Here is a 144,179-nt window from a genome sequence, read left to right as displayed (position 1 = left end):
GCGCTGTGTGGTCAGCTCAGGGGAAATACAGATGTTTGGCCTGTAGATGTACTGACAGCTATTAGAGTTGATGCTGCTCAGCTGTTGTCCTCTGTGGATTGGGCTTTGCAAGCGCATGAAACCTAAGAAAGATGGTCTGATGGAACGAGAAGCTAGAAAAGAAAAGGTTTAGGCATGCTTTAGGGGTGGCATTCTCAATATAGTGTGTTTTGTTCATAATTCTTTTTTAAACCTCTCTTTTTCTTTTATTCAAGATGAGCAGGTGTTTGAAGTGTCCTGAATGATTTAGCATGGTTGTGTGCTTAAACGGCTTGACGACTGTACATTTGCAATGCAATATTTTATTGCTTTGTGTATTCACCTTTACCTTTACTTTATTAAACATTTCGCCATTTTTTTTAGTTATTATATAGCTTAGTCATTTAATTCAACTAAATATATATATACAGTAAACTCATAAAAAATTGAAAAATGAAATAATGATGACAATATTTTCATATTTTTAAAAATGGCAAATACTACTTTCAAAGATAGTTTTTATATCAATATAATAATATTAGATAAGGTACTAAAATTCAATCCTCTATAATATAATAAAATTATATATTGTTATTCAATTATATTATATATTTATAAGCTATGAGCATTATCTATGTCCTCTCTTAAATAGAAAATATAATAATAATATCATTATTCTCTTTAAAAGCAATTGATAAAACAAGTTTGAATGTGCATTTGTGTTCATATATTCATTAAACAAGGATTTTTACTTCTTGTTCGCATGCTGTTCTTGCACTGTTGACTTGACTTTTAGATTCATAGCCCAGATGTGAGCGGTGCAGACTTGTCAGGAGTCATTTACAAGAATATGGTCCAGATATCTCAGTGTGTGTTTGAATGTCCCAGATGATCTTGCCATTGTGGGGACATTTGCAATTGTATCCAATCATAATAGAAAATAAAGAAGCAGAGGCTTTTACTTTGGACCGATCAATTTTCTTGATTGTTTATAGCTGAACCGTAAAACTGCAAATATGTTCTGCACCTCAGTGTATGAGCTGCTATTCCTATTTAAATATGCAGTAGTCTCAGTGTTGCAATATGCAGCCTGTTTGGGGAAATAGTACCTTTCTATCATTGAAATATCTTTTATAATGGAATAGCTGAAGCTGATGGACGACTTCTGAACTTGTTTTTCTTCAGGAAGAGACCTGCCTGCTGACACAAACCCGTAGATCCGAACTTGTGGTGACTTTCCACACAAGCTGGTATCTATAGGTATCTGTCTGTGTGGCCTTCACACCTACTATTAAGGGCCCCGTTTTAAACCATCTCAGTAGGTACTGTAGGATTTGAAGGAGTCTTATCAAAATTAACACAGTCGATTTTCTTTCTCTGATTGATAGAGGGTCAAAGCTGTTCATCTCTCTGGGTCTCTGCGGTGCCCCCAGGCTGAGGTAGTAGGTTGTATAGTTTAGAGTAACATCACAGGAGATAACTGTACAACCTCCTAGCTTTCCCTGAGATACACACGCTCCTGCCTCAGCACCTCGACAAACAATCTTACTATGAGCGACATTTTCCCACCTCTGCAGTTTTTCATACTAAGGAGCTATAGAAATAAAAAGGAAATAAAAACCATGGCACAAACAAAACATCTCATTTTATTTCCTGTAAAATTATTGAGCTGAAAAGTTCTGTTGAACCAAAATGAGTCCCAGATGCACAAACTGACCAGGCACACAAAATACATTGCTGAAGTCCTGGTTTAATAGTTGTATTATTATATTATACTATATTATACTATACTATACTATATTATATTATATTATATTATATTATATTATATTATATTATATTATATTATATTATATTATATTATATTATATTATATTATATTATATTATATTATATTATATTATATTATATTATATTATATTATATTATATTCTCAGTAATCAAGCACCTTTTTTATAGTCTCAGGTGAGAAGTGTTGTTTTTCTAATCTTCCCCATGTAATGCAAAGTAGTCAATAGCTTGGGTTCAGTAATATTTGTAATGTTTTTTGGGGGGGGGGGGGGGGGGTAGAAGTTACTTTCATATTCTAGTTATATATATATATATTTATATTTACTTAGTTGAGGTCTGTAGGAAATTGCATTTTAAAACTTTGAAGCATTGTTAATACAATACATTTACATTTAGAGACCATATTGACACATTGTGTTGCTTTCAGTTTAAGAATTTCATAACTTTGTCTAAAAAGGTCTTTCAAAAGTCTTAAATTTAACTTCATAAAGCCTGCAGAAACCCTTTCAGGAAACTTTTCTTATTATTAGCGTAAAACCATTATACTTTTTTTTTTCCTGGATTCCTTGATGAGTAGAAAGTTCAAAAGAGCAGCATATCTTTAAAATATAACATTTTCATTAACATTATAAATGTTTTTACCGTCATTTTATTTAAAACTGTTGTGTTAATCTTAAATTTCTACCTTATCTAACTATTAAAAATGACTTTTGTTGATGTCAGGTTTATTCAGTAATAATTTATTAATCATAATATTTATAATATTATGATTAACAATTGTTTTTCATTTTGAAAAAAAGTAGCTAATTAGCTAAATTTGATGTTGAGCAAATTTTTAACTACTTGACAAAACATTTTTATATAATTTTGAAGCACTCTTAGTTATGTCAGCTTCATGACTTAGCGTCACTTTTATATTCATGCATTATAAACTACAACCCATTTCATTTTTATGGTATCATGAGTAGGATGGACGTAATCTTTTTTTTTTTTTTTTTTTTTATTAAACACTTAATAGCAAAACATTCAGCCATAATATGCAGATCGTGTCTACATAAAAAAGAAAAAGAAAATAAAACAATATATATTACAGTCTTCCTTTACTCCTAATTAATCTTGATGCATCCTAAGGGTTTTCAAACTGTCCACAGTTTTATATTAATTACCCAGTACCCAGTTATTCAGAATCACTTTGAATATGCCTTTTTTATTAAATGCATTTTTTTTTCTTCACACTCTCCAAATTCATGTACAATACAATGTACTTAAGGTACTTAACACAAATTTCTTGGTTGCATTTAATTATAGAATCATGTTATTTTTGGAATATATTACACATTGAACCAAATTGTCCAATATACTGCATCTTTAAAAAAAAAGTTTTGCTATCAGATTTTTGGTAAAGAAAATAAGGATCTTAGGGTAACAGCATTAAACCTGAACAGATACATTTACTAGTAGTGGGGATTTTGATTAATTATAGTAACTCAAATATTTTGATTCTTTTCACCAGGTTTGCTTAAATTTTTATTTAATATTGCACTAAATGCAGCGAAACAAATAACAATGTCCAAAAGACACTTCTGCTCTATTGCATAAGTTGTTGAATAATTTTTTGAACAATTTATACATAGTTATAAATTGTTTTTATACATAGTTATATTATCAGTTTTATTGAAGAAACAACTCTTAGATGATGTACAAAGTCTAATGTTTGTATTAACAGTCAAGTAGATTTGTGATGCTTAAAAGCACACTTTAGATGATAGCAGCATTTTCTGGAGCGAGAATAAAGTACTGTACGTCACCTCTGATCCCAGAACAATGGAGGCTGAAATAGATTTTGCTGTTTCTATTCATTCCTGTGCTACTTCTAGACCTGTCATCGTCTTACACCAGTTAAAAAGACAGATCACACTGCGTCTCAATAAATTAGAATGTCATGGAAAAGTTCATTTATTTCAATAATTCAACTAAAATTGTGAAACTTGTGTATTACTGTAAATCCATTCAGTGCACACAGACTGAAGTAGTTTAAGTCTTTGGTTCCGTTAATCGTGGTGATTTTGGCTCACATTTAACAAAAACCCACCAATTCACTATTTCAACAAATTAGAATACTTCATAAGACCAATAAAAAAAAAAGAGCCAGTGAACCGTTTTCTTCAACCAGTTTATTGAATCGAACTGTCCGAAAGAACTACTGGTGATCCGAAAACCAGTGCAACCGGTTCTTGACTCGTGAACGAGTCAGTCTATCGTTTGTTATCTTGCTCGGCTCTGTGTTCATCTTCAGTTCTCTCTTCACAGTAGTTCAGTCAGTGTACTGTTTGAGTAAATGATTTACTCCGGGATATTGGTTTGTTTTAACTCAGAGGGAGTGTCAGCCACATTAAAAAAGTTAACACTTAAGTAATTTGTGGATTAATGGTTATTGGCGATGCGAACCGTTTCAGACGATTCAGTTCGATTTGGTGAACTGGTTCAAGGAGATCCGTTTACATCGAATGATTCGTTCGTGAACCGGATATCACAAACTGCTGTGTTTTGAAATCTCACAACAGACCAGAAGACTGGGCTATGATCTTCTCCACCCTTCCTCCAGACTCTGGGACCTTGGCTTCCAAATGAAATCCAAAACTTTCCACTCAACTTTCTGTTAACATGGTTGGATACAGCACTCTGTGAACGACCAGCTTCTTTGGCAATTAATGTTTGTGGCTTACCCTCGTTGTGAAGGATGTCAATGATTGTCTTATAGACAACTGTCAGATCAGCAGTCTTCCCTATGATTGTGTAGCCTAGTGAACCAAACTGAGAGACCATTTTGAAGGCTCAAAAAACTTTGCAGGTGTTTTGAGTTGATTAGCTGATTGGCATGTCACCATATTCTAATTTGTTGAGATGTGGGTTTTTGTTAAATGTAAGCCAAAATCATCAAAATTAAAAGATCCAAAGGCTTAAACTACTTCAGTCTGTGTGCACTGAATTGATTTAATACAGGAGTTTCACAATTTGAGTTGAATTACTGAAATAAATGAACTTTTCTATGACATTCTAATTTATTGAGATGCACCTGTATGTACAGTATATATATATATATATATATATATATATATATATATATATATATATATATATATATATATATATATATATGTATATATAGAAGAAGGCTGCCCCCCAATGGTGCAGATTTTCACTGCCACACACACACACACACACACACACATACAGTACTTTACACACTGAAACAGACAGCTGTACATTGCTCAGCATCTGATTCTAATACCCTTCCAGGGTTTATGTATAATCTGAAAATGTAGTCTTTGATGTTGCTTTATTTCCCATCTTCCCATTAATATCTTTTTTCATATCTCTGCGGCGATACTACTGCAATAACGTGTCTCTTTTGAGTGTGCCTTTAGTTGGCCAGGAGGGTCTGTGTGCTGCATTATGTCAGCCTTGAAGCACAAATCCAAAGAATATCAGAGAAGGGAAGGGGTCAAGAGCACAGAGGTTTGTAGTTCTCTGCACCTCTCCTTGCTAATCGCTGCCAAAGGAAAAGAGCTGTGACAAACAAACAGCTTTTTCAGCTCACATTCACAAATATTTGTTTACTCTCTCTTCTATTAAGAAAGCTCTCGAAAAGCTTCACGGACATGCTGCCTCACTCTTGTGCCGAAATTCTAAATTACACAGGTTTTACTTAATCAGAAATATTTGTGTCTTTTTCATCAGCGTAATATCATTTGGCCTTTTGCATTTGGTAATTGTGAGACTATGCAAGGCTCTAAAGCATATGCTCTCAGGACAAAGAATACTTGCGATATGATCATCTTAGTCTCACTTGGTCTCCTATATTGATCTATTTCCTTTTTAAACTGAAAATTCGAGCAGGGCATATTAAAGTGTTTTATTATTAAAGTTTATTATTATTCATTTATTTTAGAAAATAGCCAGTAGACTTCAATGGACAAGATTTGCAACTTGCTAGTCAGTGGTGAATGTTATTAGGGGGAGGGGCATTCTGAGAGAGAGCATTTGATTGGCCAAACATAAGTGTAGTGCAGGATGAGTCATCAATATTTTTGCTTTTCACTAGAAGGAAGAGAAATTTAGGATTACACTAGCTTTGTAAACTCAAAGCTAACACACACAGACTAAATGCCACAAAACTCTCATTTTAATTTTATGGGGTCTTGATATACAACGCAATTATTCAAGTTGATAGTGCGTAATTAGTGCTATTGTAGTCATGTATTATAAGTATTATTAAATCAAGGGTTTATGTGGTTCCTATAGAAGTACCTCTTCCCTCACTTAAAGTCCTCATTAGAACTTCAACCACAATGTTTGTTATGCAAGGTATGAAGCACTATAATTACACTGCTTTGCTAATGGCCTTATATTTCACTTCTCTGGAGACATGTCTGCTAAACATAGCTGAAGTCATAATCTTACAGTGAGCACTTAGCAGTTTCTACAGCAGGAATGACTGGATTCGGTGTTTGAAATAAAAAATATATAAAATAATAATAAAAAAAAAATGAAAAAAAAATTTTTCATTTTATGTTTGCATTACCCTTTATGCAGCAAATATGCTTCAATATGCTTTGCTAAGTCTTTAGCATGCATGTGTAATTGTGTGCATGTATAAATACATGTGCGCGTGTCTGCTCACTATAGGCTCTAGGCAGCAGCCGGCGCAGTCAAAGGCGGTCTAATATTAGCACCTCACTGATAGCTTGCTGTATCTGGACGAAAGAGGCTGATAAATGAGTATAGCAGTGGTGGGGCCATGGAGCCGAGGGGGAAGTTTAAAAGGGATAGCATCTCCGTTTTACAGCCGAAAAGCCTACATGCATGTCCCGTCTGCATCATAAAGGATATAATGCTCAATCTACATGTGACACCTAGAGATTAGCCAGAGACTACGAAATCATGAAGCAAGTGAAGGAAAGAGAGGAAGAGGGCAGTATGCTGTTGGTTTGCTTTCCCTCCGCTCCGGTTATTTATTTGATCCCATGCAATGTTGTCCGTCGCAAGCCTCCCTACCTGCTCGGCTTGTCCCTCCCCCATCGGCTCGGGCTCCTCTCCCCCCTTACTCTGCCCAAGCCTGGGGGAGCCAGTTGAGATTAAATGTAGCCTCTATGAGCCAAGCACATTATGCAGCTTTGTTTCTAGGGCCTCTCTCTCTCTGTCTTTCTCCCTCACTTTCATTCTCTTTTTAAAGGATAGTGTTAATGATGCTGGGCATGTGATAGAGAAATTCCAGAATGTCAGTGTCACTGGAAATACCAAATGTAGGAATATTTGACAAGTAAAAATGACAAAAAAAAATAAAAATCAAAGAGCGTGAAAATCTATGCCTTTTTTCGACACAATTTCTCTTTCTCCACCAACATCCTCCCCCCTTTGGGTTGATACTGAGGAGATGTGGGCCTCTGGCTTTAAATGATCACAGCTGTGTGAGCAAATTAATGGATGATATTTCTCTGTTTTCCCGCCTTTCTACAACTTTTTTCAACATGGATTTGTAAAGAGGCAAAGCGGGACCAGGGGTGTCTTGCTTCTACGCTTTCCCCCTCCTCTTTCCAATTTTGCATATATCTCAGTCTGCTCAACTCAGAGAGAGAGGAAGAGTGTGTATTTGTGTGTCCTGAGAGAGAGAGAGAGAGAGAGCGAGAGCGAGAGAGATGGCGAGGGAGGGAGAAAATGAAATGTAAGACAGATACGGAGAGTGAAAGAGAAGAAAGGGGTGTGGAGAGAGCAAGCTAGCGAGTGTAGAGAGCCTGTAACACGGTGCATTGATGCATTTGCTGCGTCTCAGACGTGCTCTTTCGGCAGGACATAGCCCAGGGTTTTTGGCTGTGGCAGGCTGCCTGTTTTCCAACATCCAATCGAGCCAGACCTGGAATAGGGATATACATGTGAGCGGAATTGCCATGTCTGAGCAGCGCTGGACGAGTGAGGTGAAGTGAATGAGTGAGAGTCCTGTGCTGTGTGTGTGTGTGTGTGTGTGTGTGTTCACCCCCTCCTCTCCTGAGATCCAACAGACTGGCATGATTTGCTGGTGGTGTGGCCCTGGAAGCTGCTCTGACTGTCTCTCATCCTCAGTGCCATCACACCACCCTTCGGCTTTTTCTCATCGGCACGCTCTCCACCTCTGCGGCTTTTGTCGGCAAGCTGTAATATGGACATACGGACCTTTGCTTTAATATTACCATCCATTCATCTCTTCTCCTGTCCACCTCTCCTCTCTTTCATTCTTCCTCTTTCGTTTCACGCGAACAGCCTTCCAGTCAGCATGACTGTATGACTATCCCTTTTTCTAGCCTATCAGATCTGCATGATTTTGTCAGCAGGGCTAGCAAATCTGAGAAAATCTGAGATTTCTCTGTCTTTCTTTCTCTTACCCACTTTCTTTGTTGAGCAGGCTGTGAGAGAACTGTGATCGGCTTCATACTCATCCTCATCCTCACACCAGGGTGAGTTTAAAACCATTTTCTGCTTCTCCCCACCCACAGCTGTAACATCTGTTAGTGTCTTCATTACCTTTGTCTGAAGCTGCTTGTATTGGGCTTGCCAGTTAGCCGTAAGCAAAATTGTCTTGTATTATCTTGTATTAACGTATCATGATTTAGGTAATGTTACAGTTCAGTGGTTTACGTTGGGGACACTAGTAGTTCTGTAAGTCGCAGTGTCTAGACGGAGAGCTTTTTATGATTATCGTTGAATGCTTGTAAAGAGAGCTTAGCAAGACAAGAGCTGGTGAAGAGTTTACCTGGAACCAGGGGCAAGTGCTGCAATGTTTGATGTTAGAGACTGAGTTAGGGTGTTGGGGAAAGAGAATGAGAGAGAGAGCTTGCGGGGTGAGGGAGAGATGGGTCAGCGTTGTGTCTAGCTGAAGGTTGCACTTGTTGTGTCACAGACAGACAGACAAACAAGTGTCGGGGGGATTGGGGGATGCACAAAAGCTGTGAGTAGATGGGCCTTTTATAACCATACTAATTTGAATTTTTTGTTTTTGTGGGACACATCAGTGTGCTCGAATCTTGTCACAGGTTGGCAGTCAGTCTGCAAATGTGCCTCTCACAATCCCTGAGACCCTAACTTGTGACGTTTTCCTGTTATGTGCACGGGTTAGGTTCTTGGGAGCTGAGAGGGGCACTCTCTCATCAGCCTGTCGGTGTTGGAAACAGACATTTTAGTCAACAGTGAAGCACAACTGTGAGAGGAGAGAGGAAACAGCTAGCCATGTGTATAAAGGGACAGTGTGCTTTGGAGGATGGGGGGGGGGCATTGAAGAAATGCCGGCATACAGGTCATGTGATGCACTAGTGGGTAGGATCAGCTGAGAATTAATTGTTAGAGGGATAAGGTTAGAAAGAGGAAATATGATTCCTTTGTATTTCTTGAGTTCAATTTCAAATGCTGCCAGGCAAGGGCCTTGAACACATGTTAAAGGGATAAAATGAAAACTATGTCTTAGTTTAGTCACCCTTATGTTGTACGTATGATTTTTGAGTGGAACACAAAAGAGGATATTTTGAGAAATGTCTCTCCACACAGTGGAAGTCAATGGTAACCAAGGCTGTACCAACATTCTTCAAAATATCTTCTTTTGTGTTCCACAGAAAAAAATCATAAAGGCCTGGAACGATATGAGGGGGACTTATGTTTATGTGTGAACTATCCAACCAATATCTTACATTTATCCCGATTTAATTCCACATCTCTTTTTCATTTGAGAGCAGCACAAAGTACTATGGAGAGCGTCATGCTAAAGGCTCAGTACACTTGTGTTTGACCTCAGAGAGCCCTCAACTGCTCACTTTGTAGATGTGAACGTCATCTTTTTAATGTCTGCTGAGTCATATGTGAGTTTGTGTGTGTGTTCCCTCGTGTCCCTCATGCTATGTGATATGGCTTTAGCATGTAGCATGGCTAATGTGGTATGCAAGCGCTGACAGGGCCTTACTTTTTTGGTTGTTGGCTAACCTAGATGTATATCCCTTAAGGCACTGGATCATAAATATTAGCAACTGGAAGACCACCAGAGATCCCTACTACAAAATAATTAAATTTGGTGAGAAGCATTGTGTTATGAGCACAAATGTCGAGAGATGGGGTTGTCTAGAGTTCACCCACGCTCTTTCATGATTCGTTCCATTTCCGTTGTGTGTTGGCGGAGCATTTGTCCACTGTTGTGGCACGTCTGACTGCTGTTTAAAATGACATTGCGGCAACATTTCAACAAAGGAATGATGAAAATAAAGGCCAATGAGTATTACCGCAGTCTCTACACAAACACCTTTAGAGTTTAAGACCTTTTTTGGCATTTAGAGAGACAATGAGAGACTGCTTAATGAGATAACGGCTTGCCTATAGTTCATGGATGATGCATTGCTGCATTTAAGGCATCAGCCACTGCATCGTACGTATAATGCATGGTGCCATTACGCCCACATCCCTGTCTGTCTTTCTCTCTCTACCCACCATAACACCCACAAGATCTCTCTCTACCTCTCTCTATCTATCGGTACCCACTGTCGCATTAAAAAAACTCTCTTCATCACAAACCTTGTTGCTGCTATGGCAGACATTGAGCGCTTTGGAGTTTGAGGTGGGATATGTGATACTTTATCTTGGTACATGTCCAGGTATCCATGCTCTTGCTCTCTAAGAGGATTTGTCAGGTACATTCTACTTAGATTGCTTGCTGAATTTCCGATGGAAATCATCAAGCTTTCGTACACATTTCTGAGGGTTTCCAAATGAAAATGAAAGGCTTGCAGTAGCCGGTCACCTTTATAGCATAGCATGGCTTAATATTGCTTTACCCCTGTCTCTGCAGTACTTTGCTCTGGAATCTAGGCTGCAGCTCTATTGTTCACTCCTGTCTTTCTGCGCTCACGTTGCACTCCACTGGCACTGGGACAGCCTCCCTGAGCCTGGCCCACTTTTAAGGTGGACCGGTAAACGTGGACGAAGCCATACAGTCGAGTTTAAGGCAGACTGTGACAGGTTTACTGGCTTGGAACAAAGGCTGCCGCAGTGAGGAAGGTTGTGCAGGTGGGGTGTTAGATCGTGCCAGGGTGGGTGACGCCCATGGCTAAGCAACACCGGGCCGTCTCTTCCAGAACCATCCAGACAGGTCCATTTTATCTGCTGAGGCTTCATATCCATTGTCCCACCATAAGAGTGTCCGTAGATATCCTTCTGAAATGCTAAAGCACCTCAGGTCTAAAATTAGTGCAAAGACAGCCATTTTGATGGAAAGAGATTATTACTTATTATTGAACTGTGGAAGTTAAAAGTTGCGTATGTGAGGTCGTTTGGTACAGTGACTGTTGCTACTACAACCACCCAACAACGATTACTCTGATTGTGTTTTCATGAAAAAGTGTCTGGACTCATGATGGTGACCCCGTTTGTTTGATTGTTTATCACAGTGTTCTTTTTTTATCATGGCAAGATGGTGTGGAAAGCTCATTGTCTGTCAGAAGCAACAATATTTTCCATGCCCACAGGTGGTGTTGCTCAGTATTTGGTTGACATATAAATGGAAGGAGAGACTGATCCAAATTCTATCCTGAGACCTAAAATAATGGTTCTACAGTGCTCAATAATGTAATAGAGGTCGTGGCTGAATGCCTGCCTACTGAGCAGTCACATGGAGAAGGTATGTACGGTACTTGTCCATGCTCTTCATTGTTCTATTGGACTCTTTGGAGTCAGTGGGCAGACTGAATGTACATGTATAGTCAGTAGTGATGCGCAGGTCATCTCATAGCCCATGGACTCCATGGTTGAAAAAAACCTGACCCGCGCATCACTAATAGTCAGTAGTGAAGGATGCATTTCAGCTATTTCTACTAAGCACGCAATAGATGATCATGTGTGTGTCTGTCATACCTTCATCCACATTTGACATTCCTGAATACTTTCCCCCTTGGGACAAGGGTAGGCCACAGCTAATGCACTGCTGCTAAAGAGCACAGCTGTGTGTGTGTAGAGAGAGAGCGTGTGTAATCATAGTAATAATATATTAGCTAGTCTGAATAACTGACCAATATTTTACCATTTTGACATTATCTGCATAAGCTTTCTGATAACCAGAAGTGGTACACTTACAATTAGTCATTTAGCAGATTATCTGTGTCAGTTCCAAAATCAACCAATAGCCCAATCAAAAACATTTTCTATTTCAGTTATTTCATTGAATTAAGTTGTTTTATGCATAAATCAGCATTATATTGACTACCCCTCCAGGTTTCAACATGGGTCCATATGGTTTGACCACTAGTGTACCTGTATGATGGAGAATGTCTGCATCTACACAGGTCCATAGTAGTGGCACAGGCTCAGCTGCTTACTTCCTTCATGATGAGCATCGAGTGAGCTTGCTATTTGCATGGCCATCTGCACAGACAGGCAGGCAGACTGGCTCCTCGGACCTCAGTACAGGTTAGAGCAGCTTAAGGATTACCAGCACAGGCATAGGAAGATTAATCAGCTCACAGGCCTAACCTAATTAAGCCAGCGGGGAAATGTCACCAGTGTATATCAACAAGCCTTTCTCTTTCTCTCGGCCCTGCCCAGCTCAGGAATGCACGGATAGGCCAGCCCTCTCATCCTCTGTCCCGGACTATCCGTGGAGCTCACCGAGCAGAACAGTATTCCTTTCACTGCACCCAGGTCAGTTGTTCATATGAAGACGGCCTGGAAATCCCCTTGGTTACAGTGGGAATGTGCTGTTTCGTCGGACCTGTTCTGGCTCATCTTATCCGGCCTTACTGAACTCAGTAGCCGCGGTGGCTAATGGTGTGAGATTACCTGTGTAACATTCTTATTCATTAACTCAGCTAGTAACTGAGTAAAATTTTTGAATAACTGATTAAACTAAAAGGGATGTAGAAAAGATCTGAAAAATTATTGGGACACAGAATTTACTTTAGGAGCCTGGTGAGCCATGAATATTAATTAGGTGATGTATTGTAACATTCCAGCTATATTAGGATCACTGCTTTCCAATTGCACTTCTGCTCAGCTGCCGGGGTCATTTTATGTGTCTGGCTGCAACAAAACATAAAATGGCAAGCTCTTAAATTGAAATGAATGCTCTAAAAGTGGGTGGGGACAAATCTTGAAATGTCTAAAAATGGAAGAACAATAAACTGTAGCAGCTGTACTTAAGGTTGCCAAAATTATGCAGTTGTTTTGTGATCTCATCTGAAACTTTCTGAGTAATGTTATTAGTGGAATGCCCTATCATATCTGTTTAGTGATTATCATTGACATAATCAATAAAACACTACCATTGAAAAGTCTGGGGTTGATAAGATTTTTAAAATGATTTTTTTTTTTTTTATTTAAAGAAGTTTCATATTGCTCACCAAGGCGCATTTATTTTAATGAAAATAAAGTGAAACAGTAATATTGTGACATTTAAAATAAAAATTTTCTATTTCATTACATTTTAAAATGTAATTTATTCCTGTCATTACTCCAGTCTGTAGTGTCACATGATCCTTCAGAATCATTCTCATATGCTCACTTACTACTCAAGAAACATTTCTCATTATTGGTTATTTTATTTTATTTTTTATTTTTTTTTTTGCACTCAATCAGAATTTCTAAGCATGATAATCAGTCTTCGCCTCTATGTACTGTACGCAAGTCTCTCAGTAATCACACATTGTGACTGATTAATTTGTCATTATTAAACATTGTCTCTTTTGGCTGTGGCCCTGTTCCCTCGGGAGCCAGGAATTGTGTCGCTGTAGTGACTGTTGTCAGTGCGATTTGCATGACAGTGGTTGACATTTTTTTCTCAGCGATTTGCTAGGGGCAGCTAGTGGCCAGGTCTCAGAGTGCTGAGAAAAGCATGGTGGCAGCTCCGTCTCTCAATCTGTCATCAACAGCAGCACTGCATGTGTGTGTGTGTGTGTGTGTGTGTGTGTGCTGCCATCAAATAAGCCACAAAGGAAATTCAAATCATGTTTCTCACACTTCCACAAGCACCTTGAGGAAATAATGGCCCCAGTGCTGTAAAGGGCAATGCTCATTGGTAATGGTATTACAGATTGCCAGAGCTGTATCCTAAAGCCTCCCCAATTATATGGCACATGACATACAAAGCCTTCGTTCCCACTGGAAGTCTACGCATATTATAAATGTGTTCAACTGTCAAACTTATTAATTCTTTCCTGCAGTGCGATCATGCCCATGTATTATGATGTCTGGCACAGCATTAGACGCTTTCCGTTATTTTGTTGTTTCAGGACACAGTTCAGTCTCTCATATCTCAATCTCATTTGATGTTGAATTAGTTTGGCATCAGCTTCACATAACCTTATAGGATTGGAGCTGCCGTGCTGCTATGGCCAGAATATTGATAACAGATGTTCAAATGGCTTATCAGATCATTGCTTGCATGCCAAAGTGATCTCTCATTATTATGAGTTATTGTTATAATAAGCTGTTGTTTTTGTTTGCGTACTTGTATTTGTGTATTATTTCAGAGTTTATTAAAGATTAGCATGGGGGATTTATTGATGCTATATTGAAGCCGCAATGTTTAATAAATGTATGTTTCGATCTTTTTAAAATGCATTTTGTCAAAAATATATGGAGGAGGATTTTATTTTATATTGTATTGGATTTACGTATATTGAATTTTTCTATGGATGTTTGTGAAATTAAAACATAAAATAACATTTCATTTATATAGTAGCTTCATATAGTAGCTTTTTTTTTTGCTTGATTCATTTATTGTCAAGAGCCTTTTTGAATTTGCCTGAGCATGTTCAATTTTATTTAAATTTAGTTACTTTTTTTAATAAAAAACAAAAATGACATGCACATTTTCAGCAACAGGATTGAGAGTGTGCTGTTGAAATGAACAGCAGCACAGGAAGAGATGGTGGGTGCTGTGGGGGAAGACTGTCACTGTCTGTGTTTGTGACTATTGACTAACCTGAACAGAGAGACAGAGGGCAGGCTGGGTGTGAGCCATCGGCCTCAGACTGTCCTTCCTGTCCTCTGCTTAGAAAACATGTCAGACATGCATCCAGAGATCCCTGCTTTGGATGGACAGCACGTCTTCTCCTTTCCTCAACCTCCAGGACAACATAATACACAGTGCTGGCTTGTCCTGATGTTAAGAAAAACCAATGCAACCAAAAAATACAGAGAGATAAAATAAAGATCTTTAGAGGTTTGAACCTTAGACCACCTTTTCAAACATTGCAATAATGACAAATTGAACATTTTAAATCAGCTTTATAGAAAACCAGGGTTAGTTGTCATGCTTTTCACCTTAATTAATATTTTCTGTTTAGGCACATAGGAGAGTACTGTATGTGAAAACACTTTTGAACATCCCTTCTAATTTTGCCCAGGAAAGCTCCAGCTTTTTGACATTAAGAAGGAAATGTTGTCACACTATACATATATGCCTATTGGTTGCCATTAAGCATCTTATTATTAGATTTTTAGTCTAATGTAACAAAACAAAAATGTCATGAAACAAAAATAATGAATGAAACAAAAATGTAAAGGTTAAAGTATAAAAATGTCATAACGTTTGGTTTTCACTTGTTCATCCAATAATATTACAATATGGTTATTGTACGAATTAAAATATCGATTTTTAATTAGCATGGAAAAAATTAAGAAACTAGTTGGAAAACAATTTTTGGTTAAAAAAATTATTTTGGAAACCAAAATGAAACAAAATCTCAGCTAGGATTAAAATGCGTAATTGTATTTTTAACTCCAGCTCTTAGTCGATTGGTAGATTGTACAACTCCTCCATGTGACAATTAGCTGACTTCTATCCCCTTTTTGAATGGCTATATTAACAGTACTAATTGTTCTGAAGCATTTTTACGTTTTTTTAAAGACATGAATCTGAAGTTTGCTGTCAGTGGTGGAGGTGTGTGTATGTGTTTGAGTGCAGTTGCAGGTCGCAGTGAAGATGTGTGTGAGGGGAATGGTGAGATGGCTCAGGGACTAAGCCTGCTCTTAGTCTGCCATCTCAGTCAGGAAAGCCTCTGTAGATTATCCTGGAGCTGACAGCAACCAAAATAGAATGAGCCTGATTCTCTCTTTTTTTGTATATGTGTGCACGCGCTGCCCTTTTTCTTAGTCTCTGTCTGTCAGTCTCTTTTTCTCCCACACAGTTTCCCTCCTGCTGTGACGTTTTATTCACACTCTCTCCGAATCCTGTCCTCACATGGCTTTTGGCCTACTTATTGAATTATCAAGCTTCAGTGTTTCTGGGTAAGTGAACGTGTGAATGCCATTGTGTTTGCATGTGAACGAGTGACCACACCCCATTGATTTGTGAAGAAATCAGATCCAAACCCACGATTGGCGCGGCGTTCCTTCCAGGGCTCAGCACAAATGTTTGTCTGCCTAATGGTTTTAAAACCATCCAGCAACTGTCTTTATGTAATTGTCACTTCCATGATGTACCTTGTTTAGAATTGATCTCGAATAGCAAGCAATCCCAATGCAACGTGTGTGTGAAAGCTGTTATTTTTCCAGGCCACCATGAGCAATAGCTCCCTGCGTTTGTCAGTTTAAGACCCGGAGTGATAATAAGCCCTTTGTCTGTTTGTGTCTGTAATTTACAGTCCTTTTGTTTTGAATATAATGTGCTTTTTTTTAATTGTTACGCATTGAAACCTTGTATGTTTTCAGATAATATGTGAATCTAACAGCCTTCATGTCAGACACGGACTTCAGGTCACAGAGTTTAGGCTCCGCAAGTTCAAGAAAACACTTCAACAATGCCGTAGCAAATGGCTGTTACATTATCAGACCCCAAGGACGCTTTTCTGGGTAAACCTGCTGACCCCACGCAGGCTCTCTGCTGTGGCTCTGACATCGGTGTCAAATATCCTGACTTTGTCTTGATTGTATTAAATCTGCAAAACACAAATTAAAATCAATGTAAAAGAAATAATCGATGACATACTTTGGCTTTCTGCGGCTCCTTTGTTTTCTCAGCTCACAAGGATGAGTGAAGGCAGGTTAATGGGGACAGTGGGCCGAAAGCCATGGGGGAAGGGCTTTTTTCATGCAGGCTATAGCAAAACTATCCATTTCAAATTTCCTGCTTCATAATCATCATCTCCTTTGAGGGTATTTGAAGAAGCATTGTAATAAAGAACATGCCTGGACCCGAGAACATGTGTCAAGACAAATATTTTAGATGGTTAGAAGCATTATTCAACAAAAGTTGCAACCATTTCAAAGTTTAAGATTTGAATAAAGTAATCCATTTCATTAATGATTAACTAAATGAAGCACTTTTACAATCATTTATTTGAATATATTCAGAAATTCAGAATTTACATTAGAAAGTTGTATAAATTAACAGCAATTCCAAAAGAAAACTGCCAGTTCACAATAGTTATCAATAGCTTATTTTCTAAATGTAATCATTCTGATGGACCACATCCACAGAGGATTTAAAATGCATTCAGATGTTTAAAAACTGATGAATGTCTTTCTGTTTTGCAAAACATTTCACAAAAAGTTTGTTAGGTTGCTTGGACACTTTCATCCCTCAACGTTCAGTATACCTAAGCAATTATGATTTTGAAGACAGCATATTTATTTAAGCGATAATGAGGATAATGGGCTGTTTTGCGTTTATGCTGACTCGAGTTTTCAGTCTTTGTTTTAGTTTAATGTGTTCTGTTTGTTTGTGGTCAATTCCAGGGCACTTTTGTTTTCTTTCAGCAGGGGTAATAAACCCATAATGCTGTCGGTCACATTGATTTAGTTTTAATATCCTCCGCTTCTCATTTTTCCTTACTAATCATTATTGATGTTGCTTTGATCTTCAGCAACGGTTTGTTTTGTGAATACTGAAGAGCCCTGCGTATGTTAGGAATCAGGAATCTACAGCACTCTGTATCTATTTCTAATTATTAATCGCTTTTATTAGCCACTTTAATAGCAAGGATATTTTCAGTGTGTTGCTATAGAAACAATACGACAGTTATTTATATAACAATTAACTGGGTTGATTTTCAGGTTGGGTTTTTTTAAGCATATTTGTGAGTGGAAGAATATACTTTGAGGAAACCGGTGGTCAACTATTTTTAATAGTCTCAGATCTCTATAAACAAAGCTTGTATGTCTGTAAAAGTTCCAGTACAACTTTAACTGTTTTTTCCCCCTTTTCTCTCCTGCAGTACATAACAAATCATCAAAGCCGGGATTACAATTTCGTGAAGGAGCAGCTTTGACTGCTGGAAGACTTAAGCGTATTAGCTTTAAAACCAAGATGGGAGTTTCAAGTGATGTATGGCAGACTTCAAAGATGTTTTAATCTGTCAGTAGGCATGCACTTGCAGAGGCAATTTATATTAGGACACAGTGTTTCTTCTGCCTGCAATCAGTGGCTACTTTGGCTAGACCCAGTCTGATGTTAATGTTAACCTTTTATTAAACAGCTGCACTTGTTTCCTCTTGTTTCCTTTAGAGTCGTCTTTAGATGCACAAAATTAACTGATTATGAATACTGACTCCTGAAATAGTTTGACAGTTAAGTCACACTTAAAAATGTACATTTTAGTTGCATTATATCAGTATATCAAACCAAGTGTCATTTATTTTATAGAAAAACAACACAAACATACGTTTTGATCAAAATATTTCACAAAAGAGTTTTGTTGGGTTGTTTGGACACTTTCTGTTTAGTGTAACTTTAGTAACATTAGTGTAACATGTTCAGTGTTAATTGGATGAATTACAGCTGTGTTTACTCTGATTGGACACATGTAGTTGATACGATGTCCAACAGGTTCGGCAGTATCTTGTGGTGTGACATGCTAAGATTTATCTAAAGATATTTGAAAGCTATTTGTTTTTCCACATGTTCTATGCATTTTGTATGACCTTATTAATTGAAAACTACGAACACAATGAGAATGAGAATGAAAAAAATGATATGATCAGTAAGTCATGGCAGCTTATGTTTTTACATTAAATCATCAACTTTTTATATATGTTATATGAATTTATTATTTGTAACTTTTTAAGTTGGTTTAATGTCATTTATGTTGAAATGACAACCAAGTTGACTATTCTAAAAAATTGAAGGCACCAACTAAACGTTTTTACAGTGAATATTGGTGTAAGTGTAAATGTGTAAATATCCACACCTACTGTATATAATGAGTTGGTATTAACTGAAATTATATGCAATAAATTAAATAGCAGAATTTATTTCTGGAGCTCTAGCATCATTGGTTTACAACTGCGACTTGGTCTCGCTTATGTGTCCAAATAATTTCTGAGGACAGTTTTTTTAAGGTTCATTTCATGCAGAAAATTTGAACATTCCTGCAAATACACAATATTTCTGATAAATGTCATTTCAGGATGTACTCATCCGGGCTCAAACAGCATCCACAACAGAGTAAAATCACCTCAATATCATCATCATGACGTGGAAGATTAATTTATCCCAGAATAACCTGGATAAAAGGATATAAAGCCAAAACTTAGAAGAGACTGTGTTTAATTCAAGTGTGCTAATTGTAGTACTGTTTTTATTGTTACTTAAAACTACTGTTCAAGGGTGATAAAGCTTTTATTTTGCACTTGTTTTTTTTTTATTACAAATTATATATCAGCCTAAGTATTTGAACATTCATTTCATAATTTAGTGTCACATACTTTTTTTTAACTCTTTTTAAATCCTACAATACTCTGTTTATTCACATATAAATTATCAATTCCAGTATATGAACTTTTATACCACATAATAAAAAATTAAGACTGTATTTCTTGTTTTAATCCTGTGCTTTTTTTCCCCTGTTTTTCTTTCTCCTCGTCACTTAGTCGGCTGTGTCTTTTTATGGATTGCCAAACACTCTTCATATTAAGCATTAGGAACTGTTAGATGTGTGCACACACACACACACACAATTGAATTTACCCTTTTCCAAACATGTTTCTGTTGGGAATTTTCAAATATTGGCTTGTGCAAACCCTACAGTTATGCTGAAAGGAGAGCAGTGTTTTCCGAGAATATGGCCATGCCTGAGGTGAGGGTTTTTTTTCCACTTTGAGATTATTCATCTGTTTGTTTTGAGCTGTTCGTTTGTCATCAGCATGGCTTCCTTAATGTTCTGAGGTTTATATTAAGAAAATATAGAGAAAACAAAGACAAAACATCTCAATATTGAAACGTTTCTCATTTAAGCACTACAGGAAATCACTGTGAAAAGCACACCGTGATTCTGCCGCTCTGTTTTACCTGAAAGTGTTACAAACTGATGGAAGTCACGCCTGCATGATTTTTGGAGCTGAATGTCACTGTGTGTTTGTCCAAAGCCCCTTTCACACTGCCATCGGACCCGGCATATTGCCGGAACATTGCCGGGTCGCCTTCTGTGTGAAAGCAACCACAGCGCTCGTCCCGGGTTGAACCCGGCAATGTTACTAGGTCCCCAACCCGTGTTCAATGCCGGAATCAATCCCGGGACGAGCGCTGTGTGAACAAAAGCCAGATCTAATGCCGTGTCGAAGTGATGAACTGCGAAACCGGCTGTTTTGAATAAAGATCAACGTTGGCGACAAAAAAAATATGTGCAAACTGTAATGAAGTTGAATGTCTAACTGTAATCAGTTAGTTCCTCACTTTCCGCGCTGACGGCGAGATCGTTTGCTTGCTTCAGTGAAAGTATAACGTGCCTAGCGTTTTCGACTCGTACATTACACGTCACGCCCTGATGTCAAGTGTCGTTACGGGATCTTTACGGGTTGTGTGTGAAAGCACGCACATATCCCGGGTAATCACTGGCAGTGTGAAAGTGCAAAATCTAGCGACCCGGGAACAATTGCCGGAAAACTTTACCCGTGTATTTGCCGGAATGGCAGTGTGAAAGGGGCTTAAGACACTCTCCCTCATTTAATGTGAAATGTTGCAGTGTGATTTCATTCAGGAAGACTCTGAATGTGTTTTTTTTTTTATTTTGCTTGACTATAAATAGCAGATAACGGCTTTTTCCGGTTCGAGAAATAGGTTCTCTGGAATCGGATTCCAAGCCAAGCAACACTTTCTTTTTAAACAAGCAAATATGCAGGACATGTATTACCATGTTGAATTAAGAGTGCCGCTTTTGAATAGACTTGGAGCCCTGCCAAGTCTACAAGAAAGAATTCAATCATTTACAGTAAAACACGAGGCTCTGGATCATACGTTTGACATAACAAAGTTTTTCTAAATAACAGAAATGACTCATCTTAAAGAGTTTAAATTTCACGGCTGAAAAATAGTTAGGATTAATCTTGTGATTATAATTATTATCAGTTTATTTTGAGAAAGGCAAGACAAATAGCATTTGTCTTATTTCTGTTAATTTATGTTGTATGAGCTTTGGGAGAAATTTCATACTAATTTCAGTTACAATTAATTTCCAGCACACAAAGGCATCAGTTAAAGATATTTTCTGTCATTTATAGATACAATTACTGTTTCTTTGGAAGAAAAAAAAAAGATTTCCCAGATCAATCAAAACTGTCAACTGATCAGTCAAAAAATATATATTTTTAAAAGGAAAAGCCACTTGTTGAGTGTATTTTTGTACAAATTGTACACATTTCTGTACATTTTTTTTTACTCAAATTTACTTAGAATTTTTTTTATATTACATTTTAATTTTAAATATTCAATTAACATTTCTGTTAGTATTCAGCATGCATGTGATATTATCTAGAAGTCCTGGTATTGTTTATCTTTAAAACTGTATTGATTTAATAATTTCCCATAACATAACATTTTTCTGCTTCATAAAACCATTTTCTTATACTGTTTGTTTCTCTTTAATTAGATCATGATGCACAAGGACAAATAAATGATTTGTTTGGTTTAATTCATCTGAAAACATTTTTTTCCCATTCTTTCAAATGCATTTGTTTCAGTGCAAGGCTAATTTAGGGTTTATTTCAATTTTATACTTCAAATTCTTTTGGAAAGGTTTATCACACGTCATATGCATAAGTATTTTCCTGCTGTGTCAATAGATGCTGACCTCACCTGGAACTGTTCAAGGGCATTAGAGACCTGCTTGAGCTTACTGTACATTCACACACACACACACACACACACACACACGGTCGATATAGCAGAGCTGTGTGTGGTAGCGACTGCGGCTTTGATTTGTGCATTTCCCTTGTCCTTTGTCAAAAGCAGTCTGAGAGGCAGAGATTTGAGGGTGCTGAAGTACGAGGCTCCATTGAAGTGTTAAGAGTGCGCATCTTTCTTCCTCTTTTCTTCCTTCCCTACCGTTCATTTTCGTATTATAGGAGTATTTATTGTGTGGGCAGAAAGTGAGGGGAAAACGGGAGGGTCTGTGAAGGGGGCTCTCTCTATTAATATAGGAGGCAGGTTCCCACACGCGGAACAATGCGTTAGTCATGCGAGGCGGTATTGTCGGAGCGGCATAAACTACTACACCATGCTGGAAGTCATTAGAAGTGTTCGACCTAAAGCCGCGCTGCAAAGACCGACCGACCGAGCGCTGTGTGACATCAAAGTACCGCGAGAGCGATTCGAACGCAGGAGCGTCTGCTCTCTACAGCTCTCACGGTCTTCAGGTCGAGCCAGTGTTGCCAGACGTACGATAATTATCGTATTTGTACGATAATTTTTACCTCTGTACGATGTACGATCAATACTGAAAAAAATCCCGTAATGTACGATAATTCCAGAATTTTATGAAAATTTAAATGATAGTAGTTGCAGTCATAGGGCTTCTTTACTCATAAACTAAATCGGCTCATTACAGACACTCTAAATGCGTTCGTGTGCACCTGAGGGTGTGTTAAGAATGCAGTTGAGTGCCCTGCTTTAAAGCCAACGAGCACTAGTTGCGGTCCATGACAGCAAGAACCCCTTCAACATCTGGCAACACGCAGGATTCCGATGACAGCGGCTCAGATGTGGAGTTAACTGCACCACGCAGTAGTGATGGGATTTATGGCTCTTTGACGGGATCCGGATCTTCGCGATCCGTTCCTTTCAAAGAGCCGTTCAAAAGAACGGCTCTTTTGGCTCTTTTTAAATATTTAGTCAGTTTTAAGAAGCCAGCTTGGAGGCATCTCAGTTTATCCTGGAAATAATCACTGGGAGGAATGATGAGGTGAGATTTGTAGTCAAATAATTAAAACTCAGATATCACACACCAATATCTGAGTTTGAATTATTCTGAAATATTGATTATTACCTCGTTTGTCATGTGTGGACTATATTCAATAGGGTTGCACAAATCCCTCTGCTTAGACAGTGACAGTATTTAAAGTAGATAAAATTAGAATAAATAAAATGGAAATGTCTATACTACATACTATTACTACTGTAAACTTTGCAAATAGGACATCAGCCCCTTCAAGTCAATGAACAATAACAAAGTGGGCTGCAATGAACATGCACAACTAATAACTAATATCATCACGCTATAAAGGGTTGGCCTGCGCTGGGTGCGCCCCTCCCCCATAACTGTTCTGTCTCGCGGAGGAGCTCATTTGTGTGCATCTGTGTGAAACACGCATAGGATAAAAGAACGACAGAAAGAACGGCTCCCCTCCAGCCGCGACTCGGCTCCCATCGTTCATGTTTATGAGCCGTTCAAAAGAATCGGTTCGTTCGCGAACGTCAGAACTCTACCACGCAGCAACAGCTAAATTCCTTCTTCACTGGACGCGACAAAGCAAGTGTTAAAAATCATTTAAATATGTTTTAATATGCGCCGCGAAGCAGACAGTCACTGAAAATAATGGGATAGTATTTTGTCTCACTGCTTCCGTCCAACAATACGCCTTGTTATCTATTGTGGTAATTTGCAGGTAGTGTCAAAATGTTGTTGGTTTAGAATAGATAAATAACCCTTTTGACTCGTGTACGATAATTTTCTTCCAAATACGATAATTTTGAACTTCTGGTACGATACTTGGAAATTTCCAATCTGGCAACACTGGGTCGAGCACACCTAATAGCTGAGGATCCGCAGAGATGCACGTCATGTGTTTCAGAAAGCATGTGTGTTTCTCTATGCGCTGTGTGTCCACTCCTTAGTCACCGTCTACAGTTAATTCAGGTTGTTCTAAACCCCCGTGCGCCGCGGTCGTGAATGAAGCCGGCAGACATGCTGATAGAAAGACTTGCACGGAGTCAGAGGAAATTGCAGATTGTATCTGCCAAGTTCAAATGCACTTTCACCCCCCGTCCCTCATCTTCCCTTCCTGACATTCTTCTCGCTGCACAATCGGCCGTCAGCTAGGTATGCGTTCATTCATTGTGTGCGGCAGGGGGTCCATCACTTCAAACCGGCCCGTGTGAAAGAGGGCTGCGAAGTCCCACGGAGTCCCCTGAGCCGTGAGCGGAGCAGACAGGCGTGACTGGATCGGCAGACATCAAAGTGGATGAAGCCCTGCCCCATCATCCTGCACTCTCAACCCGCCCGGGACAGCCTTCATTAGGACACAGTTACATGGGTCAGAGACATCGAAGAGTGCCCGTGATAAAGAAAGGGGAAAATTTGTACTCATGGTAATATGGTTTTACACAATTTTCGAGACAAGTTTCAATTAAATGTCTCCGAGATTGTGGTAAGCTATAACCGTTAAGTAAACGATTTTTGGTTATATTTTTTAAGGCAAAAAAGTTCATTCATAAGTATCATTTTACAACTTTCACCAAAGTTGCCTTGTCATATAATGGTCAAATTAACCTGATGAAAAAAAAAGTTATGTTATGTTAAGGTAAAATATTTTCCTATGCTTGAATTCATGCGTGTGCATGTCATTATAAAAATAAAAAGTTTTACATTTATTTTTCAACAGGTACATGACATTTAGATGGCCTTTGTGTGTTGACATTAGCATCAGTTTCAAACATTAAAGAAAGTACAAGGGAAAAAAGAAATATTAAAAAAGCAATTATTAAAGGAATTTAATATTTTCTATTTCCTTATTTCATGATTCATACATCAAAGTTATTTTCTGTAAAGTTAATTTTCTTTTAATAGATCATAATATCATTGACAGATACAATAGGCTACATTGGTAAAACACTTGAAAAATGTGCGATCTTCACTCATAAATATAACGAATAAATCAAGCAATACATTATATTATTTTAAATTATCTAAATAATTCATACATGTATTAAATATATTTTGGTAACACTTTACAATAAAGTCCATTAGTTAACATTAATTCATTAACATTAACACTGAGCAATAAATTTGTTACACTATTTTTTATTCTTTGTTAACTTTAGCTCAGGTTTGTAAATTAATATTAGCAGATACAACTTCGGATTTTAAATATTTATAAGTAAAATGTTGATATTAATATAACTGAGATTAATAAATGCATTACAGTTGTGTTGTTGTTGTTGTTTGTTTGTTTTTTCATTTTTAGTTAATGTTAACTAATGTAGTTAACTAATGTTAACAAATTGAACCTTATTGTAGTGTTTTCATTTTAATGAAATGTGTCCAATGTCAACTGCATTTCTCAAATCTGTTTTAGCCTGTTAGATCTTTGTGGTTTCATCCAGTTCACAGTAATCATCGATGACAATTAATATTTATAATGCAAATACAATAAATTATGAATCCATAAATATCATTAATTTTGGGGGGAGTTGTATCACATGATATTTGTCATAAAAAGGTCAAATTATATTAAGACTTATTGACCTTGACTTAGTCATGAGGGTCTACAGGGGTCCACTCTATGATATAATTTTCAGTTTTTTTTATGTATGTTGGTCACACCACATATAGTACTATATTTATAAAGTTTTCTTTGATGAATTGAATTGTTATTGTATTAACATTAACATTCTGAAAAGACTGAAATGTGAAAACATACTCCAATAATCTTCATTGACAACATAAAAATGACATGAAATTAAAATGCATAGGTAGTGGAACTTAAACTAGAACTGAATTCCATGAAGCTTTCTAACCAGTTCACATGTCAAATATCAATGTTTCAACAGGTCCTTGTCTACTATAAGGCCTCTTTGGACTGGTCGAGAGAGATGTGGAAAGTCCCAGGGTCCCCCGGGGGATGCCATCAGGTGAATAGGCTTTGAAACATCTCCGTGGATGAGAGCATAGTGGGTGGTGCTCCCCCGAGAGGGACGGGAGCAGAGAGCCCCTGCTCTTATTCAGTCCTCTCCGGGTTTGCACACAGCTTCTCAAGTGGCCCATGAAAGCCCATTACCTCCTTGTGGGAGGGCTTAATTGAAGCTGAAATGCAGAGAAACAATGGTGCACAGAAACCTGAGTGAACGTAAGTATGAGCGCAGCACTTCCCTATGGTATTAATGGTGGCATAAATGACAATAAACTGCTTTGTAACACAGCGATATAGCCCTATATATCTGTCATGAGGCATCTGTGCAGGCCTGCCTCATTAAAGAGGCCATACACAAAGAAGGCAATCAGTCAGGAGGTACACGGGTGACTGCCACAGATCACATCATTAGCCGTCCCACCGATGCCACGTGATACATTCTAGCACCTCAGTCACCGGTCATACCATAAAAGAGACGGGACCAACTATGGAAGAAGAGCTCAGACAAAAACACTTTGCAGAGACTGTGAGGCAAAACATTATTAGTTTATTCACTGTGCATGTGCTGAGATCAGACAGCACAGAGGGAGAAGAGATAAAAGGAATATCCCAAGGATGACCATCATGTCTCCATGGATAAAGCGTAAAGTGCTTATTCTTTTCATTTTAAAGCAATTCTATTTCAAGCTGAGGTTATTTTTTTCGATGGTAAAATAAACTCTTGGCATAAAATGCAACGGCACTCACAAAGTTGATTTCCTTGAAAAGCATAAACTTTGTCAGTTTTATTTGCACTTTTAAAACTTTTCCAAAGTGATTCAGCCAATGGCATGAGTCTGGGACTACCAGTTTCGTCAACCAATTACAGTTGTTGGGGGAAACCTGTTTGAAAATAATTATTTGTATAAATTTAATGCATTCCTTTCTTCTGTGAAATACAAAAGAACAATGCAAAAAAAAAGTTTTATAAGAAAATACAATTTCGACTTCAATTTTGAATGTGTAATTTAATGTTATTTGCCATTCCTTTATAATTATTTGTGAAATGTTCTTCCAGTCTCTAAGTGAAAATTGTTTATACACCAATTTTTTGACAGTGAAGATATTTCAAAAAATGTCTTGTGTTTTTTGTTAATACAAGGAAAGTCAGTGGGGTCCAGTGTTGTCTTTGACTTTTGTGTGAACTGTCCCTATAAGCCAAAAGATAATGAATAAATTAATAAAATACATTTTAATTGGCTTTAAATTAACAGCAAAAACATTAAAGTCAAGCTGAAGGAACTTTATAATGTACTACAGAAAGTAGTAAAATAAAAGGCCAATTATTTTTCATTTGAGTCATATATTAGATGCAGACAGTTTTTTTGCCTACAGGGGAGTGTGTTATATACTGCATTACCCAGCCCTCCCTGCATCACAGACTGTTGCCGTGGAGATACAAACTGTGCTACTGCTGTATGAGCTGCATATGAACCCAGTTACTGCAGACAAAAAAAAAACATGCAATAACACACACACTTCAGTGCAGCACGCTGCACTCATAGGACACTTATTCTGGGGTTTTATGCTATTTTTTTAAACCTTTTATTTTTCACTCAAGGCACAAAGACATTTTTTAATGGAATTTCATAAATGTTATATGAAAGAAAGAGCACTATCTTTTTCAGTAGAGTTGTGCTGAAATCAGTGCAGTGATTGCTGATTACTGATTGCAGATTCTCTGTGTGGAAATCAGTTATGAATCGAGTAGGGTTGAGTGCAGGACAGAGTTAGCCATGGTAACATTCAGTAACTTTCTCCATATGAGTCTTGTTTCATATTATCAAAGCCCCCCATGCTCTGTCCCATCCCCCTTTAATTCCCTCCAAACATCGACCCCCCCGACTTTCATTCTTTTTCCTTCTAAAACTTCCACACCAGAACTCTGCTGCTTCCCCAGTATTTTATCAGTTCAGCTTTGCTATACTCCCCAAACATTCTTATGGACCAGTTCTATATGTTTAACTGACATTCTTCACATATATCTGGGTTTGTTGCCTCGGGCAATAAATCTGCTGAAAACCTCCCTCAGAGTCAAATACCACAACAGTGAAGGTACCACTGAAATATAACACAAAGATTTTTGTCTAATATATGTTATGGATCATTTGGATTAATAGCATTAAAAAAAACATTATTTTCCTAGAGGTTTCAATTTTATACCGGAGAATTTATCTCTAGGCTAGTGAGAGACTATGCTCAATGACAGAGATAAAACAATTTATACATTTCAAGATACAGATTGTTGTGGTAAATGTGGTATTAACAGAAACTGTATGTGTAATATCCCAAAATAATAACATAGAAAACTATATCACAGAAGGAGCATTTTAGCTAAATTTAGACTAAATTTAGACATTCACGGTATTTTTACTGTTTTTGATGTTTTAGAATATGTAGTTTGATTTTATCTGACTGCTTTGATATAAAAATGTTTTGCCATATGGCAATATTTTATACTTATGCTGTGACCAAAAGCTTCCATTGAAAATATAAACCTATGTAAGCTCAGCCAAGTTCACATAAGTTTATCAATAAAAACATGTCTACAGGAGTGTTGTTTGGACATTTTGTACTTGGAATCGAAACTGTAGACCAACAACCCTTAAGTTAATCATTTAGGCTTATAGTGAGATCTCACCAAGCATGGTTTCTTTGTTAGTCAACAGCACAGTGATCGTGCACTTGTTCTGCTCAATAAATGCAAGAAGAACACCTGTACCATGAAAAAAGGAGAGTTTCTCGCCAGAAAGAGCCTCACCTTGGATGTGTGATTTCATTTTGTGCAGTGAGGCAGTCAAATCTGAAGGCAATTACCATGGAGAGCGCACACTCCTGAACTAGCCAGCCTATGCAAGCATGCTGTGTCCCCTAATGAGGTGTGACCAGACTCATGAGTTGCCATGGAAACTCCCACCAAGCCACTGCAACGCCATCAAATCTTCTGTATGATAACTACTAACTGTCTGCAGTAATGGTTACACGCCTGGAGGAAAAGTTAGGGGTTGATAGTTTAGCTGTGAAAACAGATAATGGAAATGATGCCTTAAATCTGACCTAAATACAATAATAAGATATTTAAAAGAGTACATTATGCATTTAATATATAACCATGAATACAGACAAAACATTAATCTAATAGAAAATTTATTTTTTTAAAGTGTTAACAGTTGATTTGGTTGGGTATGATACAGAGGGTTTCAGATTCTTAGCTGTTTCGAAGATATTTACTGCTAGTATGTCTCTTGATATTGCCAGGATAAACCAAGATAAGTCAAGATTTCTTGGGCAAGAATATTATGAATAGAACTCTAATCTTCATGGCTTTATGTTGATAAAATAAATCATTTTACAATTTGGCATGACCTCCTCTATTACCCTTTTAAGTGTATTTTTTAAACTGTTTCAAGATTAATTATGTGTTAAATTGAAAAGTCACTCTACCCTATTTTTTTATAATTGACATAATAGCTGACAACTGAATACATTATATACACAAAAATACTGTTGAAAGCAAAATTAATGGCACAATTTCTTTACATTAATTTTCTTATTAGATGTTGTAACTTTTCTGAAAAATTGATTTCTAGGGCAGTGATAGATTATACTCAATGACATAGAAAACAACAGCTGTCAGTGGCATAGTACCCTTCCAAAACGTACACCTTTGTACCTTATTTATACCCAAAAGGGTGCATATTAATGCCTTGAATATTTGCACCTAAAGTGTATATATTAGTAACTTATAAAAAGTTACTGTCACGTGTCGAAAACTGTATTTTTTTTTTTTTAGTCTCAAATTATCCTAATTTGAGCCAATATGTAAATAATTGATTCACTTGATTATTTTATCGTGTTATTATTCCAAAAAAAAAAACAACGGAAAGTTTAAAGTATTTAAAAATCCATGGAATACCTTTTTCACATAAAGCACAAAAATAAACTTTTTGATTTTGACAAACATATAATTTCCAGAACTGCATGACAGTTTTTCAGCTCCTGAATGAGACAGAACTATGTGGGAGGTATGTCATTCAGATTCATTCACTCGTCATTTAGTTTGCTGCATAGAAGATGCCCATCTGCCTTTGAGAGCAAAACAAAATGGCAGAACGGTGGGTGACAGGCTGTAGGTCCGGAGCGGCTCGTTCTGCATGCCGAGCACTGTCCGGTCACCGCTCAATCGTTTTGTCCACTAGTGTGGCACATTCCTTCCTCTTGGCCAGTCTTGTGTTTATTTCCAAGGAGCAGTCTTTTTCCCAGGTCCCTCTTGGCCTCCGAGCGAAGGATTTTGGCAGAGATCCACATTGCACAAAAGGCCCGGGCATTCCAGCTGTCTGTCTCTAATCCCCAGTGTCAGCTCGTGTTAATGTTGCAGCGTGAAATCTGAAGGCGCAAAGCGGCGTGGGATATTAAAAAAAACATCGTCAGAATTCCTCTGGAAAGGCAACTAGTCTGCTGGTGGCATTAGCGAGGGCTGGTGCGTTGCCATCTTGGAGATGAGGGGTTCTGAGGCTTTCGCTGCGTTAGAAAGTGCTTGCTGCAGTGGTTTAAGGTGGCAAAGGAGAGGAAATTGATGAATGATATTCTCTGAGACTTGCTCCGGAGCAAGAAGAAAAGGGAACAAAGTGACTAACGCAGGACTAAAGCAGCATTTCCGTTTTTTTCTCTCTGCATCCTCAGCCTGGAACAACAGACAATAGGCGAATGACATGGCTCTGTGGATGGCTGATTGTCTCACATCCCTTCACCTCACACACTCCCTCCTCCTGCTCTCTCAATCGCCACAAATGTCCAATACATTCTAGACCGAATCAACCTGTGTGCTCCTTAAATCACAGTGCAAGAATGTGCACTGTATAGCATTATAAGGTTAATCTGTTGTCTATATTTATTGTGTATTAATGATTTATGTATTTTGTCTCTTTATTGTTTTTTGTATTAAGTCAGTGCCATGTGAATATATATATATATATATATATATATATATATATATATATATATATATATATATATATATATATATATATATATATTGTATATTTATATAAAAAAAGTAAAAAGATAAAATTACGAAATTATTTGAAATTGAGTAGCCCCACCCACAGTGAAATCTTATAGGCTTATAAACCTTATAGACTTTTAGGGGGAAGTTGTGGCCTAGATGTTAGTGAGTTTGAGTCCCAATGCTAAGGTTGTGAGTTCAAGTCTTGGACCGGCAACACCATGACTGAGGTGCCCAACCCCCAACTGCTCCCTGGGTGCTGCAGCATGAATTGCTGTCCACTTTTGTGTGTGTGTGTTTGGGTTAAATGCAGAGCACGAATTCTGAGTATGGGTCACCATACTTGGCTGTATGTCATGTCACTTTCACTTTTTTTTTTAAAACTGCACATTAAACTTTAAATAGCTCCTGACTGGCTGCATGTCATAAAGTGTGGACAGAGAAATTACTCATGGCTTAAAACTAAAAATTTGTTGTCCATTTCCATTTTCTAATATTTTATTTTAATAAAACATAAAATAAATGATAAAATACAAATCTAATTTTTAAAAAAATTAATTTTATTATGATGAATAATAATCACAAAATTGTAAAATGATATTAGATATTTATAGTTATTTCTCTAAAATAAGCTACTGAGAAATCACGTCCCTCCTCTCTCACAGCAGACAGAAGACTGGAGTGCAGCTGACTTGACATTTTGTTTTTATTGGCTGTTGGATGATAGTGGAGCTGTGTACAGGATGATAAAAGAGGGCTGCTCAGGGTGGTCAGCTAGAGGCAGGTGGAGGGGAGTGTGGGGCGGTAATGACATGCAGGAGCAGGGCAGAGAGAGAGAGAGAGCGATTTCCCCTGAGAGGTGGTAGAGATGCCGCTCACGACGGGGGCCGGTCTGCCACTGACTGCTTTCTGATGACTTGTCAGTTTGGGAAGGACAGGCTGTTTGTCTGTACAGTTGGGTGGGTCTCATTATCACATCAGTGTCATCTTTCTCTGTTTTCATGCAGCAGGCAGATCACACCACTCTGAGAGGATCAAACCTGACACACACTAGTGGTGTGTGTTGATACATGTACATTTTCTCTTTATTCATTTCCACTTTAAATCTTTTCATTGCCTGTGAATTTCCTCTTTATGCATATTCCCTGAACGTTCAGGGGACAGTGCAAGATGTGTCAGCGGGTACTCTAGTGAATTGTGCAATAATTTGTCACATGATCAATAAGAAAGGGCTGTGAAATCCAGTTTCTATACAATATCTACAAAGTTCCTTTATTTTTTGAATAGCAGTAATAATATTTTGTTTCATGCCAAAGCATATATGTGCAGTTCTATAAATTACAAAATATATTAAGTTTGGATCAATTAAGATTTTTTTATTTTTTTTATTTTTCAACAGAAGTCTCTTAAAGGCTGCATTTATTTGATCAAAAATATGCCTCAGGGTAAGATATGCCAGTGGCTCAACTAATAGTAACAGTAAGCTTTGATTCAAAATGCTAAAGATAATAAAAAATGTCAGATATAAGAAACTTGATGTGTCACTACATTCAAATAAATGTAACCTTTTACTTGTGAAAATGCAAAAAAACTAAACAAAACAAAAAAAAAAAAAACAATTAAGGCATTTATAAATTCATATTCTTTTTTATGTGAAATTTTAAAAATATCCATTGACATAAGCAAGTTGTGTCACTAAGCTTGGTCATTCTTATTTCTACAGTCCTACAGTTTTCATTTCAGCTGAAGCAGACATGCTATATACAGTATGTATGTGTATTCATTTCTTGTAATACTTCTTTACTTTATCTAATATTTCACTGACAACTCAAGAACTGTAAAATGTGGCACAGTTTACCCCACTCTCCCCTGTGCTTTTTCAGCTTTGTATCTGATCTGGTCCACCTATGCGTGGTCAAACTGGTAACATTGTCAGATGAGCTCTGTTATCAGTAAGACTGTCATCGTTTATGTTTCAAACACAATCCTTTTAGTCATCCTAGTCTCATGATCTCATGCTTATATCTCTGTATGCGAATACAGCAAAATAAACAGAAAGTCAGCATTTCCTTTCCAAGAAATTTCTGAAATTGTAATTTTGCCATCTTTGAGGTTTGAGGTGTGTTCACAGCAGGTAAAACGCGCATGGACAGATGTCAGTTGGAGGGAGACTTCCCAGCAGTCTCAGGCAGGACGAGGGGCACGCAGCTTTATCATGTTTCCCTTCGGCTCCAGGTTTTTGTGTGGGATGTTAAGAGCCCGAGTCTAGAATGCCATACTGTGTTCTTAACAGTCAGCTATCTGTCTCTCTCATCTGTGGACTAGATGCGAGCACCATTGCTACCTGTTCGAAAACAAGAAGAAAAGAGGGGGGAAGAGAGAGGCAGGGCACAAGGACAAAGCTGGGAGCGGAGCAGCAGAACACAGTGTCTGTTGTATATGGGTGCAGGCTTGGCACAAACAGTGGCTTTTCTGTAAAACTATCCCACTCCTCCCAGGCCTCTGACTGGGATCTCAATACTGCCTTTGTCCTTTCACATCACCAGTGACATTGAGAAGCCAAATCTAGCAACACCTGGCCCCTCGCAGCCTCTCTAGCAAACTCAGTCCGATGCACAGCCCAGGTTCATGCCGTAAAGGACATATGGACTTTATTTTGTTAACCAGCAAAATGGGAATGGGATCAGCTCTGAAAAGCGATGTTTTTCCCTGAAAAAGACTCACTAATCTTGTTTTCCTTAAGCTATTTTTGCTGCCTCATCTTAAAGGCAGGATATGCTGCAAAATTGATGAGCAACTCTCTTTAAATCTATTAAAAGAAATGATTCCAGTATTGTTAGGGAGTCCCAGTCTAAATCAAATATTTGATGGCGCATTAGGTTGCTAGCTGAGACACTTTGCAGTTTGGCTGAAAGTATACTTGCATTTTGAATGTCTTGAATTAACATTTTCCACAGAAAAGTCTTTCCGCAAAGGAAATTCAATGACATTTTATCAGAGCCACTTTTTTACAACAAATATTTTAAAATGCCAAGAATGGGTAACACCAAGGCCAAGAACGTATTCAAGTCCAAGGGAAGGGAATAGATATCTTTATTTTCTTTAAAAGGGCTATTTTTCCCCCAAAAAAACTCAGTGGAATGTGGTGTAATGCCAGATGTTCAGCATTCCTGAAACTGTTGCATCAGTCTCTGCATGTAACATATTTAGGGAACGCCTACACTCCTAAACTCAATATAATGGATGAAAAATTGGAACACAGTCTGTACACAAACTGTATTCTCCTTGATTAACAAATTAATTTGGCCTAATAGCCTAATAAATTGCAACAGCTGCAGTGCGAATGTAAAGAATTTTTATAAAAATGTTCATCTAAAAATAAAATGATTAATAAAGCAATGAAACAAAAATCCTTTAAAATAGATTTTTTGTTCTTTTTTTTTACTTTTTGTCCTCATCAGACTAGAATGGCTGAAGGAGGAAAGGGGAGAGTTAACTGCCATTTTTGAAAACAGTGTGTCACTATCAACCATATACTTGATTACAATATGAATTTACCTCTTGTATTTCATGTCACATGAAACATTACAGGTCACGTACTCTCAGTGCATGTATTATAAATGGAATTAATGGCTCACTGGTGTTTCTTGTAATATGCATGCTCATGAACATTAATAAAGTTTGGGAATGTTCTTGAATTCTGAAGGAATTAAAGACACAAGGATCCCTTTATATCATGCAGTTTTGACAGGGTTTTCAGACATAATAATTAGGTAGTTATGAGTGTTTCTTCAACTATGGTCACACATCCCAGGATTTATTTTTAATGTAAAGGTCACATTAAAACTTTGATACTTTTTTACCATGCAAGCATTGCTTTTTTATGTATTTCAATAATAAGATCTGAAAATACATAATAAAATGAATTACTTATTTACTTAATTATTGTATAAATTGTAATAAAACCATTGTAACATCTTTATAAAAAAAGCAAAGCCTTTGTTGATTATAATTTTTTTATTACACTTAATGTGTGGTAATTTAAATAATATGAATTATAAAACAATTGTAGTATTTGTGTGAAATTATTCATATAAATGTGTACTTTTTTTGTTACATACAGTATAATTACTAAAATAACATTCATGTAAATACAGTCACAATGGTCATATAATTTCTATCACAAGAAACAATTGTGTCCTTAATAAAGGGTTAATAAAGGATTCAAAGTTACTTTAGATTTATCGAGATACTATTCTAGTTTTTATTCATATTTAATATCTTTTTTTCATTTTCTTTTTTCAGTTTAATTATAAAGTTTTAGTAATTCTATGTTTTGTCAGTTTTTATTAATTTTAATTTAGTTAAGTTTTAGTTTTAGTTATTTTAGTACATCAAAATAATGAGAAAGTTTGCCTTTTTAAAATAAATAAATAACTGAAATAAAATAAAAATTGTAAAAGATATATATATGAATAATTACTTTTTGGTTTTAGTTTACAATAATAACCCTTCCAGGATACTTAAAATACAAGCTGTGTAATTAATCAGAATTTAATCTTTTAATATGTAAAATATTGTTTAAATGTTGAAATGGGATGGAAAAGACACTGTGGTCATGACTTTCAGAAACACAAACATGGCAGAAACCTCCTGTGATAACTGTATGTCCACTGTAGGACGTTGTTAGTTTACAAATTAAATAAACTAGTGAGTCTGGGAAGTGCTTCAAAAGAGTTTCATGGTTTCTGAAAATAGCAAATGTTTGCTTGAACACTTAAACAACGTCACATAAAAAAATGCTTTTCTAGTCTGGGAGGATATTTTTGTCAATCCTTTCTAAGAGTTACATAATCTCTCTTTCATTTATTGTGTATAATGTTGTCCAGTGTCCCACTCTGCTTTGCCAAGAGGCCACCGAAAAGCGTTCCCTTCCAGCTTTGCCATGTCAGAGTGGGAGCTTTGCTTAGGGCCACAGTACACCCATTCATGTGGCAACCGAAAGTCTAGCCAGCAGACTGTATCGGCCTGTATCACAATGCCGGAGTGAGCACACATGTCAGCTATCAGTCTCCTCTCTCTCAGGCTCAGAGTTGGCAGTGCTGAGCGCAAGGGTCAATTTGCTGCATTAATGCCATCGGAAGCTGGCGCACACTCATATGGCTCAGACCCCATTCACTCCCCGAACACTAAGCGGGCTCGACCCACCCCAGACGTGGCCTGCTCACTACTTCAGCAAGTCGCTGGAATTAGGGGATAAGGCAAGGCAATTTGGTGTTTTCCTAAAACTCGGAAGTTGGCAGCAAGAGCTGATAAAAGGAGTACCGGAGATATTAGTGAGAGCGCCGGTGAAGCAGTATCCTCAAACACCGGTGTTGTTACTATAGATACACACTCCTGCTCACCTTACATATGACAGCCAAGGACACTGATGGAAATGGATAGTTATGAAAACATTATGACTGTGGTTTTACCCACAGTTCATTTGGAATCGCATGACCTCTTCTGGAGGTTGAGACAGGCTACGCTTAAATAAAAAACAAAAAATCCAAGGAAAAGTGGAGCATATAGACAATATAAGAAAGCAAGACAGCGTTTAGGTCTACTCAGGAAACTAAGAAATCGAAGTATTAATTGGAGGGTTTTGAAAAAATAAATAAATAAATAAATTTATGTCCAGGAAAACTGTACAGACAATTACGTATATTCTTACATAAATGAGTTGAAAGCTTTTCTATAATGAGCATTATTTCAAAACATAGAGTAAAAAAATGTCAAGGTGATACAGCTATGCTGCACCACTGCTCACCAAACCTCATGAAAAGAAAGAAACCCTTATTAAGTAGTTTGTCATACTCTTTTATTATTATTATTTCTAATAAAATATTGTAACAAAACTTTTTAATTGCTTATAAATATATGATGAATTTCCGAAAGTCATGTGGTACATCTGACATGCAGTCAAAAAAAAAAAAAACAGGAAAGGATAAATATAATACATTTATATAGTTATATATATATATATATATATATATATATATATATATATATATATATATATATATATATATACTTTGAAGAAAAAGTGAGTTTGAAGATTTTCAACTTTTTTGTTTTTTCTCTTCTCCCTTCTATGTATCATGGACTCTCTCATATATATCAATATATCATTGGTCCCCTGTACCAGACCTGAGCTAAACCTGCTGAACAGACCACTTAACACCATCTGGTCTACCTATTGGACTACCATAGCCATGTCAAATTAAAAAAAAATGGATAAAATGCTTCAAAAAGATGGTTTGCTGGTTAAGCTAGTTAAGAAGCCTAGGTAGGAACACCAGCATACAAACATCTGATGTATCGGTATCTGTTTCCTCACAGCAGACACAGTAATATTTATCAGTCACCTTCATTCATACAAACTGAGATGTTTCCAATGGCTCTGTCTTTCCAATCTCACTTTCATTTGATCTCCTTTTCCCGCTCAATGCAAAAGGCTTTGTGTTGCAGGGAATCTGAAAATAAGCAGAATCGCAACGCGGACTGCAGAACAATGGCAGAACATGCCACGAGGGTTAAAACAAATGTGTCTTTTATGAAGTGAGGGTGTCGTTTGAACAGTAGGGTGGAGGAGACGGAGCCCAGTGAGTGAGGAAATGACAATATCCAGTCTGTCCCTGGCAGCAGCAGCGGTGCTGAACCAGGCGCCTCCACGGCTGAGCACCGAGGAGCAGCGACTCATAGGAAACATCCATCTTCACCTTCACTGAGAAGGGGAAATAATTATGTTTCCTATGTGTTGCTCATAATGATTTGGCAAAAGATGGAGGAAGTTAGTGATGACTGTGGTCATGTATGTCCTTTTATTCAGGGGAATAATTTCTAGTCTTTCATCAGTACTGAGGCACAGGCCACCATCAAAAAATTGTGTCCCAGTTTAGATACTGCTATGGATATAATTATATAAATAGCTATATGAAAAAAAAAAACACAACAAATAAGAGCAAGCCTACAGTATAAAACACTCAAATGTGTTATCTTGGAAATAAGAAACCAAAATATTGTGACCTGCACCTGCCTACTTTATTAAAGGATTAGTTGACCCGAGACTGAAAATTCATCCATCTTCTACTCACCCTCGAAGCATGCTATGTGTGAGTGACTTTCTTCTTTCAGAATAACCCAATCAGAGTTATATTACAAATTACTCCTTGCTCTTCCAAGTCTTTCATCGGGGTAGGCAGGTGTTTGTTTTCAACAGTTCTGAAGATGTGAAATAAAGTGCGCACATATGTAATAAAACGTCCCTCACACAGGCTCCGCGGGGTGAATAAAGGCCCCCTATGGCAAATCCATGCATTTTTGTAAGATAAATGTCCAGATTTCATTTTCTCACTTCTGCTGACTGTTGGGAACTGGAAGACGTGCAGGCGGATGTTGTAGTGACGAGCATGGAGAGAGAGACACGTATGTCTTCCTCGTCCCACAGTCAATATGTTATTAAAAAAAGTGTTTATTAGGATTGAAATCTGGACATTTATCTTACAAAAACGCATGGATTCGCTACGGGGGCCTTTATTCACCCCCCGGAGCCGTGTGAAGCATGTTTTATTACAGATGCACGCACTTTGTTTCACATCTTCAGAACTGTTGAAAACAAACACCAACACACAATTTTTTTATATAACTCCGACTGGATTATTCTGAAAGAAGAAAGTCACATACACCTATCATGCTTCAAGGTTGAGTAGAACAAGGACGAATTAAAATTTTTGGATGAACTAACCCTTTAACAAACAACCCAAACAACAAGCCCCAAGACGCTTAATATGTGACGCTTATAATAAGTAAACAAGGCAACACTTCAAGAGTGTGTTCTAATATTACCATAGTCAAAAACAGATCAAATGTGCCAGACGGCAAAGTGTTGCTATGGTTACCACAGCATCAGTCATGGTAAATTTGAGAGTGAGTTCTGTTCAGTACACACACAAAACCATTATTTACTCTCGTATTTAGATGCGAGGATGTCACTCATGAAACTGTACTGAACCGCAAACAAATTCTGACCTTTCTGCAAACACAAATAGTATGGGTTTGAAAAGTGTGATTTATTGGCGAATGTGGCATCAATAGTTCTAATTCTAAACAGTATATAGTAAACACACATGACATGATTGCTCAAATATTAACTGAAAAAATTAATTCTCAAATCAGTATAGAGTAATCATTCTCAGACAAAGATTTATCAGTGATAAATTACTGGGTCTCATGCCCCAGTAAAAAGAGTCTAACATTTACCCTGTATTTATCCACATAAAAAATATTTTTTAATGCATCAATAATGCGTTTTGCACATTCTGGAAGAGAAACAGAATACACCAAAAAACTGACAGACACAGCGCAAGTGTTGATTTTGTTCAATGTAATGTGCTATAAGAGGCTGAAAGTGGCTGGGGGTATTTTTGGCACCACTTTACATCCTCATACTGCGTGTTAAAGAGGTGCTAACTATACCTCCATTTGCCAGAAGTCCTCTGTAAATATTTACAATTAATAAATGAAATGAAAAAATCTGCCGCCAGCTCAATAAACACAAGGTGCCTTATACATGGGGAAGGCTTACAGAAGATTAATGTTCTCTTGAAAAAGTGTAAATAGCAAAGAGACGTCCCTTTCATCTGTTTGTTTGAGATGTCACGCCAACGGTCCAGAAAAGAGGATGGAACTGGTATCAGGAGAACAGGCTCTTGTTTGTCTTTCTCATGCTTGTCGGTAAGCTAAATGTCTGGACTCATTCGACTGAATCTAAAGGGGACGAGTAACAGGGCATTGCGGTGGCACTCGCCAGTGTTATTTTTGGAAGAAGCAGGTAAGGAACACGGGCGAAATGACATCCGTGGTACCTGTCGGCACTTCAGACGGGATGTCGGGATGCCATGGCCGTCTTCAGAGCGCCGCGGCTCTGATTCAGCAGCTGGGCTGGAGGTGGTAAGCCAGCTCAAATGTGCCCAATGTTTGTGGAGATTTGGCTAGTGCTGATGGAGACTAGGCGACACCTCTCCCAAGCTAAACATAGCAACCTGAGCGGGGCCACGTGTAACAGGAGACATAGCAGCCCTGTGTGTGCTTCAAAGCTTCGCCATATGTCTGAGAGGCCTGCAGAGGGAGAATTTCGAATTTGTATGTCAACAAACCTGTTCATCTACGGCAGACGAATTAAAACTGATTTTGCCCCAGTGGCCTGTTCCGACACAGATGGTTACCATGTCGCTGAGCTTTGTCCTGGCAAGCATTCACCAAATCAACAGGGGCGTTGGGAGTGAAAGGAGAATGAGAATTAAAGGGGGCTGTGTGGCACCACCTTTGTTTGGGAGTGTTAAGTTTTTTTATTAATGATATAATATTTGTCTGTAAGCTCACAGTTATCACTACTAAGGAGTCCTGTTGCTAGGAGAGGAACAGCACCATTCACTTCCATTGGCTGCGAGGACCTGCATGATTGGCCAATAAAAAAATCACTATGAGACTTGGACAGTGCTGGCTATACACACACAATTATATACAAAAATACGTTTTTAGGGGCAAAACCATTATTTATTTATTTGTTTTCCATGCACTGGTCAATTTTGAGATTTGGGGTGGGGGGGGGGGTGGGTTGTCTCTCAAAAAAAGTCTTCTTTTAGACTAGTAGAAAAGCCCTAAACCATCTCGATTGGGTTCAGGTCCGGTGACTGTGGAGGCCAGGTCATCTGGCGCAGCACCCCATCACTCTCCTTCTTGGTCAAATAGCCCTTGATGCCTTCAGTGTGACTCTACAATTTTCATAGTCATGAAAATAAAGAAAACTCTTTGAATGAGAAGGTGTGTCCAAACTTTTGGTCTGTACTGTAAATTCACATGTGGTGTCTTGGATTGAAGGAGACTCTGATAGATAGTCCAAATTTGACACAAGAAGGGGAGGGAAATATATGAAATAAAATCTTGGGTGTTTTGGATGCTAGTAATTTCAAAGCAAACCCATGGAAAAATGTTTTCTCCATCTCATATACTCCCAAAATCAATGCCAAATCCTTTCAGACTTGCACTTAATGCCCCTTAGTTGGTGTTGTGACAGCAGAACTCCCAATCACAATAATTTATATGAAAGGGTCAAGGAAGTTATATCTCTCTTAAGCGGAGAACAAACCGCCTCCGGCATTAGGCACAGAGGGAAGTCATGACCCGTGAGAAGAAGGGCCAAATCCCTGTCAGAAACACTGAAAGTCATTTCTATTAAGATTTGAAGATGTAAAAGAAAATAAACATTTTTCCAGAGCAAACTTAAATTGACGTAACAGAAAGTCTCCCACAAAATGAGTGCTAAAAGAATTTCTTGGTAACTTCTGATGCCTGACATGTCCTTGACCTTCTTCTGCCACCTGCCTGGTGACCTTTCACCTCTAGGAGCTTTCAGTTCAAGAGGCTCCTGGTGTTTTATGGCAGCTAACACAGATGGATGCTGCCCACTCAAACACAGGACACATACAAGCACTCAGGGACCATCAAGCTTATGGAAAGTGATCCAGGCTGTGTCATAAAACAGAGTCTCAGCCTTTTTTCCATTATGAACATTTAAATATAATAATTAATACAAAAGTATATTAAAATATTGGATTTAAAAATCATTAAAATAGTGTTCATACATATTTGACACATATACATATAAAATGATTACAAATAAATTCAATAAAATGTAATTCAATTCAACTTCATTATCATATAATATTCAAGATTTGATCAAAGCAAAGAGATCACAGACTGAGAGCACAGAGAGCAAGCAGCTGGTTCTCTAAAAACTTTGAAAAAATAACTTGTGACGTGTGACATGTAGCCAAGTATGGTGTCCCAAACTCAGAATTTGTGCCCTGCATTCATCTCATCCAGGTACACACACACACACACACACACACACACTGTGAACACACACCCGGAGCAGTGGGTTTACACATTTCTTCTATTTACGATTTGTAAACGTATTACAAATAAATAAATCATAATTATAATTTTTTTTGGTAATTACTATTATATATGTATACATATAATATTTACATTAGAAATTATTAAATTCTTTGTACATTGAAATACCATTAAAAATCTTCAAAATTGTGTGATTAATGTTTGATGAGCTTTTAGTAAAAACTTCTGTCAACATGCATTACACAAGTATTTAATAAATAAACAAAAATTGAAGAGTTAAAAAAATAAATTATAAAAAAAATTACAACTTAATTAAACTACTCTTTTATGTAATATTTATGATTCGGTGCAAAGGTTACATCTCTCAATCCCTAAAAATATCTAACAGCTGTTTTCATAAATTTATACTTTTTTTGTTATTTATTTTAATTGTGATATTTGTTATGTCACAATTTGATGATGTTTATTCTCAGATCAAAACCATATTAAAATGTGTTCCCAAACGAAATGATGAAAGCTGAAGTCTTGAAACATGATCTGCACTCTAAGAAAGCTGTTTTGCTATTTCCTCTTTCCAAAAAAAAAAGTGAAACAAGGAAAGAAAAAAAGCATCATCTCAGACGAAGTGCTCCAGTCAGCTACACTGTTCATTTGTGCTGTTTTGGACATGGATATTGATATTGCTATTTGCCTGTTTCAGTGTTATTTTATTTTGCTTGCTTTTAAGTGATGCCATACATACTTTAATATGAAAATCCAATATGATTTGAAAGTACCTAAAAAGCTTTAAATTATGTTGATGTAGAGCTTAGATAAACGTACAAATGTTTAGAAAGATATAATGCCAAAACAGGAGATACAGTAGAATTAAAGCAAAATGGCATTTGGTCTAAATGATCTTTGGTCAAAGGAGACTAAAACAGGCTGTGCAAGAGAAAGATGAAGTGAAGCTTAGAGAGAAATCATAAGAGACACAGAACAAACTTTATAGTTACAAATATACAGCATGAAAAGGACAGGCAAAATGGAAAAATAGGAAATTCTGTTAGCTTGAAATGTAACTGGCTATTCGTTGGAGGAAACTGTGTAATTTGTGGATGTTTTGGAGAATATGGTGGGATGGTCCAGTTAAGGATAAACAAAAGTGCAAGAAAGACCTAAAAGAACAGCCTAGAAGCACCAAAGATTAGGATTCATCAGTACAGTAACCATCAAGGAGCCATAAATGGAGCTCTGTGTGTTGTCTGCGAGAATGTAGAATAAAGTACTGTATCTCATGTTGGAGATTCTAATGACTCAGAGAACAGGAACATCAGGGATACCTGTGGGTGTGCATGGAATGTGAGGAATGCATTAGTAATATAGAAAATGGTGATCTGCTGGTACTAGGGAGGCAGTATGTGGGCATGGAACAAAGCTCATGGTGTGTCTTTAATTTTCCTTCATGTAGCTCTGCGTCACTCTACAATGACATTTTAGACACCGCTCTACCCCAATCATCATATTAGTACCTCAGGCCTACTTATGAACACTATACTCTTAACACTGTCTACCTTTATTGTATCTGTCACTGCCACTTATGTGTATATAATGCTCTGTCCGTGTCTTTCTGTCTATGGGCACTGAAGTCACTCAAAAATCTCAGTGCTCTCCACGTACGTCTATGTCTTTTATGGCTTGTTATTGTCACTGTATGTCTAAGCCTGGTCACAAAAAGGAAAAGGAATTAAATGGGTCAATTGTAACCGTTGCTAAAGTGCTAATTGAAAATGGTGATAGAGAACAAATAATGTCATTAAAAGTTGATTTTCCAAGGCGATGTGGATGTGATGTGGAAAATGTTAATATGAGATGTCAGTTTAGACAAACAGAATAACTGAAAAGGTTGTCAGGGTGTCATATGTGCCTATAGACTTCTGGAAGGGGGAATACCCTCGGAAAAAGAAAGGCGCAAGTCTACACAACGAAAACCTATAATGGAAGGACAAACAGAAGATTTACATCAGAACCTGAAATAAACTTGCCTGTGTGGTCGAAATGGAACTGGCTTTTATTTATTTGTATTTTTCAGGAAGCATGAAACTAGATGATGGAGATAAATGAGAAAATTGGGCGAGAACAGTGAAGAAATGGAAAGAACCATGCCTGCCTTTAATACGTCCTTTAGTTGATTTTGCTACACAATTGATTGTAGTGGACCAAATTTTCTGACTTTAGAACAATGTAGCAAATGTACAGAAATAGTGGAAAAATAAACAACAGGAAATAGTACAGAGGTAAAATTTAGATTGAGAAGGGAAATATTTAACTTTACAAAAAATGCTGAAAAATATTTGGATTTTTCATAGGAAGAGCAGAATAGAATATGAAGGTCCTGGAGAAAAACACGGGTGCTATTAAACTCATCAAGAACACATAAAAATAGATAATATAGAATACAAAATTGACCGAACTCAAGTAAGAATAACTCCTAGAGAGACTGAAATTAAAAAGAAACGCAATATGAAACTTCAAAATCCAGTGTTGGTATTTAAAGGAGAATGCCAGAATAGCAGGATCCTTTCCCGAAAATAAACTGGCATAGTAAGACAAATAAAACAGCAAAAGTGATGATAAAACATTCCACTTATTCTGTTCAGAAGAAGACCTGATACCAAATAAGTGTGAGCACAAGAAAATAATGGGAGGACTGTCCAGAAAACAATAGAGAGAAATGTAATGGAGAACAGCATAATTGGCAATTACATACTATATAGCGCAAAAAGGCCTTAAAAGGCTATATTGAGATTTTAATGGGAATGGTGGAGAAAATTATAGATCAGGAAAAAGAAAGATGATTTACATGGCAAGGACTAAGACTGCAAATAATGGAAAAAAAAATACAGAAATGTGGAAGAAAATATTAACTGAAAATGGCACTGAAACAGATCAAATGGTATTACAATTAAGACTTTGGGATGTACAGTAATAGGAAATATAAGAGACAATATAAATGTAGGAATTACTGAGAAATTGTTAAAAGGAGAATTAAAAAAAGAGTCACTATGGTACGAGAATATGATATGAGAATAGATGGTTATATTACCCAAAGCCTATAGTCGAGTAAGAAATTCTAATATAACTGGAAGAGTGTTTTGTGTAATACCTAAAGGAATACCAGAATACCAGAATAGTCCGAATATTATGAGACCTGAATACAGCCTATCCTATAATCTTAGGGGATCCAGATGATCAAACAGTAAAGTACGCCCCCAGGAGTTTATGAAGAGTATTACATTATGAAGAAGACAAAGATCAAAATGTTAAATAGTTATGAATGTTGGATGGTCTAGTATACAATAGATTATAATAGAAGAAGAAATTACCTTAATCGGGGAATTAATAGGTTGTTAGCTAAAAGTATTACTATAAATTTACCCATTTTGGGGTGGAATATGTGGAAATTTAATAATCGAGAACAAGGAAGATGTATGCCGCCTTACCCTTGGTACTGGATGGTAGCATGGTTACAATGTGCTGAAAAGAATGCAGGACACAGGCAGTGGTTGGAAAGACTTAGTGAAAAAGAATTACACAAGGATGGACATTACTGGGAAAGGATTGGAAAAAAACAGTAACTACAGTGATAGATGGACAAAAGGTATTGAATACATTAATGAAAGTGGTTAAATGGATAATTGACATTTGGTATGTGTCAATGGTGGGAGAATGAACAGGTTTAATGGAATACTTAGACACTTGCTAAAAGTTGTTGCTGCTTTGCCTGCAACATCCTGAAAGTTATAGATGATGTAATAGATGATGATGAATCAGAGTTGCAAGAGGCGTTGCTATCAGAAGACTGGAAAGATGTGAATATAAAAACATTGAGAGGCAGAAAAAAGCTACAGACCTAGTGTCTACTAAACTGTTGAGAAGACTTCAAAGACTAGTGAGACCATAGAAGAAAGAATGACAAGCAACTACACCAAGAGACTATGGCCAAGATCAGCGGATCGGACCTTACGAAAATTATGGGAACTCTGGTAATAGAATCTAGCTTGCTATTTTGGATGATAATAATGATTTTGGATAACCAAAGAACAAAAGGAACAATAAGAATAGTATTGATTCACATGATAAACACAGTATACAGAAAAATAATTATGGGAGACATTACAATAATATTGATGTATAGAAGCAAAAAACTCTCGAAAATGTTTAGTCACTTAGAAAAACTTGTATGGGTTGGTGAGAGTCAGTTTGGCATCATGTAGGCTATAGTTAGTTATTACTGACCTGAAACATGGATGTGTGCGATGATTACAGAAGAAGAGGTGCTAATGGTTAGTAGTAGTCTATGTAATAGTAGAAGTCATTCAGAGAAGGAAAAATTTGACTAAAAACAGATAATTGGAGCAATCATATTAGCTTTAAATGGTGTGGTTGAAACGAAGAGTATTTCACCTTTGCTTATAACATATATGATGTTTTAGGAGCTCCAAAGAAATCTTGAAGTAGAGCTTCTGGTACAGAAGAGTAAAAGATGGCTAGAAATAGATAAGAAATGTTAGAATAAGAAAAAAATATAAATTGGTGTAATTTAAAAAAGGGAAATTAGTCATTTTAAATATAGTAAATGTATATACTAAATGTAATTGTAAAGAATTACTGAAAAGGAAAAGTAGAAATGATTGAAATAACTAAAAGTGTTTGTTAAAATACTGAAATGTAATATGATGGGGTAAAAGAATGTAAATTGGACAAGAATAAAGTGATAAACCAAGTTTTTGTATATGCTTTAGCTTTACACTAAAGGTACAATAAGAAATTTGTAAGATTTTATCTTATAGACGGAGGCATTTCTGAATATGATGGAGGAGGAAGAGCCCCCAGAACTCCCCAGGAAGGTGACGGCCAAGGTCTTGCTGGAACACCAAAACCCGACCATAGGACACTGTAAAAAGTGTGAAAGTGATGGGAGAGGCCGTACCTTTATCTGTGAGGATCCGAAGGGAGATTACATAGGAGCATGCCAACATGAAATAACCAACACACAGCTACTGAAGCAAAAATTTGGGCGGTACCTTACCATTGTAAAGCAGAGTACAAAAAATTGTAAGAGATCCAGTACTTAAAGAAGAGATGGTGAAGCCAAAAAATGGAACATTTTGGGTCAAAGAGTATGTTACTGAAAAATTTAAGCTGACTATAAAAAGTGATGTGTACATAGAATTACTGAAGTTTAACAAAAAGACCAATGCACTTGAAGTGTACATGCAAATGAAAATGAAAGATTGAGCAGTTTGATCTAGAAAATAGAAAAATAGGGGGTGATTTGGATATGGATATGGATATTGCTATTTCCCTTTTTTATGTTATTTTATTTTGCTTGCTTTTAGGTGATGCCATTTATGCTTGAATATGAAAATGCTATGATCTGAAAGTACCTAAAAAGCTTTAAATGATATTGATGTAGAGCTTAGATAAATGTGCATGACTTCCTTTGGTATACTGTAAAAAAGTATACCAAACTTTTTGAAAAAAAGTGTGAAAAGTAATTTTCTGAACTTAATTTAACTAGCCACAAAGGTTAACAAGAGGGCACACGGCAGTGAAGGGAAAGTGTTAAAACTACAAGTTGATGTACAATCGACAAAGAAGAAGGGGAGAAGTGCGAGAAGAAGAAAACAGCCAAGTGGACGGTGGAAGGACCTCCGGCAAATTAAACAAGAGACTGATACTCCTACAACAGGAAGACTGTATCCTAGAGGAAATAGAGTCAAACTGAACTGGCATCTCCCAAAAAGAAATAGATAAAGGTCAGAGGAGTAAACCACTCTTCATCTGCCTGCATTAGGTGTGAAGGACACCTATCTCCAATATTGCTGTTTAGAGTTTGATTATAGAACTTGTAGCTTAGCTGATTTTTGTTTTATTTTTGCATTAACTGCTTTGTATTGTAACCAATAAAATAAGAGATTTTTATTGTTACGATTGCCTCCCGTAAGACTTTTATTTATATACAAACTGAGCCTCAAATAAGAACAACAACAAGGGAGTCTTCTACATCATTTCTGAAGAATGTCAACCTGCGGGTGGCTGAGTACTTCATGGTTTAAGCTAGATTTGACTCTCCTCACCCAGCCTGAATAATTATAGGGTTAAAGGTGTAAGAAACAAGGCTACAACAAGGAACAGAACTAGCGCACCCACTGCTGGAGTTTCCTTTCAAATTTAGAATTTTTTAGTCATCTTGAAGATCCATCTGTCCTGGTTGTTCTTTATAATCATACAGTTATTTTGAAAACAATTATAATATAATTTCTGACAGTAAAAACAATGCACATTCAAATTAAACAGAAAACAAGACTGGGTCATTTCTACTTTTTGAAAGGGTCTATCTTTGGACCTAGACCTTTCTGTCTGACCTTTTCTCTAAAGACACAGATCCATTACCACATTGACCTCTTGTAATTTTTTGTCCCGGTGCATCTCTGGCATTGTAAAACGTAATGGTCCTTATCTGTACACATTGGACAGCTATCATCAATTATCTTCCTGTTACAAACATCAAAGGGGCCACTACACTATAGTGACTTGTGCAGCATCGATGAAAACCTGCACAAGAAGAATCAGGAAGATTTCAAGAATTTGAATTTTGAATTTTCTGATAAAATAAACAAAGCAAACAGTTTGTCAGCTAATAAAAAGTACAATAAAAAAAATAATGTCAAATTTCAAAAACTTTTTACTGTTAATGTTTCTTACTGATAAATAATATTATTTAAATGACATGTATTCACTGAAAAGTATTCATATCTGCTTAGATATTGTTTTTCTCTTTTTCTGTATTTTTAATTACCTCGCTATAAAGAATTCTGTATTTAATTAACTGTATTAACAGAAAAGCACCATGAATAAAATGTTCATCTCATACTGTTATGTGAACTGTTAACTATATGTCTTATTTTGTATAATTGCTCTTCCAAGCAAACAGAAATAAGTCGCATGTGAATGAAGGAGCAGTTTATTGAGACATGAGAGACATCTGCTGGTGGTTATGGGAAACTGCATTATGAGTCAGTCCCATTGTAACATTCCATTTTCACGTCATACGTTTAATTATTTGTTATTCTTCAGAAAAACGCAGGTTCATGTTTCTGAATAGACGCCTGTGAGATCAAGAGCAGCTCATTGATGACTCGTTCAGCTGTCAGCGTGACGTCACTAACGCAAGCAACAGCCTGTGATGTAAGGAGAAATAAAGGACAAGTTCAAATAAACAGAGACCGGAACATGACGCACATAAAGGCTTCCCACCTCTATAAACATGTCTAACTGTGGTGCAAATAAAGCCCACACATCCATAAACACAGGGCAGATGGCCTAGAGGCTGAAATGATGCAAACTGGTTGCTTTAGGTTGCCTTATTTTCAAAAATGTATTTTATTTCATATCATCTGTAATAAAGTAAAAATAAGTTGGGTTGAGGGAAAGAAAACATTTGTTCTAGGGTGGTGTGGAATAGTGATTAAAAAACTGTTAACCAAAAGTCTCGTGTGAAAAAAAAAGAAAAGAAACTATAACTAAAGTCTATAAAAATTAAGGTAAAAGTAGGTTAAAGTGTAAATAGTACTTTTAATTAAGTACTATATTAATTTATCAATTAATTTACCAAAAGGATACCTGACGAGAAGAAACACCGCAAACATTCCATTAAATTCCTGCATCTTGTAAAAACACTTGTTTTACCCCATTATCTGTTACTGTGTATTCTGGTAGGTTTTTGAATTTTGCTTTGCACTTCTTTCTTTTTCCACACTGGCTAAACCAAAATCCATTTAAAGCTAAACACCCTCTGGCTCAGCCTGCTACAGTAGCCACGCCCCAAACTCACGCGATTGGCTGCATGGAGGTATGAGAAAACAAAGACTACATGCAATACTTACACTTTTCTGGGGACAAAATTTTAAAGATTCTATTTGAAAAATTTGACCACGATTGGAAATGGCTTCACGAGCAGCATTGCTTTAGACATTTTCCTTAAAAAAACAAACAAGCAAAAAATAAAACTTTATCTTTGTATCTAGCACAAACCTATAATCAGACCCATAATATACGATTTAACTTTTTTATTTTTACTTTCTAACTAAGTTTCTCTTCAAATAAAATAACATTATTAAATAATCAATCGATCAATCAACCAGTCACTATTTTATTCCAAATAACAATTACATACAAATCTAAAATTACATGAAGGTGAAAAAGTTATGAAAAAATGTTTTTCTTCTTCTTTTCATTTTGGAGTGAACTATCCCTTTGACATGTCCAAGTAGAGAAAATGCTATGGCTGTAAGTGGTAAAAAGAGCTATCGACTATTGGAATCCATTCCCACCGCAACACAAAGCGAAAGGAGTCCAATTCAAGTTTTTCAACATTTATTTCAGCATAAGTGGTTCATAAAACATCTCAGACTGTACCACTTATAAGATTCTTGTCTTTAAAACCCTCAGTATGCAGGCAAGATCAAAGATTTAAAAATGGCGGTGTCCAGCGTCACGGCTTATCGGCTTATCTTATCGACTAAAAAAAACAAATCTGGACATGAGAAATATTGCCACAGATGGTTGCGAGTAAAGAATACAAACAAGACAAAATAAAACCAGTGGCTATGGATTCACACAAGTGCTGCACTGGAACTTTTATAACATTATACAGTGGTAACTCACAATATGTCGATTCCAGTCTTTTTACTCAAGTCAGTTTTCTGTGAGCGTGTGCGATCACATTGACATACTGCTACATACTTTACTCAGTGTTATAATAAGGCAATGTGGTACTGAAATGAACAATTTCACTAAAAACAGTCACATCTATCAAGTGAACAGTTTTGTTTAATTCCAATTATCAATGGGAGAGGGCATCATTAATAACGACCATAAGCATTTGAATGTAAACTGGCCATAAACCTCATTTAAAATCCTTGAACATTAAATAAGAAGTGGGTAGACCATATCCATGTTCCTTTTTTCTGGTCACCTCAATAAAAGATACGAAAAATAACGAAGAAAAAAAAATACATTCATAAACAAAACTGTTAAGCCACACCCGCAATCCAGTTGAAAAAAATGAAACATGGATTAAACAAATGTACCTCTTCACAATGGTTTCGGGGAGGCGAAACGTCTGCTCTACCCTCTGCTTTTCTTAAGCTTGGCACAAGAGACTAGGATGAAGCCTTCTGGTCCACTCAGACAAGAGCTGTACAGGCTTTAATGCAATATGGAGCTACTGTACAGCACAATAATCTACGAATTAAACACACTGCGCTGCTTGTGGCAGTGTGACTGATATCGCTGGTACATCGACATTAACCCAGTTCCCTGAGAACGCTAAAGAACTAAAACCATGGCAGCACACAGGATATGCAATAATATTTGCTAGATAAAATGCGTAGGATAAATCAAAGAAAAAAAGAAGACAGTGAAAATATGGACTAAGCATATGACTTATGACTCAAATAACTGTTACTGTCTTAATTTCGGTTATTCCTTTCTGAAACTAGCTGATAAAACAACCAAAACATAGTTATACATTTTCACATTTTCAAAAAGCGAAGGAAATTCAACCTGTTGCTGAGCAAGAAAATTAACAAAAGGATTTAAAGTGTAAACAAGGTACCATGGACAAATGCAAGCATACTGACATAAAGTGACACAAATCGAGCATATACAACAAAAATCTAATCCTGTGCAATTTACGGTCAACCGCTTAGCCTTTTCATCAGCATTCATTGGTGCGTTTTTTTCATCTGTACACGTGAGGTTTGCTTTTTAGATTTTTTTTGTGTACTTTTGTGTTTTCGCACATATGTACCCATATCGAGGTGCTTGTTTTGGCTTTAAGCAAATGTAATGCTCATGTGAGAGTTTGTTGTAAAATAAGGGTCTTTTCCCGGTTCAGCGAGTCTGCTGATCAGCTGACTCCTTCACAGTTAATGCCTACAAAGTCCAATATCCACATATAATATATATATATATATATATATATATATATATAAATAAGTTATTGCGCATCCGAAAAAAAGTGCATCTTATATTCAAAAATATCTTTCGCTCCATGCTTTCTTTTCATCTTCAGGATCCAGAAACCCAAATCCAGCATTTTCTAAGTGATGGGGGGGGGTGGGGGGGGGGGGGGGTGGAAGGGGGCTTGATGGCTTGAAGGTGTGCCGGAAGTGGAGTGGGAAGTGAAGGAGGAGGAAAGAAAGAGTTGTCCAGTTATGCAATCACCATTGGAACGTCATCTGAAAAGCCACTAATCATTGGAGAGTCTTCATCATCGTCACCTAAAGAAGAGAGGGAATAAAGAAATAATCTTAGCAGACGATTTTCATAGATTAATAAATATTGTACTAAAGAAAATGAGCTGAAATGAACTAAACATAATGAATGTGACCTGAACTAAGCTGAATTGAAATGAAATAAACACTTGTTAAACAAAGAGATGACGTGAACTACACTAAAATAAAGTAATTAATTATAACTTAACTGAAGTAAAAAGGATTGATTTAAAAAGGTGAATTTAACTGAAGTGAAATTAAAGAAACTGAACACAATACAACTAAACCAATCGAAACTATAAATGAACTAATGAACTAAATTCAAAAGTAACTAAATTTAAGCAAACTTAACTGAAGTAAACTAAAGTCAAGTGAGCTAAATAGAAGTGAAATTAACTGAACTAAACTGAAGTGAACTTAACTGTCAACTGAGCTAAACAATCTGAACTAAAAGTAAATGTACTAAACCCAAGTGAGATGATCTGAATTGAGCTGAAGTGAAATAAAGAGAACTGAAATCACTGATCTAAATCCAAGTGAACTTAAACTAAACTAAACAGAAGTGAACCTAACTGAAGTCATCTCAGCTAAAGTGAAGTAGAGCGAAATGAACTTAAACACACAGTGAAGTGAACTGAGCTAATTTGAATCAAGTACACCTGGCTGCAGCCTGCAGATCGAGGCGGGGTTGCATGTGCAGCCCCGCCCCACACCTACTCTGATTGGTTCAATCGTCTTTCAAAGACATACATGATAGGAAATTTGTGCGTAGTTGGTGTAGGATGGAGAATGCTGTTTAAAAAGCTAAAAACGCTGTACAGTTTTACAAAGCCTTTACTATAATGCAGTTTTTTACTGCAGCCGGGTGCTTCTCAATTGAATTGATCTAAATTGAAACCCAGACATCATCTGAGCTAAACACAAGTAAACTGAAAAAGAATTAAGTGAACTTAAGAAGAACTGAAGTCAACTGATCTGAAGACTACTGAGCTAAACTGAAGTGAATTAATGACACTTCTCTGAAGTGTACTGAAGTAAAAAACAGATTTCATGAAAGGCAGGAGACTTACCCAGCTCATCTCCTGAGGAGAAAATGGCAGAGCCCAGACGAGAGTTGTAGTGGCTGTTAGCGAAAGCAGTGAAGCTGTGCTGTAGCCGACGGTGTCTGAAGTAAAGCACCACCAGGCCTCCACACACACCCACCAACAGCAGGAACAACACTGGAACCACCACCGCCGCCATGTCTTCTGATTTACCTGACTGAGATGAGGCATCACTTGGCCCTAAAAGATGTCAAATGTGTCAAAATCAATGTCTGGCTCCACAAATGGCCATAGAAATACAGAAGCAAAATGTTTAACGTGTAAAAGCTCATGCCTGCTGCTTTGCCCAGCTCATCATATAACAGCACTGCCGCCTCTCCACACAGCTGGTTGTTGAGCAGGCAGCGCACCCGCACTGAGAACGTGTAGTTATGACCCACCATCAGGTTGCTGATCCTGAAGAACGTCTCTGTTGTGTTACCCAGACACTTTGTGGAGTTAGTGACACTGTCATGCATGTACACCTCGTAGCCCTGAAGAGTCAGACCATCATTAGTGAAACAAAAGAAAAATGACAAAAAGGAAAGTCGTTTCAGACATGGATAAACCTCTTGTTAAAAGATAATAAAACATTTTCTTTGTGACAATGTGCACCAATACATCATGCACAATAAGTCTAGAAATATTCATTAACTGAGAAAATAGAGTCACATGTTGATTTCATGTTGACATTAAGATTCTGGTTTCTAACCCTGCTCTCATTGAAGTTCCGGTCCTTCACAGCCACACTCTTCCAAAAGAGAAACACATGATCCTGTTCTTCTAAGATCTTGAGGGCCTCAGGCGCAGGCAGAGGAACTTTGTGGGAAAAATATACATGCATAAATATACAATGGAGCAAGGAATTGTGCATATATTAGAACGACACTACCATTCAAAAGACCCTATACAAAGACAAAAAAAAAGTTTAAATACAGGCCTGTGTCTCTTAATTTCTTAATTTCAATAGCATTTGTATAAAAACTATATTCACTGAATGAGATAAAAAAAAATGTATATAAAAAAATTGAGAATCGAATCAAATCGAGAGCTTGTGAATCGAAATCGAATTGAATCGGGACATCTGAATCAATACCCAGCCCTAGTCAGTACAATTATTTTTCAAGAAAGTAATGTTTTATTCAGCATGGATGCATTAAATTGATCAAAAGTGACAGTAAAGACATGAATAATGTCATATCAGGTGCTTCACCGTGTACCACAATGTATGCTGGCCATCATGCCCTAAATTACGTTAAAAGGTTTAATTACAGTAAAACTAATATTAATAAATTTAGTGTTATTCCTTATTTATAATATGTTTCAGGCAAGAGAAGAGACGGCTATACCGGTGTTGAGTGTGTAGCTGGCCTCTTTGCTCATGTTGAGCAGCCTGATGGTGATGCTGTAGCGTCCTCCAGGCTCCAGGCCCTTCAGCGTGTACTCCACTGTGTTGTTTTGAGTCGTCACCTTATAGTCCTGCTCCGTTTTACGAACTGTATCTCTCACGTGCACTGCATATGTCTAATATACACACACACACAGATTCTTAAAAACACCTCATCTTGACATGTAAGTACTGGTTTTATAATTAAAAATGGACAGTCAAACACTTGGCTATGTGGTCATACCAAAGGACTGCTGGGAGAATCATATGGCGGCTGCCACTTCAGAGTGGCCTGTGTCTTATCCACTCGCACCTTGTGTAGATTTCGAGGTGGAAGTCGGTCGTCGGGGATCATCTTCACTACAGCATAGTCAGATGGAGGCCCGAGGTAAGGAATGCTCACCCTCACCTGAGAAACAAACACATAAACCCTTCATTATGGTGCTAAAGTGGATCTCTAAAGTGAGGAGTATGAGGGTGGAGACGAACCAGGAAGAGGTACTGCTTGTCGCTGTCTACGACCACAGTCAGACTGGTGGAGGTGGTGTTCACCCTGTGAGGTCTGCGGTACAGATCCAGGAAGGATGTGGCGTAGAACACTCCATACATCTATAAAAACATAGACATGTTAGAATGACGTCTTCCTAGACACAAAGGACCCATCAGGGAAATTTCAGCAAAATGTTGCTGGTCCAATGTCTATTTCAATTGTGTAATGATGTACAGTATAAAGCACAACTCACACAGTTGTCACCTTCACATCAAGATGCTTTTGCTTGGTCAACGCAGCAAATTTGGGTGATTAAACCCGATGCAATATGTGCATGGGGTAATATTTTCCCCTCACAGCAGATTCCCAAATGCATAGATTCCTAATGAAATTTTGTTTAACAATGGTAAATGTGACTGCACCTTTAGCTTATAAAAATGAATGCTTTACTTGATCTCATCTTGTAGTGTTTATTGTCTTTTATTTTCACATTTGTAAATAAAAAAGCGCAAAGTTTCTATGAGATTTCAAAGCGAATCTTTGTAAAAGGCTAGTTTATTTTGTAAAAGTGAGCAACTTAATAGCCTCACTTTTCTTGTGACCAACTTAAACACAAGGGGAAATTTTTCGCCGTCACACGTGAATTGCTACTGAAATGACTGGATTTTGCCTGTGAAATTTTGCCAAGCAATGATAAATATGACTGCACTTTAAGTATTTCTAAGTTATAAAGCCAAGAACAATAAAGATAAAGATTTACTTTATTAGCAATGACACAAACACACAATGTACTCTGCTATTCTTTTACATTTACATATATAACCTGACTTTGAATGGGCATTTAGTCTCACTTCAGCTTGAGGGCCGGTCCAGCTGCACTCTACAGCAGTCTGGTTGAGCGCCCGGGCCTTCAGTGATGGCTGGGCAGGTCTGGTGCCTTTGGTCTGCTTGCGTAACAGAGTAGTAGGACTGTCTCCATCATCCGTGCGAGCCCAAACCGCCACCTCGTACACCGTCCCTGCTGTCAGGTTAGAGGCTGTACAGAAAACAGCACACACATTTAATACAGATCCAGAAATGCTGACGGATGTTTGATGACTGTGAAGTGTTTTACCTTTCAATGTCCCAGAAACAGTGTAATTCCAGCTCTCCTTCACATGTTCATCAAATACCCACGAAATGATAACAACATAGTGCTTCACCTGACACAGAGAGAGATCAGTATTACATTTAAATTAGGAGGAGGTCATAAACATAACCCACAAACAGAAAAAAAGCAAACTGACTGACCTGGACTTTATAATCACCGGTGATGGACAAAATCATGGAGTCTTCTGTGATGCTGGTGATCTCAACAGCAGGAGGAGAGAGAGCTGAAAGACACATAAAAACATTAAGAAAACTGTTTACAACATTGATAATAAATGTTTCTTCAGCAGCAAGAAAAAAATCTTACCAACCCCAAACTGAATGATAGTGTATACACATATCACATGTTACATTTTTTTTTTCCTTTTTTTTTTATTGAATCTTACTATCCATTTTTTTGAATGCCTATATTTATAAGCTGGAATGGCCTTATACTATGAGAAGGCCCTGTCTCATAATTATTAATGATACCACATTACTTTTCCAGTGATATTAAATTACAGATACAAAATGATCTGTTTATATTTATGCTGAAAAGGGAGTTTAAATGACACATCATAGGTTTCAACCATCCTGTAAGATCAAATACTTGAGAGTAAGTGTCCGGCAGGGGGAGCTACCGCTCCTCTGTGAATGTGTCTTTTGCTTTTAAATAATTTTGGTACCTTTTTGAGGAATTATGGATTTAATATCGGTCCAGTTTCCCACGCCTCTGCTTGTGACAGCAGCCACCTGACAAATAATAGATGAAGAAAGGTTAGATGAAGCTATGATTCCTAGAAGCTTATGTGAAGCAACTTCATGCAGGTTTTAGGGTGTCTCACCCTGAATCTGTAGAGCGAGCTGGGCTGCAGATTCTTCACTTCTGCATTAGTGCTGGTGCTACGTTGGGAAAACCACTCCGCACTGTCCTTTTCACTGTACTCCACCTGCACAACACACACACTAGCTGGTTAGATACAAGTATGTGTTGATAAATGCTATGAAGTACTGAAGGCTTCTCACTCACAATATACTCCCTGATGAGTCCATGTGCTTTATCAGGAGGGCTCCAGGAACACAGTACTGTCCCGTCCTCAGCGTTGTCAGAGCTCAGCTGCAGATTTTGCGGAGGGTCCGGCACTGCCACACAAACACAGTCGTCAGCATATCTCTTCCATATAAATCTGAGTTGTTCCATGAATCATTTTAGAGACTGTGCTGCTAAGACAGACTTACATCCTTCTGGTGTGCGTAGTGTGAGAACTTCATTAGTCCTGTATTGTTTGCTGAGACACTGAGTCAAAACCTTCACCTGGTAGGTGGTGTCCGGCTTCAACACGGTCAGAACAGCAGTGCATTTATTCCTGTGTGTGTCTATGGACGTCCACTGCTGGTCACCCACCAGCCTGGAAAATATATACAGCTTTACATTACAGACTCATGTGGACTTGAGACATTTACTGTTGTGTGTAGATCATGGGTTCCTTATATACAGTATAAATCTAGTATGGCAGCTTAATTATAAAACAAATTAAATGTTTTGCTGCCGGCTATCAGCCCTCCTATGTCCTATTTATTTTTATTTTATATATATATATATATATATATATATATTACTTTATGTCCTATTCTATTTTTTAAAATAATAATAATGGTTAATTGGTCTTTTTTAAATTCAAAGTAAAAAAAAAAAGCTTAAAACAAACAAACAAAAATAAAACACAATAAAAACAAAACAAAAAATAATAATAAAGGTTAATTGGTCTGTGATTTTTGGTACAAAGCTGAAGTGGTCCATCGCCTGAAAAAGTAAAAAAAATAAATAAATAAATAAAGAACAATGGTTAAGAGTTTTTTTTTCCCCACAGTTCAATTTGTTCGCCACTTGAAAAAGCATAGAGAACTCAATTTTAGATCAATTCAAAGCATGAATTAATACCTATAGTTGATGACAAAAGAGCAGGTGGATGCAGACATATTTTTGGGCCTTGACCATGTAAGCGTCACAGCTCCAGAAAAGTTGGCACTCCACTGTAGATTCTGAATCTTGTAGACCCTCAAATCCACTGAGAAAAGATAAAACTGTGAATCACCAAGAGGAGTCAGATTTCAACAGCAGATACACCATGAACGCCCTTCAGTTTCTCACCAGTGCAGTTGTCCTCGTCACTCCGGTCAGAACAGTCTATGAAGCCATCACACCTCTCGCTGTTCAGCACACAGGCCTCGCCGTCCGCACAGAGAGTCCCATCCACACAGAGCAACGGACCGTGAGTGGCTGGAAAACAGGAAGTTCAAAAAGAAAAGCTTGTTAACTTACATTTACAGGTATGTGAAGACACGAGCCACACCACCCCATATCCCGTTTATGCAAGTTTATACAGTATAATGTTTGTTTAAATTGACAGTTTTGAGTTTTGACAGTGTATGGTTGTCTTATAGGCACTTACGACAGTTGTCCTCATCAGACCCGTCCTGGCAGTGAGGATGTCCATCACAGCGCTTCCAATCAGCAATACAGACTGGAGGTTTCAGGCACAGGAACTGATCTTTCGTACAGCGGCCCGATGGAGGAAGAGTTGCCACTGGAGTCACTGAACCTTTGACAGAAACAGCAGAAACCAAAATGATAAGGTATAAAAATCATTATTATTCTTTTTTTTTTTTTTTTGAGGTGAGATCTGAAAACAGAAATTCACTTATTAATTACAATTAAAAAAAATATATATTATAATTTTTTTCCAATATATTTAAAATAAAATGTGTGGTAGGAAACAATTTAAAAATGTACTTAATTTTTTTAAATGTATTTAAAATAAAAAAATAAATACATAAAAGTAGTATGGAAACAACTGACATTCTTTTATTTCATTAATATTTTAATTCTATATATATATATTTTTTTTAATGTCATCATTATTAAGTGATAACACTCAATAGTATTAAATGAACTGCATAAACTGTGAAAATGAAGTGGCGCTCTGGGACTATCATGTCACCCACTGAGCACATCTGAGCTGAAAAGCATGAATTTGCATGCATGGACATGAATTTCGAATGCCACACATAATTAAAAATAAGAATTTAATTTGATTAAGCTTAATTTATTAATGCAAGAAAAGTTTATTTAATTGTAGCTAAAGAATCATATCATCAATATATACATGTACATTTTTAAATAATATTTTGTGATGCAAAATTTTACAAATGGCTGCTTTATATATATTTTTCAGGATTCTTTGAAGAATAAAAGGTTCAAAAGAACATGTATACACAAACATATAGAGAGACAGAGAGCGAGAGCAAGAGACTCTTTCACAAGCCATATGTTTGACACCCCTAGTATTGGCTAGGAAAAGAGAAGAGGAAGCACCTGTGGGACAGCCCACTTCATCGCTGCCATCAGGACAATCAGCGTAGCCATCGCACACCCAGGTGTCCACAATACACACGCCAGAACCACAGCGGAAACGATTAGGAGCACAGGTAACTTGACCTGGCTCAGGTGTGTGAGGAGCTCGGCCACCTGATCACAGACACAACAGAATTCATTCTAATTAATCCACTGAACATGTTCTTTATAGATTCTGACTGGGCAAGAACACAGTGTACTGGACTGATTTGTGTACCTGAGCATTGGGATTCATCAGACCAGTCACCGCAGTCATTTTCTCCATCACACTTCCACCAGGCAGGCACACAACGACCGTTCTTACACTCATACTGAAAGTAATGCGAGCAGCCTGGCTCATCGGTTGGGGATGCTGAAACAGAAAGCACGCAACTCATTAGTAAACACAAAAACAAGATAAACACCACTTTCTCAAAGTTGTCCCAAGTATGACTGGAGTGGACCTTATTAATTGAATGCTCTGACTGGAAGTCTATAGTCTTGCACATGCAAAATTCTGTCTAAAGAAGTTAAAGCTCCCGCTCACCACAGTTGGCCTCATCAGAGTAGTCCCCACAGTCGTCCATGCCGTCACACTTCCACTCCAGGGACACACACATTCCATTGGAACACTGGAAGCTGTAGCCATCACATGTTTTCTCAAACTCAGGGTTCGTTGCTGTGGAGGAGCAGAAGAACTAATCAAATTACAAAACATTGCATTTGTGCTCTTCCCAAGGTCCACAATTAGGACTGTCAATCATGATAATTAATTTAATTAATTACATGATATGCCCATAAATTGATCAAATTAAGTTGAAAGTAAGTGCATATCAATTTTCGCGGAGAAGCTTTTATGAATAAATTATGACACTATGAATTGCATACAATATTGTAGCAAACAAGGACAGCACATGAGAAATAAGAAGCAATGCACTGCAAAAAGTGGTGAATATATCACTTGCTATATTTTTAAGCACACAGAAATGTAGTAATACATAAACTGCATTTCTATTTCTTCATTATCAGTAAGAGTTTTTAAAGAGATGAATGCTAAATAAGAGAAACTAAATAAGAAATGTATACTAAAATAATAAATATTAAATTGAACAAACATGAAAGTTGATGTGTTTCAAATGTTACAAAAGATTTCTATTTCTAATAAACACTTGAACTTTCTTTTCATTAAAGTATCTTGAAAAAATCTATCACTGATTTCACACGATGTTTAGGCAGCACATCTGTCCACAATAATAATGTTACTGATAATAATAAGAAATATTTCTTGAGCAGCAAATTGGCATATAAGAATGATTTCTGAAGAATGATGTGACACTGAAGACTGGAGTAATGGCTGCTGAAAATTCAGCTTTGCATCACAGAAATAAATTACATTTTACAATATAATAAAATAGAAAACAATTATTTGAAATTGTAATAATATTTGACAATATTACTGTATTTTTTATTAAATAAATACAGCACTAGTGAGAATAAGAGACTTCTTTCTAAAAATATTATATAACAAAACTTATAAATAGTATATTTAAATTAGATTAAATAATTTATCAAGGAATATCTTAAGGAATTAAAATTCAGTGTACATTTATTTCTACATATTTGTATTTATTCAAATAATTATTTGCACTTAATTTACATGGACAGTCCTAGTCAGAAAGACATAATTGGCCTTTTGGCCATTTCCTCCTGTTTAGTTTTATTTCTTATGGTCACATTTCAGTTAGCATATTTTTTGGACTCACAGCAGCCAGCATATGTCGGGTCCTCATCAGATCCATCGGTGCAGTGCCGGGTACCATCACACACCAGAGACTGGAACAGACACTGTGCTCGGTTTCTGCACACAAACTCCATATAGTGTGCACAGAGTGGACCTGCAAAAACAGATCCGTTTTATTTCTCTAGTTCTAATTGCAACACAACAAACAATTCCATTTATTTAAGAAAGCAATACCGCAGTTTTTCTCATCAGCGCCTCCTGGACAGTCCTCCACACCATTGCAGTGAGCACTAGCGGGCAGACAGGTACCATTAGAACACAAGAGGCCGCTGCACTTTTCTCCACCTGAAGAACAAAACCGAATGTTTCACAAAATTATGCATGAGTGAGCAACATGATTAGAGGAACTGATGCTGATGCATTTGGTCTTCCACAGAAAAAAAGAAAATCCAATGGTTCACACTGGCATGAGGGTGAGTAAGGCAGTGTTTGAAACTGACCACACTGGGAAGGGTCCTCGTCTGAGGCATCCTGGCAGTCGTCATCTCCGTCACACACCCATCGCTGAGGAATGCAGTGACCCGTCTGACACTGGAAACTACTGTTCTCACACTTGTGGTGACCCACTTTATGTGACAGAACGAGGAAGAGAGAGACATTGAGGATGTAGATATGATGTATTTCACTGCATATTTCTTCTAAATTTGTCTCTTTTCTCTCACCAGTACAGTTGGTCTCGTCTGACCAGTCCCTGCAGTCGTTGTCCCCATCACAGCGCCATGCGTCCCGGATACACACACCTCTTGCACAGGTGAACTCTCCTGGGCCACACTTGTGAGACACTAATAGAAAGCAGATACAATATAAGCACTGCAATTCTGTTAGTTTACAAACAGAATATCCACATTTTTCTTCAATGCAGAAGTAAGCCTATGGGTGAGACTTCCGGTTCATTAGCCGCTACAGGTAAATAACGAGGAGAATAACAACGTGCAGTACACGGTAAAACTGTTTGCACTACAAACCAGTGTTTTCATAATTAATTCTAGTGGTAGACCGATATTGGTTTTTTGACAGCCGATGCTGATACATTTTAAATCATTTTACAATAGATTAAAAAATGTGTAAAATAAACATACTTATACTTTAGATGACAATATTTTTCACAAATAAATAAATAATTCATAAAAATATATTTAAAAAGTAAGTAAACGCTGTAACCAACAAGGCACTCAGTATTCTGGGAAGTCTGTGTGCATTCAGAATCATAATTTTCAAATAAAACCAGGGTAACACTTATTTTACTGTACATACAGCACACAGAAAAAATGACGTGAATATGACAGTGGGCAAATGCATAAAGCGCAGCATAATTTGAAATCATACGTTTAAAGTTTAAAGCATTCAATTCACATGGACCGACCATCACACAGAGAACACGCGATAAAAATTCACACTTCACAAGATCTCACAGCTAGATTCATCTAAGATTGCAAGGTTTGTGTAATTAAAAGTTTATTAGCCATTCACAGATTTGTTTAAATTATGTAAATGTGTATTTGCTTAATGCTGACGGCATATAATGTTTAGCTTTCTATTACTAATAATATAAAAGCAATCGTTATTATACTTGTTGTATTCTTGTTAATTCCTTTTGTTTAACCGTTCTATCTGATTATTAGACAGGCTTCTATCCGTATTAGACAGAACTGTTAACAATGACAGTAAACAAGAGGGAGAGTGTGAGCACTGTGTGCTAAGGCGCTGAGGTTATTAGCGCCTTCAAAATAAAAGTCCGACACGCCATCAAAATAAAAGAACACATCAGCCAAGCAGAAAAACGTATCGGCCGATACCAATATTTGAAAAATGCCAAATATCGGCCGATATATCGGCCTTGGCAATATCAGCTTGTTAAGTATGACGTCACGTGTCACCACTTCCGTGTCCAAGTACTTTATCAGATACCACGAGAAAAAACAAAAGGTGCTAATATACACTCACAAAGTGATATAATACTACTGTTTGGGACGCTGTGAGCACTGAGACCGTAGTGTACACCGTAATTTTGAAAACGTTTAACTTAAATTATTAATTTGAATAAACAGTGTTCATAAACGGCTGCTGAGGTAGTATTCTCAAGTGAAGCCAGTTGAGGCTTGGACCCAGTGCTTCTTACGTCGTCACTAAACAACCAACTGTAGGTCGACCACTAATTAAGACAAAACATTAAAATAATATAAGACACATCAACTTTCAATAACAAGCAGTAAACTGTTTTGTTCAGCTAAAAATGGCTTGACAGAGTTGAGGCAGAGTGGATTCAGATTAGACTGGAAGCCAGACCCAGAGAATTGACAAATGTCCCATTTTTTTTACGACAAGAAAGAGGTGGATAGCTTAAATAAAAAGGTGATTGCTTTTCAATCAAAGTAAGACCCATAGTCAAACAGATGAAAGAGGTTTAATGCAAAATGTAAATCTTGTTAAAAAATTATTAAAGCATTTTTTAACACTGTTTACAATAAATTAACAGAAAAAAAAAATTCATTAACAAATTGTATTTATATACAGCAATATATTACTTTATACATATAAACAACATTAATAAAAAAAGTGTGCAAATACTAATATTAAATTAAATTAAATTAAATTAATGCATTTAGCGGACGCTTTTATCCAAAGTGACTTACAGTGCATTCAGGCTATCAATTTTTACATATCATATCATATCAAATATGAATTAAATAGCGAATTAAAATATTGCAATGCTGCTTAATTTTATAAATCACCCACAAAATCATCTCAGATAGTGTATAGTGAATATTTGACATATAGCTCTAAACACAAACACATACCACAATGCTCCTCATCGCTGTTATCGCCACAGTCATCCTCATGGTCACACTTGAAGGCCTGTGGAATGCAGGAACCCGAGGCCACGCAACGGAACTGGGTCACAGAGTCACAGGAAGTGGTGGCTGCAGAGAGAGACAGATATGAAGCACAGAACATACACATTTCTGCCGTTTTATATGAGCCAGGGCATATGACGTGACTCACGGCAATCCTGTTCATCACTCATGTCGCCGCAGTCGTTGTCACTGTCACACTTCCAGATGCTGCTGATGCATTTCCCATTAGCACAGCGGTGCTGGTTTGGCAGGCAGGTGTGTTCTGATGGGCAGAAAGAGTCAATAAAAGCAAAAATCCATTTATACTTCATTAAAACGTTTAATCAGCATTTGGAGCTTTTGATATCTGACACTTTTATTTCTGTCAGACCTGTTTTAATGCATGTATTATTGTGGAGCTGGTATCCACTGGGACACTGGCACTGATGCTCTCCTGAGGGTAGGATGGTGGAGGAAACTCCATCGGGGCAAACACAGTGATGCTTGTTTTCAGGCTGGGGAAGACACAGAAGACTGCACGGCTGATCCACACAAGCATTCTGACCTACAGGAGAGAGAAATAAAAACGTAAAAAAAATATTTGTGTATCCCATGTAAACCAGTGGGACCACTGTATAAAGATGAGCCCATGAAATTATTATGATAGTTTTGCGGTTTTATTGCTTGTCTGTTAGCGTTTATGATATTTTACTCCTAAAAATACTCCTGAAAAATATCCCTAAAAGTTGCACACAAAAAAATAATAATAATAATAATATTTTTACAAATACATACAAAGTATATTTCTCTATTCTTGTGTAAACGGACTAAATATTGATGACACCCGTATTATTTTAGTTAGGGCTGGGATAAACGATTATTTTTTAAACGATTAAATCTAGCGATTATTTTTTCGATGCATCGATTAATCTAACGATTAATTTTTCCAGACCGATTCGATTTCGATTATATCTCCATTATTTGACTACTAACAATTTATACATGTCGATTTACATATCTGAATGAAAAAAAAACATGAATTCCTTAACATTGCAATATATGTTTATTGCTCTTAAAATTACAAAATAAAAGACTGACTAAGAATGCATTACTTTGCACTTGTATAGAGATTGCATTCAATAAATATGGAATGATATTGCGGACATTATTCAAAAGGCATTGCAAATTGTATTTGCAATTGCGTTTTCAATTTGTGGACGCATAAAATGTGACAATCCAAACGCAAATGCAAATCGCGCATTACCGTTTTCATTTTTGATTAAGTGAACGCACAGTGTCTGCCAAATTTAAAATGGAAATGCAAAGTCCGTTTGCAATTGTGTTTTCCATATCTTACGAGCTATGAGCCTGTCATATTTAAATAGCAATATTAATTACCACATTTGCCTTTTCACTCTCTCTGAACTGTGCATGTAAACTGCCAAAACTCAAATGGAATCGCAATACCTTTTGCATTTGAATTTCCAACGTCTACACGGAAACCTGTCAATCAAGTGACAGGGGTGGGGCCATTTTATTGGGCGTGTTTGCATTGGGAAGTGAAGATCGTACTAAAATGTACCATGTTTTTACTAGGGTAAATATAAGTTAACGATAGTGTTTATAATAAACCACAGTAGCCACAAATGTACAGTTGTCTGAGACGTTATGAAATGTTCTTTAATATCATGAACCATAAAATGTAGTCAGTGTTCTGCTATTGTTTATTTTCATAATGGGTAAACACAGGCCACAAGTTAAGATGGTCACAGATCTGGTGCTGACTCAGTGTAGCTTGATAGCTCAGTGGTTAGTGACTGTCATCTCTAATGGCATACCGTCTTTTAGCGCGTGTTCGAAACCCGGGCCAACACAGGCGTTCTTTATTTTTTTGTTTATCCTACTAACTTCAGCCGCCAAACGGGTGATCATACAGTGAGGAAAATTGCAGTAGTCAAGGCGGGCTGACATGTTATCAAGTACGCTGCTGTATGCAGAATTACCGGACCTGCGTCCTCGCAGACATCACACTCCCGAGTCGAATGCACAAAATCTGAACTACTGAGGATGCAAGTCCGAAATCAGCGGCTGAAGTTAGTAGGATAAACAAAAAAATAAAGAACGTCTGTGTTGGCCCGGGTTTCGAACACGCGCTAAAAGATGGTATGCCGTTAGAGATGACAGTCACTAACCACTCAGCTACCAATCTACACTGAATCAGCACCAGATCTGTGACCATCTTAACTTGTGGCCTGTGTTTACCCATTATGAAAATAAACAATAGCAGAACACTGACTAAATTTTATGGTTCATTATATTAAAGAACATTTCATAACGTCTCAGACAACTGTACATTTGTGGCTACTGTGGCTTAATTATAATTCAATCATATTTACCCTAGTAAAAACATGGTACATTTTAGTACGATCTTCACTTCCCAATGCAAACACGCCCAATAAAATGGCCCCACCCCTGTCACTTGATTGACAGGTTTCCATGTAGACGTTGGAAATTCAAATGCAAAAGGTATTGCGATTCCATTTGAGTTTTGGCAGTTTACATGCACAGTGCAGAGAGAGTGAAAAGGCAAATGTGGTAATTAATATTGCTATTTAAATATGACAGGCTCATAGCTCGTAAGATATGGAAAACACAATTGCAAACGGACTTTGCATTTCCATTTTAAATTTGGCAGACACTGTGCGTTCACTTAATCGAAAATGAAAACGGTAATGCGCGATTTGCATTTGCGTTTGGATTATGTCACATTTTATGCGTCCACAAATTGAAAACGCAATTGCAAATACAATTTGCAATGCCTTTTGAATAATGTCCGCAATATCATTCCATAAATAAAACCTTGAAGCCTTGAAAACACATAGCTTACTGAAACAAGCTTACTGAACACATAGGGCCTAGCATTCAAGAAAAAAGTTCTTCTTTCAGAATTACCATTTTCAGTGATACTAAAATTTACCTATTTTCATAACAGGTAAACACAGGCCACAAGTTAAGACGGTCACAGATCTGGTGCTGATTCAGTGTAGATTGGTAGCTGAGTGGTTAGTGACTGTCATCTCTAACGGCATACCATCTTTTAGCGCGTAGTTCAGACTTTGTGCATTCGACTCGGGAGTGTGATGTCTGCGAGGACGCAGGTCCGGTAATTCTGCAAACAGCAGCGTACTTGATAACATGTCAGCTCGCCTTGACTACTGCAATTTTCCTCACTGTATGATCGCCCGTTTGGCGGCTGAAGTTAGTAGGATAAACAATGAAAATAACAACAACTTGATGTCTAGCATTCAATAAAAAAGGTCACCCAAAACACTTGTTTAGAGCAATTAAAAGAATACAGTAACCAATGTAAACTTGAGGGCTTTAAGCTAATACAGAGAGTGCTTTTCCAAAAAAAAAATAATAATAATAATTTTAACAATGGGAGCCAGCAACCTGTCATGGAGAAAAAAAAATCTCTGAATGCTCCACGTGAAACTTTGGTGTTTCGCCCTTTTTCTGATCTTTTGATTAATATGCACAAGGGAGAGAGAGAGCAAGAAGCGCTCGTGTTGTTTGAAGACTGTGAGTGCGCGCGCAGCCGGGGCTTTCTCTCGTACGCGCCGTCACTGTCACTCACCGATCAAATAAGGCTTTGACAGCCGCCAAAAAAAAAGATCAATGCAGAAAAACCCCTGGATTGGTTATATAAAGTTGGACAGAATGTTGATCCAGCCATCGCTTATATTCAGCGCACATAAGGTAAACGTTTTGCAAACGTTTTTTAGAGAAATAAAAACAGGTCGACGAATCGATGCGCATATTTTGCGTCTACGTATTTTTTGCGTCAACGTCATTGATGACCTCGACGCGTTGTCCCAGCCCTAATTTTAGTATCACTGTTGTACTATTATAGTTTGTTGACATTGAAAATTTAATTTTTATATTTTGTGTTTTCATTTAGTTAAAGGTTTAGTGATTTTTTTATTTTTATTTTAGGATATAGTTTTAGTTTCAATTCAGTTTGAATTATTTTAGTACTTCAAATAAAACTAAATACAAATTATGGTGCCTTTGGCAGCTAGCAACAATTAAATAAAAAACATTCAGTTTAAGTTTTCAGTTTTTATTTTAACTTATTTTATTTCAGTTGATGCTTATTTTAAGTATTAAAACAGTTTTTATATTTTTATTTTTAATGAAAATAACCCTGTTGCTAATTATTTTCCAATAAAATGCAAGAACTACAAAGATAATGTAAATTGATACATTTGAAAACAACTAATAATAATAATAAAAATGATAATAATGAAAATAAATTCTAAAATTAGTCTTTGTAATTATTTCAAATATTCATTTATTTTGCATTCATAAACAATATGAGCTGACAAGTGAGATTTTGTGGGACTGTTACATAAAGCAAAGGCAACTGGCCATTAAAATAAATAAATAAATAAAGCCCTTCCACCACTATCCCTATATTGATCTTTAAAGATGTATTTCCCATGTTTCAGAGCGACTGTCTCTCCTCAAGGACTGACCTCTGTTTTTGCCCTTGTAGAAAATCTTGAGATCCATCACTCCTGTCAGTCTACCCACGAGCATCTCAACGTCTGGTGAGCCTGATTTAGGTGCTTTGAAGATTCCCAATCTAGACCAGTCATCCCAGTACAGGTCATTCTACATCAACAAAGTGTTTATGATCATTAAAGACAGTTTAATATCAATTGCATCATTCCCAGAAGTGATTATATTGGGCTTACCTTGAAAACAGCAATAGCATAAGGATGAGGCAGGCCCTCCATTATCACAGTACGGCGGCCTCCATTAAAGTCTGCTCTTTCAATGCGGTCTCCATACGCCTCCGTCCAGTACAGCCATGACTCATCGGTTGTAATGCCGTTGGGCCAGTGAACTGCCTCAGACACAATGCAGGCAATGTTGGAACCGTCCATCCAGCTACGGTAGATGCCTGCTGTGTGATTGCCCCAGTCTGTCCAAAACATCAAGCTAAAAAAGACAGCACATGCAACTTAGTGGTCAGGGAGCATGTGGATTGTTAAGGAAAACAAGTGATTTATGGGAACACGCTACCTCTCTTGTGGCATGGTCGTCAGGGCTCGAGGCTGTTCCAACACTGAAGAATTGATTAGAGTGCGTCTCAAGTCTCCATCAGAGTTGGACACCTGGAAGAGAGACAATGTGAGGACGACTACAGGAACAAACACCTGTAATTGATGTTGCTGTAGTTGTTTTAAGCTGCGATTACCTCGATTTTCTGAGCACCAGCATCCACCCAATACAGCAACCGGCTGATGGGGTCGAATGAGAGCGCCTCCACATTTTGTAGGTCCTTTTTGACAATCACTTCCTGTCCAGAGCTTCCATTCAAACACAGTCTCTACAACACAAAAGCAGATAAAAAACTTATTAAATTAATTTTAAAAAATCTAATATAATAATAAACATTTTCTTTCATTTTTTTTTTTTTACATAATTTTTTGAAAAAGTTTATATATCAGTATATATCATATGAATAAGTTTATATATTATATATATATCAGTGTGGCCTCAATGTAGGCAAAATTTTGTAAATATTTCAAATGTAGGGATGCACCAATATTTATATATTTTTTTTATAGCAAAAAGCTGCTGATTATTTTTGTAATGAACGGTGACTAAAATATCCAATATTAAAATTCTATAGTATTTATAGAACAACAAATATTAAACCAAACTAAACAATAAAGTTAAAAACTAGTTTGAAATAATTAGGTGCTGAAGCTTTAGCAATTATTTTGAATGTGAACTAATAAACATCAACAATACAAACACAAATTTACCCAACACAGTAAAGAACAAAAAGGGTTCAAATATGCAGCATATTCTAGAAAACCAAAGAATGTGTAGGATTTGGATTTATTCAGGAAAAAAAAGGACAACCCATGAAACTCATCATCCATGAAACTCATCATCCATGTAACGACAAGAAGATAAAATTAATTGACATTTTCTGCAGCACTGTGAATTTTTAAGGGGATGTGTTTATTAGATATGAAATGTTATAATTGTTTGTGTGTTGTTAGCTCAAGCACATTGTTTTTCCATAATTGTGACTTTAATGAGACCAATTTCAATGCTTTCACATACGTTTTCATGTCATTGTACATATGGTACCGATCCCTAGTTTAATGTGAGTGAACGTTTATTCACCTGTATGGTGTCCAGTGAAACATCAGCCCAGTATAGACAGTTCTTCTCATAATCAAAATCCAGAGCCACAGCGTCGTTTAGACCTGAGAGTGGAAGCGGCTGGTCTGTTCCTGAGGCCAGGTCATAGCGGAGGATGGAGCTCCTCACCGAATACAAGATAAACTCATTACTCTCTAAAAAAATAAAAAGTGGGTAATAAGTCAATAAGTAAGAGGTGAAATAAAGACTCTCACAATTTAGAGAAATACATGGCATATTATATCTGAACACTCCCATGTAAGCATTTTATTTCAAAGCTACTGGCAGTAAAAGAGAATTGTTCCTTTCTAACAGCTTGCACTCTTCTGAGAAGGCTTTCCATTTTCTGTTTCAGTGCAAATCCTAAAAGAAAACTGATGGCACTGCTGAGAGTCACATCACTTCCTTCTCCTGCTGGATCAGATCTCAGCTTCTGAAAGGGCTGATTATTTACTCCCAGCGTCCACTAGACAGAGAGGCACGGCAATCAACACGGCCACTGAAGCGCAGTCAAGTGGCTGAGTGCCACAATGCCAGAGAGAAGAAGCAGTCTAGACAGCGACGGCTCTTAAGAAAACAGCTCGGTGGGGAGACAGGATTTGATCACACTCCAACAATCCTCATTTGATTTTCAAATCCCATCCACATCACTGTATTCAGTGTAGTTTAATCAGTCAATCATGTCATCACAGCATGGTCATTAACTATCTCATCTTATATAATGGACTTTTTGGTCATGTAAATTTCCTGACTGTCATTTTTGATACATATACAGTATATTTAAATTTGAGGCCGTGTTATGAACTTTGACTCCACAACTTCATGTTGCTTCCCGTAGGATTGTGTGGTGAGCTCGGAGAAGATGTTTGTGTAAGCTGAGGAAGAGGATCGTACTGTACCTCCCACAGGACAGGGCAGCATTTCTCCATCCAGCCGAGCTTCAACGTCTCCCCCACTGCAGCTGTCTCCAGAAACCTTCCTGTACCTAAAGTGTCAGACGACACACCTTAACATCAGTGGATAGCACTTACTAAACTTCACAGTTAACTTCTCTTCTTGAAGAACTTTGTTCTAAAGTTTGACATTAGGTGATGCTGTAATTTCATCTCTATGAATTTTCTTACTTTCATATAAATTCTCCTCTTGCTGTCCTGATGCTTGTGTAATATTTTCAGAAGTACCAAGGTTGTCACAAATCTGAAACTGCTGATTCCATTCATTATTTATTGACAATAGAAATGAACAAAAAATCTGCTGGCCGGTATTAGTAAGCTGACAGTTGTTTAAAATAATAATCCCCAATAACCAATACATAGCTGATATTATGCTTTTTAGAGTATATATACAGATACTAAAACTAAAGCCAATACTTTTATATGCTACTTCCATGTTATGTTAATTCTGAATGTTGGTTTTACATGCTTTTCCATTTAAATGAACAGAAGGAAACTGAATGAATGACCACTACATTAAAAATAAATATGGATACCTGCAGTAATGATGCACTATTGTGAGCAAAATAATCACAAAATATCTATGTCAGTTTTCTGAAACGTGCTCTTAAAGGGTAAGAACATTTCTAGAGTCGTCTTAAATGGGTTAATCATTTCTAAGATTAATCACTATCCCTTTAAGTTAAATCTAGATTAAGCTCCACTGTGAAATACAAAAGTCCTTGGTTTAATTAACCAACATTAGCTGATAAAAAAAGCAATACTGACATGTATGCAATGTAAAAAGAATCGGTACACAACTAATGTTTAAAGCTTGGGGCTGATAAAAAAAAAAAAATTGTTTTTGAAAGAAAATTGCATTTATTGGATCAAAACACAGTAAACAGTAATATTGTAATTTTTTTTAATTATTATTACAATTTAAAATAAATGTTTTCTATTTTAATATCACATGATCCTTCAGAAATCATTCTGATATGATGACTTGCTGCTCAAGAAACATTTCTTATTATTATCAATGTTGAAAACAGTTGAGAACTGTGATACAGTCAATTTTTTTCAGGATCATTTGACGAATAGAGAGTACAAAGGAAAAACTGATCTGAAATATGATAGAAATCTTTTGTAGCATTATAAATGTCTTTAATGTCATTTTTGATCAATTTATACTGAATAAATTATACTCTAACCTTGTGAATGGTAGTGTATGCAATCAATAGTGTTTTTTTAAGGATGAATAACCTAATTCTCACCCTTTGCTGCGGCGGTAAGTGGTGCCCACTGGACAGGGTACTGGTGGGGCATAAAGGTTTCCAGAAAACTCAGGATCAGGCATGCAGACCTCGAGAGACAGATCCTCACTCAGCTTAAACCCATAGTCACTGCAAACACACGAAGATGACACAATAAAGCTTTGGAAAATGATTGGTATTCAAGGGAAGACAATGGCAACATATGAAAAACATAGATAGAGTGGGTTTTGGCTCATACCACTCATAGTCCTGTCGAGTGCAGGAGCAATTGGTTAGAGAGACAGGCCTGTCAAAGTCCTCGCCGTTGAAGCAGGTGGCATGAGGAGAGCGGCGCTTGTACACCATCTCTCTGCCGAGCAGACAGCCATTTCCCCTCTCGTCAGAAGGAGACCAGCGTTTATAGTCCCCCTCCGTGCACGGCACACCTACAGTAAACACACATAAAATCAGATGCACAGCTAGAGAAAGGACAGGTAGGCCATTGCTAAACAGTTGCTAAGCATTTTGGGATGGCTCCGAAGAGAGTGCCATCTGAATGCATTCAGGGGAGCTGCTTTGGAGTCCTAAGTGCTTGCTAGTGTGTCACCAGTTGGTTTCTAGAGTATTCAGGGTGGTTGCTAGGGATTTTGCTCTGTGTGGTGCACCAATTATAAGCACATTGTTCTCTTACCAAGCACATCACTAGCGTTGACCTGCACAATGAGCCAGCTGTGTTTCTGGTCTGCATAAGAGCCGAAGATGGTGAAGATGGTGCTCTTTTCACCCGGTTCAGTCAGCAGCTGGTACACATATACCTCCTGCTCTGAGAACTGGAACTCTTGCCAGGTTTCCCCTTCATTAGTACTGAACCTGAGCCAGCAAAAGACAAGACACAGCTATCAGGAACGTCCTTAACCCAGATAATACTCAGAGAGCTTCTACTAAAAGCAGAGCGACATTAGATAGTGAAGTGACATTCGGCCAAGTATGGTGACCCATACTCAGAATTTGTGCTCTGCATTTAACCCATCCGAAATGCACACACACTGTGAACACACACGCGGAGCAGTGGGCAGCCATTTATGCTGCGGCGCCCGGGGAGCAGTTGGGGGTTCGGTGCCTTGCTCAAAGGCACCTAAGTCATGGTATTGAAGGTGGAGAGAGAACTGTACATGCACTCCCCCCACCCACAATTCCTGCCGGCCCGGGACTCGAACTCACAACCTTTCGATTGGGAGTCCGACTCTCTAACCACCAGGCCACGACTTCCCAATACGACTTAGATCCTTAAACGGTTACTGACTTGAGTGTTGTGGTGGAGCCACCCTGCGCGATAGCCATCAGGATCCCTCCATGGTCTCCCCAGGTGTAGAAATGAGGACCAGCCAGGGCCTAAAGAACATGCATATCCATTACAAGGAACAGCAAATGCTACTACACTTTTCATAAAAGGCAGGTAATATAATAAGTGCTATGGTAATGGCTAGCAGCAAAATGCGTTTTTTTTTTTTTTTTTTTTTTTTGTCAAGTGGTAAAGTTCTTATTTAGTATGTAAAGGGAAACAGTTCTGGATTAACATATAATTTCCCACCAAAATTATAAATAAATAAATAAAACCCAAGCAAAATGATGATTATTCTTTATGTTCAACAAAAAAAAGAGCAGATTTTATATTTTGGTTCAAAAGAAAAAAAGCCAATACATGATTACAGCTGAGAAAATTAAACAATCACTAACTGAATGAAAGAAAAAGAATAAACAAAATCACAAACAACGCCAAGATTTAGACATGTGAATTAATTACTTGAGTTCTGTGTTCTATGCAAACCCAAATTTTACCTAAATTACAATTTTACCTAAATAACCTTTCGTGTAATTGCACAGAAATGCAGCTGGTTCTCACCTCTCTCCATCTGACCCCTGCACTGCTGGATATATACACATTGGGCTTATTGGCCAGATTCTTTCCCACAGATCCTGTGCAGAAGTTGATAGAGAGTGTGTGTGAGAAAGAGAGAGAGAAGTCAATATTTACACAGCATCTGGTGTCATGTATCACAGGCCTCGATTACAACTGATATCAGGTGACCATCTGACAATAGTACAGTGTTAAAAAGGTGAAATGGGGTATTTATGTTTCATGATGTAAACCACAGGAGAGATGTTCACAAGCTTATCTGACCACATCCTATTTGTTCTGTCGATAATAATGTGTCAGCTTACTCAAGATTCAGACCACAAGAGACAAAACAGCAGAAAATTAACACAAAGAGGAAGAAACCCAGCAAAAAGCAAGAAACGAAGTGTTCCTGTCTGATTTTAGTCTCATCACTATGACAAGAAGTCCAGACAAGCATATTGTCTGTCACCTTCTATTTTCACACCCCTGACATCAGAATCATCATTTTCAGTTTTTTTGATGACATGTGTTGTGCTAGTGCGTCTTGTCATTAATTAATCTGAGTGGTAATGACTTACATTAATCTCCTTAAAAGAGATATGCAGCACTTAACATGTTTTTTGCAATAAGAACAATGTTGAGGTGGTGTGGCTGCCCTCGGCTGGCTAAGTCTATGAGTGCGAGGGTGTGTTTGTATGTGATAATTAGCCAGTGGGTGAAGTACAAATAATTAGCACATCTGCGCCGAAGTGATATCAGCCGAAGAGGCCAGACATTTTCACAAGCCTCCTGCGCCTCTCATCTTCCTGCATGCACATTATCTAATAAGCATTTAATTAAAGGCCTGACCGTGGCTGGAAGAAAGAGAGAGGGATACCAGAGGGAGGAAGTGTCTTCCAAACCTTGCAAAGAGAGCAAAATCAATGTTTTCCACCAGATGTGAACTCAAGAAGTCGGGCTCATGCACTTGCTCCCTATCATTACAGTGTGTATGGTGTCCTCTGAAGGGACCTACATGCACTCGGTTAACAGAAGCAAAGCAACAAAAACAGGAAGACGCAGGACAAGCAGCTAAAGTGCTCATATTTCCTCTCTCATGCACATATGAGAGCAGCAGAGAGCAGGTCATGTGGCCCACCTGTTGCCATGATGAGGCCAGGTGCAGACTCTTTAGACAGAATAGGGATCCTGCGCAGCTGAATATTCAGCAGCTGACTCCACCGCTGGGCCAAGTGCAGGGAACAGCCACTGTCCAGCTGAGAGACCGAGAGAGAAAGAAAGACATTGTGACTATGGTAATAATATAGATGAAAAAAAGCGCAAACAGTTCAATGGAAGCACGAAAAAAAACAACCTTACTTCCTTCCACGATCACAAACTCGGCACTCTTTTTTGCAAACACGAAACCACTGCTTCATGAGCACGTGCTTGGCAACACGAATACACAAAAGAAAGTGGAGATTCTACACTCATGGTAAAGAGGAGCACAATATATGGGTCTCATAACAGCTATCTACTAACAGTTAAAGTACACTTTTATCACTTAATCTTGGTTATTTAATTGTTTATACTAATTTCCTCTATTTTAAGATGGAGATCACTTTTGCCATCCTCTGATGCTCTCTTTAAAAACACTAAAAACAGTAAGAATTTATAAACACTTTTAACTGTAATCTTTAGCAGATCTCAAAATGAATATCCATTCTTCATACTGTACATTATGTTTTGATGTTTAAATAATTTGCAGCATTTAAAATTAAATATAAAACATGTTAAATATTATATATATATATATATATAACATGTATATTAATATTTTATGATTATTAAAATTGATTGTAGTTTTTGTCATTTTGAATTAAATTGTTTCTAATCAGTCAAAATAAATAAATAAATAAATAAATGAACTAAACATATATAATATGTATTTTTTAGACAACATAATGTATTGTATAGACAAAATAATATAACATTTTATCGAACATTTATCAGTTATTGACCATGAATCTAAAAGAAACTAATGGCTATATCGACTAGCTATTTTATTTACTGGCTATATCGACTAGTTATATACATATACATCTCTAGTATTAATAAATGTCAGCAATGATTGATCATGAATATTACATTTTGTTGTAGTGGCATTTTGGGTAGTAGCCTGTGGTCTGCATGGTTAAAAGGGGATAAGAAATCTATGCCGAAAAGCAAACACTGAGTTTCAGGGGGAGAAAATTTGCTAAACTCTGTATATAAGGAGTGTCCACATTAAATGTGTGATCCAAAAAAAAAAAAAACACTGCATAAGAGCTAAACTAAATGTACCAAAATAAAGCTTTTATATGATGGATTATTATTAAATTAACAGGACATCTAAATGGGACAGCCACCAAAAAAAACTTTACCCCAGAGTATTTAACTGATTTATCTAGTACTTAAGTAGCCAAAATGACCAACATCCCTAATACCTGGCAGTCTATGGTTCCTCCCAGGCTGTCAGCCGCAGGTGGCTGCAGAAGCTCCCAGGTTCCTCCTTTATCAAACGTGATGACTGACCGCATGTTGTCCTCATTGACTGATCCATTGATCAGAGTGGCCACAAACACACCCCTCAGCCCCTCGACCCGGTGGAGATCTGCAAACGGCTCATTGGCGAAGTACCTTTCAAATAAACAAACACACAAATCTGTTTCCATATGCCATTCAAATCTGCCAAGAGAGGGGTTCTATGAAAATCCCAATGGCACGCGAGCCAAGCGCATCTGATCTGCATTCCACACTGCAGTTATTGCGTTTCTGCTCTCAAGCCGTGCTGAGCTCAGTGGTTTGGCGGTGGGTGAGAACCTGCTCTGCCACAGAAAAAAACAACAGCATGTCCTTGGGAAGCTGTGCAGGAATGATATATTGCTTTCCTAATGACAGTGTGAGCGAAGGGACCGGTGGTCGAAGACATAGTTCTTGAATTAAAGTGACGAGACCTCACTAACCTGCTTATGGGTTGAGCACTGATGAGGGAACACCACTAAACCAAGAGGAGTTCAAGTAAAGGTGACGAGACCAAGAGCTGTGTAAGACCGGGGGGCTTAATGGGAATTACTGAAGTGGGACATGTTCCTAGCTTAACATGGTTGTTGGCTCTCAGACAACATTTATGACTAAATTTTGGGTTTGGGGCTTCTACAATAATTTGTAATAACATGATTTCCTTTGGATTTTAGGAATTCGTTTAAAATTGGGAAACAGAAACCTTTAATTTTAGCAATTATGTTAACAGTTTTTATAAAATAAATTATGCATTAATCTATCTATGCATTTTCAAATTTATACTAATGTTCAAATGTTTGGGCTCAGTATTTTTTTTTGTTTTTCAAGGAATTAATACTTTTCATTAGCAAGGATGTATTTATCTACAGCAAGAAGGTGTTTCTCTCTCTCACACACACACACACACACACACACATACGGTGTTATTCATCTGTACCTGATAAGGGTGTTGCTTCCGGAGCCATCAGGGCTGAAGTACAACACGTTCTCTAGGGACAGAGAGAAGGCCAGGCCCTGTGTGTCGGAGATGTATAGGTGTGTAACGCTATTATTGTGGTTCACGCATACGAACACCTGGTCCTCCGAAGCATCTGCTATGTAGTACTCCTGCAGAGAGAGGAGAGCAGGGAATCACATAAAACAGGTTAACAACATGAAGCTATAAGAAATCATGACCATAAATATATTCCTGAGACTAATCGAAGCTGACGGCACTCACCGTGATGGGGTGGCGGGTGTTAAACTGAGCTGCTCTCATTGGCTGCCGGTTGTAGGAAACCCACAGCTGGACAGACTGAGACTCACGGCTCCCAAACAATGTCTGTGGAAACACATTCATAACGAGTTTAACTAAAACAATGAAATCTAACTGGATATCACAGATTACAATTTGTTAAAATTAGAGACTGAATTAATATAGTTAACTAAAAAAACTGAAAGTTAACTTAAACTGAAACCAAAACAAAAAACACTTGATGTACTAAAATAAGCAAAAAAAAATAATACTAAAAATGACAAAAAACGAACCTTTAACTACAATTTAAATGAGAAAAAAATATCTAAAAATAACAACTGACAAGAAATCAATGATACTAAAATAACACTGATTAAAGATGAATCGATAATGTCTTATTATGAACTTTTAATGAAACAGATTATTTTAATTTAGATCTAAAAACATTTCAGCTTTGACAGTAACAACTATATGATCAATAGACAAAAACAAAAAACTATATGCAGTTTGATTATTTTATTAATACAATTCTTAAAATATTTTAATAATTTAGCATAATTTGTATAATCATAATAAATTATTATTATTATTATTATTATAAATAAAAGTAATTTATGCATTTAATTAATAACAATAAGAGAAAATTGTTAAATACTTTACTTGTAGTAATTGTTGTTATTTATGGCCTATTTAAGATGTTTTGGTATCTGAATGTTTGAATAGTTTTATTTTTTTTATTAAACTCTTTAATTTTTGTACTTAATGTACTTATAATAAAAATAAAATTGTATACATGTGAATACCGTCAAATCATTTGTATAAAACACTGAATATAGGTTAAAAAAAAGGTTAACCAGGTTTATCTGTCTATATCTAGTTTAAATGCAACTACTTTGAGAGACACATCACACAAGTTGGTTTGTTTTACTTTCCACTTGGAACATGGTTCAGCAAAATAATTACAATTAAACATTAGAGAATCATAAAGATTTTAAAAGGGAAACTGATACCTTCAGTTACCGTAAACAGAGGCATAATATCAATATAAATGGGGTCTGAAGGGCAGACAATATCAGCCTGGGGAGATATGCCCAGCCAGCACTGTATTCATTGGGGTCCTGTACCTGATAACGCTTAATAAGTCCTACTGGGGATTCGGAAGAGGAAAAAACAGCATATCTAATTTTTTCTTCTAAAACTGCTGGTTTTTCAAAGATAAAAGAGAAGGGAAGCTGGTGCTAGCCGTACTAATCTAGTCAGTGTCCCACCAACCTAGATGTGCCACTGTCTAGAACTGTCTGCGTCATTAAGGGATGAATGTTTTCACTCTTTTCTTCCCAAGTCTCTCTTTCACTTTCTCCCTTCAGGAAATCAAAGCTTCAATCAATTCTTAAGACCAGGCTGTTCAATCAGTCTTTCCCTTCTACGACAAGCTGTCACTTTAATCAACCCGTAAGTGAGTAAGAGTTACTTACATCAGGTTCACAAAGCCTCACAAAAGGAGATTAATTAGCTTTCACTATAATAAACAGATTACGTACAACCAAACTAAACATATGTGTCTGATGAACTCATGAAATCCTTCATTCAATATGCACTACATAAATACCTCACGAGAAAGGAGTGAATTTAAATGATGAAAAACTACTTGAAATCTCATCTGACCATTCACACTGACAAGCAATTCCAAAATCCGCTTCTTTATAAACTGATTTTTCTAAATTGTTTTCTTGCTGTGCAAACAAGAAAACAGACTACAAATCAGATTTTTTGGCTATAATATCAGTACTTGAAACAGATTCTCATTGTTTCAACAGAATCAGGTTTATTGCTTTCCTTGATCAGAGTGCGGGTCAAAAAGGCTTACAAGATGGGAGTGGTAACAGGCAAAAATACTAACAAACAGCCAGAGAAACAGGGATTTATTGGGTCAGTGTAAGAACAGCAGGAAGACAGCATGTCAGATAAAAGTGTATTTTAATGCAATCATCCTTCCTGAATAACAAGTTTAACTTCTTCCTTGGTCAAAGGCACAGTGTTTTCTGTCTCGTCTCTCCGCACTGCCTTGTTTTTAGTCACACCATTCATGGTATTGATTTATCTCGCTGTTAACGGCTGTCTCCAGGAACAGACTGCAGTGTTGTGGAAGCAGCCAAAACACAATCTGGCTTTAGAGAGCAAAGACAAGGAAGATCTCTCGAAACAGACGCTGGTGCTGGGAGAGCTTAAGAGAGCAAAGTGTGTAATACAGTAACAACAATCAAATCACAAAGCTGCAACAACCAGATCCAGATGCCAATGCTTAGATATGCCACCATAATAACAGAACAATACCATGTTTTTGTGAAACCAATAGACTTTCACACAATTCTTGGATAAGGTTATTTAAAATTATTAATAAACATTATAAATTATTGAATATTTTATATTATATATTAATATAATTCAAGATAACGTATGTAGTAGATTTAAAAATGAAAATCTGCTATATAGTTTATTAAATAATTTAATATATAAAAATATTATATATTTTACTATTATATAATATATTATATACTTTTATTTATTTTGTTAAAAAAATTAAACTCTATCCAGTTAAGTTTTTTAAAATTGAGTGAAAGAAAACAAAATAATATTTTATATTATTCTATTTGCAATTTAATTACAATTTAATTTCTAGGTCTGGATATCATAAAAAATATTGTTAATACCATGGCATATTAATATAGTTATCGAAGAAATGGAAATTGTAAAACACACACACACGCGTATAGCGAATAAAAAACAACGGTACTAATAATACTAATTCTAATAATACTATATCATCTTTAGCATTTGATATATATAAAACATTTTTAAAACATGGTACTGCCAAAGTTTAATTTAAAGTGGCAGTGTGGTGGTTTTTGAATTTGCAATTAAATTCAAGATGCAATCTCATTTGATCACTGAGATTTCCATTTGCACCTGACACGTGATCCACTCTTCTTCATTGTTAAAACTTTTAAATCGGTTCTTTAATCAATCTGTGAACAGACTTGCAATCTTTGAGTTTTGATGGTTAGCATAGCTCAGTAAACCTTGGTTAAACTTGAAGGAATATTTCACCCAAAAATGTAAATTTGCTGAAAATGTTATCATCCCTAAGAAAATTCAAGATGAAGTTGAGTTTGTTTCTTCATCAGAAAGGTTTTTTTTTTTTCAAATGCTACATCACTTGCTCACCAGTGGATCCTCCGCAGTGAATGGGTACCGTTAAATTGAGAGTCCAAACAGCTTATAAAAACATCATAATAATTCACAAGTAATCCATATGACTCCAGTCCATCAATTAATGCCTTGTGAAGCAATGAGCTGCGTTTTTATAAGAAACAAATCATTAAGGCATTTTAACTTTAAACCACTGCTACCAACTAAAATGAGTCTTTAATGATGCTTTAAGTGCCCCTATTATGCCATTTTTAAGGTTCCTAATATTGTTTTGGGAGGCTCCAATAGGTTAACATGCATGCAAGGTCAAAAAGCGCTTTCATCTTCTCAAAATATGCATTTATTATAACCTAATTTTCTGCCAATTCTCAAACGATTCGTTCAAAGCAGTACTAAGATTCAGCCTTTCTAAACCTACTTCTAAACCTTCCATAAGCCTACTCTGCTCTGATTGGTCAGATGGCCCAGTCTGTTGTGATTGGTCTTTCGCGTACAGCACGTGTACAATATAATTGTAGGATATGCCCATTGCCATAGGTCCATATTTTGAATGCTTGATATAAATTATAATCATCTATTATTTATCATTCTTACAAGATGTGATTCAGTGAAGCCAGCCTGTCCAAATAAACGGCACTGAGCCATCTTTCAAGAGCAAGCATTTTGTGAATCTCGCATTGAATTCCCTAGATCAGAAAAGCAGTCATCAGCATAATGACAGGAACACAAAAAAAAGATTGGGCTTGTAATTAGGGCTGGGCGTTATATCGAGTTTGTACGATACATCGATATTTTCTTTATAAGCGATATGAGGCGATACCTCATATTTATATCGCTATACAGTAGTGTAATATAAGCGCAAATGAAAATATAGCGGAGGACACAGACTGAGCTGCTGCGGAGAAAGTGCATAATCCAATTTGGTCTAAACATGTGACAAGCTTTATATTAAGGCCTTTAAAAACTGGTAAGACAGTTTATAGTTTAGTTTCGCATGATTAGTTTAAAGCGGCTCAGCTCAGCCCATCATATGCTCTGACGGAAAGGCTTTGTGCATCACTGACAGACACTACTAATGGTGTTTAATTTGTTTGAGATGTGCTGTCTTCCTGAATGCATAACTGCATTTCACAGGTAGATTCTCCATCTGCAAATGTTAGAAAGCCGTTGAAATATTTAAATTTTTCTGTCAGAAGTGCATGAGCCTTCTGCTTTGGGATTCTATTCAAAACTTCAGTCTTTTAGTGAACAAGTGTTGTCGTGTTCATGTGCGCCAAACAGACAGAACGCAAATAAATAGGACCGCAATAATTCTGACTAAAATACAGACATATTTGTAGTTGTACAATAAATGTGACATGTAAAATTTTAAACCTACAAGTAAGTTTATTTTTATGATAGTACTGACTGTAAAGTTGCTGTAAAGGGGTTATCAAAATAGACTAATACAACTGTGCACTGTAAAAAAAAAATCCTGTTAATTTACAGTAAACAGCTGGCAGCTAAATTTTCCGGCTTTGAGCTGTAATTTTACAGTGCATGTACTGTAATATGGAATGACAGTTTATTACTGTAAAATATATTACAGTACTGAACTGTAAAAAAAATATTATGTACAGTGTAATACTGTAATTTATTGGTTGGTATTATACAGTTTTTTATGTATTAGTTTATATTAAAAATGTTTGTTATTTATGATTTAAAATTTGTATTCTAAAAAGAAAATTTCTTAAACACAAAAGATGGCCTTAAAACTTTGGACTTTTATTAAAGCCAATATATAAAATACATTTAACATTGTTTCCACTTAACAAATATGTGGACATTAAAATAATGGACAAAATACAATTCTCTGAACATGTACTGTAAAACAGCAATACTTTTTTCTGCAATGTACATGCACACTGAAGAGCAGCATACTGAAATCCTGTGAATTTAAATATGTTGTTGCAAAAAGTGCTGTCATTTCAGATTTCACATAAGAATTCAACAGCAGAACACTGCACTGACTTTGCATTAACACTCAATCGCAGAATACTGCACTGACTTCAACTGAACACTCAAATGCAGAACAATGTACTGACTTTGCATTAACACTCAATCGCAGAATACTGCACTGACTTCAACTGAACACTCAAATGCAGAACAATGTACTGACTTTGCATTAACACTCAACTGCAGAGCACAGCAGCGACTTCAGCTCTGAAACAGGATGTTGAACATCAGCTGTACTGGCTTTGTATTACTGCACAAAACCCCACTCAAAGTCCAAAAGATTTTTTATCAGGTTGGCTACGTGGACATTCACAGTTGCAGTCTTTTTATGGACAAGTTTCCCCGTCTTTTTGGAGATCACCTTCACCTGGCTGGCCTTTGTCCCTCTCTCTGGATTCAAACCAATGAAGCGCCTAAAAAGCAATGTAGAAATAACATATATTAGGCTTGGTAAGTCATGATGAATTTTATATAAGACTATTCGAAGAGGTTTACTCATGATAATAACCTCTGTGTATATTCATTATGAAAGAATGATCTCATTTCAGAGTCCTGACTGACACCTGTGACGGATGTAAAAAGCCACCTCGGAATCAAATGAAACTGACATATTTTTTCTCAACTGTAATGTAACTACTAATTTAATATCTTTATTATTTTACATTAAGTGCACACAACATGTGCATGAACTAACTGCATGATTTGTATTTTGGACATTTCTGCCATATGAGTGTAACAATGTGTATTGATAAAGCACTACATAAATAAAAGAGACTTGTATTAAATATGGATAATATATTTTTTCCAAACATAATATGTATGAGAACAAACATTAAATTATGGTGGTGCATGGTTTATGTTATTGACAGTTCTCTGCTTTCTGTTAAATCATTGCACAATTTATATTAAAGGGCTAATTCACTTTGAAATTAAATTTTGATATGTTTTAGCTTACCCCAAGGGCATCCAAGATGTAGGTGTCTTTGTTTCCACAGTAGTTTCAATTTGGATGTTTTTAGGTCCAGCCGTTCTTGTCTGTCAGTCATATAATGCATGCCTATGGTCACCTCATAAAAGAAAATACACAGGTTCAAATTAAACAGTCCAAATTAAACAATTCCACATCGTAAGTACACATTGATGACCTAAGACATGAAACGAGCGGTTTGTGTGAGAAAACCAACAGTATTTATATAGTTTTTTACCTCTTGAAAAACATCATATCCATGTTGAGGGCATGAGCTTCTTGGTGTGTGAGCGCGTTCGGCTTATCCGGGATGTTTTAAACAAGAAATGTTTTTTAAAAAAATATATGTTTAGGGATGTTTAAAAAGAAAAGAATTGCGTATGCTCGCGCGAGAGGCACATACAGCCAGGAGTCGCGCCGGCGCATCAACAAGCCAGTACGCGCAAATCACAAAGAAGCTCGTTCACTGCAACATGGACATTATGTTTTTCAAGAGGTAAAAAATGATATAAATACTGTTGGTTTTCTCACACAAACCGCTCGTTTCGTGTCTTAATTCATAAATGTGTACTTACGGTTTAATTTGAATCTGTGTATTTTCTTTTATGAGGTGACCATAGGCATGTATTATATGACTGACAGACAAGAACGGTTGGACCTAAAAACATCAAAATTGAAACTACTGCGGAAACAAAGACACCTACATCTTGGATGCCCTTGGGGTAAAACACATCAACATTTAATTTCAAAGTGAACTAGCCATTTAAATGACAAGCTCTTAACAGATCTGGGAAATAAGGCACAATACCAAAACAATATTTACCTTTGTACAAACTCCAGGGTCCTTGAAGCTTCTTCTTGGTACTGTAGATTAAAGATGTAGTAAGTAGAGAAAACTGCAGCTAGCCCTGTGATGATGCTTTGGTCGACACCTTCACAGATTACATGATTTTCGATGGTGATCATCCATCCTCCAATTGTGGCTTCATCACCGGCAACTGATAAAGACAACAAATTGCAGCTAAAACAGTGTCTAATATGGTCATCAGTACTTTATTCATTGTAAATTAAATACATTTTTTGCAGATCAGAAGTTGTCATGGCCTGGGATGGCTAAAACAATGTTGATGAGGTAGACTGATGTGAGAACCTTGCTTATCTGACACTTACACAGCAGTATCAGTCGTGGAGAGGCGGGGATGGTCAGAGTGCTCTCAACATCTGCTGCCGTGGCAGATATCTGCAGAACACAGACAATTGTATAAAAATTATACATGACAGAATAACAAACCCAGTAATAGCAAGTATTATGTAAATGTAAACAAACATACATCAGCACGGAGTATTAGTCCCTCTATCCCTTCATCGAAGTAGGCCATCAGCAGCTGTATTAGAGTCAACTCTCCATCTTCATCCTGGGTGACGATAGACTGCACATCTTTGTTCTTTGATTTGGTCTGCAGGTACTTCCTGATTCCCTGTCCACATTCCTTAATGGATAGGTCCAAGACACGTAACACGTTAATGTCAGTTAGTAACTCGAAGTGAATGAAGATACCTCTTTGTGTAAAAAGGTAAGGCCACTGGATTCTCATATCTTCGATGGACGGTGATGGAGCCTGATTTATGTGTCTACGCTGAAGACAGAATGTTGTTTTCATAAGGTTAATCACTTCCCCCTTCTCACCACTGCGAATACCTTCTTGTCTATAAATGGTCTCCAACTGTTGCCTCTTCTGCTCCAGTGTTTCATATGTTTCTTCTGGTGGCAGTTCAGGGTTAAATTGTGTGCATCCATAAGAATCACTTGGCCTCTGATGCTGTTGTCCAGGCACTTTTGAAGTTCGGAGTCTGTTCTTTGTCCCTGCACGGTTCATGTTCTCAATTCTTGTTTTTAATTGACAAAGCAGTGAAGTACATCCACTACCAATGATGACACCGCTTGGTGTCATATCTGCAAAACTGTTGGGGAAATGCTTAACAATGTTGCGGCAGATGATGAGACATTCATTGCGTGTGGGGTTATTCTCACATTTCCTGATTTCATCAGCTAGGATACGTATCATCTGGCGTCGCTTGTCAGGAGCAGGGCGCTTGCTGTTGGCAATAGCTGACTGCACTTCCACAGGCATTTTATCCCAAGGAATCTCAAAATTTTCATACCACTTACTGGATATGTTGGGTGATTGGCTTGCCTTGCTTAAAGTACAAGGTGTTGATGCTCGTGAAGAGCTTGAGCTTGAAGATGTGCAAGGCTGTGGACTGGAGAGTGAAGACATACTTGTATCTGTTGACTCATCTGGCAATATTTGGAGATCAAGTGTGACTTTTGTAGTTTCTGAAACACATACAATTAAAATACAATTTTTTAAAAGCTAATCCAATTTCTTACCAAGATGTAGGTTAATTTTTTTTTTTCAATATAACAATGAAAATTGAATGATAGAAAATCAATGGTTAGCATCCCTTTGACAATAAAAAGCATATACATGTAAAACAAAACAATTAATAATAATAATTATTACAAATAGAAACAAAACCTTACCAAGTTTGAATGCCTCCAAAAGTTTCCTTTGCTGTATAATAGGCAGGACATCTTTGAGATCTTCCTGTTGTACATATACGAGGTCTTCTATAGATTCCACACCTGAGCGTTCAAGTGAAGTGATGACATGTTCTCGAATCTCCTCAGTCAGACTGGGCAAAGCCCTGAGGATGATAGCCTTTATCTCGTTATGGATTGACATGTAGGAAAGGAATCTAAAATGTGGGGACAGAGTGGTGAAGAGTTACCAAAGACATGCCACAAACTGAATATTTAGGCAGTGGGTAATAATCAAGAAGCTCTGATTGACTGACACAGTAATAGGCCTCCTGCATTGGTGTAGTGCAATAACTGTTACTGTAAGGTTGACGAACAGCCTGGTATACCTCAGTGATAAAATACACAGCTGAATTGTTATGAATGATAGCCTTTTTGATTTGTCCTACTATAAGTCCGTCATCATTATGGCCTATCACCACAAACATGTTGCTCTTATAAGTTGTCCCTTTTACAGTCACACTATGACTTATAAGTGTATGAAGAGGATCAAAGTTCAGATGACCAACTGACTGTATTATCTTGGCATTGTAGTCTCCAGCAATGAATTCAGTTCCCTTCTCTACTACTACAGAGGGTGGGAACAGTGACCCAGTACTTAGAAAAGATTGTAAAAGTTGATGTCTTTCAGCAAGAGTTTTGCAGAGGTTTTTGAAGTTATGAAGCTTCCTTGCACATTGTTTGAAGTAAGTATGCTTACTTTCAAACCTTAATGTGCATAAACGGATGAGTGGCCCAAACTGAATGATAAGTTCTGGATAATGATTTAGGTAGTGATGCTTAGGCTTAAGTGGATGTTCCCCAAAACTCTGTGTTCTGGTATGCAAATATTCATCTATCAGAACTCGTAAATAGGCTACCTGACCTGTGGAAATTGCTGGTGCACAAACAAGCTCTACAATTTCTCTCAGCTGTAAGATAAGTTGCCATGCTACACTATCTTCAGGACATTTTATTTTATCACCAATTAACACTGGCAACATTCGCAGGAAACACCAATTTTGAACTGCATGTCCGGAGAGTTTTCCAGCCCCTGGGTTCACCTCAGAAGGTTTGTTGTTAGCATCATTGCCTAGATATTTAAATTGATTTATGCGCCGATTCAACTGAACATAAGTAAAGTTTTTCTCTTTTGACACAAGGTGGTTGAGGTATAACACCAAATCAGTTGAGACAACGCCCTCAAAAAGGTCATGACCAAGGCAAGGAGGTAATCCGGGCTGACATACATGAAAATATGTGAGCTCATTGAAGATGGAGTCAAATTTAACACCACCACAGTCACGTGATTCTACGTTACAACTCAGATCCTCAACATGTTTCTGAAATGACTGTGGTGTGCGGTCAGGGCCCTTGGCCAGAGGGTCTGCCAGAAATGCTTCCCGATTAATCTCACAATACCTGCAAAAATATGAGCTTCTGCTAAAATTTTCAGTGAAGCCCCCAATATTGTGTGAACCCAAATTGTCACCTGAAATTGCATAAAGGGTTCCTTTGCAGAGCTGGCCATCTGGCAGTATTACTCCATTTGTCTCAAAATCCTTTAAATCTTTCACCAGAGAGCCAAACACTAGATTCTGTCCAAAATGCTTATAGTCTTGTTCTCGACATAACAGTACAAGTTGCATCTGATCAAGACTCAATCTGTTGTGTGGTAAAATGTTTGCAAGTGTCAGATACATGGCTAAAATCTTGTGCTTTTTCCTCCCTGACCCTAGGGGGTTTACTACTTCAAAGGCATCCTGATAAAGGATTATGCCAATTGAAGATGTTGTGTGCTTGAGTAGTAAGTTCTTTTTAATGTTTGTGCCATCCCACAAATCCTGAAAAATATTATCAGTCTGGACTCTAGTTTGTATTTGCTGTAGCTGGTCTCTCACTGACTCTGAGGACAAAAGGGACACAATCGTGTTTTTCACAGGAATATATTGCACAAAACATTCGTTGCCCGACTCATTTTTACCAAGACAAATGGATTCGGGCTCTACATAACTAAAGTTATTTTTGAAAAATTTTTTTCTCTTATGGTCAGATTTAAGTGCATGAGTATTACAAGCCCTGTGGAGATCCTCACTTTTCATGGTATCAATCACAGTGTTTATGTCATCTTTAGTTAGTCCAAGCAATGTCAATTTATCCACAAGTTTGGAAATTAGATGTGACTGATTTATGTCATGTATTTCCTGATAGTGTTCAATGATGGTTTGAATAGTAGAAGATGGAAGGAGCAATTTAGATTGAAGTTTCAGATAAAACAAGGCCAAATGTCTTATAAATTCTCCTTCATCTTCCTTTTCTGGGAACACATCCATTTCTTCAGGACAGAAATCGTCAGTTTGCATATCACAACTTGTATTATTACCATCACTAGTACTGGCAGGATTTGCAACTGAGTCAAGTAGACTTTCATTAGAACAATGTTTATGCTTTCTTGAGACATGTGATGTGAATGTAGACTTGACAGTAAATTTTTGGTTACATTTTCTGAATGGGCATGTAACAGTCTTACCTTCAGTAATGTGGTTTTTCAGGTGTAAGATTAGACCCCGGATATCCTCACACTTCGAGCTACAAAAGTCAACGTGACACGTTAAATCATCAGTTTTATGCAGTTTAGTCTTATTCTTTCCAAATTTATGACCATATGTGTGACACTTAAAGGCTGAAAATTTTGAAAAAACTCTTGTGCACTGAGGGAAACCGCACTTAAACGTTGCATTAGGCAAAAAACTATGCATCCGCATGTGCCTGACATGCGTAAAGGAATTGCTGCAGGTTTTATTGCAAATATTGCAGATTAACATTTTATAATGCAGTCAGCAAATATCAACGGCAAAATAACCATGCTAGTTTAACACAAGCCCTCTTTGAGCTAAAATAAACTAAACTTACGTCGAATGCAAACGTAGCTAACATGTTGCTAATTCAGTACATAATACTCAGAAAAATCGATTTGTTATTAGCAAATAATATAATAAAGGTTAGTACAGTGTAACATTGAAAATGATAAAATTGCATTTACCTCAAGCAAGGAGGGAAAACCCAGTGCGGGAATGCCGTTTATCTCGACCAGTTCAGCTTCAGCCGTTCAGTTCATAGTCGACTCGGGACAAACCTCAAAATTGTTGTGTTCTAAAACTCTTTATCCTTCGTTCTGCAATATTTACGTACACCAGGTGAAAAGATGAGGCTAGATTTGATGATCTTGCTCAGATTAGACCTGCAGGTTTCTCTTCTGAGGAGTTGTGAGCATTCGAAACAGCTTTGGACACGTGACTAGACTTAAAAAATACTGTTCTGTACCGTTGAATTAAACAGCAGTTTGCGATTAAAAGTTTTTTTTCCAAAAACGGTTTGCATTCACAGTATTCAACTGTATTTTTGAATAACAGTGCTTTACTGTTGGAAAATCTCTGTTTTTTTACAGTTTTTTTTTACAGTGTGTGCTTTTGTCTCATTTATTTTCATTTTTAGTTTGGTGAATTTAACTTCCGCTTTAAAAGCCTTATTTTTGTTTTTACATTGCAATGCTAGAATGAAATGTTATTTTAACTCTTTTTTGGACATAACATAAAGGTTTAAATGTTTACATTAACTTTGTTTTCATAGCCTTTAATATGTATTGTTTTGTTGGACAACATTTCTCCATATCACCCAGCCCTAGTTGTAATAGCGTTAATTTTAAGCACTGATTCTTTGCAGCCTGATATTTCTGAAGTGAAAATAAAACAAATGTACTTTCATAGCATATTCTCGACATAAGGTTAACCACATATAGGGGCACTTTAATGGATTTGTTTCTACAAAAAAGTAGCTCATTGCTTCACAAGGTATTAATTGGAGTCGTGTGGATTACTGTGATATTTTTAATGGCTGTTTGGACTCTGAATCTGACGGCACCTATTAACTGCAGAGGATCCACTTGTGAGCAAGTGATGTGATGAAACATTTCTCAAATTGTACTCATCTACATTTTGAATAGTCTGACAGCGATTGAATTTACAGCACATTTTTATTTTTGGTTGAACTATTCCTTTAATCCATCCTGTATTTCAGTATTATAGACATCACGTGCAGCAGTCTAACAACTAACTCATTGAACCAATCAAAGCAGTTATCTCATTCACTTACTGACAGGATGTCCATTGAAAATTTACATTTACAAGAGTTTTCTTGAAATGAATGGTATTTTACTTAAATATATTAATTTGAGACCAATTTAATGCCTGCTGATATGCCAATCATGTTTATCATGTTTAAAATCTCTCTTTGTCCTTCCTAAAGTAACTTACTTTATCAAATTTCAGATTGCACCCGAAACCAGGTTATCACTAAAGCAGCTTGCAGGGCGACAGGGAAGTGAGGACTGAGAACAGAAAAGGTTTAATTATTACTAAGGATCTCTATGACATTATGGATAAATCCCTGAGATGTGAGGACCTTGGTTTCCACAGCTTTAACTAGTCTTAGAAGCTTCTCAATGCCAAAGGCTCTTGTGATAGATTCATTATGGTAATCCTATTAGAAAGGCTGCAGAAAGAGTGAGTCAGAGAGAGACACACTGACTAAAAGAATAAAGGGTGACAGACTGGGAAAGGAAGAAAAAAAACTGACAAGAGACTTTGGATTTATTCCAAAACTTAGTCAATAGCCTTATGGTGTATTCACACCAAACACAAATGTAATTATTTGCATGAGTAGATTACATACAAAGCCAATGCAGAGACACGAATAGAGGAAAATTCACACCAGGCGACGCAAATGATGCAAAATGCACGACGCGTATGCCGCAAACGCAAGATATTCACATCAAAGATTTCAACTTTACTGCCCACTATCTACATAGGCAGCATCGTAACTAACAGTGAATCTAACAAATGACTACATTTTGAATATTACACAAGCAGCAAATCACAAGTATACAAAGACTCGACACAAGATGTTAGTGTAGCAGAAATGTATAAAATAAATTTATGTTGAAGCTTATTTCACTTTTTACTTCTTCTACATTGAAAACTTTAAGGTTTAATTAACAAAAACCAGACTGGGCTAAACATGTTTATCTTAAGAGAATGCATAATTATAGGTTTAACTGACCTAGGATGGTTTGCTTGTTTTGGCTGGTCTCTTGATTTTTTTGCAGGTGAGGCTGAGAGACCATGGAAGACCAAGCAGATTTTTTTCAGCAGACACAGCTTTATGCCACCTTAAAACACTGCCTCTGTTGACAGATCTCTACGTTTTGGAGCAAAGGCTTAGTTCTGTAAGTGAGTGAGCGAGAGACAGAAAGAAAGAGGTGGTAGCTCCAGGGGTACGTCTGGCCAGCAGGGTCAGGTCCAGGCCACACACAGTCATCAACCAAGGCTCTCAACAACCTGTGACTTTCTCTCTCCTCAAGAGAAGAGACATTTACAACCATCCCAGCCAGGCAAATTCCACAGAGCTGTTTGTTCTAACCTATTTACTATTTGTCTGTCTTGTCATAGACCTCCTTAGGATAATTTTGTATAATGTGCTAGTAGACAACCAACTTGCACTGCAAAGAGTTGAATGGTATAACCATAATAACCACTAATTATGCTGTTGTAAATCCATTCACTCAATAAGCGAAGTATCCAAATGGTATTTAGTAGTATCCAATGGTTTTAAAGAAGTTCCCAACAAGGATGAGTTAAAAAATTTTTAAATGAATAAATTATTATCTAAGCTAATTGCAACTGCTAAAAAAAACACACAAAACCAATTGTTATATAATTGTCAAGGATGCTGTCCTTAATATGACTGTACTAAAGCATAAAAAATACCATAACATGTTTGAAAATATTTCGCAAACATGCTAAGTTCAAATACTTGTTTCTCTGAAAAACAATGCTGTTTTTCTTTTGGTCTGTGTGATTCCGCCCTCTGCCAATTTACCTAATAGTATTTTAACACTCTGGGTTGACAGTTGGCTGAAAACATATCATATTGTAGCATTGGAAGCCAGCAAACTAACTGGGAAAGAGATCGCAGATTCCACTAGACCTACAAACACCTACAGTTAATAAAAATGCACCGAATAATTCTGATATAAAATTTATATGAAAATGTAGCAATCATCAAGCAACATCAATCATGTGGCAGTGCATTCTGGGTTTGTGCTCTTTGTGTAGGATAAGCACTATGCTGCCTTACATTCTGGCCAAAATTTGGCCCCTTAGGATGCGACATAACTAAATCGCATAACTTCTGGAACAGTCTTCAGTCTGGAAGCCTTTAGTATTACCTTCCAGGCAGCTCACTAGGTTTTGGAAAAGAGCAAGAATGTAGCGGTAACCTGTTGTATAACTTTGAACACTGAGGTGTGTATTTTCACAGTTTTCTGCCTCTGCTCTGTTCACAGTCTTATATTTAGCAGATGCTTTAATTCAAAGCAACTTACAAAACAATTATTACAGGCTGTCCCTCATGGGACAATTATTATGATTTTGCAGGATTCAAACCTGCAACCTTTTGGTTATCAGCCCAGATGATTAAGTGTTACACCTTATAGAGGGTCACATGTCTAAATTACCTTCTTGCTACAAAGTTCAGAAGTTCACTGTTGGATAAACAAACCAGCAATCCTCCACACTCGACCCCCGGGCTTTAAATAAGCCTGTTATCACTGCCAGTTCATCTTGAGCTGGATTGTTCTTCCAGCTCTTCAGAGGAGTGTTTACACTCACAGGAGAGGCATTCAGGGAGTTTGGCATGAATCTGACTCTCAGCACTCTGCACATTTACAGTTTTTTTAACTCTAGCTCAGTGCTGCTTATTCTTCCCATATTTTGCCTGAAGTTTCAAATTATCCTACAAAAGTTTGCAGCTTTGCTCTGGTCGCAGTGCACCCTTACCCTGTTGGTAGTGGCAAACATGTACTTGTCCCGTAGCTGGAAGCTGTCCACCTTCTCCAGGATAACTTGGCGGTTTTGCTCGTCCTGGAAGAAGTCTGTGCTGCTGAGGATGCTGGAGTCTCCCTGGGGCTCGTGGCGCTGGACAAACACTGTGGTGGGATTGTCATATGGCTCTACACCCCTATGGCAACAGAAAGACACACATACTTGAACATATCTGCAGATGCAAGCAGCATGTAGTGGACTCCTGAAAGCCCGCCTCCACATTTTTATTTTTTAAGTTTAGCATAAATGTATATTACATTTTATGTTTACATGGCAAACATAAAAGCAAACAATATTACATATTTTATGATTTAAGTTTCACTGTTTCTTCAAACATATTAAGCAGCACAACTGTTATCTACACTGATAAGAAGATATGTGTATTGAGCACCAAATCAGCATATTAGAATGATTTCTGAAGGAACATGTGACACTGAAGACTGGAGTAATAGCTGCTGAAAATACAGCTTTGCCGCCACAGGAATAAATTATTTCTTATTTTAAACTGCAATAATATTTCACAATATTATTGACTTTAATATTTTTATTTTATTTAATAAATGCAGTTTTAACATAGCATAATATAACTAGTGGTCGACCGACATATCGCTATATCGGCCTATATTTGGCATTTTTTAAATATTGGCATTGGCCGATAAGTTTTTCTGTTTGGCCGATGTGTTCGTGGTGTGATTTTTATTTTGACTGTGCGCCAGACTTTTATTTTGACGGTGATGAAAACGAAGAGTTCAGAAAAGAGTTCATCTTCACTGGAGACGCGCAATTGACTAACTTTAAACTCGTGATTTAAAATTATGCTGCACTTCATGCTTTTGCCCAATGTCATATTCATGTCATTTTTAATGTGTGCTGTATTTAAAATATGTGTTACCTATGCACACAAACTTCCCAGAATACTGAGTGCCCCGTTGGTTACAGTGTTTACTTATTTTTTTATTATTTTTTTATTATTTATTTGTTTTTTTGTGAAAAGTACATTGTCTTTTAAAGTATAAGCATGTTTATTTTAAACATTTACTTTTTTATCCATTTTAAATGATTTCAAATTTCTTAAAAATTAAATTAAATAAATAAAATTATATCGGCTATACATCGGCCATCAGCCACCCTGCTTTCCAAGATATCGGCATCGGCATTGTCTGTCAAAAAAAAAAAAAAACAATATTGGTCGACCACTAAACATAAAGACTTCTTGCAAAAACTTCTTTAAAATAAATCTTATAAACCCTTAATAGTAATTTATTTATCAAATCAAATAAAAGCTTCATGATTTGTATGCAGTTTCAAGCGCATTGCTCCAAAAATAACTACAATATTATAGTAACTAATTTATTTTTGTATTTCCTAATGAAGTGAAATGTGCTATACTGCAAAAACGGTACAGGACACCTGCAGCAGCATTTATCAAATGTGATCAATAGCTACTTCCACTTGCCAGGCCAATCCAGACACTTTACATTTCACAAGTTACACTGAGCCAAACAGGCAAACAAATTTCCTCATCTGTCTCCTGCACGATGCTACTGATAAATTATTCAAGGTGAGTGTGGGAGATCAAGATTACAGACAGGGAGGAACGGGCAACAGTTTAAGATAAACGGACGGGAGTGTCTCTCTCTCTACTCTGGACAAACAGCCTCACTTCACTTCCTCTGTAAACATACAGAGGTGATTGTTGAGACTGGCTCTTAAATCACCAAGCTAGAGGATAAAGGGATTATCTCGCAGAGGAACAAACACACAAACCTCACCATTTGCCTTCTCTATTTCACAACTGGAAGTTTAACACTTTGAGCAGCGGGGTTTACTGCAGGGGCTTACTGCTCTTTTAAGCAGCACTGAAGCTCCGCCTTTAGCTTGTCTATATTCTATTTGAATATTAAAATGAATTAAATTAATATTGAATTTTAAAATGTAATTTATTCCTGTAATTAGTGGATGACTGATATATATTTTTTTTCAAATATTGGCATCGGCCAATAAGTTTTTCCATTGACCGACTTTTATTTTGGAGGCACTAAGAACGGCATTGCCTGTACACACACAGCGCTCACATTCTATTTCTTTATTGTTTGTTGTCGCATTTAACAGTTCTGTGTAATACGGACAGACGACTGCTTTCAATATTATTAGCTAAGTCATTATAACATTTTAATACTTTCTCGTTTACTGTCAGCATTTAGCAAATAAGCATTTATATAATTTAAATAAATCTTTGAATGTCTAATAAACATTTCATTTCACAAACCTTGCAGACAGTAGAATCCAGAATTTGTATCCTGTATGATTGCATGTATCATGCAATCAACAGACTTTACATTTGTGATTTCAAACTATGCTAAGGTATAAATATATTTATTTTACACTTGTATTTTATTTTATTTTTTCAAATTATTTCACATTTCCCAAATGTTTGTAAATTTTACTGGTAGTCCACTGTATGAAGTATGTTTTGGGTATAATATGTTTTGCTATCCTCACTTAAAGAGTAAAAAATGACATCTGGTGTCTGAATTTTTTTTTTTTGACTGTGTATATAAATATATATTTTCATAACTTCTAATTTATAATATTATATAGAAATTAATAATATATTATTATATGAGTATTTTATTTTATATTATATATATATATATATATATATATATATATATATATATATATATATATATATTATAATTTATCCTTTTTAATAATAATTTTTAATTATTATTAATTATCACCCTGCTTTCTAAGATATCCCCATAGGCATCGGCTGTCAAAAAAACAGAATCATTCAACCACTACCTGTGATGCAAAGCTCAGTTTTCAGCATCATTACTCCAGTCTTCAGTGTCACATGATCCTTCAGAAATCATTCTAATCTGCCGATTTGCTGCTCAAGAAACATTTATTCTTATTATCAATGTTAAAAAAAAAGTTGTGCTGCTTAATATTTTCGTTGAAAAATACAAAAGAAATAAATATTTATTGTAGATTATTATTATTATTTACTTTTGATTTAAGTCTGATTTAATTGATTTAATTTAACAAAACAAAAAGGAATCTAAATGTACAAATAGATCAAATGAGTGTGACAATTTAAATAAAATAAAAAAAATTATAATTATCAGCCCATAACCAATACAGTACTGAAACATCTTGCATCCCTAAAAGAGATTCAACATCTGATAAAACATCTGTCAATCCAGAAAATGATAGAGCTGTTTGAAATGTACAGGTTCTTCAGAGAATCCTGAGCCAGGATCAGTGTGAGAGAGCTCTTAAGAGCAAAGAATAGAATGGTTATAACTGCAGAAATGGTGTAGTCGGCCTCTGAGCTCCCAAGTCATTTGTGTTGGGCCATCGCAGTGGGTCGCTGATGTTACCCCACAGGCACTGACTGCCACACCAGCCGATGAAATGGGCCAAGGCTGACAGACACAATCAATTATTAATACGACTGCAGTATAAGCCACATCAGAGAAACATCCACAACCGACTGTTTCACTGTCAAGCTGCCTGTCTGGACAGCAGCCCACGTGCTTGTGAACACTGACCTCTTCCTTATATATCTCAGACTGTTATGTTGCAATAATGTGCAAAACAAATCTGTTCTGGCATCAAGACACTGTAGACAATGCAGAGCTAAAGTAAAAAAAAACAACAACAACAAAAAAACACTGTAATCATGTCTGTGATGAATTACAGTCATAACATTCTAATTAGCTCCAGTCTTCCGGTCGGATCATATCCTGGAGCATGATGTTTATGGAGTGGGCAAGCAATAAACGTCACTCTGTTATTTGCTTCTTGCTTTCGATGTGAGGCCCTGATTGTGGAAACACTAAGTGCTGGCTGCAACCCAGAGAAAGAGTTTCACATTCATACATAAACTTGTGAATTGAGAGAGGCATCACAGAGTGCTCAACCCTCTTTGAATTACAAACACTGATGCAAAATTCATGCAGTGGATGCACTGGATTTGCCAGTGATCTTCCTGATCATTTTGCATGTTTACTGTAAAAATGAGCTGCAAACTCCCTGTTCTCTTAGACAGCAATGAGCCATGTATGATCTTTAACTACTATTTGATTAAAAATATAGTAAAAACCATAATATTCTGAAATATAATTACAATTAAAATAACAGTTTTCTATTAAATGCATTTTGAAATGACATTTATTTTTGTGATGGCAAATTCTTAATTTGATTAATTCTTTGATAAAAGTTCAAAAGAACAGCATTTGAAATAATCTTTTCAGCATTATAAATGTCTTTGCTGTCACTTTTGATCAATTTTATGCATCCTTGGTGAATAAAAGTACTAATTTCTTTAAAAATAAAAACCTTACTGACCCCAAACTGTAATGAATGAACTGTAATGAAATTTATGGAAAGTATGTTTGATTATTTCCTCAGTTTGCTCGGCCGTAAAGCTCCATGCAAAATATGATGTGACAAAAAACAGCAATGTAGCATTTTGTTTCCGCTACTTAACTGGAAAAGGGAGCTTGTTTCTAGAAAAGCTACTATGTTTATAGCACTGAAAGATTTAGTTAAATTAGTAGCAGAGACAAAATTCCAAAACAGATTTCCTATTGGACACATTCACAGAGCGATTTGCGTCAACACTCTCAAACTGCCTAATCTTACCAGAAGTAGGACTTCACATGCTCCTGAATTAACACCCACGTCTCACCAAAGTCATCTGATTTCCACAGCTGCCAAAAAAGAAAAAATAAATAAATCAGTTTAAATAAAGAAGTTCCTGTTATAACATTTAATGATTCAACATTTATCATGAACCAGCGTCTTATTAAAAAAGGACAGCTGATTACCTCACATCATGCAGCTTAGTGCAAAATAAAAAAGGGCAAATCTCTACAAACAGCTAAAGGCCTAAAATGACAGTGCAATTCAAATTACTAAAACTGTACACACAGTATACATATAAAAAGCCCAGTACTTCATACCTGTTTATTGGGGTGAGAGCTGTCATAACCAAGGACCAGGTTAGGCTTCTTACTGTGCAGCAGTAAGTCTGTGGGTGTGAATGGGATGGAGAAACCCTGAACAGTATTGCAGAAGTCAAAGGTGTTCCACAGGTAACTGTTTGTGGTATCAGTAAATAGATACTGCAAGGGAAAAATTGAGAAAAAAAACGACTTAAAAAAAGGGTATATTCAGCAAAAACTGTCATCATTTACTCAATCTAATATTACAAATCCTATATTATTATCTTAAAAGGAGCTGAAAGCATAAAAAGACATGCAAAGTGGTGCCCAGTGGATGGTGGTTTATAATGCCAAGCTCCAAAAAACACCATACAAGTAGTCCATATGACTATACATTGAAGATTTGCAATGTATAATGACCTGATTATCAACCTGTTTGTCTTAAAGACTTGGAGCACACAAGTCATATGGACTACTTTTATGATGCTTTTAATTGCCATTATAAATCACCAATCACAGAAAGTGCAGCATCAACATTATGTCAAACATCTTGTTTTGTTTTCAACAACTTGAAGGTAAATATATGATGACAGGATGTAATTTTTGGGTGAACTATACATGTAACCCCTTTAGTGGTTGACAACAAACCAGAAGCTCTAAAAGTTGCTATATCACAGCTATTTATTACAAGCTGTTGGCTCTATGAGAACATCAAAGCATTTAATTATAGTAAAAAACATATTTTTAACATCATTAATTATTCAGATTATGCATTTTTGCCATTCTAATGTGACTCCATTCTCTTTGATCTTTCGTTTAAGCTTTTGCTAAAAATGTTGTCTTCTCCATGGCCTGGTTTTGGAAGCAGAGCACTTCCCTTTCCAGATTCTGAAGCAATGAGGACTGGAACTGAAACAGAAATGCTTGCTTATAATATCTGTGCAATTATAATATTGCAGATATTATATATATCCGTTCAGATTACTTGTTAAAGTGCAATGAAATACCTTATATATGCAGACGATGTGCGCCTGTTTGTGGATGGAGACTTTGTAACTGCCAAAACTATGTATGCATACATCACATTATAGTGCGGTGTGCCCTTTAAGAGACTGACCACTTAACTTATAACGCACACTATGTGGGGTTATACTGCTTTATTTGCATCCACCACTAGGTGTCAATGCAACCTACAAATGAGAGACCGTTTACTTTGCTTTCTTGGGTTGTCACTTTTGTTGAAAAATCCTGTTTGATTTGAGTAACAAGTGTTCATTGAATCGATTGTAAAATCGATTTTGCATGTCTAAATAAGTTCTATACGGCAAATAACCAAATATAGGTAAATCCACGGACAACAGGCAGGACGAATGTAAAGACCAATATTTCTGATGATTTATTGGCGTGAAGTTACGTGCACAATGACAAACAGGAGTGCAACATTTTCAAAAAACAATAAGCAGAGTGGACTGCCATAATGCAAAACATTTACTGCAGGCTTCAACATGACTGTGTTCACGATTAGAAATTTCAACCATAACAAAAAAATCGCATAGGTGATTCTAGGGCTGTCAAAAAAAAATCGAATAAAATAAAAAATGTAAAATAAAAATCCACATTTTTTTCACATCCAACGTTTTTGCATTCGAATTTTAGGTGTGCATAAAGGAAGCTGCCTTATGAGCCCCGGTACTTCACAGTCCGTGTTCCATTCCATCTCGCCACGCGCACAGCCGTGTCTACACAACTTTCAAAGGCGGACGAGCTCGACACGCAGTATCTGCTGTCTTATCTTTCACCTCGTGTACACTCACCGTCCGCGCGGGTCTCAAAAAATGCCCGCACGTGGTTGATGAAAAGGACATAATCCAGACAGTGTGCGTACGGCCGAAGTATACTTGATCTTTATCAGTGGCGCACGAGATGCGATGACGATGTATGTAGCATTGCATTATAAGGTTATGTTAGCCTATCCAGTTGAAGCCACTTCAAAAAAAATAAAAAATAGAGAGAACATCAATGTGGAGAAGATCTTGTTTACATCAAAACTGAAACCAAGCCGTTCACACAGAACGCATATTTCTTGCATTTTCTAGAGGGACACCGTTGGACTCGCGTCTCGCACAAGAGCGCATGTTTAGAAAGACATGTAAAATTAATTTATTTAATTTAATTTTCTAAAAAGATCTTGAGACTTTATGTTGGGTTTTGGTTCCCCATCCCACTGCATCTCATGCTTTTAAATGAAAAAAATGTATCCTGTGTGACTGGTTTTCCGCCCTTTTTATTTATTTAACAATGCATGCATACATGACGTTGTTTTGTTTATAGTTCTTTAAGCAACTTAATAATATTTGGTTCATAAAAATTATTTTAAATATTATGTTTTTTTCACAGTGATGTATTCCAATGCTTTGAATAAATGTGCAGTAATATTTTGCTCTATGCGCTATCTTGAGGCCTCAGAAGAGAAGCAAAAAGCTTTTCTTCACCCTAACTGAAATTATGCATTTTAAATTAGAATACAATCATATTTAAGTAAAAAAATTCGAATTTAGTTTTTCAGCTATTTTGACTATTCTAGCCTGAATCTGTATCTGTATGCATGAGACTGTCTGAATACCGGCAGAATTCACATTTCTGTTGTAAAAAGAGAAACATTGTGCAGAAGTATTATTTGCTGTTTTGCATGTGTCCGAAGCTGCAGTTGCTGTGACGTGTGTTCCAAAAAAAAAAAAAACTGGACGCGCTCCGAGAGAAGGTTGTTAAAATCAATTTCCTATTTTCGTTTTTGAAACTTGTGTTGGTTGGTCCAATCGATTTGTGCAATAGATTTTCGAACATAAAGTGACAGTCGACACGGACACGGTTTTAGACTAGAGAGGAGAAGGGATGGGAAAAGATCTGGGCACAGTTTTTCGTGCCAAGTTAAAGCGGTATCGAGCTGTTTTAATGCATTTTTTAGATGTACAGTATTATGGTGCCTGAACCCGTATGACTTTGAACATTGACCGTGCACTTTTAGTTTACTGCAGCTGCAGCCATCATTACCAAGAGCGAACCGTTGACTCTGACAGTGAGTGAGAGTATGAGACGAATCGAACGCACAGACCACAGTGTGACATCCGTGTAAACACAGATGACGTCAAGGGGTTTTTTTTTAATTAAGGAAGATAGCCTTCGTTTGTATGTAGGCCTAGGAAATGTATATATTTACAATACTTACTTAAATAAAAATAATATTATTTTATTGCTTTTGTATTAGTTGTTTGAAGAATAAAAAAAAATGGTCGGTCTTAACGCAAAGTCGGTCGGACTAAAAGCACAAAAAAATAAAATAAATTGAGTCGGTCCTAAATTGACAGGGTCGGTCGGGTTACGGCAAATAAGAATATTTTTAAGGATGGCCTAAGTTCGCTCTGCCGCCTTGTTATTATTTTGTCTTTAATTTATTTGTAACGCCAAGAAAGAGTTAATCTCTCATGAATGAGCGAGTTGCCGTGTAGCAGCCATTAAATGTGTGGGACACCAACTCCTTGTTTTCTATCTCTTTCATTTCATGGATTTAACGAGTTATCCGAGTCCAAGTCCAACTTCTTCACTGACTACAGACTCTAATCCTCTTTTGCGCGCGTGCACGTGTGTATAGTTACTCCTTACAAAATCCATTCACACTTGCAAACCAAAGCCCCTATGAAGCGATCAATCAAACAAACAGGCCCAGTATGTCCTGAAGGACTCAGAATTAATTATGAGTGCTTCACACAGTTATTCATATGAGATTATGTCAGGATTATTAATTTATCACAAATGCTTTAAAATTCTCAACAGCAAACCACAAAAGCTCCCTGCCAATGTCTCTGTTAATTATCCCATCTGTAACAATCAAGATTTAGAGTTCTTCTCCATCCGCGGACCAACAGTGCAAATTACACTCGTTATGCTTTAATGTCGATCCTTCAGCAGCAGCAGGTGGCAGCCACATCATTGACTCCAGATGAATGGTCACCGTCTGCTGCCGTCAGCCCCTGCAATAACGCAATGCAGAGTCCCACAGTGGTTCTTCCACATCTGCAGCTCCCCACTCCAACTCCCAGGAGCTTCTGCACCTCACAGAGATTGAGTGGAGAAGCCCATTATAGTGGGTGCCAAGGGCAGAGACTAAGGATGTAGCTTGTGTTTTTGCCCAGCATTTGAAGTTTCTCTCTGTGAGTGTATAAGCAACTGGAGTTATGGAAGGTCACAGCTGCAGATGGCTGAGAAGCAGTCAGTGTCACCGCAGTCTTGATTGACCTCGGTTTAAGCTCAAAAAACAAAACGGCTCATTGTCACACGGATAGTTCAGCTGATGTCTCTCACACACTTACTCGTTTGTTGTCGGCGGGGCTGTGGTAAAACTGTGAGATGACCTGTTTCTTTCCCTCCTGGTCTTCAGACAGTTTAAATTTCTCTGACATGTGGGTGAAGGTGGTCCCATAGTCATAAGACACGTACACCTGTTAAATAAAAACACAATGTCAAACTTCAACCTGATACACAGCTGAAATTGGAGATTTGTTCAAAAAACCTAGTAAGTGGCCTTGTTGTTTACTGTCTACACAGGCAGCTGCCTTTTAAGTCAACACAAACCTTTTAAAATTATATGAAACAGATTTGGTACTTTCTTAATAGGGAGGAACTCCTAATGTCTCAAAAACAATGCTTCTTAAATTAACTCCACATAAGAACTCTCTTCACAATTGATTCCTGTTTGATGTTAGCATGCTGCTAAGCTAAAAGCATGATACACTAAGCATCTAACTGTGTCTCAAAAAATAACACTCCTTACATGAGGAGCATGAGATTCTTCATATAACTGAATCCAACAGATTTTGATGTTAGCATGTTGCTAAGCAAACAGCTTGATAATGTAATAAGTAACTTTTTATGTGAACCAGATAAAGACTTTGCATACAATTGATTCCAATTGAGTTTTCTAGGATAGCATGTTGTCGTCAAAAAATAAAATAAAATAAACAGTACAGTTTCCTGGGTACAATAGCCAATTTTGAATTCAACTATGTTTTTTAATACATTTCAGTATGGGTTGAATTATTATTATTATTTTTTTGCATATTAGTCCAAGACAAATTTCCCTTCAAGGACAATAAAGTGTATAATTGATGTGTCCACCATCTTGGATGCAAAATTTGACAGACTGCATTCTGGGATTGTCTTCTCCAAAGAGGATACATGTAAAGCCTGGCTCACACTACAGGATTTTTACCCGATTTAGCCCCGATTTACCCCTCCTGAGAATCGGAGCAAACATCTTATCGAGCACCTTGATCGGTCCCGATGTTTGGCGTGGAATATCTGGTAATGTGAGGCGTTCACCGATCGAATCTTGCACCTCCTGCTCGCACACAAATCGGGCCAGCCCCGATTAATATCAAACATGTTTAATATTTAGGATTTAAATCGGGATGATGATGGCTATATGATTACCTCAGTACTTTCACAGCCAATGCGCAAATCAGTTGATGTACGGCTCCATTGGATAGTGGAGACAGAGGAAACTGTTTCTTGACATTTTGTAGTAACACGACAGTCTGCCCATACGGAAAGGTAATACATTCACATATATGTGAAGCACTGTTAAATATATTGAAATATATTTTGAAAATATATTTTAAAAACACATAGGCTGCAAGTGTGTTTACATAGCCTATTTGTGAAATTATATTCATGCCTCAAATAACTTTGAATTAATGTGTTTTTGTAGTGCATTAATGCATTTAGTTTCTACACTATGTTTACCATTTTTAAAGCTATTATTATATTTTATTATATTATATTATTTTATACTATATTATATAGATCCTATGTTCTAATTCAGTTTAGGCCTACTATCAACTTAAACAATATGTTATCAAGTGTCAGGACAAGTTTATAATGGTATGTACTATGTAAACGCTGTGTAATGTGTTTGATGGGCTCGCGCGTTCAAAGCGTATTTTAACTAGAGTGGAGGGAGTTACCATGGAAACGGGGCGGCAACTCAGCTGACAAGTAGCAAACTTGTACAACTAGTGTTGTCACGTCACCAAAATCTCAATATTCGGTACCAATTCCAGTGAAAATCCACGGTTCTCGGTACCAATTTCAGTACCAAAGCAAAACACAAAAATATGCTAATTAAAAAAAAACACTTTATAACTAAAAATATTAGAAATTAATATATAGACATATATTCTGAATGAATATATTTACATAGTCTGATATCTAAATGTATTTACATATATGGCAAATAAATATATGTAAATATTTCCAATAAAATATATTTACATATGTTTAATATATGTGGAAAATATAAAAAAGCGGCCAAAATCAAATATTTCAATATATTTTTTAAATATATTTTAAAATATATTTACATATATTTTATAAAATATATTTTCTTCTATTTAAATTTAAGATATTTCAATATATAAAAATGTATTTATTTTAAATATATTTTGATCTATGTGACTTCTGTATGGGTGTATAATGTGTCGAAAATGCATCACAACCGTAAGGAGAAAGAGAAGTGATGGAGTAAAAACCGCCTCAGTTTTGAATGCACTGGGTGAGTGCAGAAAGCTGCTAGCATGCTAGCTAACATATGTAAACAAATATCAGTGACGAACTGCTGCGTGAGATCACGTGACACGCTCCTTCTGGTATGATAATCTTAATGATATCTTGTAGTGTGTATTGCGCCACGATGTTCAAATCTTGTAGTGTGTGTATGTTTAAGATTTGAGGGAAGATAATCTGCGAAGATTCTCCTAATATGTGTGCTGCAGCCAGATTTCATAATCGGTTAGGATTTTAAAAATCCTGTAGTGTGAGCCAGGCTTAAGTCTCCTAGAATTTACCTCAAAGAATTTAAGTGATCAAAATTAGGCAGTTATTCTTTGAAAACGCACTGGTTTTGGAACAGAATGTTTCTGTAATACACTGATCTGTAATCTCTTGCAATTTCCAATGACAAAAAGTTTTTGTACTTGGATGTCTTTTAACTTTGATTTGATTTGTCTTGCATTTCACAATGAACACCTGTTACCATGACCGTAGTCAGCTATGAGGTCACCGAGGTCCAGAACTCGGTACATTTTTCATGTTCAGAAATAAAATTTGTTCTTTGAATGACAAATTTGTTATTTAAAACTCCTATTATGAGTGTCTGCATATTTGGACAGTTTGCAAGGATGTTTAGCAACCGTGGTATGAAAATGATTGCTGCCATACACTGGAGAAGTGAACGAGGCTTGAGAGAGTTGAGAGTGAGGGTGCAGGCGCATCTGGCCAAATCCAGTTATTATAAGCATGTCTGGACTCGTCTTTTCTACTTAATTTGACACTTTAAAAAGTTAAGAAAGGGAGAAGTCGTAGTTTAGGTTTATAGATATATTTATCTATTTTTATTTATTTTAAAAATGGTATTTGTTATCATAGCAATATCTGGCAACACTGATCGCTGGCACTGTAATGCACTACACACAGTTGAGCAGATAACAGCTCCAGTGCACCAAAACGTATGACCGCACCACTTTTGTTCTCACATTTGCATTAGATCATTTTTAACATAAAAGCCCAGCAATTATTAAAAACTTTGCAATTACAGCCACACGGATGGAAAAGTAACATTAAAGGGTGCAAGAGAGTCTTTCCAGGCAGTGCAGCGAGTTGGAACGGGTAGAATTTAAGAAGATAGACTGAAAGTGCAGGGAACTGAAGAACATAAGGAGGCCTTTCATCTGTATGACTCAGAGAGCACTACAAAGCAAAACTAGCTGGTCAATATATTCTCTGTATCTTACAGTGAATATATAGATAGATAGATAGATAGATAGATAGATAGATAGATAGATAGATAGATAGATAGATAGATAGATAGATAGATAGATAGATAGATAGATAGATAGATAGATAGATAGATAGATAGATAGATAGATAGATAGATAGATAGATAGATAGATAGATAGATAGATAGATAGATAGATAGATGGATTCATATACAATGTTGGAAGTCAAAGTTCTGAAATGATCCATGGAAAAAAATTATATACTCACAGAGCTGGTCTTGGGATCTGTGGCACCGACGCTGTCTCTCGCTAACGCTACAATGACGTTGCTCTTCTCCCCGGCCCAATGGACGACCATTTGATTATGAGAGTCATTCAGGTTGGCCTGTGAATACAAAATAAGATGAACAACCCATCTAAATGTAGCTGACTAGCTACACTGTAGCTGCCATTTATTTTCCTGTGGTCAGACAAGTATCTAGGTTTCCACAGCACAAATCAATCCGTCATGGCATAACACTGTTTTACAGCTGGCTCAAAGTTGATTTTCAAAGACATTTCTCTGTTTCTGCTTTACTCACTGGGTCTTTTTCCACCAGAGTTCAATTGCATTTGTAATTTTACCTAAAATGCATCTGTATTTGACAGCCTGGAGTTTGTGGTAGACACTGCAGGTGTGTCTCTTGCATGTAAGGCTGTCAGTCTTTGAGAAAACAAACACAACCACAGATACACAAACAGAGCAGAGCTAAGCTACACTACAGAGGCAGGAAAACTGAAACTACGGGTTGCGGCTTCCCAATCTAATCTGTTGAATAAAGAAATGCATGTCATCTTTTCATGTCCAACACTGTTCTCTTTCAACTAGGAACAGCCTGTCCCATTTTTAATTCAAACTTCTGCATGAGGACCATAGAATCCTAAAATGGGTTCTCCTCCAATATCTCTGTTTAGTCATAAAAGACAACTTGCAAAAGGTTGTTTTTATAAAGAAACAAAAGCTAAGACCACTTCTTCTCCTGTCTGAGGAACACTGTCGTTGTTCACTGGCAAACAACAGATTTACTTACTTAACTTCAAATAGGTCATATGATGCAATTTCATGGTTTCCTTTTACTTTGGAGTGTTAAAAGCTGTTCGTGCATGCAGAAGTTCCATAAAGTCGCAAAGATTAAAGTCTCGAACCCAAAGAAATATTCTTTTTAAAAGTTAAGATTTGTCCAAGCCCTCCTAAAACACCTAGTTTAAACACACCTCCAGATGTCTATGTCACTGTGTGAGAAGATTTACATAACACCCCCCAAATGTAAACATAAAGAAAGAAGGCGTAACTTTTATTTTTTGCTATAGTATTGTTGCTACCGCCGCCGTCGTGGAGACTCTGTGTGTCAGGGTTTTGCACTGTCACTTTGTTTTATGTTTTTGTTTCTTGTGTCTATTGTCAGCACATGGCCTTGTTAGTTATTTTCCCGGCCATGTGCTCCTTTAGCCCCCCCTCCTTGTTTCCTCTTTACCACACCCTCTTGTTAGCCTAGTTGGTATAATTGTGCTCACCTGTCCCTCATGTATTTTCTTCCCTATTTATAGTGCACCTTACCCTTTTGTGTTTGCTGGTCCGTGGTCATTCTCACCCCCTCTGTCTCTGTATGTGGCTGAATATGTGTCTCCCTGTCTGGTTGGTCTTGTGCCCATATCTCCCTGTCTGGTTGGTCTTGTGCCCTTTGTCTAGTCCTTGTAGTTCTATGTTCTTGTCTTGCTCCTTGTTTTAGTAATTTGTTTGTTCTTGCTTTTTGCTTTTATTTGTAATATTTATTTAGTTTTTCTAGTCTTGATTCTTGGTTTTGTTTGATCATTCTCTTAAGTTGGTTAAATTGGTAATTTCTTATTTTGTTACTTTACTTTTATTAGTTCATTGGTTCATATTCTTTGTCTTGGGTTTAACTTGTATTTTTGTGGAGCTTTGTCCTGTCTTGTGTTCGAGTTCCTGACCTGTCCCCGTGTGTCCTGCCCTGGTTCTACCTGCCTGGCACTTGGTCGGTCTCAGAGTCGGTGGTCAACAAGTGTCTGAGCTCTGATCCATGGTGCCCTGTGTGGTCTCCTCTATCAGCCTGGTCTTGCTGGCCCCTCTGTTACCAAAGTATTCTGCCAGTTGTTTCCTGAAGCCTTCCCAGTGGCCTTCCCTAGCTGCTCTGTTTCTTGTGTTCCTGTTGTGGTATCTTTTGTGCACTTCACCACCCTCTTGTCTCAGTCATTTGTCAATAAACCCTTGATATCTCACTGCAATTGGGTCCTCCTTCCTAGATCCCTGACACTGTGTGTTTCGTTGCGAAAGCCAAACTACTTCGTTTGGTAGGGATGGCCGATATCTAATCGTTTGTGATATACCAGTAAAATTACTTTTCTCTAAAAAGACAGGATTCCCTAAATTGTCGTCATTGATATCATCATCACAATAAATATCAGAAACTATTGTTAAACCTTTTTAAGCCCATATCACCCATCCCTATTGATTGCTCTTCCAAAAGAGGACACAACTAGAAATTGGTGGTTAAGTTTTATTTACAACACTGTTCCAGAAATGTACAACCCAAATATTTCCAAATGGAAATTTTCCTAAACCTGGTTAGGGGTGTAACCTTTCCGTCACACGCTTGAGGAATTCAGCCAATCACAACGCACTAAATTTCCAGCAAATCAGAGCACACCGAGCTTTTCAGAACAATGGGCTTTGTAAAAATCGAGGCGTTTCAAAAAAGCGGGGAATAGAGGAGCAACAATACTGTACAGTATGTGGAAAATGTTTTTTTTTTTACCTAAAACTTTAGACCAAATATACAAAATAATGTTTCTCTAGCAATGCCATATGACCTCTTTAACTTGTTAAACCACTTTTTGTTTGAAATGTCGCATTACAGACTTTTAACAAAAGAAAACTACTTCTCTTGTTATACCATTTTAAATATTATAGGATTAGTAAAAAGGCATATTGATGTTCTTTTAGGAATGTTTATTTTTTGTCATGTGCAAGCAGTGACTTTTTGCCTCAAGCTACCTCACCTTCAATACATTCATATTTTTATTCGCCATAACATGTCAGTAAATCTCCCTGTTTTGTAGGCCTGCTTGGCAAGCAGCATGTTAGTACAAAGTAGAGACTATAGGAGACTGACAGAGCTGTTAAGAAAACCTCAAAACACTTTTATTTTACCTCTATTCATGAAATATTACAGCTGTATAATCCATAGCTTTTCTAAATTTGTTTAATAAAGTATGTGTCACACGCAAAATGTGATGTGTAACGACATCTTGATAAACAGTTTTACAATCATGTGACTTGCCTAACGTGTTTTTGACTATTCAAAGTAGAAGCAAATTTAATCACATCCTATGTGCCATCGGCCAAACAACCAGTTAGTCCTGTCCCTAGCTCGCACTATTACTGTAAATGTTGCTGTTTCAGGCTGTGTGGGAGTTTATGGAAGACCCTGAAGTGCCTCTTAAATATAAAGTCAATCATCAATTGATTCATTAAAAAATAAAAATGGCAATAATTCACATTTGAAATATTTAAAACTGCTGTATTTAAATTTTAAATATAACAATAAAATAATAAATGAATATTTTAAATGCAACCTTTTAAGTGCATATTTTTTTAAGAATTGTTTTAAATTAATCCATTTGCTAAAGTCATTTTCACTGGACAGTTCACTGACAAGTCATTTGAACAAACCAATAAACTTTCAAGTGAATTTGCATGGTGAAAAATGTCAATATGTACTTCACATCAACTGATTTATGGTTGACTGTAGTTTTTTAACAGCTGATTAATCTGTAAAAACAGTTCCCCACCATCTTATCAGGATGTGTAGAAGAGCTTTTCCCACCACCTTGCCAACATACACTTTGAAAGTGCAAATGGTTGCAACCCAATCCGTCTCAGCCTGGCAAACTCTTGGGTCTGCTTATTCAAAGAGAGTTAAAGGCCTGTCTGCAATTTTTGGTTATCCTGGAAATTGACTTTCCCTGACAGGGCCCTCATTTATACTGGCACCTTAATATCCTGAACGCATCGACTGTAATACAAGTGCAAATAACTTAATGTTTATTATCACTTGTCTTGTTGAAAGCACAATAAAGACTGAGAAACAGTGAAAAAATTATTTTTTTCTGTTTCTTATGTATTATTCAGCAGGGAAAGAATGAGAAAGTGCGAGCACTAGAGCACCTTCGCCCATCGCTGTAAGAAATGCATGGCTTGAAACCATGACATCATCTCTGCAGCACTAACATTTGGGCCAACAATTTGCCTACCCGTTCCCTTCTGGCAACCAACCATACGAGCCTCTCAAAAATAAAAAAAATCTGGGTGAACCACACATTTAATATCACTGTGGCCTAACCAAAGGAAAACCGAGGAGTCATTATGCAGTTAAATGCTTAAAGTACAGTTAAAAGCCTGTTTTATTATTGCAGTATGGATAAGTACTACATGGGACCATTACAGTACTACCATTATACTACCATGTAATAAACATACTTGAATATCCATTAGCATGCCACAAGGTAAATATACTAAAAAGGAAATGATCATTATCTTTTGATATTCACATAAAGCATTAATAAATCATCTTAAACCAATTACTGCTGACAAGATTAATACTGAGTTCATCTAGGCTATAATTTTCTTGTTGATATTTGTTTTAAATTGTGTCTTTGGGGAACGATAGAAATGATATGAGTCATCTGTGTTGATTTGGTTTCACCTTGAGCTTAATACAAGAGGAGAACTTCAGAAAAATCTAAACAAAACCGGCAGGCTGTTCAGACAAGTAATATTCCAAGGAATGATCATAAACATCTACACCCCCATCATTTAAACTTTCATATCACAGAAAACGAAACTAAAATAGTCTGCAAGTAAGGCTACTTAAATATCATGTTTGAACAGGAAAGCTAATGCGATCCAGTCATTTTCTATAGTTTTCTGAAAAACTAAAAGAGAACTAAATGCAAATTTCTTTTGCAGTAACTGTTATACATACAAAACTAAGTAACCTGTTACAAAGTCTTTCCAAAACTATGATTCGGTCTTAACTAAACACCACATTTTTCAAGTAGTACAAGGACAAAGAGAAATTAAATGAGGATGAATGGATGTAATTACCAAATTAGATCAAAAACTGATTTCACATGACTTAGAGAATCGTGAAATAAGTCCATGCTTTTCCTGAGAAAGGTGAGGCAATGTCAAGGCAACTCATTTAGATTCCGGCTACGGTAATGACTCTGCATTACATACTTTACATACTAGAACAAAAGTGCACTTGTTTGCCAGAAGTCTACTTAACGTACTTTAATATATAAGGGGAAAGAAGGCATCAAGATCAAAGCTCCATGAAATGAATTAAATTTACAAGAAAAATTGTTTTGAATGTATAATATATTACTAAGAATTAATTATTGCTTCATTAGGACTGCCGGTTCAAACTGTGAAATATTTCCCATTAAATTGTCTCTCCAAAAGCAATAAATATATAAGCAAATGTGTCAAATTGAAACAAAAAAATAGAGGGGAGTGGTTGGTTAAATTTTTTTTGTTTTTCTGTTTTCTCAGTAAAAACACTTATTGCTATGAAGTCCGCCAAGGCATTTGCCTTCAAGTGCTGCTCTTGGGGGTCTGGCGCTGAACTGAATATTTATGATAATGACTCTGTCACAGTTCTCCAAACTTGAGGAGTAATTGAGTGTCACGACAAATCTGCAAAGATAACAAAAAGATCCTTTAAAACTGTTTATATACTTGTCCTGGCAGTGCTGAGGACTCTTCTAGGATACTTGATCACAACAGACAAAAAGAGTGGATTGATGCCTGTTAAATCTTACCTAACACTGCTCCCAGTATCTGTTAAAAACAATACATAAACCAAAAGGTCTGAAAGAGGGAAGGAAGGAAGCGGGGGCCCAGATTGGAGACCTTAATTGGATCATCTAAGGGGGTAATGTACCTCATAGCAACTGCAATGGACATCCAGGACATTAATAACACTTCATAGAGGATTTCCTGTCCTCTCTACGGGGTGAAAGTCTAATCTTAGTGGCTGCCCACTGCTGCAGCTGCATATGCATTACAAAAAAATTACATGATGGTATACCTTCCTTATAATTTTTTTGACAGTTTGAGTAATTTTCTTTTTTACATCACTATATCACTGACAAAAATACTGCAAGTCACCGCTCAGATATATTTACAAGTATATGTATGATCCAAATAACTAAAATGCAAATAACTAAAATTCTGATCAATTCATTTTTCAAATGTTTTTAGTTTCACAGTCATAATCTTCAACAAATCAAGAGTCATACCATCTACCTCCAATTTTGGATTGTATTGCCACAAGTGAGTCACAACAAAACACACCTTGAATCACAACATCACCTGCTGCATTAGACGAGTCTGTTTGAGCCAATGTGAGGTCAGACAGCTCTTGCCAAAACCACAATACCTGTATTTACACTACCACCCACAATCTTGTGTCTGTGGACATACCGCAATGACTGTTTTTTAGACAAAATTCAGTGGTTTGACTACTTCAAGATGTCTAAGGCACAATGGATCTGTGGTAAAGCAGAACTAGGAACTGCTGCATGCCTGACTTAACAAATATCTAGAAGCAAAACACTTGTGGGGTTAAGGTTTAGCTGGATATTTTCCCAGCAAGACTGTGCAACCAGTTATGCCTCTCTGTTTTGTTAATGCTTGCGTAACCAACGCTGCGTCCTGACTGTAAACAAACAAAGAAACACTGTCATACATTTAACAGGAACCCAGATGAGCAGAGTCCATTTCTAATTCCCAAGAGACTGCCACAAGGCATAAACCCTTTCGTGTAAAAACAAACATTATTTAGATATGCATATTTATATATAGGGAGAATGGGGTTCATTTTCAGCAGCTATGAAATTTTAAGTAAAAAAAAAAATATTATATTTTTGCATTTTACCTATTTATTTGTATATAGGTAAAATGCAAAATAGTTAAAACCCCAAATAAATAGGTAAAATGCAAAAAAAAAATTTTTTTTACTTAAAATTTGAAATAAAAAAATAGTTAAAACCACAAAAAGCTGTTTAGAGGTAGGTTACATTGTGACAAGTTACCCCACATGTCATGACAACATGTGTTAAAAGAGCATTGTTGTTTTAGTCGCATAAAATGCCTTTCAATAATTATTATACCCACTGAATGAATGTTTTTTTCTTATTCTAGAAGGAATATTCAGTAAGGCATCAAAGACAGAAATAATAGAGAAAATGGTAATGTATGCTTGATAAAACTTTAAATCAATTATAACTGATTCAAAATAATACATAATGTCTCATTCAACAATACTTCATAGAGAGAGAGAGAGAATGAAAAGAGAAAGAGAAAAGGGAGAGAGAAAGGGACATTGTTACTTGCGTTTTTTTACACAGTACATCCTAAGAAGAAAAATGTTGTTTTAGTATCGAATATCTTTATTGTCATATCAGATACGAGGGAAAGGTGATACTGTTTATTGTGTAGGTAACGATGAAACCTTTCCATGACACATTCACTCAAGTCAGTGATGAAAAAAAATGTCTATATATAATATTTATAATTTGCGAGATGAAGGGGAGAGCGAGAACCTTTCGTCTGACAAACAGGCCAATTAACTTACACTTCTAGGTGACTGCGTGCGAACCAAAGGTGAATGATACACAACTATTGGGAACACTGAATTTAATATTTATGAGGTTGTGAAAACTCTTGAGGGTGTTTTTTGCCCTTATTATCCATGCAATCACAACCAACGAATGTAAGTTAAACCTCGCTTACCCTTCCATAAACCTTTGGCACGGGTGATCCAGCAGCATTCCGCCGAACGCGATGCTGATGCGCGGATGATGAAGCCTCCCTGACTTCCCTCTCCACACGCACGACGCAACTTTCTGCGTGCTGCAGGTGTGCACGCACCAGAGAGAAACCCCTGTCCTGTGGTAGCATGAATCTCTGGTCATGGTGAAGTCGAAGCGTGGAGGAGATCGCGCCGGGAACGAGTAACAAAAACAGATATATGGCACAGCGACTGAGCGCCAGCATCTTGCGTGTCTGCCTTGACGCCATGTTTGTGTATGTTGAATGTAATGTGTGACAGTGCGCCTCTAGCGGTCAACCGCGGTCACACTCATTACCATGGATACAGATGGCAAATGATGGCACATGATGCTTTGTTTTGTTTCACACACTGAAAAAAATTATTCATTGTGTTTACTAAAAAAATGTTATGGTAAGTGGTTGCAATCAATTTATTTTAGCTACATTTAAATAAACTAATTTAGTTGATTCACTTTCAGCAAAATGTGTTTATTTAAAAAAATGAAAATGAAAAAAGAAAGTTTTATATCAGTAGCATCCCTAAATCTCTGGCAAATAATAATAATAGAAGGAAATCATAATAATAATTCTTAATTGCTTTTTGAAAGGAAAATAAATTAAAAAAGTGACATGACATACAGCCAAGTATGGCGACCCATAATCAGAATTCATGCTCTGCATTTAACCCATCCAAAGTGCACACACACACAGCAGTAAACACACACACTTTGAACACACACCCAGAGCAGTGGGCAGCCATTTATGCTGCAGCACCCAGGGAGCAGTTGGGGGTGCCTTGCTCAAGGACACCTCAGTCATGGTATTGCTGGCCCAAGACTTGAACCCACAATCTTAAGGTTAGAAATTAAACTCTCTAACCACTAGACCACGACTTGCCTTGACTTTGCTTTGATTCCAGTATATATATATATATATATATATATATATATATATTCATTATAATCACACACACACACACACACACGCACAAGTATACATTTAAGAGAAATATGCTTTCTTTATATATAAAATATTTAGCCTATTTATATATAATATAAATAACAAATTAATATAAATACATATATAAAAATATATATACCGTATATATATATGTATATATATAATATATATATATATATATATATATATATATATATATATATATATATATATATATATATATATATATATATATATATATATATATATATATATATATATATATATATACAGATTTATATATACATAATGAATATACATAGTACACACACATAATATGTAAACAAAAACTTTTTATTTAGGACATGAATAATCACTAATAGCACTAATATATTAAAATAAATTGTTAGTGTAGAAAAAAAGGATCTATTTTACATGTAAAAATAGCAAAGAATGTTTTTGTTGTAGTAAAATATGTTTGGATCAAAACTGAAAAACAGTTTAAAGCTACATAAAGGCCATAATTGGTTCTACAAATATGGGTAACATTTAGACTTTTATTAAACAGTTGTTTAAAAACAAACATATTGCTATAAACTCGAAACATTGCTATTGCGTTATTAAAAATGGATTTGCATCCAGATATAAAGGGTCAGAAAGTCGATTTCGGTCAATACTTAAGGTTTACATCAAACAAGATACCTCCACAACACCCCGCTGTTATTATATTTTGCAGGGTCTTTTCATCACCTAGTGAGCTCATCACCTGTTTTAGTGTTTTTGAGCTCATAGTTGTCCAAAAACCCCATCTGCTGGTCAGAATTTGTAAAGGCATTATATTTTTGTATAGCTCTAATTTTACCACTAATAATTGCATCGGAGTAATCGGTATTAAGTGGTGTCTTCTTTCTCTGGGAGAGGTTAGAGTTGTACCCAGTGCTGTAGTGCTGTAGCCTAGCTACAGTTGCCCGCGTTTTCTGTGAGCGCGCGATTATTGACGGTTGAAAAGCACCGGTTGGTAATTGAGGTCAACTGAACTGAACTGAACTGAGGTGACCGAGCAAACAAGTTTATCTAAGGCTACTGATTTTCAGGTATTTATTTTAGTTTATGAAGCAACTGGTATTCATTATTAACGTACAACCTTTTTTTGTCAGAGAAACTTATGATTTATGTAAGTTTCAAAAGTCAAACGCGTCAGCTCTGTGTAACATTAACAATTTTGTGTCGATACGCTTCATCCTAAAGTGAGATCCATGGACAAAAGATTCAATTATTGAAATACGTTTAAAAAATAACCAAGTGTTTTTCCTAACTTTATTGTTGTTTAAGACGGCTTTGTTGACTTTAAAGTAGTATATTAACTTTTAAAGAAATACTTCACTTTCTTCTTGGGTCTCAGGGAGGTAATGACACAACGCAGTCTGGAGAGCACTAAAGAGACGGTCAGAGGAACAGAGATGAAACGGTCTCAAGCGAAAACACGTGAGGTGAGGATTTTAGTTCGTCATGAACTCAACTGATCTGCTCTAGTGAAAGAAATCTAACAGCCCGCTGATAACTTCTGTTTTCTTGTAAATGTCTAATTTCTAACTGTAGTTTTTTTTACTAATGCTCACTAATACACATAGGTGGTTGAAAATGCACCATTTTCTGAGACATCACCAGCTAAAATGATGAAGGCACAGCATTTCAAATCAGCAGCTGGGGACATGTCGTATGGGTTTGAAATAGCATTAGAAGGCAAGTCCTGGTTTTCTCTTTCATCTTGTGGGTTCCTATGCAGTTTGGAATATGGAAAAAAAGAAAGCAGAGTATGGAAAATCTTGGCATTTTTGGATTTGTACCTTCTATTTAGCAGGCGCAAAATGTAAGAATTTAATAAAAATAAATTTATCATACAAGGAGTGTGTTTTCATGGCAGCTGTTTAGTGATTCTTTATTGATTGTCAAACATGACTGAATTAATTCAAAGTGCACTTTTTCCATTATGCAAAAAAGTAAGTTATAAGTGTTTGGGGTTTCTTTTCACAATATTTTTAGCACCGTATTGCAGAGCCTTTATAAAGATATTTGTAAAATATATATATATATATATATACAGACTTTCGTGTGCGCACGAGAAACCAAATTTAGTAGGACAATGCACACTGAGCCTTTGTGCCATCAGTCCATTTTGTGGTGTGGTTATTTGGCCGCAACAGAGTATGCGTTAAAGTACACTTAAGGCCTTGAAATATGACGTACTGTTTTAGAGTACCAGTCTTTTTTATAGACCCTTGAACTTGGCAAATAGGAAAATGCACACAAACCATATTATGCCACGTTATTTAACATATGTGAGGTTGTTGCATAATATTTCAGGACAGCTATTTTAGCATTACTTATTTTTCCTGTATGTCTTTTCATTTTAGAGGCTAACCGAGAGGTCAGTGTCCTCTTTTCCAAGTACTCAGAGGTCTTGAGGTAACTGGATGGATTTGCATGCTACCCTGTGTCTCATCAGTAATAGGTCAATAAGGTTTACACTCAAACATTCATTTCTCATGTTATCTTCTAAGGGAAAGAGCTGCTGTGGATGCTTCACAGCTCGGAGAACTGGAGGATATACTCACTGATGCCAGGAGCTTGGAATCTCATCTTAAAGAGAAGAAGGAACACCTGAGACGATCTTTGGCTCTGATTTCTGACAAACTACAAGGATAGGTTCAGTTCTTTTCAGTGGTGTTAATTGGTTCACATAATGCATCTCACTTGCTCTACAAGCATTAGTTCATAAGATATTGTTAAAATGTTGATTATACATGTTCATATTGCTCTTTACAAGTTATATAATTATACTTTACAATAAGAGAAAAATAGGTGTTATGCTGAAATAAAGCTGACGTGGCGACAGCAACAATCTGTAGTGAACAACTGTATAAATATTTGTTATTTTAATAAATTCTTATTCTTTTAGCAGACATTAAACTTATTTATATTATACAATACAAGTTATTAATTCAAGAGAGAAACCAACACAAGTACAAAAGGAAAAGTAGGTTATTCAGTGACAGTTTGATCATCTTGCTAAACATTTGGGCTCTTTAAAAGAGTTTCTCAGTGTCTATTTTGAAAAGTCCCATGGAATCCATATGGAACGCTGATAGGTACCTCAGCCCTGGCCAATTCTTCAAATTTTTGCATCCAGCACCAGAATGAAGGTGCTCTTGTCCTAGAGGGACAGTTGCTCATTAGTCATTAATACTCATTAGGTGATGACCATGGACCGAATGCCTCCATCATCCTCTTCTACAGCACCAGGTGATGAGACAAAGATCGGTTCTGAGGGACACATGCCCGCATGTATCCACACTTGTCACAAGTTGAAATATTAGTTTAAATGACTAAACATTAAAAGTCACTGACACAATTTCAGCATGTATTAACTTAATACTTCTAAATAACCTTTATTTGTTTGCCTTGTAGGGTTATTTTAATGAGGGAGTCTCCAATTAGGTGTCTGAAGCCACATTCGTATGAGTAACAATGGGTGTTGGAATCACAGATAGTTGATGTGTGGGAATTCCAGACCTCCATATTCATGGCGATCATCACCATGGATATCTTCATGTTGCAAAACACCTGTACAAATACACATGGACAATCATTTATAATATATGATATTAAAGCATGTAGATAAATTAGACAAAAATGTATCCACATAAACCAACCTTATTCTTGTCTGTTGAGATTAGTCAATAAAATGCATTATGCATGGGCCTGATGAGGAATGTTTGGTTCAAATTCCATCTCAAACCCATAAAGAAAATGCACCATGTAGTACTCCATGTATTTCATGTAGTAATACATGTATTTCCTCCCGTTTATATAATGTGAACAATATGCTAATTTGTAATGAATGCAAAAATCTATGCAAGAAATCTTAATGGTCCTAAAAGAGACTTTCGGTTTATGCAGAATATGTTTCCCTTTTGAGCTTGATCAAATCCTTTATTCAAAGTTTATTGTAAAAAAAAAAAAAAAAAAGAGAATATTCTTTCTGGGAATTTCCATTAAAAACACATTTATTGTGAAAAACCAGGCTGATCTAGGTCTCATAGAAAACAGTGGTTCAACAAGTCACAGGCTATCCCATTTAGAAGAGGTTTGATTGTTTGAGGTTGAGCAGCTTGTCTAATGTTCGCAGCTTTAGTTTTTTATTAATTTACTGTATGATCCAAGTTGTTGAAAAAACCCAGCATTTTTTAGAGTGAAGCTATATGGTTATTAAGTTATATCAGCTACTGATTTTGTGATATTGTCCAAACAGAACATTGTAACATGGAGGTTACTGAAAGCTTATCCATCCCAATCTGAGCTGCTAACATTCACTTCCAACCTTCAATCAGTCCAGCAATATACCTTTGAGTGCAGAGCATGTCTCCAAAAGGGCATTTGACCTCTTTACCAGCAACTCTGCAACTATTGCAGAAATACAGTAGATTCTTAAATAAATGGAAGAGTATGAAACTATAAACAATGTATTGACCTTCTGAACAAAAGCAGCATGAATTTAATTCTCCATGTGGGAATTTCCATTGAAGTTATCCAAAATAATAATAATTTCCACATGAAGCATTTGGTGTTATAACTGCATACACAAGCTCTTTAAGTTCATAAAAGCGCAGCAGCTGGCATAAAATATATCTCCCCTGAGGACATATCCATGGCTTTTACAGACAGTAAAGCATGTGACTGTTGACTGACTCTTTTACATGCACCATGTAAGTAGCACATTCAGATCAGGCATAGAACTCAAAAGCTTAACTTAGTTTTCTCTTAAATCACCTCACCACAAAATAGGTTAATCATTTTGATTAAAAAAAAAAAGTTACCCACAGGATTTTTTAACCGCAAATACTGATCATGGATATTTTTATTTAGCTAATATCTGAAATGTCAAACAATAATCAAACAGCATTTGAAAGGATTACTTACAGATACTGTTTTTCAATCGTGATAATCGTCATGCACTTGTGAGCTCATCAATGATTACCAAATCTGCACTCTATGACTGTTTGCACTGGACTTTATTTCATTTATTTTTTTATAAATGCATCTTTATAGGTTATACCTATTTGTGGTTGTAATTATCATGTGCTTCACCTGCAAACTAAATTAAATTTTCTTGCATAATATTGTTTGAGCAATCTTGGACTCCATCTAGTGTTAATAAAAAGTATATCAAAACAAAACTGTTGTTTAATCTGAATACTGTGATTATCAGCTAGTTTTAGAGAACACATTTTTATAGAACATAGTTTAGTTTTTCTTTAAAGTTGAAATATACTTACTGGCTACTTACTAATGACCGCTGAAGCCCTTGAAATGACATTAAACTCAATACTTGGTAAAACTGGAGAATTTAACGATGCACATTCAGGTATTTAATCTTTTGCCCACTGTAACAGTACAGTGAAAAATCCTGCTCACTCCAAAAAATCAATATAATACAAAAAACTGACTTTATTCTTAAGTGCACAGTTTTACCTAAAGTTTCGATCTGCATAGAAATCTAGTCATACAGATTTATTACACAAATGTCCATAGCACTTTAAACAGACAGACTCAATGTTGTTTTCAGACGTGTGCAAGAACATTACAACAGGACTTGCAAAATCTTTGTCCAAAATGTATTCCCATCAAAGTCAATCAGGAAAAATATCTGTAGAAACCCTTAGATCCAAAACACACATTTTGTCATTTAGATACTATTTACATCATTACCCACACAAGCTCAGTTTTATTAAATTACATCTAAGAAATTTAAAATGATAGGTTTTTTTTTTTGTGCAAAGCACATCCAATTACAAATTTCCTTTCATGAATGATTACTAACTTGAGCAGAAATACAGCCATGAAAAGTGTGACACAGAAATACAATGTGACAATTCTCCAGATGTTGTGGTCATTAATGAAGGACTATGAAGGTGCATGTTACAATACCTGTGTAAAGTTAATTCTGCATATGCTGTGATGACACAACCAACTCAAGATATTATTATGTAACACATCAGATAATGGCTGACAAAAAGATATTATGCAATAAATATGACCAAAACATTTATTTCCTGATCATTTTCATGCAAAAATGTAATATTGTTGGTGTAATGATTTTAAAATACAGTGACCAGCATATTGTAGCCACAATAATTAGTTGTGTTTGCTGCATCAAAAACATTGATTTGACCGACAAGAGAGTGGACCACATGCAGAGATTTCCTTCTTAAACAAAAGCAGAGCATGTTCTGAAAAAACTGACAACATTAACAATTAAAAACACCTGCAAATCAACAGATTGTTGCCAAAAATTATATATTTATAGAATTAACACATCACAATTGTATAGAATAAACTGGAACTCCGATGCCGAAAGCGGATCCCACAGCACCTTCATCTCATTTCAGTCATTTACTCCACAAGAGGGCCACAGCTTTGCAAATCCCCACGTCATGGTAGTTGAAGTAGCACAGGCCAGCGAAGGTGACGGTTGACAGAAGGAAGAGGCCAGCATTAGCCATCTTGATTTTAAAGTTTCCGTGAACATAATCTGTTACAATTTGCCCAAGACCCCTAGAAAACACAATAGAATGCAATGCCCTTTTCAAGTAATAACTGTTATGGATATTGATGTTACAGGAAATAGTTCAACCAAAAGTGAACATTTGTTTAAAGTTTACTCACTCTTGTGCCATCAAAGTTATAAGATGAGCTTGTATCTTGTATATAGCAACAGTTTTGGAGAAATGTAGAATTAAATTACTTGTTCCATCGATTGATCCTCTGCAGTGAATGGGTGCCGTCAGAATGAGAGTCCAAGCAGCTGATTAAAACATCACAATAATCCAGGACTCCAGTCCATTAATTCATATCTTGTGAAGTAAAAAGTTTGTTTGTAATGAATTCATTAAGAAGAATATTTTAACGGTCGATTCTGGCCAAAAAACAAGTCTTCTATTCATAATATTGTTTCATCTAGTGAAAAAGCAGTCTCGCCTGAATCAGGATAAAAATATGCACAGATCAAGAACTATTTACAAGAGAAAACCATTTTAAACAAATATGTAATTGGATTTTGATGTGAGAGGACAACAAGGGGTTGTACTTTTTCACTGGAGGAAGCTTTTTTATGGATTATGGACTCGCATTGTGTCCAGAGATGACAGTTCAAAGTTAAAATGTCTTAACAACGGATTTGTTAAATACAAACAAGCAGTTTTTTCACTTCACAAGATGTTAATTGAAAGACTGGAGTCTATATGTGGATTATTGGGATATTTTTAATAAGCTGTTTGAACTCTCATTCTGATGGCACCCATTCACTGCAGAAGATCCATTGGTGAGCAATCAATGCAATACTAAATTTCTTAAAATCTGTTCCAATGAAAAAAAACTAACTCATCTAAATTTACATTTCAGCCTTTAAAAAGTCAAAGGTATTAATATATTAATTTAAACAATTATTATCAATAAATTATTATCAATTAAATACACTAGGGGTATGCGATATTGATAGATCTCTCCAAAATATTCTGGGATTTTATCGATAACAATAATTAGATGATATTTTGCTGAGTGTGGTATTGTACTGATATCTGAAGGACTACCGTGGACAGCTGACTCCTGGATTTTTTTATATGCTTCATATTCTGTGTGGTCAGTTCACAGCAGTAATAGAAGTTAATCATTTCCATCAAGTTTTATGAGCATTTTTACCTTTAAGTCATTTTTCTAAAAGTGTGCACCATCTTTTAAGTCAGATTCTTGCATTTGGGTTGTTACCAAGCAAATTAAATCAGCATCAACAGAATTTATCTTTGCAGTGCAGAGGAAACACAGAAGCTGCATTAGAAGTGTCATTTACAAGCATTTACACACTGTTGCAGCTCAGACGGACATGGAATACCTTAACCTGCAGTTACAAATGCATGAATAATGTTTTGATATTTTAAACAAAATATTAAAGTTGAAATTATTTTTTAAAAAAAAAGGAAAGATACCTTAAATGTGAAATTAAAACCACCAGTAAGCGGCAGTAAGTCTTTGTTAATAAGCGAGTCATTACGACTAAACCGAATTATTTAAACGGTTGATTCATTCGAGATCAAAACTGCATCCTGTTGCTCAGAGACGCAAAACAGTGCTGTGGCTGTGATTGAAATTATTTTTCTGTTGGAGAAAGAGAGCAAAAACAGGAAATATGGGGTCTAAAATGTAATCTTAATATATTTACTATATTTTTATTTTAATGTTGTATAAAATCAATATCACATTTGTAATCATGCTGGCTTTTGGAGAAAGAAACGTTACTCTTCATGTGATATTAACTATATGAAATTATATAAATATACATTTTCTGCCCCCTATCTTCAAATTATGTAATAATTCTAAATGCATTTTAATAGACTGATTGATGCATGCAATGAAAGAACTCACTCTAAATGCGTGAACGTGCACTAGTCTAGCCTAGTAAACCTCATCAACTAATGTATGCGTGCACTCTGTAGGTGTGATTTGTGTTTGCTTTTCACAATATACTGATAATGTCAAATCACACATCATTAAAAGTACAATTATAATATCGCCGACCATACATATTGCAAACCCCGATGTTTAGATTTTTATAATGTATTGTCTTCTTATCGATCCACTAGATCAGATTTAATGTAAAACATGTAAAAACATGTGACCCTGCAGAAACCCTGTTTAAAGTACACTCTTTTGCCAGTCTGAAAAATGCATTCAGACGCATGCACATGGTCACTGTCTAGTGGGCTTTGTTTTCAAGTGCGCAATTCAAGAGATTCGATGTTCTTCTGCTGGCGTCTGGTTATCAAACAGCGCTGCATGCAGCGGGCACCCCCTTCTGGATTGGGGGTGAAATCCCTGTATTCGTTGTAAGGTCTCTGTGCACTGTACCGAGATGCCCATACTGTGACTGTTTGGTACGAATACATGTATCGTCCCACCCCTAATATATATATATATATATATATATATATATATATATACACACACACACACACACACACTTTCTGCCCCCATATCTTCAAAATGTATTTTAATAAACGGAATCATGGAACGAAAGAACACACTCTAAATGCACACGCACACTAGTCTAACCTACTAGACTTCATCACGTCTGCGTGCACTATGTAGGTGTGTTTTGTTTGGTTTTTGTAATATACTCTATGTCAAATCGCACATCGTTAAAAACAATTCCGATATTGCAGACAATATATATAGCACACCCCTAGCGGTAACATTTACTCACAAGAGGAAAAAAAAAGAACAGCAAAGGAAAATTTCATTTTGAAAATGTCAAGCATCAATTATACAACACTGCCTTACCAGTGACCATGTAGAGTAAGTGCTGCTGCTAAAGAGTAGTCAACAGCAGGGCCAGGGTAATAGTACGCAACAGGTGCCAAGCCCAGAAGAGCTATGCTCAGGATACGCTCTCCTGTCCAGTGCAGGGAAGCAGCTTTGGACCCAGAGCCCGCTATATATACATATATATAAATATATAAAAAAAATATTTGTTGTCAGTTATAATCATCAAAATTAAAAGAAATAAACATTTAAAATATATCAGTCTCTGTGTAATGAATGAATATAATATACAAGTTTCACTTTCTGAATGGAATTAGTAAAATCTACTTTTTGATGATATTCTAATTATATGACCAGCACCTGTATATCAGGATAAGAAAAATTACAGGAAAAGATTAAAAACTCTTGCCTTAAGCCCTATTCGGACGGGACTAGTTTTACAGGGGGTCGTTAGAGAAATATGTGTTTCACAGACGTACCTGGTGATTTTGATCCCGTCCGAATCTGCCACGTCTGTGTTTTTCTCACACAACCTTTGTGATAATTCCAGAGCAAATTACCTACTGTTTTTCAGCAAACTCAGTGATCCTCTGAGAAAACTAATCCCGTCCGAATGCGAATGTCTGTGATTGCCGGTGATATTTTATTTCACAACGCGTTTCCTTGTGTGTTTTGGCCAACGTGAATTACCGTAGATGCTCTTTCGCGCGCATGTTTGATATATTTGCTTACCGGCAAAGAAATAATAATTAAAAATTATAAAATCAAGAGCAAGATCGCGTAAACTGTTAATACCGGCTATTGTAATATCAGCATCAGGTAAGATTACTCACGTTCATTTATGCCATTTAGTACTTATTGTGTAATAATACTAATGGCAATCATTCTGAATGAATGCAAAGCACGCATACAGAGCGCGTGATCTCTGTGACGCCCAGATGCACAAATCAGACCCTCCCACCTCTGTAATAAACACGGAGATGTTAGTCTCGTGTTAGAAAATCGCAGACGTCAGGTGGTAAGAATCGAAACTCAAACGTAATTTAGAAAAATAGTCCCGTCCGAATAGTGCTTTAATTTACAATGTTACATAAAAAGCACACAATGTAAATCACGAACCATAACTGGATGGAGTAGCATGTATCTTAGCTGATATCAAGTATGGACAGTCTCGATCCTTCTTCTGTACAGCCAAAGGTCTGATGAGGGAGGAAGAACGAAACAACAGAGCTGTGGAAGGTGACAAGAACATTACAGAATTATTCAGAATTAACATTTCAAGTATATGTCCTAATTTGACGTTCATATGTAACGAATGAGGTCAGTGATAATGTTCATACAATGCTTAGAAAGGACAAATCGTTTAAAACCACCCCACATAATAACAATTAACTGACTTTTTACACACTAATAAAAAGCCTGTCATCTTCTAGTCTCAGTTTTTACTGTGTATGTTATTGCGTTAACCAACAATTTTACGTAAATATAAAGAGCTGGTTAATTCAGAGAAAGAGAAAAGAGAGAGCTGAGAAATGTTTGACAGGGTTAAGTTAGCATGCTAGCAATCTGCACGACTAAGTTACGCATGCTGCGATTAACATTAAACGTCACTTCAGAATTATTACATATATATTTACATATGACCTTGAAGCTAAACAAGTGTGATGCAGAATGAGGATCTGACAACAAAAGCAGGAAAAACACTCAAACTTACGACTGATACCTCTGCAGCAAACAGAACTTATCCTGACGAGAGCCGCCATGATTCTCACCATCAACACAAGGACACTGGAATCACCCGGATGTTCTAATGCTGCCATGTAAAATATACTAATAATCGATTCAGTTATTTACATATACCAGAATACTTAAATACTTGTAATAGAGCAACTCTCATCAAGTTGTTTTAAGCATCTTTACATTTATTCCAAAACAATAATTCAAGGCAGTACCAATTTAAACAGTGCAAAAATCAGTAATTAAAGCTCAGTAATAATCGGTCACAGACACGGTGAAACTGAAGAAAAAGAAAAAACCCATCGTTTTGTTTATTCAGACTTATTTTATAGAAACAGAGGATGATTCATAATTATTTTTTCCTTAATTTATGTTTTACAAATTGTTTAGTATATAATAAAAAGACAAAATATTTTTTAACAAATACCGAATATTATTAATCTATGTAACATTTTAAAATTTCTTACAATTTACTTAACTTGTAAATGTATAACAGAGGTTATACAATTTCATTTCAGTTGAAGAAAATAGATATTATTAATGCTGTTAATAATAAAAGTGGCTGTGTAAATCATAGACAGTACCAGTACCAGAATTATCAATAATGTAATACAATTTCAGTAATCTTAAATAATTAAATTTAATTAAATTAAAAAAACTGAATAATTGTCCTTTTTGTAGTTTAGGTGCATTGTTACATAATATGTTGACAGTTAGCAATTCAGAATAATGAATAATAATAGGCTACATTGTATTGTATTGAACATCAATATTCTTGCAAAAGTGCTTAGAAGATCCCTGATAGTATATTCACATACTATTTAATAAAATATCAAACACTTCCAAAATGCCAACCACAATCCATTTTTTTTATTTTTTAAATAAAGTCTGGCAAAGTTGATGGTTGATCATGATTTGTTTTTTACTTTGCATTGTTATTTATTTTATCTGAAGCTCTCAGAGCAGATTTCATGGCGGTTTCAATCCAGCCATGAGGTCTGGCCGTGTGCTCTCCTGCAAAGTAAATCCTCCCCTCGTTCTGGACTATAGACATACTATAGTCTCTCATCTGGAATGGAGTGAAGATGGCAAAGGCGCCGTGGCTGTAAGGATCCATTCCCCACTTTTTCACAACACCCCCGGTGTAGAGCTGGCGGATGTGTTCTCCATGGATCTTCACCAGGTCACTCAACACCAGATCCTTCAAGTCCTCTTCATTGATAGTCTGTAGAAATGCAGCATCATCAGAGGAGGTGTAAGAAGCCAACACAGCCCCGCCTGATATACCAGAGAAATTATGACTTGGGTAGTGAATGAAACGTGATGGCAGATCTGTGATGCTTTTCCCTCCCTGAATGCCATCATCCTTCCAGAACTTTTTGCTGAAACTCAGCACTACTTTTGTGGAGCTGGAATAGTGCAGCGCTCGCAGTGCTTCCATCTTTTCAGCCGACAGAGGAGGTTTAAAGTCAATGAGGAGCGTTGCTTTGGCTGTGGCCGTCACCAACACATAATCAGCAGTAATGCTTGTCAGGGTGCCGTGGTTACGCCTGTCTTCGTACAAAACTGTCACGTTGTCCTGCATTTGACTGATGGCCTGGACTTTTGAGTTCTTAAGAATTGTGCCATTTAGCACAGTGTAGAACGCTTTAGGGAATGATTCAAAGCCATCTTCAAATTCATAATACCTGAAAAAGATTATTGATGTAGACATTTTTAATATGTTTGAAACCATTTTGATTTTCTAGCTGATATATACATGTACTACCAGTCTGGAGTCTGATGTTTGCTTTAAAGAAATGAATACTTTCATATTAGAAAGGATGCATTCAATTGATTAAAAACAACAGTAAAGACATGCTGAAAAATCCTGGAAAAAAAAATCCTGAAAAAAAAAAAAGTGTCATGATTTCCACGAAAAAAAAAAAAATTCAGCAGCATAGCTGTTTTCAATACTGAATGGTTCTTGAGCACTAAATCAGCATATTAGAATGATTTCTGAAGGATCATGTGACACTGAAGACTGTAATGATGCTGAAAATTCAGCTTGGCCATCACAGACATAAATTAGATTTTGAAATATATCCAAATAGAAAATATTTATTTTCAATTGCAATAATACTTCACAATATTAGTGTTTTTACTGTATTTTGATCAAATAAATGCAGCCTTGGTGAGTGTACAAGAAAAACGAAATTTGAATGATAGCCTATAGTGGACATTAATTTTAGTTAACCATAATAACTTACGTTTCATTGTCACTTATATCACACTGGATGTAGAGCATCTCAGTGAGGGCCGTGTAGAAGAAGCTGTTCTCATTCAGGATATCACCAATCATCCGCAAAGCCCCTCTGCTCAAATTTCCCACGTTCACTAAATACTCCTGTTAACAGATTGGATTTAGAGACATCCTGCCATTAGTACTCATATTTAAACTAACCCATATATTTTTAAGCTATTGTAAATGCTAATTAAATCTGATGAGATATTACAGATGTTTTACCTTAACTGAGTATGAATCATATTTGTTTAACATCTTCTCACAGCCCATTCTCTGCAGATCATCTTTTAACTAACAAAGATCCAAGAAAGAAAGGAACAATAAAATATATTAGCAAATAAACAATAAAAGCAAGATGAGTGGGAAAATATCCATTGTTTTACAATATTTAATTATTCTGAATACACTTCATTAATTTTACCAGAAAAATGATTAATAAACCTCATTCATTCTCCCTTTAAATAAACATTTGGCTGGCCAGATACACGTGTTTTTGAATACACAGAATGTTTTCCACTCACCTTGCCCAAAGCCTTGTCAAACAGTTCTCTGGCACTTTTGCCCTTCTCCCAGTCATACACAGGGTAGTTCAGAACATCTGGATTCTGCTTTACAGTGTAGGTTTTATAGCGAAATCCATTTATGAAATAATAAGTGTTGTCGTCGTCCTGTTTAAAGGGTCCAAACGGCAGGCCCAGCTTTGTTGCAAAAGTCATGAGAATGCTTGAAAGTGATATCATGGACAACAAGTTGATTAAGTTGTGGCCTGCAGATTCACCGTCTTTGATTATGTCAGTTTCACATTTTGGATTTCCTCTTATCTGACTAATGTTATTCATTGTGAAAGACTCTATCAAGTAAATTGCTGCATGTTAATCTAGCTGTAATACACAGTTTCACACATATTACTGTACTGTCTACCCTCAGAAAGTTACATGAGGTGAACATGAAATAGAAGTTGACTCTCATGAATAGAGATTAAAAAGAATTTACCTGTGGAAACTTGGGATCCTCATGGCACCAAGTTCTGCATACCAGCCCTCTTCATCCCTATGTGTTAGAATTCTTCCACCTATGCGGTCACTTGCCTCAATAATCGTCACCTTAAGAGCAGAGAAAAAAAAAACAGGCAAAAGCAGACGACAACAGAGCTACATTATTTGAAATATTATCACAATGACTTATAATACAGACATTAAACAAAAAGTAGACGTGATTCTACGGAAAGGACCTTTAATAAAATTGAATCATGCAGTGCTCCAAGAAACATTTTTAGGGATTTTCTCTGCTTCATCCACTGTATATAATCTTGATTACTGTCATTTTCTTTTCCTAAAAATGGCTGATTTCTTAATGCGCTGTATAAGTTGGGGAAAGCCAGGTCATGAGATTGGAAGCGTCCATTTGGAACTAGCAAAAAGTTATTATGTTAGGCCGCATCATGCATCTCATATGGAAGTGGTTTAAACAAGTGTAACCAAGGCTATGATGTGACTGTACAGTTTGGTGTCTGAAATGTTTAAACAGGCAATATAGATAACTAATACATAACTGGAACTAACTTCTTTCAGTCTTTTCAAATGTGAAGAAATGAGGAAAACATTGCTTGTGCTTTAAGCAATTATCTCTAATAGTCTCTTGTAATTAATAGAGACATGATTTGCACCAGCCATTGTTTCCTTTAGTTTAGATGTGTTTAGAAAGCTTGTCCTATCTGTATTTCCTGTTTTCATTAGTCTGTTATGGTGTTAGTGTTAAATGTTGCTTTGTGCTCATAGTGTTATGAGACCTTATGTCCCGCATCCTCCAGGAACTTGGCAGCAGTGAGTCCAGCAGCACCTGCTCCGATGACTATCACATGCTGAGGGTACTTCGCTGGAGGCAGACCTTGTTCTGTTAGCTTCCGAAGGTAATCATAATCAGAGTCTTGTAAGCATTTGAAAAGGGGATCTTCTTCCATATTTCCTCCAGCATGGTAGGTGAAACCCAAGATCAGTGCCAGCACTGCAGATACGGTTGAAAACAGATGTTGCAGTGTAAAATGTAAAAATAAATCAGTTGTTTGAAGTTATGTTTGAAATGTCTTTTTTTTACTTAAAGCCTACACTCAAAACCTTTTAAAGGTGCTGTATGTAGGACTGACACCGAGAGGTTAAACTAGGTATTGCAGTCCAATTTCAAAATATTGGAGAGGGTTTTTTTTTACCCGGCCCCACCTCCTCAGACTTGACGCACACAGGTTGCCAGATTGACGACAGCAACAGGAACAAGTGCACTTGATGAAGAATGAAATTAAAACGCGGTGTTTTCCACCATCTGGCAACCCGGGGAGTCAAAAAACAAGTGGGTAAACTGGCAGTGGGCGGGTAACACAACCCAAAACAACTACAGACATTCCCAGCGCAGAACGCACACTTTTTTATGCACACTTTTGTATTTTAATGATCTAGTAGAGTCAAAAAATACATACAGCACCTAAGCTTTAATAATTAAACAGCATTTGAAATGTGAATTTTTTTAATCGAAAATCTCACTCAAAATGATCACTAAATGCAGGATGAAGCAGCCTATCGTTTAGTTAGCTATATATATATATATATATATATATATATATATATATATATATGTATATATATACATATATACATATATATATATATATATATATATATATATATATATATATATTAGGTATGCCTTTTTCCCGCGTATTTTTAACTACTTATTGTAGGCTATTTGAGTCTTGTTTACAATTAAATAAATGTCTGTAGCTAATTTTTTCAAATAAAAAATACGGCACAATTCATGTGTTAATATGAATTTTTGATCTTGAACTTGATTTTGATTTTGATCGTACAAAAAAAATTAAGATAAATTGAAAATGAATTTAAACGTTAAATAAATTTTGCTAATTTAGCAAAATTTGGTGAGGTTTCTCTACGACGGTATGTGTAGTTTTGACATGAAAAAAAATGATTTGCTATTAGGCTCCTTAATATAAGGGATGTTTCTCAAAAGTTTTGTGTAAAAGAAAAAGGATTCAACATTGAACATAGCCTAGGCTACTTTGTTCCTTGATAACTGCTGCCTAAGCTAATTCAAGTGAAATTTTTTTTAAAAAAGTCCCTCTTATACTCACAGTATTTGCACAGGCTAAAGTTTTTCAACATTTTGACCTGAGCGAGCCAGAAGCGCACTTTCTCTTGCGTTAAGTGGAAAGTGAAACCTATCGAAGAACAGAAGCAATGTGCAAAAGAAGAAATGTTGGCAGCATAATAAAACTGTTTAAACACTATAACATTATAAATCACAGACTAATTCAAGCTATAAAAATGATAGGCTATACTCGGGCACTGGCATAAAAATGACCAATACTCACCCTGAAAATGAAAAATGGTTAAAAGTGGTCCAGGGCTTTATTTAACTGCTAGGTTATATTTAAGAGTGCAATTGGTACAGTTTAATTGACTGAAGAGACGAAGAAGATGGATAAAGGCTATTCCATCTATAACTGTCCCTTTTTGGTTATAATCATATGAAGGCTCCTATATTCTGCAATAAATATTTTCCCACACAGACTCAAGATTCAACCACACTGAACAAATTAGATTAGTGAGCTTTAGTATTCATTAACATACCGCCAGAATCAATCATTTCTATCCAATCGTTTATGAGTTTGTAATTATTTGGCAAGAAAATTTAGGTAGACTATATGTTAGTAAATTTCTATCAAATTTACTTGTTTTCTGCCACTACAAGAAATTTTCAAGTCTTACTGTATAGGTAAATAAATCATACATCACTTACCAGATATCTGTTACTCACTCTGGCCGGCCTGCCTTTTTATAGCACACCATGCAGAAACCGAAAGAATATGATGGTGATGCTTTTACCCACAAAGTTTCCGATGCTGTCCTGTCACTCATGATGCAGGTTAAGAAAAAAACCAACATGATTATCTTCATAGGCCTATTTAATGGAAAGACAGGAGGATATGGACTTTTTTTTACTCCTGATCACAGCACATTTATTCCTTTTAACCTCAAAGTTCTGTTTCTTGAGTAAGATCAAAAGGTTGGCCACAATCCTCATCTTCCCTCTTATCACAGGACTTTAGTACGAAGGCTGGAGCCATAAACATGTCAAGACAAGTCTGCATCAGCGAGACCGGCATGCCGTTTAAAAGTTTGGGGTCAATAGAGTTTTATTATTTATTTATTTATTTGAAAATAATTAAGGCTACTTTCAGCAATGTTTATTTGATAAAAAGTGATATTAGACTTAATAAAATATAAACAACATAAATTATTTTGTATGCTGTTCTTTTTATTTTTATTCATCAGTCAATCCTGGAGAATAAAACCTTAAACAGCACAATTAATGTAGATGTTGATGTAGATTCAGCTTTGCCACCACAGGAACTAGACTATGGCTGCGTTTCTCAAAAGTTTATTAAGCCTAAGAAGTTCGTGAAAACGATCGTACTACTGATCTAAATGAGAGATTTCAAAACAAAGCAGTTTCATCGAATCATCGAATTACATCGAATCATTCGATGTAACCGGATCTTTTTGAACCAGTTCACCAAATCGAACTGAATCGTTTTAAACGGTTCGCGTCTCCAATACACATTAATCCACAAATGACTTAAAGGGTTGGTTCACCCAAAAATGAAAATTATGTCATTAATAACTCACCCTCATGTCGTTCCAAACGAGTAAGACCTCTATAGATCTTCGGAACAGAGTTTAAGATATTTTAGATTTAGTCCGAGAGGTCTCAGTCCCTCCATTGAAACTGTGTGTACGGTATACTGTTCATGTCCAGAAAGGTAAGAAAAACATCAAAGTAGTCCATGTGACATCAGAGGGTCAGTTAGAATTTTTTGAAGCATCGAAAATACATTTTGGTCTAAAAATAGCAAAAACTACGACTTTATTCAGCATTGTCTTCTCTTCCGTGTCTGTTGTGAGAGAGTTCAAAACAAAGCAGTTTGTCATATCCGGTTCACCAAAGAATCATTCAATGTAACCGGATCTTTTTGAACCAGTTCACCAAATCGAACTGAATCATTTTAAACAGTTCACGTCTTCAATACTCATTAATCCACAAATGACTTAAGCTGTTAACTTGTTTAATGTGGCTAACACTCCCTCTGAGTTCAAACAAACCAATATCCCGGAGAAATTCATTTACTCAAACAGTACACTGACTGAACTGCTGTGAAGAGAGAACTGAAGATGAACACCGAGCCGAGCCAGATTAATGACTCGTTCCGAGTTGGGGGCATGAAAATGAGAAACATGACATAATCGATTGAACGATGGATGCAACATCTGTTGTTGATGGTAATTTTTTAGTTGAAATTGATAGACAGGATTGCAATATAACAATTAATACATTTTTATGTGATACAGATTAAAGTGGCTTTATAAATTATTTAAAAAAATTAAAAACGCAAAACACACCTGATGCAAATTCTTTGCTTTTCATTTTCTATAAGGAGAGTTAACAAACCCTGTTGTATTTTCTTGTAATTTGTTAAAAGAAGGTACTCCGCTATCTTGTGCTGACTAAACTGACCTGAATGCACCCAACGTCGTAATTACGACTTGTCAACTGCGTTCAGGAGGACTTGAACGCAGCAATAATTGTTAAAACACTCCTAAACATAAAATGTGTAAAACATATAAAATTTTATGTGTTGCACAAAAGCAAAAAGAACAGTTAGAGGTTAGTCTCGCGTAGCTTCAGGCTGAAGGTCTGGAATTCATGGCAGTGTTCATTGCCCAAGGCCAGCCCATAAGTCAGTTTGACCGACATGTCCAACAACCAATCACAGTTTGTTTCGTTCAATGTAATGTCATGTTTTGAGGCCTGGAAATGTCGCCGGAATAATGGACAAAACTCGGACGTATTTTAAAGAAAATATTTCACATACTTTTGAAAATCCAGCGTTTGGTTGATCCTGATAAGTGCTCTTCGTCACAGTTGGCAGTTTATGGGGAAGTCGTGGCCTAGTGGTTAGAGAGTTTGACTCTTAACCCTAGGGTTGTGGGTTCGAATCCCGGGCTGGCAATACCATGACTTAAGTGCCCTTGAGCAAGGCACTGAACCCCCAACTGCTCCCTGGGTGCCGCAACATAAAAATAAATAAAAAAAATTTGGTTGCCCACTGCTCCGGGTGTGTGTGCACTTTGGATGGGTTAAATGCAGAGCCCGAATTCTGAGTATAGGTCACTATGAATGTCATTCACTCAGTAAACACGACTGCTTTTTTCGCTTGTGAGGGGTTTGGCGCCACAGTATCTTTGTTTTCAGGCAGAACGTTAAAGAACACAACACACACATCTCACAGAAATCCTTTAGAATTCAACCAATCTGATAACAACTTCAACATTCCTGAAGTGTTTCCACTTTTGTGTCCCAAGCATCAGACGTTTAGCCAACGGTCCATGGGCGTGACGTCTGAGGCTGAGACTAGGCCCAGGCTTAATACACCTAGGATGACTTGAGGGTGAGTAATTTATGGGCTAATTTAAATTTTTGGGTGAACTAACCCTTTAACAACGACCCTAAATTCTTGAACTAATGTGGTTTAAACGATGGAGATCGAAAACAGATATTCTTTATAAAAGTTCAGAGTCAACCACACCTACCTAAACATCTTGTTCTCACACATCTCAGACATGTCTATGTCACGATGTGGGAAAATTTGCAAATGTTCACGCAAAAAAGTAGTATTGTAGTTGAAATTATTCTTGTAGTATTGTTGCTGCCGCTATTGTGGAGAAGCTGTGTGTTTCATTGTGAAAGCGAAAATTGCATTGTTTGGCCATCCACAAAGAGGACGATATCCGCTTCGTCATCTGGAGCAGATGATCCGTGCTGGAAGCTGAGGCAATACATCAACTTTGCACTGTGGATCGACAGATCGGCTTTCACCGTGGACAAAGCGGAGTCCAGTTTAGGGTCATCACATGTGTTTTTCCCACAGACTGCTCCTCCGTCGAATCTGTTCCTTTCTCTAGGCCGCCGTGTGTGATGCTGTGTTTCATTGTGAAAGCGAAACTACTTTGTTTGGCTTTCCAAAATAGGACACAACTAGACAGCAGTGGTTAAGTTGTATTTACAACACTGTTCCAGAGCAGTTCAACCCAAATATTCAGATATGTGCAGCGCATTTTGTGGAGGATGAGGACTGTTTCCTGTGAGAGTAGCCTATGATGCCAGTGTCTATTTCTATAAAGTGGGGCAATTCCAAATTTGCAACAAGTCTGGCGCTTCTGACTGACAGCCTGCAAGTTTTTTATATTTAAAGATTTTTGCCAATGATGATTCAAACGCCAGTTTTGAGCAGTGTAGAGGTGCGCTTGTTGTTTGTGGTTTCTCAAGACATGGTTTTATGTTTACGTAGCGTGATACACAAAGCAACACATTAAAAAACAGTATAAGTCATTATAATTAGTAATTATGTCCCCACTGGATGCAACAAATGCCTTGTTTATAATGGGTTTTATTGTTTTTTTCTTGTCGCACTGGGCATCACAGTATTGTAAGGAGCATAACATTTCCATCACACGCTTGAGGTATTCAGCCAATCATAACGCACTGGATGGCTGGCCAATCAGTAGTAGTAGAAGCCTTTTATTGTCACTAGTCACAAGTACCAGCGAAATTAGCCATCAACCTGTCCATACATACACAACATACATACAATGGGGTAGACAGAACAGGAAGACAGGGAACTGAGGAAGAAATACAGCATAACATTTGGAAAGTGAGGAGAAAAAAAACCAACACCCATACTATGCTCCTTTTGGGAGTACAGTATGGGAACATGAAAAAACACCTCAGCAACAAAAGCACATACACCATAAACACACGACTTTGCAACTGGGGACGGGTCGAGGTAATCCAGTGCAGGCAGCAGCCGTCCTGCCCTGCCGCTAGAAAGCACTGGTCACGGACCCGCTTGACAGACTGGCGGTACAAAGCAGCGAAGGCGAGGGATGGGGCTGGGGAGGTGAGTGCATATCTGTATATGTGTAAGAGTTTGTGTATTAGTAGGCTTGGAGAGTTGCGATTCTCTGTAGATGCCTCAGTCCGCAGATTATACAGCGTCAAAGCAAGTTCCCATGGAGACAGCCTTGGTCAGGTCCAGACAGAGTCAACAACAATCAACAGGTGTCTGTGGGAAACGGGTTGAGGAACGCAGAGCGTCTCGTTGCCATGCTTTCCAAAATCAGAGCACACCTCGCTTTTCAGAACGATGAGCTTTATAAAAATGTATGCGTTTCAGAAAGGCGGGGCACAGAGGAGCAAATATAATGTACATTATGTGGAAAATAATGTTTTTTTTTTTAACCTTAAACCACATAAAAACATTGATTGCATAACATCAAATACACAATATAATGTTATTTTTAGAAAAACATAATGACCCCTTTATTTTTTTTATTTATTTTTTGTTTAATTTTTAGTTGGGCCCCTCGGTGCTACCAATACTACTGGTTATTGTCAGTGCTTGATTATTCGCACACTATAAATCCAACACACCCATTATAGCTGTATTGCTTACATATACCAATGTCTGCCTGGCATGTTTTACCCTTCTACAATTTTATTGTATCCACAAGAGTATTCAGGTATTATTTGCACTATAACATTTAAAGTCTACAGTACCGAGTGGCATACTTAATGGTGTGGTGTACTGAAAAGTAGCTAAACAAACCAGCAGACATCGCATTTATGGAACAGATGTTATTCTAACAACTTAAAATATTAAACACAGAAGTGAGCCATTTGTACTAAAACAACAATTCTTAATCTATAGCTAATTGAGGCATACTAATTTTGAAATATAATAGCAAAGACCTCATATATAGACTAAGGTTAAGGTTAAGCTGTTATCAGTATCATGTTTATGAAACAGAATCTTATTTTTATTACAAAAATATATACACAGGGTCTACTAACATTGTCATTAAGGTTGTTTAAACAACAAAACAAATTATTTACACATATTTGACTCGGCTCGGTGTTCATCTTCAGTTCTCTCTTCACAGCAGTTCAGTCAGTGTACTGTTTGAGTAAATGAATTACTCCGGGATATTGGTTTGTTTGAACTCAGAGGGAGTGTCAGCCACATTAAAAAAAAGTTAACAGCTTAAGTCGTTTGTGGATTAATGCGTATTAGAGATGCGAACCGTTTAAAACGATTCAGTTCGATTTGGTGAACTGAATGATTCGTTTGCGAACCGGATATCCAGACTGCTTTGATTTGAACTCTCTCTTACAACAGACACTGAAGAGAAGACAATGCTGAATAAAGTCGTCGTTTTTGCTATTTTTGGACCAAAATGTATTTTCGATGCTTCAAAAAATTCTAACTGACCCTCTGATGTCACATGGACTACTTTGATGATGTTTTTCTTACCTTTCTGGACATGAACAGTATACTGTACACACAGCTTCAATGGAGGGACTGAGAGCTCTCGGACTAAATCTAAAATATCTTAAACTGTGTTCCAAAGATAAACGGAGGTTTTACGGGTTTGAAACAACATCAGGGTAAGTTATTAATTACATAAATTTGCTATCTGGGTGAACTAACCCTTTAAGTGAACATAAAAGGTTGGAGAAATAATTGAATGCTACAGTAGCAATCTGCTTTCTGTGACAGCGCCCTTCTGTATAAACCTGCTGCTGTCTTTGTTATTAATGTTAATCAAACAACAAAAGAAAACGAAGGTAACAGTCACTACTGCTCTTCACTGAATAACTTTTGCTTTGTTATGAATACATTTATATATAGGCTAATTCATATGGTGAAGACTTTTTTATTTGATTAGATTTTTGATTACATTTGCTTACTTTATTACATTTCTGTATAGGCTTTATTGGCTAAATTGTTTATGTTATTTATCTTTTTTCTATTGTATTTGTTTTATTGTTTGTAATTTTCTTATTTTTTTATTGTAACACTAACTCTACTATTTGATGTTTGTTGAGTGAACTGCTCTGAAAGAACAGGTAAAGGGGTTGGGGGTCATTTTGTGTTTTTACAAATGCAAAGACAGGCGTCCCATGATAAACATTATATACTATATAATAAGTAATATATATATAACAAAGAGATAACAAAACAGTTAAACAAACCCTGATGGCACATGTACTTCACAGAGACATATATTTGATGTCTGCATTTAGTGTATTCTTCAGAGTGTTTGCTCATCTGCAATAGGATGTTTCCTGTTAGATGTCAGATAGACATTTAGAAGATGTCTTAAAGATGTTTATGATTTAGAATGTATGTAAAATTGATATCTATAAACTGATGTCTATATGATGTTTGTACACAACATACTATCCAGATGAAGCTATCTTTAACAGACATCTTGCAATTGTACGTGTGCTGGGAAGCTACTTCATAGGGGAAAGAATGGAAAGGCAAGGAATTTGAGGCAGGCCAAGACATGGCAGGGCAAGGCAGCCACACGGCCGCACGTCCTGATATTGCTGAGTTAGATGTGTTCCTAGGTCAACATATTTTGTTGAACCTGGAACAACATTTTACTCAAAAAATTTAGTCTTGACCATATCCCTACACCTTAACCTAACCTTAACCATGAGTGATCATTAAAATCAGAGGAAATGATAGATGAATGTCACTGATGTACAAGCACCTAACAGTGATTGTAAGCGTAAACTTCACAAAATCTATAAACTTGTTCTTCAAATCTGATTGGTTAATCACGATGTTGTTCCAGGGTCAACAAAGATGTTGTCCCAGGAACATGTCTCACTTGGTAAAATCAGGTTCTGCCACACGGCCCAACAACCATTGAAAGCGGTACACTCACAAAGTGTTGGGGGTTATTTGTGAGAGACGCATCTCGACCACTGATATAAACTATATGCTAAATGTATATATAATTCTCCAATAGATCAGTGATCTCAACATGTTTCATATAACTTGACACCATCTAGGCACGAGATCTATAGACCTTACCACACTCCTTTTTATTGTCGTTTCCTGCGATCATTGTCTTTTGACTTCCGGTTAGTATTTTCACAGCATGAGGGTATACCTTACGGATTTATGAATGAATTCTGCACATTAACTTAAAATCTTCCCTGTCTACAGACATTTGTTATGATATCCTCTTCAAACATTGCAATACTCATGATAACTTTTGCTAACTCAACAATAAGTAAATCCACTTCACCAGCTAATTTGACAGCAATGCCATAGAAATGTACAGAGCTACTGCAAAAACAGATGTTCAAAGACAACATTGTAAAGATGGCTGAATGCTTGTTTTTCTGTCGCATTTGTTATCTGCATACTTCTTTGAAGATGACTCATTCTAGAAAAACAACTAAATCCGTTATAAAATCTGCACGTGTGTAAATGTGATGTTTACAGTTACAAGTTACAAGTTTTCGTCAGCAAGACTGAGACTTGTTGTGTCTCTGTATATGTGTTTATATGTCTGTATATGTGTCTCCTCCCATCGAACATTTTATATTTGTTCTGCTGATGCCACCCTAAAACACTTGTAGTTGGCCATTGTCTAGAAACGAATTTGGCTGTGTCAGGTGCATAATCACTGCTTGCTATCAGTCATCATATATTATTTCACAGAGCACTCAATAAACACCCTGCCATTGAAAGTGCATTTGTGGTCATATACATTTTTTCTCATGAAAGAATGAATGTCTAGCAGAAACTTACCCAGACTAAAAGCAAGTGTGACAACCACATATCCTGCAGCGGACATAACCACATCTGCACAATACTTGCATATAAACAATCTGTTTATGTCTGTCTTTAACTTTAACAAATGCTAAGTATTTCTATAAGCTCTTGATGTCATATGCTGATAATGCAGGTATTTTTATTGGATGATATATAGTTCACCTTGGCTGTAGAAAGGTTTACAGCTTATCTTTTTTATTTTGATTCTGCTTTTTGCAAGTACTTCATCAAATAATCTTTTTCATCATAATAATAATTTTAATTAATTCCATTATTATTTATATTGTCTTATTGCCTGCTGTTTCTTGCATCATTGTGAAAATAAGTTCATTAAAAAAATAGATGCTTTTTGCAGTTGCAGCCACACAAGAAACAGCCTGAGAACCACTGCACATTCAAACAGAGACAAGACAGTTCACCACATGAGCGTCATCAGGATCCTGTCACCAGACCAACCAAAGTCCCACAAACTGGAACTTTTCTTTTTCATTTAATGTGTTTCCATTACCAAACCATTTTTTTAAACTGCAAATGTGTTTCTCCTATAGTTCAAGATTTGTTTGAAAGTGAAAGTGAAATAACGTGTGACCAAGTACGGTGTCCCATCGGAATTTTCCATCCAAGTGCACACACACAGTGAACACACACACGGAGCAGTGCAGGGGCGGACTGGTCATCGGGAGCACCGGGACATTTCCCGGTGGCCTGACGGTCATTCTGCCCTGCCTGCTGCCGCTGTGCAGTCGATCAGGGTGACATGCAATAGGCTGTTATGCAACTGCGAATTAATCTACGAATCAGGCAATCGCGGAGTGAAAATGACACCACCACATGACCAAACATCAGCGAAACACTGCCTAATTGGCTATATCCAGAGGTAGGCTTTATCTTAGAAAATCGCGCAAAAAAATGGAGCGTAAACGCAAAGGAGGAGCAGAGACGGAACGTATATAAATGAGAAAAGCCCTGGCCACTGACACAGCAAGTTGCTGCAAAATCCCAGCCATGTTCGCCAGTAAGGGAGCAGGTCGGTCAGAATTACATTTATATTTAGGGATGGGACGGTTCACTGAAAAAACCAAACCGTTCAGTTTAGCACACACGGTTCGGCACGCGCTGGGACCGCTGTTCAACTTAAATCTGACAAAGCATCAGTAATATGGATTACTATAAATAACATGTAAAACAAACAGGGTTCAGCTAATACATGTTTCTGTTGATGGAGGCGCATTATTACGGTGGCCCAGTAATGCACAACACAACGACATTAAAAAAGCAAACATAAGGAAAGTCGAGAAAGTCGTGGCCTAATGGTTAGAAAGTCGTACTCCCAATCGAAAGGTTGTGAGTTCGAGTCCCGGGCCGGCAGGAATTGTGGGTGGGGGGAGTACATGTACAGTTCTCTCTCCACCTTCAATACCATGGGTGCTTCTCAATTCTTGCAAGGAAAAGACGCGAGGACGGAGGGATCGAATGAAAGCTTTTTTTACACATTGGAATCCTTGATCACTCGAGCGTCACTTCGTTGCGTCATCAGCAGCGCTCAGAGGATCTGCCCTCATGTTGTTGAAATTTGTTTATTTAAGAAATTCATAATAAATAATAATAAAGAAAGATACCCTGTTGAAATATGTGAGGTGTGTGGTTTATATAAACTGCAAAAGTAAAGTAGAAATCAAAATTATTGTGACCGATGTGAAGGGGGAGGAGAATTTATACGTGCGTCACGTTTTAGTCGATAAAACTCTTCCGCATAGGATGCACCTGTGTATCCTCGCTCATGACTCCTCTGGAAGCCTCCTCACTCCTCGATCCTCGACTCCTCGCGGTGCAATTAGAGAATTGAGATGTCCTTCAAGATGGCTGAGCTCGATCGCTTTCCGGGTCATAGGATAGAGGACGGAGGAGAGAGGAGACGAGGAGGGATATTGAGAAGCACCCCATGACTTAGGTGCCCTTGAGCAAGGCATCGAACCCCCAACTGCTTCCCGGGCGCCGCAGCATAAAAATGGCTGCCCACTGCTCCGGGTGTGTGCTCACAGTGTGTGTGTGTGTGTGTGTGTGTGTGTGTGTGTTCACTGCTCTGTGTGTGTGCATTTCGGATGGGTTTAATGCAGAGCACAAATTCTGAGTATGGGTCACCATACTTGGCTGAATGTCACTTCACTTCACTTCATAAGCTCACAACACAAAGACATTAACCCACAACACAACGAAATTCTCACAACAGAACGAAATTTTCACAACACAAATACATCAAGCCACAACACAACAGAAATGCTCCCGACCACTAGGGGGCAGTTGGTCTGCAGAAACGGGCAATAGACTACATATATCCTGTGAAATCTCAGGGCGAATAAGAGAGTGCATTACCAGCTGCAAACTTTTATCCATAAACGATGAATATTACATAATATTTATACATTTTGCTATAATACGACAAATTAAGTATACCACAGCAATATAATTATTTAATGAAGAGTTCCATAGACATCTGTGAGGGTGGTTTACACCGCTATTGCTGTGACCCGTTTTGTGAGGCTCCTCAAAGGTTTTTCACACTTCTCCCCTGGATGTAGAAACTCGAAATAAGTGGATTCAAATTAGTAATGTAAGATTTAAGGATTTCAACATCACTTCTGATACTTCAGTCTGCAGGCGCCTCTTCAAGAATGACAACAGCATGCGAATCTACACTAGGTACGATCTAAACCTTTATTACTATATTAACGAGCACAATGTAGGCCTATTGTGAATTTTTTAATTGTCATTATTTATTTTTTTGTCGCTGTGGTTGCCTGTTTGTTTAAAAACCTCTTCCGTGGATCAAGGCAATACCTGTTAATAGATGACTAACCCAAAAATAAAAAAATAAAGCTGTCATCATATACTCAACATTATGTCGCTGTAAACCCATATGGCTTGCTTTGTTCATTGGCATACAGAAATGTTCTAAAAAATCTAGATAGACCCCACAGAATAAATTCAGAACAGTTTAGAATGACACGAGGGAGAATAAGCTAAAACCCCAGGTAAAATCTTTTTACAGACCTACCTTTTTTCCACTTGTATGTCAATACATTATACATTTTTAAGTATCCTTCAGGTTCAGTGTAGGCAAACAAACTTTTTACATTGTTTGGTGTGTATTTTCTGAAAAAATGTCTCATCCAATCTAGATTTGAGAAGTAGATCCATTTAATGGCCTTTTGGAGAGTTATTGAACCTGCATTCC

At 36.7% G+C, this 144,179-nt stretch overlaps 4 protein-coding genes and 1 long non-coding RNA gene across 10 annotated transcripts; 1 reads left to right on the top strand and 4 right to left on the bottom strand.

Moving 5' to 3' along the window:
* Positions 1-7,332: 7,332 nt before the first annotated feature.
* Positions 7,333-18,430, top strand: LOC132123248 (uncharacterized). Of its 2 annotated transcripts, none has more exons than XR_009426479.1 (3): positions 7,333-7,784; positions 8,249-8,300; positions 18,030-18,430. It is a non-coding gene; the product is annotated as an uncharacterized LOC132123248 (long non-coding RNA). The 2 variants fall into 2 exon arrangements; XR_009426480.1 differs by lacking the exon at positions 18,030-18,430 and adding an exon at positions 12,088-12,353.
* Positions 18,431-52,144: 33,714 nt separating this feature from the next.
* On the bottom strand, positions 52,145-115,101 carry LOC132122774 (sortilin-related receptor-like). Of its 2 annotated transcripts, none has more exons than XM_059533167.1 (48): positions 114,807-115,101; positions 107,217-107,333; positions 103,487-103,615; positions 99,138-99,299; positions 98,818-98,885; positions 94,117-94,297; positions 78,453-78,554; positions 78,171-78,340; positions 77,158-77,350; positions 75,831-75,948; positions 74,696-74,769; positions 74,096-74,184; positions 73,484-73,662; positions 73,052-73,238; positions 72,814-72,942; positions 71,507-71,592; positions 70,590-70,762; positions 69,646-69,777; positions 69,471-69,562; positions 69,140-69,386; positions 68,918-69,056; positions 64,771-64,944; positions 64,549-64,662; positions 64,344-64,466; positions 62,208-62,327; positions 61,986-62,111; positions 61,720-61,830; positions 61,508-61,639; positions 60,292-60,423; positions 59,983-60,117; positions 59,691-59,879; positions 58,804-58,947; positions 58,503-58,631; positions 58,293-58,419; positions 57,590-57,759; positions 57,381-57,493; positions 57,196-57,300; positions 57,037-57,103; positions 56,513-56,595; positions 56,337-56,424; positions 56,074-56,258; positions 55,222-55,341; positions 54,977-55,141; positions 54,695-54,869; positions 54,058-54,164; positions 53,641-53,839; positions 53,334-53,546; positions 52,145-52,269 (listed from the first exon to the last, which is right to left on the bottom strand). In XM_059533167.1, exons 1-48 carry the CDS (start codon positions 115,092-115,094, stop codon positions 52,202-52,204), a joined length of 6,669 nt encoding a protein of 2,222 aa, XP_059389150.1. In that variant the 5' UTR covers positions 115,095-115,101; the 3' UTR covers positions 52,145-52,201. The 2 variants fall into 2 exon arrangements, with proteins under 2 accessions (XP_059389150.1, XP_059389149.1); XM_059533166.1 differs by having other exon boundaries at positions 58,804-58,962; positions 59,730-59,879.
* On the bottom strand, positions 83,150-90,401 carry LOC132122772 (uncharacterized). Of its 4 annotated transcripts, none has more exons than XR_009426430.1 (8): positions 90,264-90,401; positions 89,751-89,809; positions 87,185-87,399; positions 85,971-86,977; positions 85,810-85,879; positions 85,463-85,637; positions 83,762-84,085; positions 83,150-83,682 (listed from the first exon to the last, which is right to left on the bottom strand). XR_009426430.1 is itself a non-coding variant. In XM_059533164.1 (7 exons), the coding sequence occupies exons 3-7, from the start codon at positions 87,384-87,386 to the stop codon at positions 83,920-83,922; spliced, it is 1,620 nt and encodes a 539-aa protein (XP_059389147.1). In that variant the 5' UTR covers positions 87,387-87,399; positions 89,751-89,809; positions 90,264-90,401; the 3' UTR covers positions 83,150-83,919. The 4 variants fall into 4 exon arrangements, 2 of the variants coding, with proteins under 2 accessions (XP_059389147.1, XP_059389148.1); XR_009426431.1 differs by lacking the exon at positions 83,150-83,682 and adding an exon at positions 84,628-84,739 and having other exon boundaries at positions 83,952-84,085; XM_059533164.1 differs by having other exon boundaries at positions 83,150-84,085.
* Positions 115,102-121,274: 6,173 nt separating the features above from the next.
* On the bottom strand, positions 121,275-126,996 carry LOC132122771 (succinate dehydrogenase [ubiquinone] cytochrome b small subunit B, mitochondrial). Its single transcript, XM_059533163.1, has 4 exons — positions 126,874-126,996; positions 126,279-126,389; positions 125,178-125,328; positions 121,275-122,399 (listed from the first exon to the last, which is right to left on the bottom strand). The coding sequence occupies exons 1-4, from the start codon at positions 126,977-126,979 to the stop codon at positions 122,234-122,236; spliced, it is 534 nt and encodes a 177-aa protein (XP_059389146.1). The 5' UTR covers positions 126,980-126,996; the 3' UTR covers positions 121,275-122,233.
* Positions 126,997-127,486: 490 nt separating this feature from the next.
* On the bottom strand, positions 127,487-131,194 carry LOC132123061 (L-amino-acid oxidase-like; the record flags this gene model as incomplete). The annotated part of the gene is made up of 6 exons (XM_059533582.1): positions 127,487-128,584; positions 129,146-129,282; positions 129,403-129,471; positions 129,702-129,903; positions 130,174-130,283; positions 130,970-131,194. Coding segments are annotated over 6 exons (1,509 nt in total), but the record flags the coding sequence as incomplete, so codon positions are not given.
* Between the last annotated feature and the right edge of the window lie 12,985 nt (positions 131,195-144,179).

Source organism: Carassius carassius, chromosome 41, assembly GCF_963082965.1.
Source record: "Carassius carassius chromosome 41, fCarCar2.1, whole genome shotgun sequence".
NCBI lineage: Eukaryota > Metazoa > Chordata > Actinopteri > Cypriniformes > Cyprinidae > Carassius > Carassius carassius.
This window is presented reverse-complemented; position numbering and strand designations above follow the sequence as displayed.

Bases quoted from the DNA above. Each gene is read 5' to 3' on its own strand.
- LOC132122772 (XM_059533164.1), bottom strand. From the start codon at position 87,386: ATGTCAATCCATAACGAGATAAAGGCTATCATCCTCAGGGCTTTGCCC. The intron at 86,978-87,184 runs GTAAGGTTTTGT...TATGTGTTTCAG, and splicing joins TTTGGAGGCATTCAAACTTG to AAACTACAAAAGTCACACTT. The intron at 84,086-85,462 runs GTAAATATTGTT...ATTGCTTTTTAG, and splicing joins ACCCTGGAGTTTGTACAAAG to GCGCTTCATTGGTTTGAATC.
- LOC132122771 (XM_059533163.1), bottom strand. From the start codon at position 126,979: ATGGCAGCATTAGAACATCCGGGTGATTCCAGTGTCCTTGTGTTGATG. The intron at 126,390-126,873 runs GTAAGTTTGAGT...CACCTTCCACAG, and splicing joins TTGCTGCAGAGGTATCAGTC to CTCTGTTGTTTCGTTCTTCC. The intron at 122,400-125,177 runs GTAAGGCAGTGT...TGTGTTTTCTAG, and splicing joins CTTACTCTACATGGTCACTG to GGGTCTTGGGCAAATTGTAA.
- LOC132122774 (XM_059533167.1), bottom strand. From the start codon at position 115,094: ATGGCGTCAAGGCAGACACGCAAGATGCTGGCGCTCAGTCGCTGTGCC. The intron at 58,948-59,690 runs GTGTCAAACATA...TCAAAGGTTCAG, and splicing joins TTTCCTAGCCAATACTAGGG to TGACTCCAGTGGCAACTCTT. The intron at 55,142-55,221 runs GTTCGTCTCCAC...TTTGTTTCTCAG, and splicing joins ACAAGCAGTACCTCTTCCTG to GTGAGGGTGAGCATTCCTTA.